The 111,235-nt window shown below is 42.8% G+C and overlaps 3 protein-coding genes across 6 annotated transcripts; 1 reads left to right on the top strand and 2 right to left on the bottom strand.

The window, feature by feature from the left end:
- Positions 1-30,167: 30,167 nt before the first annotated feature.
- Positions 30,168-37,353, bottom strand: LOC103183644 (patched domain-containing protein 3-like). The gene is made up of 4 exons (XM_042332563.1): positions 36,499-37,353; positions 35,470-35,591; positions 35,213-35,358; positions 30,168-33,032 (listed from the first exon to the last, which is right to left on the bottom strand). The coding sequence occupies exons 1-4, from the start codon at positions 37,219-37,221 to the stop codon at positions 31,438-31,440; spliced, it is 2,586 nt and encodes an 861-aa protein (XP_042188497.1). The 5' UTR covers positions 37,222-37,353; the 3' UTR covers positions 30,168-31,437.
- Positions 37,354-40,191: 2,838 nt separating this feature from the next.
- On the top strand, positions 40,192-62,053 carry LOC121848124 (highly reducing polyketide synthase-like). Of its 2 annotated transcripts, none has more exons than XM_042332187.1 (6): positions 40,192-40,680; positions 41,899-42,059; positions 44,087-44,290; positions 44,652-44,759; positions 61,174-61,403; positions 61,751-62,053. In XM_042332187.1, the coding sequence occupies exons 1-6, from the start codon at positions 40,649-40,651 to the stop codon at positions 61,769-61,771; spliced, it is 756 nt and encodes a 251-aa protein (XP_042188121.1). In that variant the 5' UTR covers positions 40,192-40,648; the 3' UTR covers positions 61,772-62,053. The 2 variants fall into 2 exon arrangements, with proteins under 2 accessions (XP_042188121.1, XP_042188120.1); XM_042332186.1 differs by having other exon boundaries at positions 61,174-61,455.
- Positions 62,054-63,966: 1,913 nt separating this feature from the next.
- On the bottom strand, positions 63,967-110,663 carry LOC103173463 (patched domain-containing protein 3-like). Of its 3 annotated transcripts, none has more exons than XM_042331909.1 (4): positions 109,821-110,662; positions 68,328-68,449; positions 68,071-68,216; positions 63,967-65,912 (listed from the first exon to the last, which is right to left on the bottom strand). In XM_042331909.1, exons 1-4 carry the CDS (start codon positions 110,541-110,543, stop codon positions 64,318-64,320), a joined length of 2,586 nt encoding a protein of 861 aa, XP_042187843.1. In that variant the 5' UTR covers positions 110,544-110,662; the 3' UTR covers positions 63,967-64,317. The 3 variants fall into 3 exon arrangements, with proteins under 3 accessions (XP_042187843.1, XP_042187842.1, XP_042187841.1); XM_042331908.1 differs by lacking the exon at positions 109,821-110,662 and adding an exon at positions 69,366-70,219; XM_042331907.1 differs by lacking the exons at positions 63,967-65,912; positions 68,071-68,216; positions 68,328-68,449 and adding exons at positions 102,321-105,070; positions 107,485-107,630; positions 107,742-107,863 and having other exon boundaries at positions 109,821-110,663.
- Positions 110,664-111,235: the final 572 nt, after the last annotated feature.

The following is a 111,235-nucleotide window of genomic DNA, read 5'->3' as shown; positions in this document are numbered from 1 at the left end:
AAATGTTCAGTCTATTTGTTTTTGTTTGCTGTGGATGTTTTATGTGCTTTGAAAATTCGATCATAAAGGAGGGAGATTAGCTTTTGTCATACAATCATACAAATCAAGATTTTCTTTCAAAATGAAAGTGAAAGCAAATACTGATACATTTTCATTTAATATTATATATAGTAAAAATATTTTACCTTCATTGTTATCCTTTATTGCTGCAAGGCTTCTCTCGCCTCTCCTGATAACTGAAGTCCCTCATTCCTGGCACCATCCTGGTAAATCTCCTTTGCACCCTCTCCAATGCCTTGACATCCTTCCAAAAGTGTGGTGCCCAGAAGTGAACACAGTCTCTCGCTGAGGCCTAACCAGTGTTTTATAAAGGTTTATCATAACTTCCTGACTTTTGTATTCTATGCCCCTTTTTATAAAGCCGAGTAATCTGTATGCTTTTTTAACAGCTTTATCTACCTGTCCTGCCACCTTCAAAAATTTGCTTATATGAATCCTGGGGTCTCTCTGTGCCTTCACCCTCGTTAAGATTCTACCATCAGCTTATATTGCCTCTCCTCATTCATCCTCTCAAAATGCATCACTTCGCATTTCTCCACATTAAACTTCATCTGCCACGTTTCTGCCCATTTTACCAATTTGGCTATGTCTATTTTCAGTCTGCTACTATCCTTCTCACTGTTTACCTCATTTCCTAGCAGTAAACAGTGGGTAATAAATATAGGGTATTTAATGACTGAACAGATTACCAGGAAGGATGGTTAACTGTACAGCACCTAGGGAACGTCCTCCCAGTGTGAAAGGTGCTATATATATGCAATTTGTTGCTGTTCTCTTAACCTCTCCCTATGTTTTTTTGGTGATGATCCTAAATTGATGTCTCCTTCTTGCCTGTCGGCCCTTCTTTACCCATCATCAGAATTTTTCTGAAGACCTTCTTCCTAGCTCAGCATCAAACATGGTCACTGTTAAACACCCCGAGACGCCATCTGTGTGAGTTGTTGATGTCTTCCAGTTACTGACTCTCTAACCAGTGTAATAGCTTCTCCCTATTTTTATCCCAAAGTGTACTGGGAGTTTAGTTTTATTCTTCACTACAGGAGAAAGTTGAGATAAAATTTGTAGAATGAAGCCAGCATGGCTAAACAATCATCTTACGTGCACTCAACGTCAATAGGCACTCCAAACAAAAGAATCTTTCCAGAGGTGTACCACCTCAATCGGCCACGAGGGGGCAATCGGTGTTACCAAGTGATTAATAATAATCCTGGCGTTTGATATCGTGCCTCATCACGTTGTTGAGACAGACGTCTTCACAGAATTATTGTAAAGTGGATTGACTGTGTGTATCTCTTAGCCATGCACACAATCAGAATGAATGTTATTGAATCACTTCAACAACAATAACTTGCATTTATAAAACGGCCTTCACGTAAAATAACTTCTTGGGTTATTTATTAGTGGAGGGTCAGTTACCGAGTTAGGGTGACTTGGAGGTAACCATAGGCAGGTTTCAGGTCTGTTAATATTAATATTATAATAATGAATGATACTTATATTTGGTATAGTGCCATTCATGTCAGGAGGACGACTCAAAATGCTTCACAGGATATAGTTTAAAGTGAAGTGAAGTGATTGTGTGTTTTATGGGTGAACACGGCAGCCAATTTGTACAAACAGCAATGTCCCACAAACAGCCATGAAGTGAATGACCAATTTTATTTGTCATGAAGTGTCGTGACACACTTGACTTGTCGAGTCCTAAATTATATGCTGTATCCTGAGATATTATTTTCTATATATTGTATCCCGAGAAAATAATACTGTCCCTTAATCTTAAGACTGTGACCTCTAGATCTAGATTCTCCTACAAAGGGACATAGTCTCACACTGTCTACTCTGTCAAGCCCCATAAGAATCTTATATGTTTCTATAAGATCACCCTAATTCTTCTATATTCTAGAGAATATAGGCGTAGTTTACTCAACCTATCCTCATAGGTCAGTCCCCCCATCCCAGGAACTAACCTAGTGAATCTACACTGCACCCCCTCTAAGGCGAGTATGTCCTTTCTTAAATAAGGAGACCAAAACTGCACACAATATTCTAGGTGCAGTCTCACCAAGGCCCTATACAGTTGAAGCAAGACATCCCTATTCTTGTATTCTAATCCTTTTGCAATAAACGCCAACATGCCATTAGCCTTCCCAGTTGCTTGCTGTACCTGCATACCAACTTTTTGTGACTGGTGTACAAGGACACCCAAATCCCTCTGAACACTAACACTATCTAGTCTCTCCCTTCCTAGAAAATAATCTGTTTGTCTGTGTTTACTACCTAGGTGAATAACTTCACACTTCCCCACATTATATTCCATCTGCCACCTTCTTGCTCACTCACCTAGCCTATCTATATCCCTTTGCAATCTTTTTGTGTCATCCTCAGAGCTTACTCTCCCACCTAGCTTAGTATCATCCGCGAATTTAGATATTTTAAGTTCTATGTCCTCATCTAGATCATTGATATAGATTGTAAATAATTGAGGTGTAAGCACTGATCTTTGTCCTCTAGTCACATCCTGCTAATCTGAAAAGGACCTGTTTATCCCTACTCTCTGTTTTCTTCCCGTTAGCCACTCTTCGATTCATGCTAATATATTGCCTTTAATTCCATGTGCCCTAATCTTGTTTAGCAGCCTTTAATGTGGCATCTTGTCGAATGCCTTCTGAAAATCTAAATATACTACATCTACCGGTTCCCTCCTATCTAACCTGCTCGTTATATCCTCAAAAAACTAAAAGATTTGTTAAGCATGAATTCCCTTTTGTAAAGCCATGTTGACTCTGTCTAATCATGTTATGGTCCTCTAAGTCCCCACTATGATGTCCCTAATTAAGGATTCTAGAATTTTCCCTACCACCAATATCAGACTAACTGGTCTATAGTTTCCCATCTTCTCTCCCCCACCCTTCTTAAATAGTGGTGTTACGTTTGCGATCTTCCAATCAATGGGAACCATTCCAGAATTCAGAGAATTTTACAAGATCAAAAACGAGGCATCCACTATCTCAGCAGCCACCTCTTTTAAAACCCTAGGATGCAGACCATCAGTTCCAGGGGATTTATCATTTTGAATCCCAACAGTTTCCCTAGTAGTAATTCTTTACTGATGTTAATTTCCCGAAGTTGCTCACTAACATTAGCTTCTTGGTTCCCTTCTATTTTTGGTAAGTTTTCCGTGTCTTCTAACGTGTCTTCTAACGTAATCGTCAAGCAAATTCTTAGGTTCTTATCTTCTTAATTGGAGGATTGTTGTCCAGGACACTGGGAGAAACTCCCTTCTCTTTTCAGACAGTGCCATGGGTTCTTAAACAGCCCCCACCTGAATATGCAGATGGGTGCCTTGGTTTAAGGTCTCATCGCAAGGATGGTTTTAAGGTGGGATTTAGAGACAGATAGAGAGGGCAATGACTTAAAAGTCTTGGCCACTGATAATGGCAAAAATGTGGCGTAGGTTTACTATTGCAACTACTATCCCATCTCCAACCTCCCTTTCCTTTCCAACCTCTGTACTGCGGGGTTTATAGAGGGAGTGGTGGTAGAGGAGAGGAGTGAAGCTGGGAAGCAACAACTTATTACAAGACTTTGGAAAGAAAAAGAAGGTCGGAAATGGGGTGGTAGTTGGAGAGCAAGTATAAGTCCAGGGAAGGTTTGTTGAGAAGGTTTTTATTATTCGGGAAAATACAGAAGGCTTGAGGGGCTGAATGGGCCTACTCCTGTTCCTATTTCCATATATGTAGTACATTGCGTTTATCTATATTAAACTTAATTTGCCAGTTGTCAGTTCATGTGCACACTCTATCAAATTCTCATTGTGTGCTGCCTTCTCTGATTCCACACCCTGTGTCACAGATTACCTAAAGCAGAACCCTGCCTAGGTAACCAAAAAGGGAAGGAGAGCGACTAGGCAAAAGAAGAGGGCCATTAAAGCAGTTTTGGACGCTTCCTCGGAGCAAGCTAAAACTCTAGCAAAGGCAATTTACGGCCAAGCACAGCACAAAGCCAGGACGGTTATTTATAGAAATGAAGGAGAATAAAAGGGGTCGCATCACTCCACAAGGGGGTGCAATAACACAAGTATGATCCCAAACCTTTCTTTCTCGGCTGAAGTCTGTCATTGCCGGAGGGGCCCTTGTCAGGATTGGACAAGTCCAGTGTTCTACAACGGACTCATAAGGGTATCTTTAGGGTTTGGAGGGAGCATTATATGGAGTTGGCATCTGACCCAGCAGCCCGCATCAGAAATCCATCTGCATGGAGGATTGAAGAGCTGGTGGGTGGTGTGGATAAGTGGAGAAATTAAAACGAAAATTAAAGTTAAAAGAGAGACTGCAGTTAAACTGCAGTTAGAGGATTGTTCTCTGATTCCTCACCCTGATTCCACACCCAATCTCTAGGGAGGAGGTAAACTCCCCACCTTGCTGATGGCAAGAGAGCTGGTGCAGACAGCCTTAATGCTGATTTCCTAAATGCTGCTCAGAGAGGGGGGGATGGAGAATGGTGAGGATCTTACAGGTCCCAGCCAGGAATCTCTAACTCGCCTTGGAACTGCCCTATTGCTACTCAACAGTACTCTGTTTCTGAGCCACGCACTCTGCCAGTATTCAAGAATGCAAGAATGCAATTGTGGTTTCTATCCCAAGATGGGTGACCCTAGTGAGACTGAGAACTACAGAGGGATCTCACTGATTTTAGTGGCTTATCCAGTGGTGGCTTGGGTAGACATTGCACAAGTATCACATGCATTGGAGGCTCGCAGATCAATCAGGCTGGCTTCTGCTCAGTATGAGATCGCAGAAGGTCATAAGGTTAAGAGCAAATATTAAGTTCATCGATTTCCATGAGGCTTTCAAGACAGTGCCTCATGAGCCCTCATGATGAAACTGGAAGCCATGGGAGGACACGGACAAATCTTGGATTTTATCCAGAATGTGTATTCCCCTTAGACATACAATGTTCTGTGGGGTGACCGAAACTGGACACAATACTGTCTCTTAACTTTTATTTTAATTTCTTTACTTATCAAGCAACCCTTGTATCAGCTGTTCCCATTTATTTGTCATTCACTTCATGGCTGTTTTGGGACATTTCTGTGCACAAATTGGCTACCAAATTTACCACTGCAAATCTGATCACTGTCTCTTACAGTTAATCCTGTGAAGCACTTTGAGACGTTTTGATAACGTGATAAGGTGCTATATCAAATTCAAGGATTAATTTCTGTTCTTTTATTAGGACTGTTTTATTACTTGATATTTAGTTAGAACGGTTTTATTGCACTTGTATTACGCCTTTCATGTCAGGAGGACATGTACAGCACAGAAACAGGCCATTCGGTCCAACTATGCCGGTATTTATGCTCCACATGGTCTATGCCGGTGTTTATGCTCCACATGAGCCTCTTCCTGCCCTTCCTCAACTAAGCCTTCAAGCATAACCTTCTATTCCTTTCTCCCTCATGTACCTTTCTAGCTTTCCCTTAAATACATCTATGCTATGTAAGATGAGGACAAGGATTTTGAACTCTATCCTCTGGGGGATGGGAAGCCAATGGAGCCGAGAGAGGATGGAGGTGATAGGATCACGGAGCCTGGTGTGGGAGTGAACACAGCTGCAGAGTTCTGAATGATCTGCAGCTTTTGGGGGGAAGAGTTGGGAAGGCCGACAAGCAGGGAGTTGATGTAGTCAAGATGTGATGAATGCGTGGATGAGGGTATTGGCAGCCTGAGGGGAGAGACAGGAGTGGAGCCGGGTGACATTGCTGAGGTGGGAGAAGACAGAGCGGGTCATGACACGGATGTGGGATAGAAAGGATAGTTGAGGGTCAAAAAGATGCAAACATACCAGCCTGGCTAAGTGAGGTGGAGGGTGTATCCGTGGATGGTGACAGTGCCTGAGGTGTGGAAGCACTGATGAGAGTCAATCAGGACGATCTCAGCTAATATTCAACTGAAGAAAATTAGCTCTCATCCAGGACTTGATGTCTGACAGACATTCTGTCTGGACAGCAATGATCTTGGAGTTGAGCATGGAGGCAGAGAGATAGAGTTGGATATCATCCGCATACATGTGGAAGTTGACCCATGTTTTGCACTTAATTTTCTCCAATTTATGACCCAAGGCCATCCTAATACGTTTCCTTTATTCTAACTCTCACACAAGACCTCTCACCTAGAGCACTCGCCTCGCAAGCGAGAGGATCTGGGTTTGATTCTTGTGCTGGGCGAAATATTAGGCAAGTTTCCTTACTCCACACTCCTCAGTTTACCTAACAGTGAGTAGGAACCCACTTGTTAGTTGGTTGGCGGATCGCTTTTCCAGGGTAATAATCCATTCCAAAAAAAATTAAAACAAATAATAATAATAATTTGGTCACTCAATCTGTTTGTGGGACACTGAGGTGCGCAATTGGCTGCCACAAAATATACAGTCAATTTACTTTGCAGTGTATTCTGTGAAGCACTTTGAGACGTCTTGAACGCTGTATCAAATGCAAGGATTATTATTATTATAAGACACAAACCATTTGGTAATATCACTCCTCAATAACGTAACAAACCAAATAAGAATAATAAATATCCATCAGGTCAATACTAAGCAATGTGACCTACTTATCAATAAAATCCTCTTAATCCTGTTTATGGATTGTATCAATGCATTTCCATGGTTTCATTCAGCCTTTTTACANTTTTTGAGATTAAAGCAAAATTGTACAAGGCAGATCAAAGATACTAGATAGAGATAAGGCAGACAATATTCAATCCTAGCATGATTCAAAAAGTTACAAAGTAGTCACTAAAAAAAAATTAACTTCATAGTAAAGCACTCATAGTATAGCATTATAGTTCAATAATTTCAATTACAGGCAAAGTACATAGAAATACAACTGTATACCAGTCAACTAAACAAGATTTCACAAATCTACAGCATTAAAGTCATTACAAGTATATGTTTCATGTTATCAACTTCAGGCAGTGCATTTCAAATGCGAACAACTCGTGCAAAGGGTTCAGTTCTGATTACAATAAGTTTTCCTGGCACTGCATTGGATATATCAATGTCCATGTCAATTATCTTACCCACAAATCGTTTGCTCTGATAACAAAAATCTGTTGCAACTTTAATGATAGCTTTTATTGCATGTTATTGATATAAATTATCGTATCAGTCTGATGCAGTTCGGAGCACTGTTATCTTTGAGTCAGAAGGTTGTGTTCATGCGTCAGATCACGACTTGGAACTCATTTAGTCTAAGCTGACACTCCAATACAGTGCTGGGGTGGGCGGGTGCTGCATTAATGGAGGTGTTGTCCTTCAGATGAGATGGTAAACTGAAGCCCCATCTGCTTGTTCAGGTGGGCATTAAAGATCCTATTGCACTACAGTGTTCGAAAAGAGAAGGGAGTTTCCCACGGTGTCTTGGCCAACAATCCTGGCCTAAAATTGGTCATTCACTTCATGGCTGTTTGTGGGACCTTGCTATATGCAAATCGAAACAAACACATTCACTACACTTTACAGTATATATCCTGTTAAGTGCTTTGGGACATCTTCCCAATGTCAAAGGCACTGTATGAAATGTAAGTATTATTGTTATTATTATTAACGTTATTATTATTATTACCATCCGGGACTCTGGGACGCCTTTCCGACTTGAAGGACGGTACACAAGTGTAATTTCTTGTTGTTGCTATTATTATTATTACGGAGCAAAGTATTTGCTATGATAACGTGTATTTGAGTCCTCAGGTTTACCCAAAATAATGTTCCTGATATTATTCTCACATTAAATTCTTCAAAAAAAATGTTTAAATATGTTAATTGCTATTATTCATTGATCACAGATCTCTTCTTATTTTAGGATAGGCTCAGATACTTATTACCAAAATGAAGAATCCTTTATTCAAATGCTTTTCTTTCTCCTTATTTCTCTCTCTCTCTCGTCTCTACTTTCCAGTCTCTTTATTCCGTGCTCCTATTCATTATTCATTACACCGTCTCTCCATTCTTTTACACTTAGCATACAAGCATAGAATGTTACATTAGAATCAGGCCACTTGGTCCCACAAGTTTGTGTTGCTGTTTTCCCAATTTGAACCAGTTTTTATTTTGAACAGCTTAGTGTCTGACACATGCGGAAACTCATCATCATGCTTAAGTGTATCCAAACTAAATTGAGAAGTCCATGCATCCCACCTACAACAACAACAACAAAATTAAATTTGTAAAGTGCCTTTTGCATCGGGATGACATCCCAACTCTGGTCAGAGTTACAGACCCAAGCTGGGGGTCAGGGTGGGGGAGGGTGGAGGGCAGGGGAGAAGCAGGGAGATCGAAAGCACGGTTGAAGTGGAGGGTCTTGAGATGGGTCTTGAAGGTGGCAAGCGAGGGGGCGAGCCAGAGGGACTGCGGGATGGAGTTGCAGAGGATAGGGGAGGAGTGGCGCAAGGCCCGCCTGCCAATAGTGGGGCAAGCGAGGCGGAGGAAGTGAAGCAGGCCGAAACCCGCTGACCAGAGGTAGCAAACAGGACGGTAGGGGGTTAGGAAGTCGCAGAGGTAGGGGAAAGCAAGACCATGTACGGCTTGGCTTTGAAGGTGAGGACCAGGATCTTGAACTGTATCCTCTGTGTGATGGGAAGCCAGTGGAGTTGGGCGAGGATGGGGGTGAAAGGGTCGCGGCGCCTAATGCAGGAGAGGACACGGGCTGCAGAGTTCTGGATCTGCAGCCCGTGGAGGGAGGAGTTGGGGAGGTCAACAACCAATGAGTTTGAATAGTCAAGCCTTGATGTAATGAAAGCAATTATGAGGGTTTCAGCAGTCTGTGGTGTGAGACAATGGCGGAACCAGGCGACGTTCTGGAGGTGGGGGAAGGCAGAGCGGGTCATGATACAGATGTGGGGTAGAAAGAATTTCCATGCGGATTACACATGGAAATTCTAGTGATAGATTGTTGGAATTGAATGCGTACTCTCTCCCTAGAGGGATGCTACTTACCTAATTCTGGAAAGTTTTAGGCGCAGTTTGACAATAGACAAGGCTTGGGGACCCGAGAGTTTGTATTGGGGTACTGCTGGAGTCTAACCAGCTAAAACCACATATCTTGCCATTGATATCGCAGTCTGGCAAGCTTTCCTGCTTCTTGCCCTGCTTGGATCACCCTACACATTAGGAGACCTTTGAGATATCCTTTCAGCATTAAAAAGGTACTGTGTCAATGTTGTTATGTTTCTGGAAGGGAAACACAAAGTATTACTTATGTAGCCCATGGACCTTTCTCAAATAAGGAATCCAAAACGTTGGACCACCCTGATGTAGACAATATCACTGAGAGAGGACCAAGCACAGAACGCTGAGGAATGACACATGTGACATTGCGAGGGCTGGAGTAGAAGCTATTAGCGGATGCATAGTGGAGATGATGGGAAAGTTGGCAGTCGGGCCTTTGTAGTCTTTCTGTTCCCGCTCTCAGGAATACCATCCTGGTGTCCCTTCGCCTCGCCCCTTCCCTCACCACCTTCAATGTCCATCTCAAGACTTTGCTCTTTGACTGCGTCTTTGGTTTCTTCTCATATGCATACAACTTGGCACACAACTCTCCCAAATTCATGTCAACAACAACAAATCGCATTTATTTGGCGCCTTTCTCCTTGGGATGTCTTCCCAATGTGAAGAGTGCCAAATAAATTGAGTGAACAGGCTATTGTTTGCTGAGAAGGAAATCAGTCAATCATCAGTCCCAATTGTTGATTCTTATTGGTAGCTTGGGGTCGTGGTAGACACCAATTTCAGCCTGGACACTGTCCTGAAGAACCACATTGAGAAGCGGTGAAGGGCACTCTGGTCATCCTCATCCCTCTTCAAGGAAAGGGTAGATGATAGAGACCTGGGGACCTCTACCTTATTGGTTAGAGTACTCACCTCCCAAGCGAGAGAACCCGGATTTGATTCCCGGGCAGGACGAAACCTTAGGCAGGTTTCCTTACTACACAAGACTCTGTTTACCTAGCAGTGAGTAGGAACCAGATTGTTAGTCGATAGCTTTTTGAGGGTAATAATCCCTTCAATGAATGAATGAATGAATGAATGAATGAATGAATAAATAAATAAATAAATAAATAATCTGGTCACTCAATCCATGACTCTTTGTGGGACATTGCTGTGTGCAATTGGCTGCTGCATTTCGCCCACAAAATATACAGTCAATTCACTTTATAGTATATTCTGTGAAGTGCTTTGAGATGTCTCAATGACGTGATAAGACACTCTATCAAATGCAAGGATTATTAACTCTACATGTGCAAGAGTGGGAAGAGAAACTGTTAGATAGGACAAGGTGGAGGTGCTGGGCTAGGTAGGAGCGAAACCAGGAAAGAACAGAACCATGGTGTATCACGGAAGAGCAACTGTGAGAAGAATAGAGTGATGAAGTGTCAAAAGTGGCAGACAGATCATGGAGACAGAGGAATTTGGTTGCAGATAGTGAGGACATTGTGGAGTCCTGTAGCTCATTTTGACTTGGGTTCCATTCCCGGCGGGGTGAAACCTTGGGCAAGTTTCCTTACTCCACACGCCTGATAATAATCCCTCAAGATAAAAAACAATAATAAATTGGTCATTTTCAATCCACGACTGTTTGTGGGAAAATGCTGTGCGCAATTGGCTGCTGCATTTCATCCACAAATATACAGTCAATTCACTTTACAGTTTATTCTGTGAAGCGCTTTGAGACATCTAGAAGACGTAAAAAGCGTTATATCAAATGCAAGGATCATATTATTATCATTATGACTTTGACAAGGTTCATAAATAATAATAAGCCTTGCATTTGATGTAATGCCTTATCATGTCTTTGAGACATCTTAAAGCGTTTCACAGAACATACTGTAAAGTGGATTGACTGTATACTATGTGGGCAAAACGCGGCAGCTAATTGCACACAGCAGTGTCCCACAAACAGTCGTGGATTGAGTGACCAAATTATTATTGTTTTTTTTTGAAGGGATTATTACTTAACCTTTTATGTTGCATCCCATTAAAATGAAACACTTCTTTGAACACTTCTTCTGTGACCCACTTACAACAAAAACAACAAAATTACATTTGTAAAGCGCCTTTCACGTCGGGAGGACATCCCAAAGCGCTGGATAGACAGAGTTACAGACCCAAGAGGGCAGGGGAGGAAGCAGGAAGATCGAAAGCACGGTCGAAGAAGAGGGTCTTGAGACGGGTGTTGAAAGTGGCAAGGGAGGGGGCGAGGTGGATTTACAAGTTCACTACATTAGTGAAATTCTGTTGCTCAGTGGTTAGAGCATTTACTCGCAAGCGAGAGACCTGGGTTTGATTCCCGGAAGGGCGAAATGTTGGGAAAGTCTCCTTACTCCATACGCCCTTTCGGGAAACAAACCCAGGTCTCTCGCAGGCGAGGTGAGTGCTCACCTAAGGAGTAGTGAAAATCTGTAACTGTCTCGCCCAAGAGGCTGTGGATGTTGGATCCATTCAAACTTTTAAGACTGAGATGCATAGATATTTGTTAGATAAAGGTATCAAGGGATATGGTGCAAAGGCAGATAATTGGAGTTGAGGTACAGATCAGCCATGATCTTATAGAATGGTAGAACATGGTCGAGGGGCTGAATGACCTACTCCTGATAACGTGTTCCTATTAACACCATGTTGATGGATAACGTCATCAATAGGAATAATATAACCTTGGATTTGATGATCATGTGTTCGAGATGAATTGACTGTATATTCGGTGGGCAAAACGTGGCAGACAATTGCACACAGCAGTGTCCCACAAACAGTTGTGGATTAAGTGACCAAAAAATTATTATTTATTTATTATTATTTGAGATAAGGATAAATGAGGAAAAAGTATTTTGAAATGATGTAATTTTATGACTAGAATTTTAAAACAGAACTTTCTGTGAAAATGGAACAATGTTTGTTTAGTAAGCTATTATTCAATGAATAATGAACAATGTGTTCTTGACAAACAATACTTGACAAGATTAACAAATCTTCTGCATCTTGAAATACATAAATCAGCATTTGCATTAGAAATGTTTTGCCCGCAACCTACATAACCATACTAGTAAGTTGATTTGTGTTTACAATATACATTGAAATTCATTGCAAAATTATTACAAATGTTATTCTTACAATTTTCATAACTAGATGAACACATATTTGCAAATGTCTTGGTCCTTATATTTACAACTGCAAATAAAACATCAAAATGCATTGATCTAGTAATAGTGCAGTATAGAGTGTACAATATATCTCCAGAAAAATAATTGTCACAAATTGGAAGTAATATATCGAGCAAACCTGAAAATACATTAATATGCATTTATCCTACTGCCATTTATGCTTTCGATACAGTTGACAATTTTTGAAGTGCAACAATGGGGTAAAAAATGTGATAATCATCATACCAAATCTGATATGAAACATTGCATGTTCTACCCCATAGTTGGAAAGGGTTCCTAATAAATCTGAATAGTTGCTATTGAGAGTATTGTTTGATCAAAAAAAGCTTGTAGAATGAGGGGTGGCAAACACAATTAGATTGGGACCTTCTTGTTCTAATGTGAAATTCCTTTCTCATGGAATGATAACTCAGGAGAGGCTAGAGAAGCTAGGATTATTCTCCTTGGAGCAGAGAAAGTTTAGAGGAAACCCAATAGAAGCTTTCAAAATTATGAGGGGATTTGTTTGGGTGAACAAGGAGAAACTATTTCCACTGGTGGGTGGGTCGGTAACCCGAGGACACTGACTTAAAATAGTTGTTAAAAGAAACAGAGGGGAAGTGAAGATCTAAAATGTATTGCGTGAAAAGGTGGTGGAAGCCAATTCAATAACAACAACAACAACAAAATTACATTTATAGAGCGCTTTTCACGTCGGGAGGACATCCCAAAGTGCTGGGACATTTCTCTTAAAAGGGACATCTTTTAAGAGAGACGTAGATAATTATTTGGGGAGGACAAGTTTGCAGGGCTGTGGGGAGAGAGCGGGGGAGTGGGATTGAATTGAATAGCTCTTCGGCCTCCTTCTGTGCTGTATAATTCTATGATTCTATGAAATGTAATGTTGAAAACANTTTTTTCAAATGGATATTTGAACAAAATAATGAAAGAATTTGCCACAGGTAAAGAATTGGTCAGGAAAATGAGATTGGACCCTAACCATGTAAAGGAATGATTAGAAAGACATGGAAGTGATCAAATTGACAACTATTGGTTGTTACAGGTTTATTATATTGGAGGATAACCACAATAAGCTGGTATTGATACAACTCCATGAATGTGGTTTCAAGAGACATGGTTATCTCGATATTTTTGCATTGATTAACTTTCGGAGACAGGCAAATACTTCTGGAAAATTTCCTTATAATATTAAGTGTGGAGTCTTGGTTAGAGGAATCGTCTCGCAAGCTAGAGGACCTGGGTATGATTCCCGGGCAGGGAAAAACGTTTGGCAAGTTTTCTTACTCCACATGCCTCTGTTTACCTAGCAGTAAGTTCCAATCCAGATCGCTTTTACGGGGGTAATAATCCCTTCAAACCATTTTTAAAAAATTAATAATAATTTGGTCAGTCAATCTACGACCGTTTGTGGGACACTGCTGTGCGCAATTGGCTGTCACACTTTGCCCACAAAATATACAGACAATTCACTTTACAGCATATTCTGTTAAGTGATTTGAGATGTCTGGAAGATGTGATAAGGTAATATATTAAATGTAAGGATCATTATTATTATTATAAATATGCAGGTTAGAGTCCAGATATTACACCACTTGAGCAAAGCAAACTTGATCGGGAATAGATCTTTTACATTAGAAACTCAAAATTCCATCGGGTTTTAGTCGCCCTTCAGACCATTGTCTTAAAACTCAAAATTGTTCAGAGTCTAGGAGCAGTTCTTAAAAAACCCTGCAAAAACAGATTACAAATTAAACCTGCAATTTTAATCTCTAATTTTATTTTTGTTTATTCATTTGAATTTCGTGAAGGGCACTGTCTTGTTTTTGTTGTTGTTGACAAATCTTTATTTCTTCAAAAATTCTGCAGGAACTTGTATTTTAAGACAATGGTCTTCAGGTTAAAACCATTAAAACTTTGGACCTCCAATAAACGATGATGGGAAAATAAAGAGGACAAAGTTTCTGTGATATGCAAAAAAAATCATGGGCTCTGTGAGAACATTTTATAGAGTTTTGTCTACAAAATGCACAGTCACTACACTTTACAGTAAACCCTGTGAAATACTTCCATCTTATTCTCTCGTGTGTCTAGCGTAAAAACAATTGCGGTATTATAATGAAAAAATATAAGAGCTGTGTGATGCAATGTAATATTGGGTGAAGTACAAAAATATTGTATTAATTCTCTCACGTGTTTCGTCTAAAACCGAGAGCAGTTTAAATATGGAAGCGTACATGGCAGGTGTTCAGAAGTTAGCAAACAACAACAACAAAATTACATTTGTATAGCACCCTTGATGTCATCCCAAGGTACTGGACAATCAGTGTTTCGGACACGAGCTGCGGGTTGGGATCGGGGTGGGTGAAGGAGGGTGCCCAAAGGCACAGTTGAAGAGGGGTGTCTTGAAGGAGGCAAGAAGAGGGTGGGGTGGAGGAACTGCGGGATGGAGTTCCATAATCCTTGCATTTGATATTGCGCCATTATCACGTCGTTGAGACATCTCAAAGTGCTTCACAGGATATGCTGTAAAGTAGATTGTATTTTGTGGGTGAAATGCGGCAGCCGAATGCGCACAGCAGTTATTAATAAACAGTTATTAGTAGAAGCTATCTGCATTGATTACACCTGCCATTCGTGGTTTCCCTTTACTTGTATAAACTGGCTCAATTCTAAAACACATCAACATTCAACTTCTTCTTTGTAGTGCTTCCCATTCCAATTGGTATTTCCTTTCCTTTGTTAAACTTTCACTTGCCACACAGTCCAAAAAATGTCAAAAACACAATGTCCTTCTCACAGGTCAAACCTTTCGTTTAATCCCAAATCATTTTGGAGACCAAAAACAACCCAAAGCCACTGTTCTCCACCATCCCTCACCTCCTCCGAGCCCTCCCTCAAGTTGCCTCCATCCTCATTTCAAACACCAAGTGTGAAGAGATCCTAGCCTTCTTTGTGTCAAAGATTGAAAATATCCATTTCGCTGAATCTTTTTCCCCTACGTCCCCTTCGGTACACCCCAGTCCATCTACACTACCCCCTCCTTCCACCACAGCCCCTACCACTCCACTTTTCCTAACCTCCTTTGCCCCCCTCCCTCTCAACCATCATCTGCCTCGACCCCCTCCCCACCCAGTTCCAACAGGAGGAAAGGATTCGAGGATTTTGCAAATGTTGGGATGGGCAAGATCATAAATTAATTTAAAATAAGGATTAAGATCCTGAAGTCGATATAGTGAGTCTCGCAAGGATGGAGTAATAAGTGTACAGAACTTAGAGTGAAAGAGACGATAGGCAGGTTTTTGATGAATTGGATTTATGGAAAGTGGAGACTGGGAAGTCTATCTGTGGTTCAGTTGAGCTCAAATTTTCCGGGAGAGGCGTAAGCACCACACACACTGTCCCTAGACTGTCCCATACAGCCCTAGACTGTCCAGTAGATGCAACTGGTCGTCTGTCTATGTCCATAAAATATACAGTCAATCACTTAACATATATTCTTTGAAGAGCTTTAAGATGTCTCAACAACGTGATAAGGCACTATATCAAATGCAAGGATTATTACTAAAATTTTAAATGTAGAGAAATGCAAAGTGCTTCACGTGGAGACAAAAAAAATCCAGGAAGGGACTATTAGTTAAATGGTAAGAAAATAATCTGTACAGAAGATAAAAAGAACCTGGGGATCCTAATTGACAATAAAATGAAGATTCCCAACAGTGCTCGGTCGCAGTGAGTAAGGCAAACCAGATGCTAAGCTGTATTAAAAGAGTAATATTGAGCCAAAATAGTAGGGTAATCCTGCCACTTTGCAAATTACTTGGCGATCAGCGACCACACGTGGAACACTACGTGCAGTTCCGGTCACGGCAATATAGGAAGGATATTGCAGCGATTGAGAGGATACAGAGGAGGGCAACCAAATGATTGAGTGGATGGAGGGACTGGACTACAAGGAATGATTAGATAAACTGAGCATGTTCACACTGGAGAAGAGAAGGTGAGGGGCGATATATGATTATGGTCTTAAAGATTCTGAAGGGAATAGATAAAGTAGACCATGACAGTCAAAAAGAAACCTTCAGTGGGGTTCAACCCATCGAAAGTTTGTTTTATAATTTCTGTCTTTTAGGCTGCATGAGGACAATTGCTGATTTATGGTTGATTCACCATAGGGTAAACAAGCTATGAATTTAACCCACTTCAGTCGTATACCATGTACTCTGATTCTATTGTTCAGTACAAGATAAAACAGTACAAAATAAAGCTGTTTTACCTTGTGCTGAACAGTAATACCAGAGGACATGGCCTACGACTGAAGGGGGTAAATTGAGAACAAATCTGCAGAAACACTACTTTAGTGAGAGAGTAGTAAACTTATGGAACAGGCTCCCTAGGGGCGATGATGGAAGCAGAAAATGTAATTTGTTTCAAGAACAAATGAGATAGATTTCTGCTAGAAAATAATATCTCAGGTTACAATGTATAGTTTGGGACATGACATGTCAAGCGATTGCCAGAATAATGGAAGACAAACTAGATGAACTTTGGTCTTCTTTTGCTTTGCAAATTCTTATGTTCTTATGTACTCCAAACAACCTGCTGTCAAATCTATAGTGTTGGTTAATCCTACAGTAGAATATAGCTTGTCTACGCTATGGTGAATCGATCATAAATCAGCAATGGTCCGCATGCAGATAAAAGATAGAAATTATAAAACAAACTTTCGATGGGTTGAACCCCGCTGTTATTAAGATTATTGACCTGAAGTTGACCATTTTATCACATTTGAATTATAACCCAGTCAGTGACACGTTGGACGTAGCCAATCATGTTATAGCAATATTTCTTATGTTTCAACACTAATACAATTCAAATGTACTGCAATTGTGATTTAAGTTTTAAATAAAAAGAAGCAAGACAAGAGGACATCAGTGTCATGGTTATGAAGGGAAACTTAGAACAGGAAAGCTTTTTTTTACAGAGAGTAATTGACAGCTGGAACTGGTTAACAATAACAATAAGATTACATTTATATAGCACCTTTCACATTGAAAGGAGATCTGAAGGTGCTGGACAGTCAAGGTTTGCACCCGAGATAGGAGTTGGATTCAAGAGGGTTAGAGGTAAGGGGTGGGAGGGTGGCCGAAAGAGGAAAGTCTTGAGACGAGGCTTGAAAGAGGCAACAGAGAGGATAAGGCAGAGGGATTCCAGGATGGAGTTCAGAGGGCGTGGATACAAAAACTGAAGGCCCAACCATTAAATGGGACTTGGAGCAGGCTAGTGCTGGTCAAGCAGAGGGAATGACAGTGTGATCTGGTGTTGATAGGTTGCAGAGATCATGGAGGGCTTTAAAAGTGAGGACGAGGAATTTAAAATAAAAAATCTGGGGGACACGGAGCCAGTAGAGCTGGGCAAGGATGAGAGTAATCAATTCGCAGAGCTTGGTAAGGGACAGAACACGAGTTGCAGAGTTCTGATTATTTTGCAGCTTGTGGAGGAAAGAGTTTGGTGAGCAGGGAGTTAGCGTAGTTGAACCTGGACGTGATGAATGAGGATCTCGGTGGCCTGAGGGGAAAGGCAGTGGCGGAGGCGGCAATGTTGCAGAGGTGGGGGAAGGTTGAATGGATCTTTGCCCAGATGTGTGGTTCAAAGGAGAATTAAGCATCAAACAGGAACCACAGTTCTGTACTAGCTATGTATGGTGGGGATTGCAGATGTGGATGCTGATGCAATCAGCACCTGAAGTGAGAAGGCACTGATGAGAGCCAAGCAGGAGGGCCTCAGACTTGTCAATGTTCAGCTGGAGAAAGTTGGCTCTCATCTGGGACTTGATGTCTGACAGATAATCCGTCAGGATAGCAGTGATCCTGGAGTCGAGGGTGGAGCCAGAGAGATAGAGATGGGTGTCACCTGAATGCATGTGGAAATTAACCCCATGCCAGCGGTTGACATCATCAAATTCAGATGCACAGATTGTCATTCATTTTCTGGCTGTTTGTGGCACATTGCTATGTGCAAATGGGCTGTTGCATTTTGCTACAAATACACAGCAGCACTGCACAATAAATACACAGTGAAGCTCTTTGAGACATCACCTAACTTGAAAGACATTATACCAAATGAAAGGATTATAAGAATTATTAATAATAATAAACCATCACCTTATTTTCCTTATTTAAAACTGAGGACTAAGACTGTTCATTTGAGATGTCAACATTAAACTCATTTCCTGAAACATTTTAGGTGGGATAGAAATTTTAAAACAAACCTTAATTTTGATATAGCAACTATAACGTAGAAATGTCTCAAAATGCTTTACCGGTAATTATTGCCAACTGCTGTGACTGTATATTTGAATGCAAGTATGAATTAGCTGGAGGAATGTTGCCCAGGATATTAGGAGAAGATCCCTTCTCCTTTTGAGCAATGCCATTGTACAACTGCTTGAGAACTTTCTTCAACCCACGCAGAACTCGGTCTCGTGAGGATGACCTCCAAATAAAACTGGTCACTCACTCCATGGCTGTTTGTGGGACATTACTGTGTGCAACTGGCTGCCACATTTCACCCCACACAAACTACTTTACAATACTTCCTCTGACCTTTTTTTATTTGTCCAGATGATGCCATAAGGCGCTATATCAAATGCAATGATTATTATTATTTATAATAAAATTATTATTCCACTCATTTTCCAAGTGTGACTGATTCTGAGTGGTGCCAATGCCTTTAAATACGATGAAGCTAAAACATTTGGATGGTAACATTTCTGGCTTGTAACAGATGCCCCGAGAGTAAAGCGGGGAGGAAGTGTATTGTGATTATAAAATACTGTTCACACTTCAAATAAGTTAGGTAAAATCCATGTTTGTGCAATTTGCACATGATTATTATTTAAACTTCAATAGCGCTAAGAACTTTGATGTCAACATAATGAAACACAACCAAGAGGTAAACTATAGACCTTGGATATTTGATTTATATTTTAGAAATTTGTGAATTGAGAACTTAATTACAACAGATACTACCTATTTGGAAAATGCACAGGAAGTAATACTAGGATTAAATTAGCATCAAATTAACCAACAGTCCAAACATTGTGTGTTAGGGGAACAGCATGTTCTGTAAGTAGCATACTGCAGATCACAGTGGAAACATTTGACCTGAGGACTTTGAGTGCCTGAGTTGAGCATTATATAAAACAATATTACTTATCATTCCAGATGATTTGATATTGGAATGATTGTTAAACCAAGGACTGATTTGTTTTGTGATGCAAGTGGATGTTCAAAGATCCCAAACCACAATTTCAAAGACGCGTAGGAAATTTCTTGAGGTCATTCTGGCTAATATCCCCTTCTGCAGCAAAATTCATCTCAAATAACTAGTTTAATTGACTCCTTTTTTTTTATTGTTTGGAATATTGCTGGTCAATACCTCTGCCATGTTTGCTTCAGTAACAGCATTACCTTTGTGAGATCCAAACCTCAACATGTAGTATAACCTGTGATAGAATAATTATCACATCAATCAAATATGCTGCCCAAAGCAGACAATACTGTACTTACCACTGGCCTTGCGAGTAATCCGATTGCCACCTACCGGCCAATGAAGACTAACACGTACATAGGCAATCAGGAACAGAAGACCAGTCAGTCTATTGAGTCCACTCTGACACGGACTATTTTATGGCCCATATAGTGGGTTCAAGCCCCACATGACTTGACCTCACATCAACTAAGACAGGCTGGTCCAACCCTTTGGCTGCTGAGGGCTGGATGCCAGATTTGAGAAAGGTCGCGGGCCTCATAAGCAATATTTTGTTGTTTCCTTTCCAGAAATATTAACATAACATTGAAACATCTTCATTTTCATGTGGGAAAGTCATCTCACAGCGATCGACACTCCCAGCCCCAGCGCAGGTTAGCTTCTGATGTGATTCGGGATCTACGGGATAATGCCATCCACCTGACCGCTCGCTCCCGGTCCCCGCGTGCGCACTATGGCTGCCGCTTTGACCCGAGCCCCCTCACCCCCTCCCTCCCTCCCCCCTCCTCTCTCCCCCCAAACCCTCCCCCCTCTCCATCTCTCCCGCTCTCTCCTCCTCTCTCTCCGTCCCTCTCGTCTTCTATCCCCACTTGACCCTCCCACAACCTCCCTCTGCTCCAGCCTGGGAATCCTCCGCCGGGCTCACCGTGGCACTCGGCGTTGGCTGTCCAGCAGCAGCCACACCGACTGCCCCATTCCCCACCACTCTCGCCAGCCACCCCGGACACAGACCCGGGGAGTCAACCTCTCCTCCCTCATCCCCATTCCCCCCACCCCTGCCTCACAACCTGGACCCCCCTCCCCTCCCACACACCCTTCTGTCAACCGCTCCCTCCACATCGGACTGCAAAATGTCCGCTCCCTCTGCAACAAGGCCCTGGTCATCAACGATCTCATCCTTGATGAGAACGTTGATATCATGGCCTTGACAGAAACGTGGCTCACCCCAGGCGACACCTTCCCCCTCACGGAGGCCACGCCACCCGGCTACACCTCCCACCACATCCCCCGCCCCAACCGCCGTGGCGGTGGTGTTGCCCTTATCTCAAGGACACCACTTGCCCTATCCCCCTACTCCTCTGGCTCTTTCCCCTCCTTCGAGCACCTCACCCTCTCCCACCCCTCATTCCTCTCCCTTAAAATCCTCCTCCTCTACCGGCCCCCTAAAACCTCTCCCACCTTCATCTCTGACATTTCAACACTCCTCACATCTCTTTGCCTCTCCTCTGATCGCCTCATCATCCTGGGCGACTTTAACCTACACTTCACCCCCTCCTGCTCCATCTCCACAGACTTCTCTTCCCTGCTCTCCTCACTCAACCTTTCCCTACACATAAACTCCCCCACTCACAGTCACGGCCACCCACTCGATTTGGTGATCACCCGGGGCCTCAGTGTCTCGGATGTCACTATTACCGACAAGGCCATCTCCGACCACTACTTCATCTCCTTCACCACCTCCACCCCCCTCCCCACCTCCACCAGACCCACCACCATCTTCTACCGCCCTTGGAAGAAGTTACCCCCACAATCCCTAACCGATGCCTTGGAGTCCTCTGAACTCCTCTCCCTCTGGCCTTCAACCCTCACCGACCCCTCTTCTCCTCTCTCCCTCCTCCACAATATCCTCTCCTCCACACTCGATACTCTTGCCCCCATCACTTCCCGCACTGTCTCCTACTCCCGCTCCTCCCCCTGGTACACCACCCACCTCCGCTCACTGAAAAGCCAGGTGCGGGCTGCTGAACGCACCTGTGTCAAATCTGGCCTAACGGTCCACCGACAAATCTGGCTGGACCTCCTCAAAATTTACCGCTCCACTCTAGCCTCGGCCAAGTCGTCCTTCTACTCCAGGATAATCCTGGAGGCGAAGAACAACCCCAGGCTACTGTTTTCCACCACATCCCGACTCCTCCGTCCCCCCCGCCACCCCGCGCAGGTCATCTCCTCCAACCTTCACTGCGAGGAGATGCTGGATTTCCTTGAATCCAAGATCAAGGGAATCCGCTCCGCGGTCACTTCCCCTCCAACTTCCACCCACCACCCACCCCTTCCCTCCCACACTCCGACTCCTACCCATCCTCCCCTACACACCTTCGTACCCGTTTCCCCACCCTCTGTCACTGAACTCATCCTATCCCTAAAACCAACCACCTGCTCCCTTGACCCCATCCCCACTCCACTCCTTATCTCCCAGCTCCATTTTCTTGCCCCACACATCACTGACATCATAAACCTGTCCCTCTCCTCTGGCTCTGTCCCCATTCCATTAAAAACTGCCATCATCACGCCCACCCTGAAAAAACCCTCCCTTGATGCGTCGCAGCTATCAAGCTACCGGCCCATCTCCAACCTCCCCTTTCTCTCCAAGGTCTTGGAAAGAGTTGTCGCCTCCCAACTGCGCTCTTTCCTCTCCACCCATTCTCTTTTTGAACCCCTTCAGTCAGGTTTCCGTGCTGCTCATAGCACAGAAACTGCCCTGGTCAAGGTCACCAATGATATCCTGACCATCTGTGACCAGGGCTCCCTCTGTCTCCTCGTCCTCCTCGACCTATCGGCAGCATTCGATACGGTCGACCACGCTATCCTACTCCACCGCTTGTCCTCCCACCTCAACCTTCAAGGCACTGTCCTTGAATGGTTTAGCTCTTACCTTTCCCACCGTCTTCACTTCGTCTCAACGAATGGCTTCTCCTCCACCCCCCGTACTGTCTCATGTGGTGTCCCTCAGGGCTCTGTCCTCGGTCCCCTCCTCTTCACCCTCTATATGCTCCCCCTTGGTGACATCATCCGCAAACATGGGGTTAACTTCCACATGTATGCGGATGACACCCAACTCTACCTTTCCTCCTCTACTCTCAACTCCACGACCACCGATGTCCTGACAGCCTGCCTGTCCGACATCGAGTCCTGGACGAGAGACAACTTTCTTCAGCTCAACGTGCGAAAAACCGAGGCCCTCCTGATTGGCTCACGTCAGCGCCTCCGCACCTCAGGCGCTGACACCATCAGCATCCAAGGCTGCACTCTCCACCTCTCAAAGCCAGTCAGGAACCTCGGCGTTTTGTTCGACCCTGAGCTGTCCTTTCTCCCTCACATCCGCACCACAACTGGCACCGCCTTCCATCACCTCCGGAATATCGCCAGATTACGGCACTACCTCACCCCTCACGCTGCTGAAACCCTGGTTCACGCCTTTGTCACCTCAAGGCTGGACTATGGGAACTCTCTCCTCGCCGGCCTTCCCGCCACCTCCCTCCACAAGCTGCAGGTCATTCAGAACTCTGCAGCTCGTGTACTGTCCCGCACCAGGCTTCGGGACCACATCACTCCCACCCTCGCTCGCCTCCACTGGCTCCCCATCCCCCAGAGGATTGATTTCAAGATCCTCATCCTCACCTACAAGGCCATTCACGGCCTTGCTCCCTCCTACCTCTCCAACCTACTATCCCCCTACCTGCCCGTACCCTCCGTTCCTCTGGCTCCGGTCTGCTCCACGTCCCCCGCCCCAACCGCCCTACCATCGGTGGTCGGGCCTTCAGCCTCTCAGCCCCGAGGCTCTGGAACTCCATCCCCCAGTGCCTTCGCCTTGCTTCCTCCCTTTCCTCCTTCAAGGCCGGTCTCAAAACCTTTCTCTTTGACCGTGCCTTCAGCTCCCCTCTCGACTCTCTTCCTCCTCCTCGCTCCCTCCCTTCCCTCCCCTCACCCTGACCATTTCCCCCCTCCTCTCTCCCTCCCTTCCCTCCCCTCACCCTGACCATTTCCCCCCTGCTCGGGTCATGACCCAACTGTGCAGCGCCTTGGGACGTCCTCCTGACGTGAAAGGCGCTCTATAAATGGAATCTTGTTGTTGTTGTTGTTGTTGATTCGAACAACAACAACAATTACATGTGTATAGTGCCTTTCAGGGTGGGAGGCCGTCCCAATGTGCTGGACAATCAGTGTTTCGGAACCGAGCTGGGGTTCAGGAAGGATGGAGGGCAGGGGGGGACGGAAGGTTAGTGTGTGTGTGGGGTGGAGTGTGGAGCACATGCTGCTCATCCCCAATGGCTTCCGCTCGCGCTCGGCTTTGCTCAAAGCACGCGCTGCAGCCGAGCGCTCTTACGCCTACTCCCCGAACAGTAGAAGGCAAATTCTCGCGAGAAAGGGGGAGTGCGGCCGAAACCCCGCCCTGGTTCCCCGCACGATTTTGCAGGTGGGCGATTTCGCGAGATGAGGGTGGAGCTGGGGTGGCGCCGGGGGAGTACGGCCGAAACCCCGCCCTGCTGCTGCTGTTGTAATGAGGGGACCATTCGCGGCGTGCGGGTTTGGGGCCAGGTGGCCAGAAATTGGAAATGGTTTCCAGGTTGGATGAAATCATCCCCCAGAACCGGATTCGGCTCGAGGGCTGCCAGTTGGACCTACCCAGTCTAAGACGACTCTGGTCCAATGTGGGGTGATGGGGGGTATTGCACTGCTGTGTTATGTTCTCAACAAACCATGTGTAGAACACTCTTTCATTTTAGTTACAAAATCCAACAGTCACACCAAGCACCCTTTACTCAGTTCTTTCTGCTTTCTCTCCCTCCTGATTTCTTTCCATTGGTCCTAGTTAACAACAACAACTTGGATTTATATAGCGCCCTCCACGCCAGACGGCGTCTCAGAGCGCTTCACAGTAACGGATTCCGGGGATGAGCCAGGGGGCGGGAGAGGAAGGTAACCAAAGGCACAGTCGAAAAGAAAGGTCTTCAGCCGAGACCTGAAAATAGGAAGAGAGGGGGCGAGGCGAAGGGAGTGAGGAAGGGAGTTCCAGAGCTTCGGGGCGTAGTGGCTGAAGGCACAGCCACCAAGGCTGGAGAGGAGGACTCAGGGGATAAGGAGGAGGCCAGACCCAGAGGAACGAAAGCAACGGGCACTGTTTTGAGGAGAGAGGAGTTCAGAGAGAGTGGTGCAGAGGAGTGGAGGGATTTGAAGACAAGGGTGAGGATCTTGAAGACGATCCTCTCTGGGACAGGCAGCCAGCGCAGTCTGGCAAGGACTGGGGTGATTGGGGAGCAGAGTTTGGTGCGGATGAGAATGCGGGCAGCACAGTTTTGAATAATCTGGATTTTATGGATGGTAGTGGAGGGGAGGCCGGTGAGGAGGGCTTTTGAGCAGTCCAGCCGAGAGGTGACAAAGACATTGACCAGGGTTTCAGCAGCTTTCGGAGAGACAGGCGATGCGTCAATTGGTCCTTATTTATCAATTAGTATCCAATATACTGGAGGAGCAGTCCTTCGGATGACATGTTTATCCAAGTCCCCGGCTGGCTGTTCAGGTGGATGTTAAAGATCCCATGGCATTATTCAAAAAGTGAAGGGAATTTCTCCCGGTGTCCTGGACAGCAATTCCCCAAATAAAATTGGTAATTTACTTCATGGTTGTTTTAGGACATTGTTGTGCACAAATTGGCTGTTACAGTCAACTCACTTCATAGTAAATCCGATGAAGTGCTTTGGGACATCCTCCCAATAAGAAATGCAAATTTAGCCAGGGACACAATTCCTCATCCGGGACTGTCCTCAGAAAATGGGGATGTGCGGTCACCCTGCTTTGGGTTATGAAGTTGAGAAGGTCAGAGGTGACCTGAGGTCGGTCGATGTGCAAGCAGGGTTGCCAGGAAATTAAAATATGTTTGTAGCCCAAAGTCAAACAAATACCAGACCAAACGTAGCCGATTATTATGTTGCCTTAGAAGCTCAAAGCTCAAAAGAATAGTACACATGGTATTCTGAGTTTCTTACTGAAGAAACTACAGTTTCTTCCTACAGTTTCTTACCACCAGGCTGAAGGCAGATACCTAATGAGGAAATGAAGTTAGAAGAAAATCATATTCAAACACCTTCTGCCATTAGGCTTGATTATTATTTTTGAGGTGACGAGGCACCAGAAAATGTACTTTATCAGCGGTGGCTGAAGTTTATTAATGAAGTCCCAACACACTCAGCAAATTCTGGAAAGTATTAAGTGCAAGTTGTCAAGAGCTAAGGCTTGATGACTCGAGAGTGTGCATTGGTGTACTGCTGGACTGTAACCAGCCAAAACCACATGGCTTGCCATTGGTATTGCTATCTGGCAAGTTTTTCTGCTGCTTGTCCAGCTAGCACCACCCTACACGTTAGGGAATTGGCTTGCAGGGTTAGCATGAGCTGAGAGGGAGGATTCCCCGCCCCCAGTGACTGTTCTTCCCTTTCAAGTCCTGCTGATGAGCCAGGCTGGCTGTGCAGTCACAGCCCTGGAGCACTACAGACCTATCTGGCTCAGGAATAGGAGTACCGAGACCACCACATTCCCACATTCCATTGCCAAACATGTCACCTTGGAGCCAGTTCAGCTCCAAGGAGACCCTTGCATACCTCTCCCCCAAGGACGATAATTAATCTAATCCCATTTTCTGCTTGTTTCCTATGCTCTTTCATACTCCTCTTCGGCAGGCATCTACCTTTCAAAATAATTTATGAAACTAGCTTCAACTATAGCAATAAATAATAATCATTGCATTTGATGCAGCGCCTTATTACGTCTTCAAGACGTCTCAAAGCACTTACAGAATATACCGCAAAGTGAGTTTTCTGTATATTCTTGGCCGGAATGTGGCAACTAATTGCAGGATTGAAGCGACCAATTTATTATTATTGTTATTTTTAAGGGATTATTACCCCTGGAAAGCAATCCGCTAATTGACAAACAGAGGAAAAATACCTGAAGCAATATACTGATGTTGTTGCTGGTATGTGGCTGTCAGTAATAAAGAAGGGTTCAGTATATAAACTGAATCTAGTGGGAATTTAAAAACAAACTTCAACTTGTAATGATGAGTTTTAAAAGCTATGGTTTTGTAACATCCCAAACACTCTGTGTAAAGAATATTTTTCTAACCTTCCCTTTAATTCTTTTTCTTATTGTCTGAAATGTATGCCTTCTCTTTACTGACTCAATAAGTAATTATTGATTGATTACAGATTTCTTCTTTGTGCTTGTTTTAGGATATGCTTCGATATTTGTTACCAAAAAGAACAATTATTTATTCTGATGCTTTTCTCTCTCTCTCCAATCTCCACTTTCCAGTCTCTCTATTCAGTACTCCTCCTAAAACAGTACATTGTTTTGTGTGGAAATCTAAGGATTCCAATACACTTTGTCATAGGTAAAACTTTGCTTCATAATGAGAATAGTAACAATAACACTAACATTTTGCATAGCACTTTTCACATCGGGAAGACGTCCCAAAAAGATGTCCAATTCACCGTATCGTTATCCTTCATAATCTTGAACATTTCATGAAACTGTGATTCATATACATCTGATTCAGCAACTTTTTTTACTAATGTAACAGAGTTTTGGGATTGGCAATTTGGGGTCCGATAAACAATGAGTTTATTATAAGGGGGCTTTGGACTGTCCTGGTTGGTGGGGAGGGAGAGCTTTAGCAGTATAAAAGCTTTGGCACAGGCCAAGGAAGAATGAGGGCGTAGACTCAGTGCTTTAAGTTGTGATGGAGATGGGAGGGAAACTGCAGGTGAGAGTGAGGCATAAGAGGGGTCTGCAATACTAACCACTCACAGTGACAGTGAGTAATATCTGTTCCTACCAGGGATGCTGAGACACCACTGAGGTCTTCCCCCGAACTAAATGAACTGTCTATTAGGTTAGGAAAGATAGGTTGGAGATGGGCCAATGGTTGGAGAGTTTGGAGGGATCAAGGGTTGTTTTTTAGAGAAGGGAAAGAGGAGTCCACGCTCTTGTCACATTCCTGTCCCCACTACTCCAATGACCTGCTCCCCAGGAACCCCAGCTCCACTACCTTCAAAATCCAACTAATTTAAAACTTCCCGTATACTCACCAGCTCTAAACTCCATGTCCCCATCCCATCAGTCCTCACCAATCTTCACCTGCACCCAATCACAGAAAGGATTGACCAAGATCCTCACATTCGTCTACAAATCCCTTCATACCCTGGCAACTCCCTGTCTGTCCGACATGCTTACTCTTCACTCCGCCGCCTGCCGCCTCGGCTTGGCTGGCTCCGACTTCCTGCTGATCCCTCCTCCCCTCTGCTCCACCATCGGCAGTCATACTTTAAGCCAATATGCCACTGAACTCTGGAACGCTATCCCACCTCCCTCCATCTGGCCCACTCCTTCTTCCCCATTTTCAGATCACACCTGAAGATATTCCTGTTCAACCATGCTTATGGTCACTTCCCCCTCGCTCGGATTCAGAATCTACCACTGTTAAGCACTCTGAGATGCTACCCCTCAATGCAAGTTGTTATTACCTTAGAATATATTGGAATATACAGCACAGAAACAGGCCATTCGGCCCAACTGGTCTACGCCGGTGTTTATGCTCCACATGAGCCTCCTCCTGCCCTTCCTCAACTAAGTCTTCAAGCATAACCTTCTATTCCTTTCTCCCTCATGTACCTCTCTAGTTTTCCCTTAAATACATCTAATCTACTTGCCTCAACAACTCCTTGTGGGTAGTATGTTCCACATTCCCACTACTCTCTGTGAGAAGAAATTTCTTTTTTAACTTCCCTATTTGATCTATTTGTGACTATCTTATATTGATGGCGCCTGGTTTTGGTCTCCCCCACAAGTGGAAACATCTTCCCTATGTCTAACCTATTAAAACCTCTCATCATTTTAAAGGCCTCTATCAGGTCACCCCTTACCCTCCTCTTTTCAAGACACAACAGTCCAAGTACATAGGAAGTAGGAGCAGGGGTAGGCCATTCGGCCCCTCGAGCCTGCCCTGAATGTTCAGCCTTTCCAGATCCGTATAACCTCTCAGATCGGGGATCTTCCTTGTGAATCTCCTTTGCCCCCTCTCCAGTGCCTCTACATCCCTTCTATAATGTGGGGACCAGAACTGCACACAGTATTCTAAGTGTGGTCTGACCAAGGTTCTAGAGAAGTTTACCATCACTTCCCTGCATTTCATTTCTATCCCTCTAAAAATGAACCCCAATGCCTGGTTTGCTTTGTTATGGTCTTATTAACCTGCAATGCTACTTTCAGTGAATTGTGTATGTGTACCCCTAGATCCCTTTGCTCCTCTACCCCATTTAGGTTTTTATTTTCCAGGATGTATGTGACTTCCTTATTCCTTCTACCAAAATGTACCACCTCACACTTTTCTACATTGAAATCATTTTCCATTTAAAGGTATAACCTCTGTTACTGTTGTTGGTGATGACGGTGGCTTTGAGGGAGAGGGGACAGCGCCAGAAGACAGGGACAGCTTGACTATAGCCACCAGCTAGGAGTGCAGCAGTTTGGTGGGGAGAGGAGGTCAAGGGAGCAAGTGGTAGGTTTCAGGTGGGTTGTGAGGGTGGAGAGGGACGGGAGAGAGAAGAGGGTAAAAGTGTGAGGACAGAAGCAGAAGACGTGAGTGCTGGGGGTGTAGGGTGGGGAAGAGGAAGATACACCAGTTGCAGGGACAGCATTGTGTTTCACATCCCATAGAAAGTGGGCAGGTTAGGCTCCATATCAGTTGCACAATCTATTTTATAGAAATTATAGCATTTAAAGTTATGACAAACTAATCCATCAATATTGTTATTAATATTTATAAGCTCGAGTAAAAGTTAATGTTTTACCTTTATGTTCCTAATGTTATATTTCAGAGATATTTTGTAAAGGTTACATAAAATAATTAATGGAACAGATAAATGAAGGAGCCAGGTTGTTTGGGAGCATGATATATTAAACATTAACTCTGTGTAAAATAACCATAGTCACTTCATTGTAAACGTACGGGATAACTAGTAAAGCTATAAACTAGGTTGTCACACTGCAAGGGAATTTTGGCAGCATTTGGTGTTAGGTAGTGGAGAAAGATGAGCAATGTTGCAGAGATGAAGAAAGACAGAACTTTCTGTGAAAATGGAAGAATCTTTGTTCCGTAAGCTTTTATTCAACAAACAATGAACAATATGTTCTTGACATACAATTTCAAATGAACACAAACATATATAGAAACATGTATAAAGATTAATATTAAAAAGAGAACTTTAAAAAGACATGCACCCAAGCAGAATTCAATGGATTTAACATTGATTGTTATTCAGAATCTAAGTGCAGAAAAGTAGACAGGATACGAAAAGACCACCTGACCAGTCCCATGGAAAAAAAATCATATGTTACTCTATTTCTTAAATACCTTAATCAATGTATTTGCCAAATAGTTACTAAATCCCTCATGAAAGGGCTGACATAATCTGCCTCCACCTGTCCCACAAATCCCTCTCTTGTTTACTCCCCTGTCTACCAAGATCCTTAATTTCGTATTCCCACTGTTTATTCTCCGACCTCAATCTCATCAAATGGAATTGATCTGCATGAAATGAACGCTCGCCTTGTGAGGCTACTTCTGAAGTAATCAATCCCTCTGTGTTTTTCCAGCTACTGTGTAACTGCCCCAGACTGGTATCATCAGCAGATTTAGATAATTTACATATAATACAAATCTTTCATAGTAGATAGAAAGTCAAAATTCACTGTTTTCTCAGTATCATTGGCATTCACTTATAAATGCTTGACAAGATTAACAAAACCTCTGCATTTCAAAATACATAAATCAGTGCAGTGTAGAGTGTACAATATAACTCCAGATAATGTTCAAAAGTTGGAACTAACATATTGAGCTGCTCTTGATACAATTCCATGAATATGGTTTCAGGAGATATGGTTAGGTCGATATTCTAGAGTTTTAGCTTCGATTAACTTTGGGAGACGGTAATATACTTGTCAACATTTCCTTAGAATATTAAATGTGCAGATTGGAGTCTAGATAATACACCGTTTCAACGAAACAAACTTGATAGGGAATAGGTCTTTTACAATAGAAAGCACCCTAAGACTTAAAATTCAAAATTGTGTCGAGAAACAGTTCCTAAAAAAACGTGCAGAAAAAACATATTACAAATTAAACCTGAATTTTAATATCTAATTTAATTTTTGTTTATTAATTTGACTTGCGTGAAGGTCACTATCTAAATACCAGTTGTTCTGAATATTCTATTTCTTCAAAAATTCTGCAGGTTCTTGCATTTTAAAACAATGATCTTCAGATTAAAATCATGAAAATTTTGGACCTCAGGTAGACAATAATGGGAAAATAAAGAGGACAAGGGCTTCTGTGATAAGCNAAAAAACATGGGCTCCGTGAGAATATTTTATAGGATTTTGTCTATAAAATGCAGTCACAACACTTTACATGGTGTTGTGAAATATCTGTGAAACACTTCCATCTTATTCTCTCGTGTGTCTAGTGTAAAAACAATTGCAGTATTATGATGTATAAAAACATTGTGTTGATTCTCTCATGTGTTTAGTCTTAACCAAGAGTAGTTTAAGTATGAAAACGTACATGGCAGGTGTTCAGAAGAAAATTACAATTGTATAGCTCCTTTCACGTCAGGAGGACATCCCAAGGCACTGGACAATCAGTGTTTCGGACCCGAGCTGGGGATCGGGATCAGGGAGGGTGAAGGGCGGGGGGTAAGGGGGATGACCGAAGGCACGGTTGAAGAAGAGGATCTTAAAAGAGGTCTTGAAGGAGGCAAGGGAGGGGGAGAAGATCTTCAGTCTAAAACGAATCAATAGGCAACTGACTTTTTGAAGTACTTTCCATTTCAGTTGGTGTCTCCTTTTGCTTGCCACACACTCCAAAAAATGTCAGAAACACCGGCATAAAAACGATGCCATGAATTGCACCAAACAATATGACAAGAAACATGATTTTGAAAAATGTCCGAAATATGTAAATGTTTGCAGCAGCCAACACAACAACACCCAGAATAGTGGAGAGCGCCCCCTGGATAATGGGATAGCCAAGAGTGTACAATGCTTCGATGGTACGTTCATTGGCACTTGCTTTGTCATTTGAAACAAATGCATATGAAATATGGGCTGTGAAGTCAACTGAAAACCCAATACAAATAACCAGATTAATCATAGATATGGAGTCTAGATTAACATCCCACAGAGCCATGAAACCAGCCACACCAGCTAAAATAGAGGCGACAGCTAATGTCACCCACACAGAACAAATTGGATTCGGAATTAACAACAAGGCAACAACCAGCATTGCAGCTGCTGCCACAACCACATTCTGTATTGTGTTGATCTGTATAACAAGATATTGATCAAAGTAAATGAACGCTGAATGATACACTTGTAAAGGGATTATACAGCTCTTGGCCAGATCTCTCAGTTCAATCATCATATCTTTTTCGGCAATTGAGTCATTGACATTTTTGGTCTGAATAAAAAACCGTGATGCTGTTATGCTTTTATTATCTTGTGAGAGTTCAATATCTTGTTGAAATAAAGGGACAATCTTAAACAATTTAGGTAAATTTGTTATGAAGGAATCAGACGCCGTTATGTCAATAGACATCAGTTTAGAAATGTCAATGTATGTTCGAAGCCAAGACTCTGATAACTCTCTATCTACATAAGTGCTATTTTCAAATTTGGCCATACAGCGTTCAATTTCAGTCTGAACACTGGTGTTCCAATAGTCCACTGATTCTGAGACTGATACCATGACCCGAGGTCCATATTGTGAGAAAAACATATCTTCATGGTCATAGAATTTAATCACATATGAGCTGCTAGTGGCCAGATTTCTAAGATCAAATCCTTCCTGTAACTGGAAACAACCATAGATACCACCTGCCAAATACCCTGCATACAGCAGTATCACAAATACCTTGGTCCATATAATAGTGAGGAATGGGCCATAATATTTCTTAAAGAAGAGATAAATTGGATGCTCTGTTTCAGCACCGGACATCTCATCATACTCCCCACCAACACAGCACATTCCATAGAATTTCGATTCTCCTGGTTGATGGTGCATTTGAATCTTCCTGAAAGTCAGCCAATGCCTGTTACTGTTTTCTCTTCTCCCATTCAGTGCCAGAACCGCCCCAAAAAACGTAATGTTGTAAATAAAGCAGAACAAAACGGTAGTACCTGTATACAAGCAAAATGACTGCACAGATCGAAAAGGTGTCATGACACCAATGTAAAAGGCTATCACATCAGTCAGAGTCGTTATGGTAATGGAAGCGGCAGCTTCAGCATATGTGGCTGCCATGCGATCTTCAATTTTAGCATGAACCTTTGTCTTCTGCCAACTGGAGAGCATAATGAACATGTCATCAACACCAATACCTGTAAATTAAAAACATGTAAAGTGACAGATCAGTCTTAAGATCTTCAGAAAACATTATTGCAGATCTCAAACGTTGATGAAGTAACATATGGGATTTAAAAATGTGTAATTTGAAGACTGAAAAATATTTACAGAAGAAATTATGTTAGACCTTCAAGTGCTCCATCTCCTGTGAGGCTATTTGTGTGCATTATTTGAAATGGTACCAATGCTCATGAAAAATCTGGACATGGCCCCTTTGTGGATAAACAAACAATGCGTATAATAATAATAATCCTTGCATTTGATATAGCGCTTTTCACGTCTTCTCGACATCTCAAAGCGCTTCATAGAATTGACTATAAAGTGAATTGACTGTATATTTGTGGGCGAAACGCAGCAGCCAATTGCGCACAGCAGCGTCCCCCAAACAGTCGTGGATTGAAAGTGACCAATTTATTATTGTTTTGTTTTGGAGGGACTATTATTAGACGTGTGGAGTAAGGAAACTTGCCCAAGGTTTCGCCCTGTTGGGAATCGAGCCCAGGTCCTCTCGCTTGCATGGCAAATTCTCTAACCACTAAGTTACAGGACTCCAAATGCTGATGTTTTTTAAAAAAAACTCTTTTCCACTAATGGCATTAAACAGTTTAGTAAAAAGATTTCATTAAAAACAATACCCTCCTCCCCTCCCCCTTGAGAGAAACCAATAAGAGTTCACTAAACTCACTCATAAACTTACAAAGCGTGTAGGTAATCTGGAGGAGTAATAGGGGAAAAGCTGGTAAAAGGGACTTAATAGATTGCACTTTAAAAGGAAGCATAGACATGAGAAGTCGAATGGCTTCTTCTGTGCTGTAACTTTCTGTGGCTCCTGTTTCTTTCCCTTTCTCTGTCTGTCTTTTCTGTCTCTCTATGTGTCTCTTTCTCTGTCTTTACAGTATTTCTATCACTAATCCTCAACTGTATTTAATAAAACTTTATAAAACTTCCGCGTGCAACTTCATAAATGCATTTATTTTGCATATTTTTCACATATTTTTCCCCAGTTATAATAAAGATAACAGTAATCGTTATATTTCGTATAGTCTCTTCAAGTTGGGAAGAAGTCCCAAAGTGCTTCACAGGATATACTGTAAGTGCAGTGACAAAGAGAGACAGAAAAAACACTGCTTGAAATTCCCTTCTCTTTTTGAATCGTGCCATGTGATCTTTAACGTCTATCTGAAAAGCTAATTCGCTTATCTGAAGGACGGGACCTCCAACAATGCACCTCTCCCAGAACAGATTGCAATGGAGTATCATGTTAGAAAGTGTGAATAATATAATAATAATCCTTCCATTTGATACAGTGCCTTCAAGACATCTGAAAGAGTTTCACAGAATATACTGTAAAGTGAATTGACTGTAGAAACATATAAACATAGGAACAGGAGGAGGCCGATCAGCCCTTCGTGCCTGTTCCACCATTTAATTAGATCATGGCTGATCTGCACCTCAACTCAGCCTTTCAATTCCAATTTCTCACTTTCTCCGCATATCCCTTAATACCCTGACCATCCAACAGTCTATCAACCTCACTTTTGAAGGTGTGGATGGATCCAGCATCCATGGCCTTTTGGGGGAGAGAATTCCAGATTTCTACCACTCTTTGAGTGAAAAAATGCTTCCGGATTTCACTCTTAAATGGCCTGGTTCTAATTTTAAGATTATTCCGCTTGTTTTGGATTCCCCCACCAGAGGGGGATTAGCTTTTCTGTATCTACTCTATCAAATCCCTTTATCATCTTAAATACCTCAATCAAATTACCCCTCAACCTTCTCAGCTCAATGGATATTTTATATATTTTGTGGGTGAAACCTGGTAGCCAATTAAGTGTCACAAAAATTTATGGAGTGATTCACCAAATTATTATATTTTTCATTTGATATTTGAAGGGATTATTACCTCTGGAAAAGCAAATCGCTAATCGACTAACAACCTGGTTCCTATGTACTGCTCGGTAAACAGAGGTGTGTGGAGTAAGGAAACAACTAATATTTTGCCCTTCCCAGGAATCGAATCAAGTTCCTCTCTCTTGTGAATCGAGTGCTCTAATCAATACGCTACAGGACTCCACATACTCTACAGGACTCCGAATGTGGGACTTGAACTCTTGGAGACGAGAGTCTACTAAAGAAATGTCAAAATGATACTAACCGAGAATGAGGAATGGTGCATTAGCTGTGTTGATGGCAAATGAAACCCCACAAAACAGCAGCAGTCCAAAGCCTGTGAGCACAGCAAATCCAGCTGATATCACTCCCAGAGCAGCCACCCAGAACTTATTCCTTACAGGGTCCAACCTGTAAATAAATGGCACCACTTTCTGTAACATAATACATTTTTACCTTAATGTCACACAGTAAGTCAATGAAAATGAATTCCAACTTTACTTAATAGAGAAAGAACTTTACCTCGTACAAGACACAATGGAAAAGAATATTGAAAGGAAATAGGTGATTGAAAATAGTGGTACGATTTCTTTGCTGCTTCCTTCAAACTCTGTCTGTCTTGATACGGAAGTGTAATATGAAACCTGTAACGGAAATTAGGAAATATTTACAGCATATTAGTTACTAATAGTGATAATAATCCTTGTCTTTGATATAGCGTCTTAACATTTTTAAAATGTTTCAAAGTGCTTCACAGGGTTTTCCTTCAGGTGTAGTAACTGTGTATTTGTCGGCCAAACATGACAGCCTGCTTGTGGGAGGGCGGTAAGTGGGGTCTCCTTAGAGTTGAGGTGACCCCTCTATGGTGGTCTTGGTAGTCCAGTTCATGAAACAGGGGATCTGCAGTTCTCCAAGTCACTTCTGAGTCAGACCAGACAGCCTGGTTTGTGGACATAATAATAATAATAATAATAATAATTTGATATAGCACTTTTCACGTCTTCTAGACATCTCAAAGCGCTTCACAGAATATGCTGTAAAGTGAATTGACCGTATATTTGTGGGTGAAACATGGCAGCCAATTGCGCACAGCAGTGTCCCACAGACAGTCGTGAATTGAAAATGACCAGTTTACTATTGTTTTGTTTTTTGGAGCGATTATTATTATTATTAGGTGTGTGGAGTAAGGAAACTTGCCCAAGGTTTCGCCTCCTGCCTGGAATTGAACCCAGGGGTCTTCGCTTGCGAGACGAGAGCTCGAACCACTGAGCGACACGACTTGGAGGAATAGAGCAGTCACTAATTCCAAATTAATTCCAGTATGTGTCAGCTATTTCCTTATCAAACACTTGGTCTGGTTAAGCTCCACATGAGGAGTAAGACACACAGCAAGTGACAACTGTCTGTCTGACAACTGAGTATATTTACTGACTGTAGACTTAAACACGAAACGAGGAGCAAAGACTGAGGTGACTGGAGATGCAGAGGATTGTCAACAAGCGATTGCAATGAGTAACGTGTGCACTGAGACATGTCGTTGTTGTCACTGACCTGAATATACTGCAGATTTGTCGATTTGTTTTGAAAATCTTCAACAAACTTCTTCAGCCACTGCTCGTAAACTACATTTTCTGCTGCGTCGTCATCTCGTAAATAATAATCAAGTCTAACGGCAGAAGCTGTTTTAATATTATTTCCCTCTAACTTCACTCCCCCCACAGACAAACCAATGAAACCACTACATTCTGTGCTATTCTGGACGGGATAAGTAAATTTAAAGCTCTCCACTTGACCAGCATCGTACTGTATACAGTCTAAGATTACATTGGAGAAGCAGGAATCTCCTGCTTTGGCACAAAGACTGGAATAGTTATTCTTATCAACAACAAACCCTTTAACTTCCCCATCGAGCCGCAGAATCTCTTTAAATGCTGCCTCTGTGAGGACGTTGCCACCTTTAGCAACAGCGATGAAAGAAGCAAAGGTCCCCTCTGTGTAGAGCCTCGGCGCCGAGAAGGGCAGAGAATCATGAGTTGGAAAGTGTTTCATAATAAACTCTCTCTCAGACTTTGCCTGACCGTGAATAGGAGTGAACTGCTCCTCTATGTCATTCGCTTCATTTTGCTCAAAGAAATAAAACCCTGAGCCGAGAGCTACAGAAATGATCAGAGGAATCACCAAAAACCACCATGGATATCGCCCAACGAGGGCTCCCAACTTCCCGAACACTTTACAGAGAGGTTTCTCCAGACAGTCAGTGTGACACCGAGCCATGGTCTACACTGGGCAGTCAGCAGACTGAAGCTCTCTCGGATTAAAGCCAATACATTGATGTGTAAAATAACACCTGTACAGGAAGTGTGTCATTCGACTGAAGGCAGGTCCCTGACTCTGTGCCTCCGGTTTGTGAACTAATGTTCAACTGAGACTTGTAACCCAGTGAACATCACACCCTGTGTACACATACAAGGTTACTGATAATTATTATCCTTCCGTGGAAAAATCATATTGACTGTTGCTACACCAGACTACACAAAGCAAGAATGATAAACCCAGATATAGTTTTCTTTTAGTTTTCATGATTTGATATGCAGAATCAAAAATGTTTGTCTCGTAAAATAACTTGAAAGAAACCATATACGCAACACTCTTTATCACTCCAATACTTGATTGGTATCAGTTTTCCCTTTGTGCATTATCAGTCAGGGATACACTTGTATTACAATATGAATTAATCACTGCATATAAATACTTCTCAGGACGCCATGACAAGTCGCTGTATCAAATTTGAGGTTTATTATTAATATTATTATTATGATTATGATATTATAGTTATGTTCAAGGGCAACATTTATAACATTAATAATAAGAATTACATATTTCCTTACCGTCGTTGGTATTATGCTGATCATACATAAGTATTTGTGGAATAGTATAAAAGAAACCAGTTCATGCTCATGACAAAGACAGACAGCAAAATCAGAGATAGAATAGAATAGGAGGTAAGAGCTTTAAAAACAAAATCAGTTATAACTTTATTCAGAATGTTTCGAGGGGCTGGTTGATGGAAAAGATTTACATGGAGTAATTTCCTTCATGGCAATCTTGCACTTTATTTCAAAATACTATGTTAAGCTTCCACGTGGACCCTTTCGGGCTTTCTGTCGCTGTCGTCGGGAATTTTCTTCGTTGAAGGACTTTCTGTCCGCAAAGTACTATTATCTTTTAGATTAATACATTCCTGCATTTCATCTTCATAAATCAACATCACTTTCAGTTTTTTTTAAAAAAATAAAAGAAGCTTTGATGGAAATAGTAAAATGATACAACTCAAAATGCTATCAAGTTTGCAATAATCATGGATAGTTTCATGTTTATTTTTCTTCATCTTGGGAGACCAACCAATATAAAACTCTTTCAAACGTCCTCCTGTCGACTGAAAGGCTCAATGTAAATGTAAATTGTATTGTTCTCTATTTGTTCGTGAGCAGTTATCGTGATTGAAGATGATGTTTGTTTAAGAATGAGTAACAAGACAAGTGCTCTAAAAGTGTGCTTTCACTTACAAACACTGGTAACCAAAAGGAGTGACATACTTTGTAGAAAAGGGGCAGTAATTACATTGATTTATTTTTCTAGTTAGTGTCGTTCTGATCAGTGTGAGAGGTTTGTCCTGTGAAATGCAACACTCCAGTGTGGGACTTAGCACTGAGCACTCTCCAGGTTAAATGTACCCCATTGGAGCTCCCACTGCCCGTCTCTATATGAAGTGTGTGGCTGTGCTCTCCACCTACATATGTTGAGAGCTATGGTTCTGGTGGTGGGAATTGTTCAGATTTGTCCTGATGTTGTCGCTGCTTCTGTTAGTTCCCTGAACACCACCTCTCGATGTGAAGGGAAATGCCGCTCCCTGTTTATATTGAGGCATTGCGTCCTGACTGCCTCCAGCAACAGCGCTGGGAAATAAAGGACTGGACTGAGGCACATAGAGAATTCAGATTTTTTGGTATAATGTTTATGCTGCAAAACATTCTGCAATGGCAAACTGTTGGGATGTGTGGGCTTTAAACAAATGCTTTCTCTCGCAGCATTATCTGCATTCACATTGTGAATCTAGAAGATTTTACAGGAATATGGTACAGGTGTAAAAGATGTTGTGGCTTGTTAATAGCGTTGCCTAAATATTGCTGTAATGATTGAACCTAGCTCAGCCTGGTATACTTACCCCAAAATATTTGATTCCTTTTTGTGTTATGATTCCCTTCATTAGTTTGCAATAGGTGTCAACAGCAAAAAAAAAATGGATGAAAGCAACGAAGAAATAGCTATTGTTGGAATTGGATGCAATTTTCCTGGAGGTAGGAATTTAAGATTTAACAATAATAAAAATGATGAAAAGAATGATGTTATGATGATAAATAATAAAACAACATGGAATCTAGCAGGAACTTTTGGAGTCTGTAACAACATTCATTTTCAACTGGGGCAGTGATAGGAAGCTACAGTTAGTGAGAATGGGGTCCAATATGCCATAATTTCAACCCAGAGATTGGTTGTGGGTTAATTGAAACTTTCATTTGCAAATATTGAATTGTGAGATTCCTACAAATTTCATTAAGTTTTTTTTAAAATTCCCAATAAAACCTGATATTGCAAATATCAAATTGTAAATTGTAAGTTTCTTCTGGTGTACTGACCGACAATTGGTCATTCACTTCATGGCTGTTTGTGGGACATTGCCTACAAAATATAGTCAGCACATTTCAAACAGTCACTACACATCACATTCTGTGAAGCACTTTGAGATGTCTCGACAATGGGATACAGCTCATTGTGTCTCTGGTGGCTCTGAAACAACAATCCATTTTGACAATTTGTGAATGGCAATATCCTACATCAAGTGAATGATCAATTATTTTATCTGGGAATTGTAGACCAAGAAACCGGAAGAAACTCCATTCTCTTTTTTGAATCGTGCCTTGGGATCCTTCCACCTGAGCAGGCAGACATTATCTCGGTTTAACGTCTCATTCAAAGCATGGCACCTCCCACAATGAAAACTCCTCCAGCATTGCATTTGTGTGTTAATCTGGACTAAGATCTTTAGTCCTGACTTTGTTGCTGTGTTAAATTTAGGTTGTGTCAGGCTCAGGTGGGGCTAACCCTATAGTTGAACAGCTGCTACCAGTTACTGTCCAGGATCACAAAAGAAGAAGGAAAGCTTGCGCTCTCGCTTCTCCAGGAGCCGTATCTGGTGTAACAACAAGAACTTGCATTTAAAAGGGCTCTTATTATTATTTGCATAACATCTCAGAACAATTCCCAAAGACGCTGAACAAATGAAGGAAAGATGGGGAGGTGATCATAGGTTTGGTCAAAGAGGTAGGATGTTAGGCAGGATTTGAAGACAGATAGAGAGGGGCTAGATAGAAGGGTAGAGTGAGGGAGTTCTGGAGCTACAAATCATTTACAAACCTCAGTGGTATCAATCCACATTTACTAACATTATGACATACATTACAGAATAATTTCTAAGAATGGAGGAGCTTTCTCTCTCGATTCTTTTGTTGTCTGTACAGGGGAAGGCATTGAACACTTTTGGAAAGTTCTTCATGAGGGAAGAAACTGCGTTGTGGATATCCCACCAGATCGTTTTGATACACAATTCTGGCATGATCCCGATGACAACAAGCCTGGAAAAATGCGCACAAAGCGAGCGTCTCTCATTGAAGGGTAATGCACAGCATTCTTACAAACTACATCTTTTAAATTGATTCAGAATAGTAATATTTGTTGCTGCAAAACAAGTACTTTTTTGTGTGAGTGGATACTCTCATCCAAAACACTGCTGCCCACATCCTCACCTGCACCAAACTCCATATCGTTCATCAACCCAGTCTCTCCTGGCTCTCAATGGATTGAGTTCAAGGTTCTCAATCTCAACTATAAATCCCTTCACCCCCCACCCCCATTTTTATTAGAAGGCTGTTCAGTTGCCTCCCGCCCTATCTTGTCACAGAATAGGATAGGAGACGTGGCAGGAAGCCATGAATACAACCATCAATGGTATCAATAGAGATCTAGGCCCTCCAATAGACCTCTGAAAAGCATCTGAGCATCCATGCCCACCCTCTGCTGAGCGCCCACACCAGTCATAGGATAGGGCAGGAGGCCTCTACATTGCAACACGCCATCTTACAGGATGAGTTATCTGATCAATTTTACATTATAACTACTTACAAGAATTTCTAGAACACAACTTGTCTCATGTTTGTCACACGAGCAGAGAGCCCATCAGATGAGGAGGGAACCAAGGGAGGTGGAATGGAGAGAGAATTCTGTTAAGGAATTTGGTGATAGTGGGAATTCTTCAACAAGAGAGAGAGAGCAAGTGAGATACCAGAGAGCAAGAGTGAACTCTTTCATTCAGCAGAATAGTGGGAAGTCTATCATGAGGTAGAGGCAACCTTATATGCAAGCAAGCAAACAAAGTGATTTGCAGTTAATCATAGGCCAGGTGTTCGAGATTAAAAGATATGCTGCCCAGTTGAAACTGGGTGTTTCTGTTTGAGTCCTTTATAAAGAAGAAGACTTGTAAGTGTCTCAATTAAACAGAAAGCCTAGCAGCATGAGGAGAGAACAGAGGGAGAATCTGTTAAGGAATTTGGTGGGAAGGGGTAAAGAGGTGCATAATTATATAATATTTATATTAAAACATGTCTGGGAATATGGCAGGGCAGCTGAGACTGGTTGCATTCACAATGTGTGCCATGTGGGAACTCCAGGATGCTTTGTGTGCCCTGGACTAAGAAGTGTTCTCTGACAGCTTGAGCTCAAGCTACATACAAAATGATTAAATAAAATATTAAATGTTGAACCTCAAGCACTTAAAAAAAATAATGTTAATGCATCTATATATGCCTAACTTTCATATTTCTTTGCAATTAATAGGTTCAATTTATTTGATTATAAGTTGTTTGGCATAAATGAAACAGAAGCCAACTGCATGGATCCACAACACAAGCTTCTCTTGGAGTGCACGTACAAAGCGCTTGAAAATGCAGGGATGCCCAAGGAGGATCTCAGTGGGAGTAAAACAGGGTTTTTTATTGGTGAGTAGGTGCCCGCTGCCCAACATAATAGCCAATTTTTCAACCACATGATTTTGTCAGTTCATGAAATATTTATCATAATTCATAGAATAACTACATCATCATGTAATTGCTGGAACTCATTTTCAATTAAAATGATGATGGGGACCACATTTGGTTGTTGGCCCAAGGGAGGTTGTGGTGAACTTTATGATGGAGTAGATTTTTGTTGAACTTGATGAGAATAACAATCGTTGTATTTGTATAAACCCTTTCATTTTGGGTGGAAATTGCAAAAAGCTTCACAAGATTTATTGTAATGTGTTGTGACTGTATTTTATAGGCAAATGTGGCAGCCAATCTGCACACAGCAATGCCCAGGTGGACAAACTTTCAAAAAAGCTAATTGATTCTTAGGTTTTATAAATAGGGCTATAGAATATAAAAGCAAAGAGGTAATGATAACTTATATAAAGTGTTAGTTAGACAATAAATAGAATATTGTGTTCAGTATTGGTCACATCATATTAGGAAAGACATCAAGGGAATTTGTGGAGTACTGTAGCTCAGTGGTTAGAGCACTCGCTTTGCAAGCGAGAGACCTGAGTTCAATTCCCGGCAGAGGGCGAAACCTTGGGCAAGTTTCCTTACTCCACACAGAGCCTAATAATAATCCCTCCAAAACCAAAACAATAATAAATTGGTCATTTTCAATCCACGACTGTTTGTGGGACACTGCTGTGCGCAATTGACTGCCGCGTTCGCCCACAAATATACAGTCAATTCACTTTAGTGTGTTCTGTGAAACGCTTTGGGACGTCTTCTCGACGTGAAAAGCACTATATCAAATGCAAGGATTATTATTATATTATTATTATAATAAACAGAGTAGAGAGGAGATACACTAGGATGATACTAGAGATGAATGGTTCGTTCTATGAGCAGAGACTGGAGGAACTTAGACTTTTCTGCTGGAACAAAAAATAGTGTGGGGTGACCTGATAAAGGTATTTAAAATTTGATTAATAATAATAACCCTTGCATTTGATAAAGCGCTTTACACATCTTCTAGATGTCTCAAAGCGCTTCGCAGAATATACTGTAAGGTGAATTAACTGTATATTTGTGGGCGAAGCGTGGCAGCTAATTGCTTACAGCAGTGTCGCACAATCAGTTGTGGATTGAGTGACCAAATCATTATTGGTTTGTTTTGTTTTCTTGAGGGATTATTATCCCTGGAAAAGTGATCTGCCAATCGGCTAACAACTGGGTTCCTACTTGCTGCTTGGTAAACAGACGTGTGGAGTAAGGAAACTTGCCCAACATTTCGTCTTGACAGGAATAGAACCCAGTTCTCTCGCTTACAAGGCGGGTGCTCCAACCACTGAGATACAGGACTCCACAGTGGGATGATAGTGTGAGAGATTATAGGGATTAAGGGTGGGTTTTTGAGGAGGGGTGTGATTACAGCAGTTTTAAGGCAGTGGAACAGAGCCTGAGGAGAGAGACTGGTTAACCGTATCGGCGAGCAGGTTGGAGAGGTGGGGGAGTTGAGTGACCAGCAGCTGGGTGGAGAGGGGTTCAAGGCAGGGGGTGGGGAACTTCATCCGGATGATTGATAGTCAATAGGGAGAAATTATTTAAGAAATAATCCTTGCATTTGATATAGCGCCTCATCATGTCGTTGAGACATCTCAAAGCGTCAATATAAGATATTAAACGAGCAAATGGGGAATTAAGGAGAAAGTTTTTGAGTTGTTAGGAACTGATACAATTCTGCCCAGAGCACAATCCATATTGGCCTTCAAGAGGAAATTAGACAAATATCTTAAAAAGTCAGTTGCAAAGTTATGGGGGAAGCGCAGGCAAATGGGACTGAAAGGATTGCTCTTGAGGGAGCCGGCACAGACACAATGGCCTTCTTTTGTGCCATAAATGTAAATGATTCTACTCTTCTATTCACTAATACATCTCACTCAATATTGCCTCAGAATAGACTAAAGTTATCACTCCAAAAGAACAGTTTCAGTCTCTTTCCTTTTCTTTAGGGCTCATGAATCGAGACTTTGAAGCGATAATGAATAATTCAGCCAACAGAATCAGCCATTATAATGGCACTGGTACAGCAATGAGCATAGCTGTAAATAGGATTTTGTTCACCTTCAACTTTACTGGACCATCACTGGCTATAGACACAGCGTGCTCTTCATCTCTGGACGCTCTACACTACGCTTCTCAGGCCATCAAACAAGGTACCAGAAACCACCTTTGTGGTTGCATCAATACATTGTACACACATCATGAAGCACAGTTTACAGCATCATGGGAGGTAACTGGTAGGGACAGGTAAATACAGCCACCTACAGCGGGTAACCGGTAGGTAATTGTTTACCTGCCCCCTTTTTTATATAAAGCTTCAGCACCTCAAATTATAGGTGAGTTATCTCTATGCTAATGTGACAAATGTACAAACAGCAGAAGAAAGCCATGCCTCTATCGTATTGCAGAAATCATTATCTTATAATAATCCATATTAACGCTCTAAAGCACTGTTATTTAGCTGGCACTGTTTATATAGAGTCACTGGTTAAAATTCCCACCTTGCTCTTTCAGGTGACTGTGAGATGGCTGTTTGTGGAGGAGTGAGCTGCATCATTGAACCACGTGTCAATGTAATGCTTATCTCAGGCAGTATCAAACTCTTCCTAGCACCGGTTACAGGTAGAAACTCATCATATAGCGGCATTAGTGCCATCGTAGCAGGGCTCCAGGCACAGCCTCGGGCAGTTACACATAAATGTGGCTATGAGGATCAGGGCTACGTTGGGGACTCTTTCCCCCACCTTTCCGTTTTGTGCAGCGTGTCTCTGTGGACACGATCCATCTTGGACCCCCAATTCAGATGGAAGACCTGTCTAGTGATTGCAGTGGCGTTGTTCTTGGTCAAAGGCGAGACCTGGGCCAAGTACTTTAACACTGAGAGGGCCTCACACTTTATCACCAGATTTTTTCCGGTGATGAATAGCGAGCGCTGGTGCCACATCACCAATTTCTTCCTCACTATACCTAGACTCTTCTCCCAGCTTTTTGGGCACTCCCCGGCAGCCTCGATCTAGACGCCGAGGACTTTGGTATGTGACTGCGTTCTTTCCAGTCTCCAAAATACATCACCTCGCTCTTCTGGCAGTTGATCTTTGCTTCTGAGACTTGCTCAAAACGGTTGCAAATGCCTAGCAATCTCGAGACCAAGTTTTGGTCTGTGCAAAAGATGGCGACATCATCCATATACAGGGAGGCCTTGGGTTGTGTACCGTGGCTGCCCGGGTTGGTGACACCTCTGATGCTCTTGTCCCTCCTGATGGCCTGAGGAAAGGGTTCGATGCTGCAGACAAACCGGTTGGGGGATAAGGGACAGACCTGCCTTACTTCATGTCGATTACCTGATGTCGAACTACTCAGTCTCATATCCTTTCAACGTTATTATTTCTTAAATAATACCGATACCTGAATTGCCCAATTAGAGTTCACAATTCAATTATTCAATCACATTCCTGAAATCGTCCATCCAATCACTTTTCAAACACATGGTCACCTCTGGGTCATCATACCTTGACCCTACAGGAACTTGGGGGCTAATAGCAATAGGAAGGTATTGGCTTCCTTTGGTGGTCTAAACATTCTCTAATTCTATTCTTTCATCGCTTTAATAGGCATTGAAAGACAGCAACAACAAGATTACATTTGTATAGCACCTTTCATGTCGGGAGGACGTCCCAAGTCGCTGGATAGCATTTCAGACCTGAGCTGGTGTCAGGAAGGGAGAGGGTAGGGGAGGGGGTAGCCAATGGCATGGTCAAAGAGGAGGGTTTTGAGGCGGGACTTCAAGGAGGCTAAGGAGGGGGCGAGGCAGAGTGATTAGTGGATGGAACTCCAGAGGGGGGCAAAATGGCTGAAGGCTATCTTCCCATCACCCCCTACTCTCTAGTGTAAGCAAGGATGGCAAAGAATATAACTTCACCTTGTCAACATTCATAGTACCTTATGTAGCTGAACACAAAAACAATGGAGTGCCTATGCTTCCCGGTGCCTTTCATGTAGAACTTGGTGTGGCTTCCGTCCTGGCAAGTATTGAACCAAAAGTACCACTCACTTTGTGCCGGATCAGTGCAAAGTTTCTGAATCCTTGTATAATCCACCAGAACTCAGTTGAGCTCAAAGTGCACCTCAACAGAGAAGATAAACTGATCAAATTTAGTATTTTATCATCTTCTGGTATTTGTGCCACAGGGGAGGTACTATAGGTCACTGATGAAAGTAATATCTCGGTTGAGCAAATTTTCCAAAGGTGTAAATCGAGCAATGCCAGAGGACATCTGTAAAGAACTCTCTTCCTTAGGCTTTCAGTATGGATCAGTTTTTAGGCAACTTGGGGATATCTTCTATGGAGAGAATTTGAAGGAAGTTATAACATGCAGAAGAGCTCATGTCATAGATTCATCAATACTTCTTTCACCCAATCATTTTAGACTATTTTCTACAAATGGCTGCTGTTGTAACAATGATGTCTGCAGTCTCCAGCATGGGGTTCCCCACATCTGTAGGGAGCTTGGTTATTCATCGCCCTTTACAACAAGAAATGCTGATGTATCTGAGGATCAGTAAAATCATTCCAGATTATCTAGAGGTCTGTGGGGGCTTCACAGATACAAAGGGCATAATCATTGCCGAACTGAAAAATATCAGAACCACATTTCTAACCGTGAACAATGGAGGAGGAATCAATGATTTGTTCTATGAAAGTATCTGGGTAGAAATTTCTCACCTTCAAGAGGGCAAAAATCTTGCTTCTGGCCCAAGATCACGAGTGTTTGGTGATAACTATGGAGTGGCTGAAAGCCTCAAGAAGTTCCTGCACAGTCATTCCACATATATTCCTTACCAGGAACACGACAATTCCACTGGTACAGAACTTGTGTATCTTCTGAGAAAGTACAATGTCCACAACCTGAATAGCTATGAGGAGGTGTTATTTCTGTGGGGGACTGTAAACCTGACTGACCAGACCAGCACAGCAGTAGTGCAGGAGGTCAGTAGCTGCTGTGAGATTTATCGTCAGATCATTCAGCTAGTTCGAGGGAAAAGTGGCACAAAATCTGTTAGAGTAATAGCATACAGGACATCTGAAAAAACAGTGGATCAAATTACTCCAGGGTTTGCCCTGTGGGGTATGACCAGATCATGCATTGCAGAAATTCCAGAGATTTTATTTCAGATCATTCACATCAGCTCTATCAGTGATGTAGATATTGCAGCAGTAGCTAATGTGATAGTCTTGTCTGATGGGGAGATCATATTGTTGCATGTTACCCGGTTCCTGCAGCTTTAAATGTCAGCCTTCCTGCTGTTGTTTGTTTCAAAAGCAGGAAACTACCATTGCTGAAGGAGATCCCTTGTGTGTCATCAATGATCTAGACGAGGACATTGAATGTAACGTATCCAAATTCGCGGATGACTCTAAACTAGGTGGGAGAGTAAGCTCTGAGGATGATGCAAAAAGATTGCAATGGGATATAGATAGGCTAGGGGAGTGGGCAAATAGGTGATGGATGGAATTTAATGCGGGGAAGTGTGAAGTTATTCACCTAGGTAGAAAAAATAGAAAAACAGATTATTTTCTAGAGGGGGAGAGATTAGATAGTGTTAGTGTTCAGAGGGATTTGGGTGTCCTTGTACATCAGTCTCAAAACGTTAGTTTGCAGATGCAGCAGCAACTAAGAAGGCGAACGGCATGTTAGCGTTCATTGCAAAGGTTTAAAGTACAAGAGTAGGGAAGTCTTGCTGCAACTGTATAGGGCCTTGGTGAGACCGCACCAAGAGTATTGTGTGCAGTTTTGGTCTCCTTATTTAAAAAAGGACATACTTGCCTTAGAGGGGGTGCAGCGTAGATTCACTCGGTTAGTTCCTGGGATGAGGGGACTGACCTTGAGGATAGGCTGAATAAACTAGGGCTATATTCTCTAGAGTACAGAAGAATTAGGGGAGATCTTATTGAAACATAAGATTCTTAAAGGGCTGGATAAAGTAGGCACTGAGGGTCTGTTTCCCCTGGTAGGAGAATCTATAACCAGGGTCACAGTCTTAAAATTAAGGGTCAGCCTTTTAGAACAGAGTTGAGGAAACATTTTTTCACTCAGAGGGTAGTGAATTTATGGAATTCACTACCCCAGAAGGCTGTAGATGCTCAGTCTTTGAACATCTTCAAGGCTGAAACTGATAGATTTTTAAAACATAGAGGGATTAGGGGATATGGGGATAGGGCAGGTAATTAGAGTTAGGTCAGAAGATCGGCCGTGATCTTATCGAATGGCGAGGCAGGCTCGAGGTGCCGAAAGGCCTACTCCTAATTCTTATGCTCTTATGTCATACTTCGCAATAGCATAGGAAATACTCCATAATCTCTCACCAATACCCAAACATCAGAAACGCTTGGTAATTGTTTCCATGATACCTGATTCGTGTTTGAGTAAAGTCTTGTCTCTGACAGCCAGGGAGTCTGGCTGGAGAGTTCAGGTTCACCCAGACTCCAATGACTTTGTACAGATTCCTGTTCACTTTGATGCTTTGCTTTTATTGCCACCTTTTGAAAAAACTTCTATTTCAAAATATGTCAGTGGTTCTTCTGCTCGGGATATTGTTGTTCTCCTGGACAACACGCAGATGCTTGTTATTTCACAAGACTTTCTCCGAAATGAAAAGGACAATGTCTGTATTCATGTTCTGCAGTTAGCCAGTATATTTCAAAAGGGCTATCTCATGAAATCTGCAAATTGCATCTATAAATGGATGAGAACAATGTATTTAGGGATGAAACATTTTGATCTATCAAAAATGATCTGTCAGCAAAGAATATCAGACATGGTTGAGTGCAGGAATGAGTCGTACTTTATATAGAGAGATGTCTCCATTGCAGTTCTGAAGAGCACCACCAAGACGAGGATGTCAGAGATTCCAATGCACCGCAGACAAAAGCAACTCTTTAAAAGTGATGCTGTGTATATAGTTGCTGGAGGACTTACAGCTCTTGGCTTTGAAAGAGTGAAATTCATTGCTAACCATGGCGGTGGCTATATTCTTGTTCTTTCAAGGAGCTCTCCATCAAAGGAGAAGCAGGAGGAATTTAGAAAATTATAGAATGAGATTGGGACAAGGATCATTTGCGTGGCCTGTGACATCTCAGCTCTGTCAAATGTTGAGAAAGCAATCAGTAATTAGCAATATCTCCTGCACAGTATATAATAACCTTGTTGTCTGAAGTGAGCAACACAGATCCTACAGACTTTACCAAAGAATCTACTCTCTCCAGTTTTGGCATTGATTCCATGATAGGAATGACCATACAGAATTGGATTCACCAGGAAAAGAATGTCAGTGTGCCACTAGTAACATTTCTTGATCCAAAATCGACAGTGTCCACTCTGGTAAAGTTTCCAAGTTCATATTGGGGAAACATCTGTGCCACTGAACAACTCTTTGGATGAAGTTCCTGATGAGTTTACTCGGTTGTAAATAATGCATAAATAATACAGCATTTTACAGCACTTCCTCCAGTCAAATCAAGATTATATTCCCCATTTGCTAGAGAATGATGATATTTGATAATCTGGTCTCATTCATAATAGATAAACCTTTCTGCCGCTTTTAATTTTGTAGAGTTCAAAATCCTCATCCTCGCATTCAAAGCCCTCCATGGCCTTGCTCATCCCTAGCTCTGTGACCTGCTAACCCCACACTGCCTCCATTCAGCAGTCTAGGAGCATAGGAAGATAGGAGGAGTAGGCCATTCAGCCCCCTGAGCCTGTTCTGCCATTCTATAAGATCATGGCTGATCTGAATCTCAACTCCAATTAACTTACCCATATCTCTCAATGGAATTATAATAATAATCTTTGCATTTCATATAGCGCTTTTCACGTCTTCTAGACGTCTCAAAGCGCTTCACAGAATAGACTGTAAAGTGAATTGACTGTATATTTATGGGTGAAGCGCGGCAGCCAATTGCGCACAGCAGTGTCCCACAAACAGTCGTGGATTGAAATGACCAATTTATTATTGTTTTTCTTGAGGGATTATTATCAGGCGTTTGGAGTAAGGAAACTTACCCAAGGTTTCACCCTGCTGGGAATCAAACCCAGGTCTCGCTTGCAAAGTGAGTGCTCTCACCACTGAGCTACAGGACTACACTTACCTAACAAACATCTATCTACCTCCATCCACCAGATTTCCACTACCTTTGGGTGAAAAATTGCCTCCTGATTCTACTCCTAATTAGCCTAGCTTTAATTTGAAGATTATGCCCCCTGTTCTGGACTCTGGCCTACTCTATGACCCCCGTCCTACCCGCCCCATCATCGACAGTCAAGCCTTCTGCCTTTCTGCTCCCACGCTTTTGGAACTCCATTCCACATTCCCAATGCCTCCCCTCCTTCCCTTAAATTTTCTTTTTAAAAAAATCAATTTGAGATTTTTGACATGTATTAATAAGTTCTATTCTTTTGAAAAAATCTGTACTGCTGTATGTACATTCTTTTACTAAATATAACAAATATGAAAAATGTTGATGTTATTTTGATTTAAAAATTATTTTCAAAGCATTATTGGAACCTTAGTCATAATGTGTAAATAAAAATTAGAACATGAAAAATATTAAAACAAATGAGGAGATGAAATCCTCAATTTTAAAGATTGGAACAAAATAAAGTCAGTGCACAAATATTGAATTGTGTATCTTTACCAATTTTCAAATATTCTGAAGACAGACTGGACATTACAGTACTGAATAAACATTTTCAATCACCAGGGCGAAACCTTGGGCAAGTTTCCTTATTCCACACAGCCTAATAATAATCCCTCCAAAACCAAAAACAATAATAAATTGGTCATTTTCAATCTACGACTGTTTGTGGGACATTGCTGTGCGCAATTGGCTGCCGCGTTCGCCCACAAATATACAGTCAATTCACTTTACAGTGTGTTCTGTGAAGCACTTTGGGACGTCCTCCGACATGAAAAGCGCTATATCAAATGCAAAGATTATTATTATTATTATATGTACCACAACCCAGCTCCTCTGCCCACCTTCCCAAGCCTTGATCGCTCGTCCTCTCCTCCAACTCCAAATGTGAGGAGACAATGGACTTTCTTGAATCCAAAATTGAGGGGATTCACTTCGCCAACATCACAGGCTTTGTGTTGAAACTAAATATCTGCTCTGCTGCTGGTCTTCTCTCAAAGCAGAGGAGCTGTTGTTTTCTCATACAGTATATCCTGTAAAACACTTTGGAATATACTCCCAATATTGTCAATAATACAGCACTTGTTTAAAATTGCTTCTTTTGATAATTGGAAGTAGTATGAAAATAGAAAAATGATCCCATTCTCATAGAATCACAATCTAAAGCCTTGGATTTCCCCCCACACATATACATACACACCCCCAGGAAACGCAACTGGTAGCATGTTTATATCCACAAAATGTACAGTCAATCCACTTTACGCATATTCTTTGAAGTGATTTGAAACGTCTCCACATCGTGATAAAGCACTATATCAAATGCAAGAATTATTATTAAAATTTAAAAGAGAAATGAAAGTGCTTTTCACAGGGGACAAAAAAATCCAGGAAGGGACTATTATTTAAATGGTAAGAAAATCTTCTGTACAGAAAATAAAAAAGGATCTAGAGATCCTGAGTGATAATAAAATGAAGCTATCCCAACAGTGCTCGATAGCAGTGAAGAAGGCAAACCAGATGCTCGGCTGTATTAAAAGGGCAATATTGAGCCGAAATATTGGGGCAATCCTGCCATTTTATCAATCACTGGTGCGAACGCACTTGGATTACTGCGTGAAGTTCTGGTCATAGCAATATAGGAAGGATGTTGCAGCGATTGAGAGGTACAGAGGAGGGCAACCAAAATGATTGAGGGGATGGAGGGACTGGACGATGAGGAGCAATTAGATAACTGGACATGTTCACACTGGAAAAGAGAATGTTGAAGAGCGAATATGATTAAGGTCTTTAAGATTCTGAAGGAAATAGATAATGTAGACCACGATAAGCTGTTTTATCCTGTGCTGAACAGTAGAACCGAGGGCATGGCCTGCGACTGAACCAATCTATGGAAACACTACTTAGGGGAGTGAGTAGAAAACTTATGGAACAGGCTCCTTAGGGAGACAGTGGAAGCAGAAAATGTCATTTGTTTCAAGAACAAATGAGATAGATTTCTGCTAGAAAATAATATCTCGGGGCACAGTGTATAGTTAGGGACACGACATGTCAAGTGGCTGTCAGGATGGTGGAAGGCAAAGTAGATAGGTCCTGTTCTTCTTTCGTCGTGCAAATTCTTATGTTCTTATGTTCTTATTATGTGCTCCAAACAACCTGCTGTCTAATACGTGGTGTTGGTTAATCCCATAGTAGAATATAGCTTGTCTACCCTATGTTGAATCGACCATAAATTAGCAATGGTCCACATACAGTCTAAAAGACAGAAATTATAAAACAAACTTTCGATGGATTGAGCCCACTGTTATTAAGATTATTGACCTAAAGTAGGTCATTTTATCACACCTAATTATAACCCAGTCAGTGAGACATCATTGTGTCCACATGTGACAGCGTCATCATGTGGACAAAATAGAGTTCAACACCAATATAATTCAAATGTACTGCAATTGTGAATGAATGTTTAAAATCAAAATAAGCAAGACAAGAGGGCATTAGTATCATCATTGTGAAGGGAAACTTAGTACAGGAAGTTTTTTTTACAGAGAATAAGTAACAGCTGGAATGGGTTAACAATAACAACAAAATTACACTTATCAAGCACCTTTCACGTCGGAAGGAGATCTCAAGGCAAGGGACAGTCAAGGGTTTGTACCTGAGATGGGAGTTCGAATCAAGAACGGTGAGGGGAGGGGTGGGATGGTGGCCGAAAGCACGATCAAAGAGGAAAGTCTTGAGACGAGGCTTGAAAGAGGCAACAGAGAGGGTGAGGCAGAGGGATTCTGAATGGAGTTCCAGAGGGTGTGGACAGAAAACCTGAAGGTCCAACCACCAATGGGTTATGGAGCAGGTTTGTGCTGACCAAGCAGAGGGAATGGACAGGTTGGTGTGGTGTTGATAGGTCGCAGAGATATGGAGGAGCTGGTCCATGGAGGGCTTTAAAAGTTTGGATGAGGATTTTAAAATCGAAACTCTGTGGGATGGGGAGCCGGTAGAGCCGGGAGAGGATGGAGACAAAAAAAATCCAGGAAGGGACTATTAGTTAAATGGTAAGAAAATAATCTGTACAGAAGATAAAAAGAACCTGGGGATCCTAATTGACAATAAAATGAAGATTCCCAACAGTGCTCGGTCGCAGTGAGTAAGGCAAACCAGATGCTAAGCTGTATTAAAAGAGTAATATTGAGCCAAAATAGTAGGGTAATCCTGCCACTTTGCAAATTACTTGGCGATCAGCGACCACACGTGGAACACTACGTGCAGTTCCGGTCACGGCAATATAGGAAGGATATTGCAGCGATTGAGAGGATACAGAGGAGGGCAACCAAATGATTGAGTGGATGGAGGGACTGGACTACAAGGAATGATTAGATAAACTGAGCATGTTCACACTGGAGAAGAGAAGGTGAGGGGCGATATATGATTATGGTCTTAAAGATTCTGAAGGGAATAGATAAAGTAGACCATGACAGTCAAAAAAAAACCTTCAGTGGGGTTCAACCCATCGAAAGTTTTTTTTATAATTTCTGTCTTTTAGGCTGCATGAGGACAATTGCTTATTTATGGTTGATTCACCATAGGGTAAACAAGCTATGAATTTAACCCACTTCAGTCGTATACCATGTACTCTGATTCTATTGTTCAGTACAAGATAAAACAGTACAAAATAAAGCTGTTTTACCTTGTGCTGAACAGTAATACCAGAGGACATGGCCTACGACTGAAGGGGGGTAAATTCAGAACAAATCTGCAGAAACACTACTTTAGTGAGAGAGTAGTAAACTTATGGAACAGGCTCCCTAGGGGCGATGATGGAAGCAGAAAATGTAATTTGTTTCAAGAACAAATGAGATAGATTTCTGCTAGAAAATAATATCTCAGGGTACAATGTATAGTTTGGGACACGACATGTCAAGCGATTGCCAGAATAGTGGAAGACAAACTAGATGAACTTTGGTCTTATTTCGCTTTGCAAATTCTTATGTTCTTATGTACTCCAAACAACCTGCTGTCAAATCTATAGTGTTGGTTAATTCTACAGTAGAATATAGCTTGTCTACGCTATGGTGAATCAATCATAAATGAGGATCAATCATAAATGAGGATCTCGGTGGCCTGAGGGGAAAGGCAGTGGCGGAGGCGGCAATGTTGCAGAGGTGGGGGAAGGTTGAATGGATCTTTGCTCAGATGTGTGGTTCAAAGGAGAATTAAGCATCAAACAGGAACCACAGTTCTGTACTAGCTATGTATGGTGGGGATTGCAGATGTGGATGCTGATGCAATCAGCACCTGAAGTGAGAAGGCACTGATGAGAGCCAAGCAGGAGGGCCTCAGACTTGTCAATGTTCAGCTGGAGAAAGTTGGCTCTCATCTGGGACTTGATGTCTGACAGATAATCCGTCAGGATAGCAGTGATCCTGGAGTCGAGGGTGGAGCCAGAGAGATAGAGATGGGTGTCACCTGAATGCATGTGGAAATTAACCCCATGCCAGCGGTTGACATCATCAAATTCAGATGCACAGATTGTCATTCATTTTCTGGGTGTTTGTGGCACATTGCTATGTGCAAATGGGCTGTTGCATTTTGCTACAAATACACAGCAGCACTGCACAATAAATACACAGTGAAGCTCTTTGAGACATCACCCAACTTGAAAGACATTATACCAAATGAAAGGATTATAAGAATTATTAATAATAATAAATCATCACCTTATTTTCCTTATTTAAAACTGAGGACTAAGACTGTTCATTTGAGATGTCAACATTAAACTCATTTCCTGAAACATTTTAGGTGGGATAGAAATTTTAAAATAAACTTTCATTTTGATATAGCAACTATAACGTAGAAATGTCTCAAAATGCTTTACCGGTAATTATTGCCAACTGCTGTGACTGTATATTTGAATGCAAGTATGAATTAGCTGGAGGAATGTTGCCCAGGATATTAGGAGAAGATCCCTTCTCCTTTTGAGCAATGCCAAATTGTACATTGTACAATTGCTTGAGAACTTTCTTCAACCCACGCAGAACTCGGTCTCATGAGGATGACCTCCAAATAAAACTGGTCACTCACTCCATGGCTGTTTGTGGGACATTACTGTGTGCAACTGGCTGCCACATTTCACCCCACACAAACTACTTTACAATACTTCCTCTGACCTTTTTTTATTTGTCCAGATGATGCCATAAGGCGCTATATCAAATGCAATGACTATTATTATTTATAATATTATTATTCCACTCATTTTCCAAGTGTGACTGATTCTGAGTGGTGCCAATGCCTTTAAATACGATGAAGCTAAAACATTTGGATGGTAACATTTGTGGCTTGTAACAGATGCCCCGAGAGTAAAGCGGGGAGGAAGTGTATTGTGATTATAAAATACTGTTCACACTTCAAATAAGTTAGGTAAAATCCATGTTTGTGCAATTTGCACATGATTATTATTTAAACTTCAATAGCGCTAAGAACTTTGATGTCAACATAATGAAACACAACCAAGAGGTAAACTATAGACCTTGGATATTTGATTTATATTTTAGAAATTTGTGAATTGAGAACTTAATTACAACAGATACTACCTATTTGGAAAATGCACAGGAAGTAATACTAGGATTAAATTAGCATCAAATTAACCAACAGTCCAAACATTGTGTGTTAGGGGAACAGCATGTTCTGTAAGTAGCATACTGCAGATCACAGTGGAAACATTTGACCTGAGGACTTTGAGTGCCTGAGTTGAGCATTATATAAAACAATATTACTTATCATTCCAGATGATTTGATATTGGAATGATTGTTAAACCAAGGACTGATTTGTTTTGTGATGCAAGTGGATGTTCAAAGATCCCAAACCACAATTTCAAAGACGCACAGGAAATTTCTTCAGGTCATTCTGGCTAATATCCCCTTCTGCAGCAAAATTCATCTCAAATAACTAGTTTAATTGACTCCTTTTTTTTATTGTTTGGAATATTGCTGGTCAATACCTCTGCCATGTTTGCTTCAGTAACAGCATTAACTTTGTGAGATCCAAACTTCAACATGTAGTATAACCTGTGATAGAATAATTATCACTTCAATCAAATATGCTGCCCAAAGCAGACAATACTGTACTTACCACTGGCCTTGCGAGTAATCCGATTGCCACTTACCGGCCAATGAAGACTAACACGTACATAGGCAATCAGGAACAGAAGACCAGCCAGTCTATTGCGTCCACTCTGACACGGACTATTTTATGACCCATATAGTGGGTTCAAGCCCCACATGACTTGACCTCACATCAACTAAGACAGGCTGGTCCAACCCTTTGGCTGCTGAGGGCTGGATGCCAGATTTGAGAAAGGTCGCGGGCCTCATAAGCAATATTTTGTTGTTTCCTTTCCAGAAACATGAACATAATATTGAAACATCTTCATTTTCATGTGGGAAAGCCATCTCACAGCGATCGACACTCCCAGCCCCAGCGCAGGTTAGCTTCTGATGTGATTCGAACAACAACAACAATTACATGTGTATAGTGCCTTTCAGGGTGGGAGGCCGTCCCAATGTGCTGGACAATCAGTGTTTCGGAACCGAGCTGGGGTTCAGGAAGGAGGGAGGGCAGGGGGGGACGGAAGGTTAGTGTGTGTGTGGGGTGGAGTGTGGAGCACATGCTGCTCATCCCCAATGGCTTCCGCTCGCGCTCGGCTTTGCTCAAAGCATGCGCTGCAGCCGAGCGCTCTTACGCCTACTCCCCGAACAGTAGAAGGCAAATTCACGCGAGAAAGGGGGAGTGCGGCCGAAACCCCGCCCTGGTTCCCTGCACGATTTTGCAGGTGGGCGATTTCGCGAGATGAGGGTGGAGCTGGGGTGGCGCCGGGGGAATACGGCCGAAACCCCGCCCTGCTGCTGCTGTTGTAATGAGGGGACCATTCGCGGCGTGCGGGTTTGGGGCCAGGTGGCCAGAAATTGGAAATGGTTTCCAGGTTGGATGAAATCATCCCCCAGAACCGGATTCGGCTCGAGGGCTGCCAGTTGGACCTACCCAGTCTAACACGACTCTGGTCCAATGTGGGGTGATGGGGGGTATTGCACTGCTGTGTTATGTTCTCAACAAACCATGTGTAGAACACTCTTTCATTTTAGTTACAAAATCCAACAGTCACACCAAGCACCCTTTACTCAGTTCTTTCTGCTTTCTCTCCCTCCTGATTTCTTTCCATTGGTCCTAGTTAACAACAACAACTTGGATTTATATAGCGCCCTCCACACCAGACGGCGTCTCAGAGCGCTCACAGTAACGGATTCCGGGGATGAGCCAGGGGGCGGGAGAGGAAGGTAACCAAAGGCACAGTCGAAAAGAAAGGTCTTCAGCCGAGACCTGAAAATAGGAAGAGAGGGGGCGAGGCGAAGGGAGTGAGGAAGGGAGTTCCAGAGCTTCAGGGCGTAGTGGCTGAAGGCACAGCCACCAAGGCTGGAGAGGAGGACTCAGGGGATAAGGAGGAGGCCAGACCCGGAGGAACGAAAGCAACGGGCACTGTTTTGAGGAGAGAGGAGTTCAGAGAGAGTGGTGCAGAGGAGTGGAGGGATTTGAAGACAAGGGTGAGGATCTTGAAGATGATCCTCTCTGGGACAGGCATCCAGCGCAGTCTGGCAAGGACTGGGGTGATTGGGGAGCAGAGTTTGGTGCGGATGAGAATGCGGGCAGCACAGTTTTGAATAATCTGGATTTTATGGATGGTAGTGGAGGGGAGGCCGGTGAGGAGGGCTTTTGAGCAGTCCAGCCGAGAGGTGACAAAGACATTGACCAGGGTTTCAGCAGCTTTCGGAGAGACGGGCGATGCGTCAATTGGTCCTTATTTATCAATTAGTATCCAATATACTGGAGGAGCAGTCCTTCGGATGACATGTTTATCCAAGTCCCCGGCTGGCTGTTCAGGTGGATGTTAAAGATCCCATGGCATTATTCAAAAAGTGAAGGGAATTTCTTCCGGTGTCCTGGACAGCAATTCCCCAAATAAAATTGGTAATTTACTTCATGGTTGTTTTTAGGACATTGTTGTGCACAAATTGGCTGTTACAGTCAACTCACTTCATAGTAAATCCTATGAAGTGCTTTGGGACATCCTCCCAATAAGAAATGCAAATTTAGCCAGGGACACAATTCCTCATCCGGGACTGTCCTCAGAAAATGGGGATGTGCGGTCACCCTGCTTTAGGGTTATGAAGTTGAGAAGGTCAGAGGTGACCTGAGGTCGGTCGATGTGCAAGCAGGGTTGCCAGGAAATTAAAATATGTTTGTAGCCCAAAGTCAAACAAATACCAGTCCAAACGTAGCCGATTATTATGTTGCCTTAGAAGCTCAAAGCTCAAAAGAATAGTACGCATGGTATTCTGAGTTTCTTACTGAAGAAACTACAGTTTCTTCCTACAGTTTCTTACCACCAGGCTGAAGGCAGATACCTAATGAGGAAATGAAGTTAGAGGGAAATCATATTCAAACACCTTCTGCCATTAGGCTTGATTATTATTTTTGAGGTGACGAGGCACCAGAAAATGTACTTTATCAGCGGTGGCTGAAGTTTATTAATGAAGTCCCGACACACTCAGCAAATTCTGGAAAGTATTAAGTGCAAGTTGGCAAGAGCTAAGGCTTGACGACTCGAGAGTGTGCATTGGGATATTGCTGGAGTCTAACAAGCCAAAACCACATATCTGTGCCTTCCCCCACCTAAAACAACAATGCCCGGCTCTGCCACTGTCTCACTCCACACGCCACTAACCCTCACCCTCATATACACATTCATAACATCCAGGCTTGACTATGCAAACTCCCTGCTTATTGGCCTCCCCCTCCTTAGGCTGCCGATCATCAGAACTCTGCAGCATGTATCCTCTTCTGCACCAGACTCCATGATCCATCACCCACATTCTTGCCCGACTCCACTGACTTCCCATTACACAGAGGATACCGTTCAAGATCCTGGTCCTCACCTTCAAAGCCCTCCATGGTCTTGCGCACCCATACCTCTGCAACCTCCTAACCCGCTATCAACCTCCTATTCACTGCACTCAGTGAGCTCTGGTTGGCTTCATGTCCCCCGCCTCGCTCCCCCACCCCCCCCCACTAACATTGGTGGGTGGGTCTTCAGCAATTCTGCCCCCACCCTCTGGAACTGCATAGAATGTTACATTAGAACCAGTCCATTTGGTCAATCATGGCTGTGCTGCTGTTTTCCCAACTTAAATCATTTTTTGATTTGACTGCCATGCTCAACCATCCCCATGCTTAAGAGTATCCGAAACATTTGCACGTGGGAATTCCAGAGATCTTGCTGGAATGGAATGCGCAGTCTCTACCTGGAGGGAATGCATCCAGTTTACCTAATTCTGGAAAGTATTAAGTGCAAGTTGTCAAGAGCCAAGGCTTGATGACTCGAGAGTGTGCATTGGTGTACTGCTGGACTGTAACCAGCCAAAACCACATGGCTTGCCATTGGTATTGCTATCTGGCAAGTTTTTCTGCTGCTTGTCCAGCTAGCACCACCCTACACGTTAGGGAATTGGCTTGCAGGGTTAGCATGAGCTGAGAGGGAGGATTCCCCGCCCCCAGTGACTGTTCTTCCCTTCCAAGTCTTGCTGATGCGCCAGGCTGGCTGTGCAGTCACAGCCCTGGAGCACTACAGACCTATCTGGCTCAGGAATAGGAGTACCGAGACCACCACATTCCCACATTCCATTGCCAAACATGTCACCTCGGAGCCAGTTCAGCTCCAAGCAGGCCTTTGCATACCTCTCCCCTTTCATAATCTTGAACATTTCATGAAACTGTGATTCGCATACAACTGATTCAGTAACTTTTTTTTACTAACGTAACAGAGTTTTGGGAATGGCAATTTGGGGTCCGCTAAGCAATGAGTTTGTTATAATGGAGCCACATGGACTATCCTGATTGATGGGGCGGGAGAGTCTGAGCAGTATAAAAGCTTAATTTTCTACAGTTGAATATGAACAAGACTGATTGACTCGCGTCAGCGCCTCTGCACCTTAGGCTCTAACAGCATCAACTTCCATGGTTGCACACTTCAACTCACCAAGCCAGTCAGGAACCTAGGTGTCTTGCTCGACCCTCAACTGTCTTTTCTTCCCCGCATCCAAGCCATGACCTGCTCTACCTTCCCTCACCTCCGAAACATCGCCCGACTCCATCACCACCCCATCCCTCAGGTCCCTGAAACTCTTGTTCATGCTTTCATCACCTCCAGGCTCGACTATGAAAATACCCTGCTTGTTGGCCTTCCCAACTCCTCCTCCACAGGCTGCAGATAATCCAGAACTCTGCAGCCAGTGTCCGTGACCCCATCTCATCATTCTCACCCAACTTCATTGGTTCCCTATCCTTCAGAGGATCCAGTTCAAGATCCTGGTCCTCAACTACAAAGCCCTCAATGGCCACGCCTCCCCTACCTCTGCGACCTCCTAACCCCCTACCAACCCGCCCGCTCCCTCCGCTCAGCCGGCTCTGGCCTGCTACATGTCCCCCGACACACCCGCCCCACCATTGGTGGGAGAGCCTTCTGCCACTCTGCCCCCACCTCTGGAATTCCATCCCCATTCACTTCGCCTCGCCCCCTCCTTAGCCTCCTTCAAGTCCCGCCTCAAAACCCTCCTCTTAGACCATGCCATTGGTCACCCCCCTTCCCCTCCTCTCCCTTATCCCACCCTGACCCCAGCTTGTGTTTGAAATGCTGTATACTGTCCAGCACCTTGGGACGACCTCCCGATGTGAAAGGCGCTATACAAATGTAATCTTGTTCTTGTTGTTTTGTCCAATTCTTTCTGTGTTCTCTCTTTCTTCAGGACTAGAGGAGTCCTTGCAGCCTTTGGCACAGGCCAAGGAAGAACGAAAGGTGTCAGACCTAGACACCTGGCCAAGCCGGATCTGCCACAGACTCAGTGATGTAACTGTATCTGCAGCCTTGTGTGCAGGGCTGGGAAGAACAAATGAAGTCTGGGGTCTACACACATGGGCAAGCCGGAGCCGCCACGGACACTGTGATAGACCGTTAACCTGCACAACCTTCTTCCAAGTGCGTAGATTCAGTGCTATAAGTTGTGATGGAGATGGGAGGGAAACTGCAGGTGAGAGTGAGGCATAAGAGGGGTCTGCAACACTAACCACTCACAGTGACAGTGAGTAATATCTGTCCCTGCCAGGGATGCTGAGACACCACTGAGGTCTTCCCCTAAACTAAATGAACTGTCTATTCCTAAAATTCAGTGGTATCACTCAAAGATACAAATAATTCTGACATAATTTTGTTGTCGCAAACCTTAAGAGCTGGCAACTGCAATGGGACATGTAACTTTGAACATAGGAAAGGTTTATTGTAATAAATAATAATAATAATATTATTGTATGTTGTGTTTCGTGCAGGTGCGTTGTCAATGGTGGTAATTTGGATGAATTGGAGCTCAGGGAGATAATTCAGGAGTATGTTAGAAAAGTCAAGGTGAGAGGTAACCAAGATATGGTTTGGTGGTATTTGCTGTGAGATAGGGGGAGTGGGGTTGGAGAGCAATGTGGCTGAGATGAAGAGAAGCAGTCTCCCTACCCCCATCCCATCAGTCCTCGCCAGTCTTCACCTGCTCCTAATCACAGAAAGGATTGGCCAAGATCCTCACATTCGTCTAGAAATCCCTTCATACCCTGGCAACTCCCTGTCTGTCCGACATGCTTACTCTTCCGTCTACCACTTGCCGCCTCTGCTTGGCTGGCTCCGGCTTCCTGCTGATCCCTGATCCCCTCTGCTCCACCATCGGCAGTTATGCTTTCAGCCAATATGCCACTGAACTCTGGAACGCTATCCCACTTCCCTCCACCTGGGCCGCTCCATCTTCCCCATTTTCAGATCACACCTAAAGATATTCCTGTTCAACCATGCTTATGGTCACTTCCCCTCGCTCGGATTCAGAATCTACCACTGTTAAGCACTCTGAGATGCTACCCCTCAATGCAAGTTGTTATTACCTTAGAATATATTGGAATATACAGCACAGAAACAGGCCATTTGGCCCAACTGGTCTATGCCGGTATTTATGCTGCACGTGAGCCTCCTCCTGCCCTTCCTCAACTAAGCCTTCAAGCATAATCTTCTATTCCTTTCTCCCTCATGTACCTCTCTCGCTTTCCCTTAAATACATCTAATCTATTTGCCTCAACAACTCCTTGTGGGTAGTATGTTCCACATTCCCGCTACTCTCTGTGTGAAGAAATTTCTTTTTTAACTTCCCTATTCGATCTATTTGTGACTATCTTATATTGATGGCGCCTGGTTTTGGTCTCCCCACAAGTGGAAACATCTTCCCTATGTCTAACCTATTAAAACCTCTCATCATTTTAAAGGCCTCTATCAGGTCACCCCTTACCCTCCTCTTTTCAAGACACAACAGTCCAAGTACATAGGAAGTAGGAGCAGGGGTAGGCCATTCGGCCCCTCGAGCCTGCCCTGAATGTTCAGCCTTTCCAGATCCGTATAACCTCTCAGATCGGGGATCATCCTTGTGAATCTCCTTTGCCCCCTCTCCAGTGCCTCTACATCCCTTCTATAATGTGGGGACCAGAACTGCACACAGTATTCTAAGTGTGGTCTGACCAAGGTTCTAGAGAAGTTTACCATCACTTCCCTGCATTTCATTTCTATCCCTCTAAAAATGAACCCCAATGCCTGGTTTGCTTTGTTATGGTCTTATTAACCTGCAATGCTACTTTCAGTGAATTGTGTATGTGTACCCCTAGATCCCTTTGCTCCTCTACCCCATTTAGGTTTTTATTTTCCAGGATATATGTGACTTCCTTATTCCTTCTACCAAAATGTACCACCTCACACTTTTCTACATTGAAATCATTTTCCATTTAAAGGTATAACCTCTGTTATTGTTGTTGGTGATGACGGTGGCTTTGAGGGAGAGGGGACAGCGCCAGAAGACAGGGACAGCTTGACTATAGCCACCAGCTAGGAGTGCAGCAGTTTGGTGGGGAGAGGAGGTCAAGGGAGCAAGTGGTAGGTTCCAGGTGGGTTATGAGGGTGGAGAAGGACGGGAGAGAGAAGAGGGTAAAAGTGTGAGGACAGAAGCAGAAGACGTGAGTGCTGGGTGTGTAGGGTGGGGAAGAGGAAGATACACCAGTTGCAGGGACAGCATTGTGTTTCACATCCCATAGAAAGTGGGCAGGTTAGGCTCCATATCAGTTGCACAATCTATTTTATAGAAATTATAGCATTTAAAGTTATGACAAACTAATCCATCAATATTGTTATTAATATTTATAAGCTCGAGTAAAAGTTAATGTTTTACCTTTATGTTCCTAATGTTATATTTCAGAGATATTTTGTAAAGGTTACATAAAATAATTAATGGAACAGATAAATGAAGGAGCCAGGTTGTTTGGGAGCATGATATATTAAACATTAACTCTGTGTAAAATAACCATAGTCACTTCATTGTAAACGTACGGGATAACTAGTAAAGCTATAAACTAGGTTGTCACACTGCAAGGGGATTTTGGCAGCATTTGGTGTTAGGTAGTGGAGAAAGATGAGCAATGTTGCAGAGATGAAGAAAGACAGAACTTTCTGTGAAAATGGAAGAATCTTTGTTCCGTAAGCTTTTATTCAACAAACAATGAACAATATGTTCTTGACATACAATTTCAAATGAACACAAACATATATAGAAACATGTATAAAGATTAATATTAAAAAGAGAACTTTAAAAAGACATGCACCCAAGCAGAATTCAATCGATTTAACATTGATTGTTATTCAGAATCTAAGTGCAGAAAAGTAGACAGGATACGAAAAGACCACCTGACCAGTCCCATGGGGATCGGGATCAGGGAGGGTGAAGGGCGGGGGGCAAGGAGGATGATCGAAGGCACGGTTGAAGAAGAGGATCTTAAAAGAGGTCTTGAAGGAGGCAAGGGAGGGGGAGAAGATCTTCAGTCTAAAACGAATCAATAGACAACTGACTTTTTGGAGTACTTTCCATTTCAGTTGGTGTCTCCTTTCGCTTGCCACACACTCCAAAAAATGTCAGAAACACCGGCATAAATACGATGCCATGAATTGCACCAAACAATATGACAAGAAACATGATTTTGAAAAATGTCCGAAATATGTAAATGTTTGCAGCAGCCAACACAACAACACCCAGAATAGTGGAAAGCGCCCCCTGGATAATGGGATAGCCAAGAGTGTACAATGCTTCGATGGTACGTTCATTGGCACTTGCTTTGTCATTTGAAACAAATGCATATGAAATATGGGCTGTGAAGTCAACTGAAAACCCAATACAAATAACCAGATTAATCATAGATATGGAGTCTAGATTAACATCCCACAGAGCCATGAAACCAGCCACACCAGCTAAAATAGAGGCGACAGCTAATGTCACCCACACAGAACAAATTGGATTCGGAATTAACAACAAGGCAACAACCAGCATTGCAGCTGCTGCCACAACCACATTCTGTATTGTGTTGATCTGTATAACAAGATATTGATCAAAGTAAATGAACGCTGAATGATACACTTGTAAAGGGATTATACAGCTCTTGGCCAGATCTCTCAGTTCAACCATCATATCTTTTTCGGCAATTGAGTCATTGACATTTTTGGTCTGAATAAAAAACCGTGATGCTGTTATGCTTTTATTATCTTGTGAGAGTTCAATATCTTGTTGAAATAAAGGGACAATCTTAAACAATTTAGGTAAATTTGCTATGAAGGAATCAGACGCCGTTATATCAATAGACATCAGTTTAGAAATGTCAATGTATGTTCGAAGCCAAGACTCTGATAGCTCTCTATCTACATAAGTGCTATTTTCAAATTTGCCCATACAGCGTTCAATTTCAGTCTGAACACTGGTGTTCCAATAGTCCACTGATTCTGAGACTGATACCATGACCCGAGGTCCATATTGTGAGAAAAACATATCTTCATGGTCATAGAATTTAATCACATATGAGCTGCTAGTGGCCAGATTTCTAAGATCAAATCCTTCCTGTAACTGGAAACAACCATAGATACCACCTGCCAAATACCCTGCATACAGCAGTACCACAAATACCTTGGTCCATATAATAGTGAGGAATGGGCCATAATATTTCCTAAAGAAGAGATAAATTGGATGCTCTGTTTCAGCACCGGACATCTCATCATACTCCCCACCAACACAGCACATTCCATAGAATTTCAATTCTCCTGGTTGATGGTGCATTTGAATCTTCCTGAAAGTCAGCCAATGCCTGTTACTGTTTTCTCTTCTCCCATTCAGTGCCAGAACCGCCCCAAAAAACGTAACGTTGTAAATAAAGCAGAACAAAACGGTAGTACCTGTATACAAGCAAAATGACTGCACAGATCGAAAAGGTGTCATGACACCAATGTAAAAGGCTATCACATCAGTCAGAGTCGTTATGGTAATGGAAGCGGCAGCTTCAGCATATGTGGCTGCCATGCGATCTTCAATTTCAGCATGAACCTTTGTCTTCTGCCAACTGGAGAGCATAATGAACATGTCATCAACACCAATACCTGTAAATTAAAAGCATGTAAAGTGACAGATCAGTCTTAAGATCTTCAGAAAACATTATTGCAGATTTCAAACGTTGATGAAGTAACATATGGGATTTAAAAATGTGTAATTTGAAGACTGAAAAATATTTACAGAAGAAATTATGTTAGACCTTCAAGTGCTCCATCTACTGTGAGGCTATTTGTGTGCATTATTTGAAATGGTACCAATGCTCATGAAAAATCTGGACATGGCCCCTTTGTGGATAAACAAACAATGCGTATAATAATAATAATCCTTGCATTTGATATAGCGCTTTTCACGTCTTCTCGACATCTCAAAGCGCTTCACAGAATTGACTATAAAGTGAATTGACTGTATATTTGTGGGCGAAACGCAGCAGCCAATTGTGCACAGCAGCGTCCCACAAACAGTCGTGGATTGAAAGTGACCAATTTATTATTGTTTTGTTTTGGAGGGACTATTATTAGACGTGTGGAGTAAGGAAACTTGCCCAAGGTTTCGCCCTGTTGGGAATCGAGCCCAGGTCCTCTCGCTTGCATGGCAAATTCTCTAACCACTAAGTTACAGGACTCCAAATGCTGATGTTTTTCAAAAAAAACTCTTTTCCACTAATGGCATTAAACAGTTTAGTAAAAAGATTTCATTAAAAACAATACCCTCCTCCCCTCCCCCTTGAGAGAAACCAATAAGAGTTCACTAAACTCACTCATAAACTTACAAAGCGTGTAGGTAATCTGGAGGAGTAATAGGGGAAAAGCTGGTAAAAGGGACTTAATAGATTGCACTTTAAAAGGAAGCATAGACATGAGAAGTCAAATGGCTTCTTCTGTGCTGTAACTTTCTGTGGCTCCTGTTTCTTTCCCTTTCTCTGTCTGTCTTTTCTGTCTCTCTATGTGTCTCTTTCTCTGTCTTTACAGTATTTCTATCACTAATCCTCAACTGTATTTAGTAAAACTTTATAAAACTTCCGCGTGCAACTTCATAAATGCATTTATTTTGCATATTTTTCACATATTTTTCCCCACTTATAATAAAGATAACAGTAATCGTTATATTTGGTATAGTCTCTTCAAGTTGGGAAGAAGTCCCAAAGTGCTTCACAGGATATACTGTAAGTGCAGTGACATAGAGAGACAGAAAAAACACTGCTTGAAATTCCCTTCTCTTTTTGAATCGTGCCATGTGATCTTTAACGTCTATCTGAAAAGCTAATTCGCTTATCTGAAGGACGGGACCTCCAACAATGCACCTCTCCCAGAACAGATTGCACTGGAGTATCATCTTAGAAAGTGTGAATAATATAATAATAATCCTTCCATTTGATACAGTGCCTTCAAGACATCTGAAAGAGTTTCACAGAATATACTGTAAAGTGAATTGACTGTAGAAACATATAAACATAGGAACAGGAGGAGGCCGATCAGCCCTTCGTGCCTGTTCCACCATTTAATTAGATCATGGCTGATCTGCACCTCAACTCAGCCTTTCAATTCCAATTTCTCACTTTCTCCGCATATCCCTTAATACCCTGACCATCCAACAGTCTATCAACCTCACTTTTGAAGGTGTGGATGGATCCAGCATCCATGGCCTTTTGGGGGAGAGAATTCCAGATTTCTACCACTCTTTGAGTGAAAAAATGCTTCCGGATTTCACTCTTAAATGGCCTGGTTCTAATTTTAAGATTATTCCGCTTGTTTTGGATTCCCCCACCAGAGGGGGATTAGCTTTTCTGTATCTACTCTATCAAATCCCTTTATCATCTTAAATACCTCAATCAAATTACCCCTCAACCTTCTCAGCTCAATGGATATTTTATATATTTTGTGGGTGAAACCTGGTAGCCAATTAAGTGTCACAAAAATTTATGGAGTGATTCACCAAATTATTATATTTTTCATTTGATATTTGAAGGGATTATTACCTCTGGAAAAGCAAATCGCCAATCGACTAACAACCTGGTTCCTATGTACTGCTCGGTAAACAGAGGCGTGTGGAGTAAGGAAACAACTAATATTTCGCCCTTCCCAGGAATCGAATCGAGTGCTATAATCAATACGCTACAGGACTCCACATACTCTACAGGACTCCGAATGTGGGACTTGAACTCTTGGAGACGAGAGTCTACTAAAGAAATGTCAAAATGATACTAACCGAGAATGAGGAATGGTGCATTAGCTGTGTTGATGGCAAACGAAACCCCACAAAACAGCAGCAGTCCAAAGCCTGTGAGCACAGCTAATCCAGCTGATATCACTCCCAGAGCAGCCACCCAGAACTTATTCCTTACAGGGTCCAACCTGTAAATAAATGGCACCACTTTCTGTAACATAATACATTTTTACCTTAATGTCACACAGTAAGTCAATGAAAATGAATTTCAACTTTACTTAATAGAGAAAGAACTTTACCTCATACAAGACACAATGGAAAAGAATATTGAAAGGAAATAGGTGATTGAAAATAGTGGTACGATTTCTTTGCTGCTTCCTTCAAACTCTGTCTGTCTTGATACGGAAGTGTAATATGAAACCTGTAACGGAAATTAGGAAATATTTACAGCATATTAGTTACTAATAGTGATAATAATCCTTGTCTTTGATATAGCGTCTTAACATTTTTAAAATGTTTCAAAGTGCTTCACAGGGTTTTCCTTCAGGTGTAGTAACTGTGTATTTGTCGGCCAAACATGACAGCCTGCTTGTGGGAGGGCGGTAAGTGGGGTCTCCTTAGAGTTGAGGTGACCCCTCTATGGTGGTCTTGGTAGTCCAGTTCATGAAACAGGGGATCTGCAGTTCTCCAAGTCACTTCTGAGTCAGACCAGACAGCCTGGTTTGTGGACATAATAATAATAATAATAATAATAATAATAATAATTTGATATAGCACTTTTCACGTCTTCTAGACATCTCAAAGCGCTTCACAGAATATGCTGTAAAGTGAATTGACCGTATATTTGTGGGTGAAACATGGCAGCCAATTGCGCACAGCAGTGTCCCACAGACAGTCGTGAATTGAAAATGACCAGTTTACTATTGTTTTGTTTTTTGGAGCGATTATTATTATTATTAGGTGTGTGGAGTAAGGAAACTTGCCCAAGGTTTCGCCTCCTGCCTGGAATTGAACCCAGGGGTCTTCGCTTGCGAGACGAGAGCTCGAACCACTGAGCGACACGACTTGGAGGAATAGAGCAGTCACTAATTCCAAATTAATTCCAGTATGTGTCAGCTATTTCCTTATCAAACACTTGGTCTGGTTAAGCTCCACATGAGGAGTAAGACACACAGCAAGTGACAACTGTCTGTCTGACAACTGAGTATATTTACTGACTGTAGACTTAAACACGAAACGAGGAGCAAAGACTGAGGTGACTGGAGATGCAGAGGATTGTCAACAAGCGATTGCAATGAGTAACGTGTGCACTGAGACATGTCGTTGTTGTCACTGACCTGAATATACTGCAGATTTGTCGATTTGTTTTGAAAATCTTCAACAAACTTCTTCAGCCACTGCTCGTAAACTACATTTTCTGCTGCGTCGTCATCTCGTAAATAATAATCAAGTCTAACGGCAGAAGCTGTTTTAATATTATTTCCCTCTAACTTCACTCCCCCCACAGACAAACCAATGAAACCACTACATTCTGTGCTATTCTGGACGGGATAAGTAAATTTAAAGCTCTCCACTTGACCAGCATCGTACTGTATACAGTCTAAGATTACATTGGAGAAGCAGGAATCTCCTGCTTTGGCACAAAGACTGGAATAGTTATTCTTATCAACAACAAACCCTTTAACTTCCCCATCGAGCCGCAGAATCTCTTTAAATGCTGCCTCTGTGAGGACGTTGCCACCTTTAGCAACAGCGATGAAAGAAGCAAAGGTCCCCTCTGTGTAGAGCCTCGGCGCCGAGAAGGGCAGAGAATCATGAGTTGGAAAGTGTTTCATAATAAACTCTCTCTCAGACTTTGCCTGACCGTGAATAGGAGTGAACTGCTCCTCTATGTCATTCGCTTCATTTTGCTCAAAGAAATAAAACCCTGAGCCGAGAGCTACAGAAATGATCAGAGGAATCACCAAAAACCACCATGGATATCGCCCAACGAGGGCTCCCAACTTCCCGAACACTTTACAGAGAGGTTTCTCCAGACAGTCAGTGTGACACCGAGCCATGGTCTACACTGGGCAGTCAGCAGACTGAAGCTCTCTCGGATTAAAGCCAATACATTGATGTGTAAAATAACACCTGTACAGGAAGTGTGTCATTCGACTGAAGGCAGGTCCCTGACTCTGTGCCTCCGGTTTGTGAACTAATGTTCAACTGAGACTTGTAACCCAGTGAACATCACACCCTGTGTACACATACAAGGTTACTGATAATTATTATCCTTCCGTGGAAAAATCATATTGACTGTTGCTACACCAGACTACACAAAGCAAGAATGATAAACCCAGATATAGTTTTCTTTTAGTTTTCATGATTTGATATGCAGAATCAAAAATGTTTGTCTCGTAAAATAACTTGAAAGAAACCATATACGCAACACTCTTTATCACTCCAATACTTGATTGGTATCAGTTTTCCCTTTGTGCATTATCAGTCAGGGATACACTTGTATTACAATATGAATTAATCACTGCATATAAATACTTCTCAGGACGCCATGACAAGTCGCTGTATCAAATTTGAGGTTTATTATTAATATTATTATTATGATTATGATATTATAGTTATGTTCAAGGGCAACATTTATAACATTAATAATAAGAATTACATACTTCCTTATCGTCGTTGGTATTATGCTGATCATACATAGGTATTTGTGGAATAGTATAAAAGAAACCAGTTCATGCTCATGACAAAGACAGACAGCAAAATCAGAGATAGAATAGAATAGGAGGTAAGAGCTTTAAAAACAAAATCAGTTATAACTTTATTCAGAATGTTTCGAGGGGCTGGTTGATGGAAAAGATTTACATGGAGTAATTTCCTTCATGGCAATCTTGCACTTTATTTCAAAATACTATGTTAAGCTTCCACGTGGACCCTTTCAGGCTTTCTGCAGCTGTCGTCGGGAATTTTCTTCGTTGAAGGACTTTCTGTCCGCAAAGTACTATTATCTTTTAGATTAATACATTCCTGCATTTCATCTTCATAAATCAACATCACTTTCAGTTTTTTTAAAAAAAATAAAAGAAGCTTTGGTGGAAATAGTAAAATGATACAACTCAAAATGCTATCAAGTTTGCAATAATCATGGATAGTTTCATGTTTATTTTTCTTCATCTCGGGAGACCAACCAATATAAAACTCTTTGAAACGTCCTCCTGTCGACTGAAAGGCTCAATGTAAATGTAAATTGTATTGTTCTCTATTTGTTCGTGAGCAGTTATCGTGATTGAAGATGATGTTTGTTTAAGAATGAGTAACAAGACAAGTGCTCTAATAGTGTGCTTTCACTTACAAACACTGGTAACCAAAAGGAGTGACATACTTTGTAGAAAAGGGGCAGTAATTACATTGATTTATTTTTCTAGTTAATGTCGTTCTGATCAGTGTGAGAGGTTTGTCCTGTGAAATGCAACACTCCAGTGTGGGACTTAGCACTGAGCACTCTCCAGGTTAAATGTACCCCCATTGGAGCTCCCACTGCCCGTCTCTATATGAAGTGTATGGCTGTGCTCTCCACCTACATATGTTGAGAGCTATGGTTCTGGTGGTGGGAATTGTTCAGATTTGTCCTGATGTTGTCGCTGCTTCTGTTAGTTCCCTGAACACCACCTCTCGATGTGAAGGGAAATGCCGCTCCCTGTTTATATTGAGGCATTGCGTCCTGACTGCCTCCAGCAACAGCGCTGGGAAATAAAGGACTGGACTGAGGCACATAGAGAATTCAGATTTTTTGGTATAATGTTTATGCTGCAAAACATTCTGCAATGGCAAACTGTTGGGATGTGTGGGCTTTAAACAAATGCTTTCTCTCGCAGCATTGTCTGCATTCACACTGTGAATCTAGAAGATTTTACAGGAATATGGTACAGGTGTAAAAAATGTTGTGGCTTGTTAATAGCGTTGCCTAAATATTGCTGTAATGATTGAACCTAGCTCAGCCTGGTATACTTAAAATATTTGATTCCTTTTTGTGTTATGATTCCCTTCATTAGTTTGCAATAGGTGTCAACAGCNAAAAAAAATGGATGAAAGCAACGAAGAAATAGCTATTGTTGGAATTGGATGCAATTTTCCTGGAGGTAGGAATTTAAGATTTAACAATAATAAAAATGATGAAAAGAATGATGTTATGATGATAAATAATAAAACAACATGGAATCTAGCAGGAACTTTTGGAGTCTGTAACAACATTCATTTTCAACTGGGGCAGTGATAGGAAGCTACAGTTAGTGAGAATGGGGTCCAATATGCCATAATTTCAACCCAGAGATTGGTTGTGGGTTAATTGAAACTTTCATTTGCAAATATTGAATTCTGAGATTCCTACAAATTTCACTAAGTTTGTTTTCTAAATTCCCAATAATACCTGATATTGCAAATAAAAAAATTGTAAGTTTCTTCTGGTGTACTGACCGACAATTGGTCATTCACTTCATGGCTGTTTGTGGGACATTGCCTACAAAATATAGTCAGCACATTTCAAACAGTCACTACACATCACATTCTGTGAAGCACTTTGAGATGTCTCGACAATGGGATACAGCTCATTGTGTCTCTGGTGGCTCTGAAACAACAATCCATTTTGACAATTTGTGAATGGCAATATCCTACAAACAACCATCAAGTGAATGATCAATTATTTTATCTGGGAATTGTAGACCAAGAAACCGGAAGAAACTCCATTCTCTTTTTTGAATCGTGCCTTGGGATCCTTCCACCTGAGCAGGCAGACATTATCTCGGTTTAACGTCTCATCCAAAGCATGGCACCTCCCACAATGAAAACTCCTCCAGCATTGCATTTGTGTGTTAATCTGGACTAAGATCTTTAGTCCTGACTTTGTTGCTGTGTTAAATTTAGGTTGTGTCAGGCTCAGGTGGGGCTAACCCTATAGTTGAACAGCTGCTACCAGTTACTGTCCAGGATCACAAAAGAAGAAGGAAAGCTTGCGCTCTCGCTTCTCCAGGAGCCGTATCTGGTGTAACAACAAGAACTTGCATTTAAAAGGGCTCTTATTATTATTTGCATAACATCTCAGAACAATTCCCAAAGACGCTAAACAAATGAAGGAAAGATGGGGAGGTGACCATAGGTTTGGTCAAAGAGGTAGGATGTTAGGCAGGATTTGAAGACAGATAGAGAGGGGCTAGATAGAAGGGTAGAGTGAGGGAGTTCTGGAGCTACAAATCATTTACAAACCTCAGTGGTATCAATACACATTTACTAACATTATGACATACATTACAGAATAATTTCTAAGAATGGAGGAGCTTTCTCTCTCGATTCTTTTGTCGTCTGTACAGGGGAAGGCATTGAACACTTTTGGAAAGTTCTTCATGAGGGAAGAAACTGCGTTGTGGATATCCCACCAGATCGTTTTGATACACAATTCTGGCATGATCCCGATGACAACAAGCCTGGAAAAATGCGCACAAAGCGAGCGTCTCTCATTGAAGGGTAATGCACAGCATTCTTACAAACTACATCTTTTAAATTGATTCAGAATAGTAATATTTGTTGCTGCAAAACAAGTACTTTTTTGTGTGAGTGGATACTCTCATCCAAAACACTGCTGCCCACATCCTCACCTGCACCAAACTCCATATCGTTCATCAACCCAGTCTCTCCTGGCTCTCAATGGATTGAGTTCAAGGTTCTCAATCTCAACTATAAATCCCTTCACCCCCCACCCCCATTTTTATTAGAAGGCTGTTCAGTTGCCTCCCGCCCTATCTTGTCACAGAATAGGATAGGAGACGTGGCAGGAAGCCATGAATACAACCATCAATGGTATCAATAGAGATCTAGGCCCTCCAATAGACCTCTGAAAAGCATCTGAGCATCCATGCCCACCCTCTGCTGAGCGCCCACACCAGTCATAGGATAGGGCAGGAGGCCTCTACATTGCAACACGCCATCTTACAGGATGAGTTATCTGATCAATTTTACATTATAACTACTTACAAGAATTTCTAGAACACAACTTGTCTCATGTTTGTCACACGAGCAGAGAGCCCATCAGATGAGGAGGGAACCAAGGGAGGTGGAATGGAGAGAGAATTCTGTTAAGGAATTTGGTGATAGTGGGAATTCTTCAACAAGCGAGAGAGAGAGAGCAAGTGAGATACCAGAGAGCAAGAGTGAACTCTTTCATTCAGCAGAATAGTGGGAAGTCTATCATGAGGTAGAGGCAACCTTATATGCAAGCAAGCAAACAAAGTGATTTGCAGTTAATCATAGGCCAGGTGTTCGAGATTAAAAGATATGCTGCCCAGTTGAAACTGGGTGTTTCTGTTTGAGTCCTTTATAAAGAAGAAGACTTGTAAGTGTCTCAATTAAACAGAAAGCCTAGCAGCATGAGGAGAGAACAGAGGGAGAATCTGTTAAGGAATTTGGTGGGAAGGGGTAAAGAGGTGCATAATTATATAATATTTATATTAAAACATGTCTGGGAATATGGCAGGGCAGCTGAGACTGGTTGCATTCACAATGTGTGCCATGTGGGAACTCCAGGATGCTTTGTGTGCCCTGGACTAAGAAGTGTTCTCTGTCAGCTTGAGCTCAAGCTACATACAAAATGATTAAATAAAATATTAAATGTTGAACCTCAAGCACTTAAAAAAAATAATGTTAATGCATCTATATATGCCTAACACAAACTTTCATATTTCTTTGCAATTAATAGGTTCAATTTATTTGATTATAAGTTGTTTGGCATAAATGAAACAGAAGCCAACTGCATGGATCCACAACACAAGCTTCTCTTGGAGTGCACGTACAAAGCGCTTGAAAATGCAGGGATGCCCAAGGAGGATCTCAGTGGGAGTAAAACAGGGGTTTTTATTGGTGAGTAGGTGCCCGCTGCCCAACATAATAGCCAATTTTTCAACCATGTGATTTTGTCAGTTCATGAAATATTTATCATAATTCATAGAATAACTACATCATCATCTAATTGCTGGAACTCATTTTCAATTAAAATGATGATGGGGACCACATTTGGTTGTTGGCCCAAGGGAGGTTGTGGTGAACTTTATGATGGAGTAGATTTTTGTTGAACTTGATGAGAATAACAATCGTTGTATTTGTATAAACCCTTTCATTTTGGGTGGAAATTGCAAAAAGCTTCACAAGATTTATTGTAATGTGTTGTGACTGTGTATTTTATAGGCAAATGTGGCAGCCAATCTGCACACAGCAATGCCCAGGTGGACAAACTTTCAAAAAAGTTAATTGATTCTTAGGTTTTATAAATAGGGCTATAGAATATAAAAGCAAAGAGGTAATGATAACTTATATAAAGCGTTAGTTAGACAATAAATAGAATATTGTGTTCAGTATTGGTCACATCATATTAGGAAAGACATCAAGGGAATTTGTGGAGTACTGTAGCTCAGTGGTTAGAGCACTCGCTTTGCAAGCGAGAGACCTGAGTTCAATTCCCGGCAGAGGGCGAAACCTTGGGCAAGTTTCCTTACTCCACACAGAGCCTAATAATAATCCCTCCAAAACCAAAACAATAATAAATTGGTCATTTTCAATCCACGACTGTTTGTGGGACACTGCTGTGCGCAATTGACTGCCGCGTTCGCCCACAAATATACAGTCAATTCACTTTAGTGTGTTCTGTGAAACGCTTTGGGACGTCTTCTCGACGTGAAAAGCACTATATCAAATGCAAGGATTATTATTATATTATTATTATAATAAACAGAGTAGAGAGGAGATACACTAGGATGATACTAGAGATGAATGGTTCGTTCTATGAGCAGAGACTGGAGGAACTTAGACTTTTCTGCTGGAACAAAAAATAGTGTGGGGTGACCTGATAAAGGTATTTAAAATTTGATTAATAATAATAACCCTTGCATTTGATAAAGCGCTTTACACATCTTCTAGATGTCTCAAAGCGCTTCGCAGAATATACTGTAAGGTGAATTAACTGTATATTTGTGGGCGAAGCGTGGCAGCCAATTGCTTACAGCAGTGTCGCACAATCAGTTGTGGATTGAGTGACCAAATCATTATTGGTTTGTTTTGTTTTCTTGAGGGATTATTATCCCTGGAAAAGTGATCTGCCAATCGGCTAACAACTGGGTTCCTACTTGCTGCTTGGTAAACAGACGTGTGGAGTAAGGAAACTTGCCCAACATTTCGTCTTGACAGGAATAGAACCCAGTTCTCTCGCTTACAAGGCGGGTGCTCCAACCACTGAGATACAGGACTCCACAGTGGGATGATAGTGTGAGAGATTATAGGGATTAAGGGTGGGTTTTTGAGGAGGGGTGTGATTACAGCGGTTTTAAGGGAGTGGAACAGAGCCTGAGGAGAGAGACTGGTTAACCGTATCGGCGAGCAGGTTGGAGAGGTGGGGGAGTTGAGTGACCAGCAGCTGGGTGGAGAGGGGTTCAAGGCAGGGGGTGGGGAACTTCATCCGGATGATGGATAGTCAATAGGGAGAAATTATTTAAGAAATAATCCTTGCATTTGATATAGCGCCTCATCATGTCGTTGAGACATCTCAAAGCGTCAATATAAGATATTAAACGAGCAAATGGGGAATTAAGGAGAAAGTTTTTTGAGTTGTTAGGAACTGATACAATTCTGCCCAGAGCACAATCCATATTGGCCTTCAAGAGGAAATTAGACAAATATCTTAAAAAGTCAGTTGCAAAGTTATGGGGGAAGCGCAGGCAAATGGGACTGAAAGGATTGCTCTTGAGGGAGCCGGCACAGACACAATGGCCTTCTTTTGTGCCATAAATGTAAATGATTCTACTCTTCTATTCACTAATACATCTCACTCAATATTGCCTCAGAATAGACTAAAGTTATCACTCCAAAAGAACAGTTTCAGTCTCTTTCCTTTTCTTTAGGGCTCATGAATCGAGACTTTGAAGCGATAATGAATAATTCAGCCAACAGAATCAGCCATTATAATGGCACTGGTACAGCAATGAGCATAGCTGCAAATAGGATTTTGTTCACCTTCAACTTTACTGGACCATCACTGGCTATAGACACAGCGTGCTCTTCATCTCTGGTCGCTCTACACTACGCTTCTCAGGCCATCAAACAAGGTACCAGAAACCACCTTTGTGGTTGCATCAATACATTGTACACACATCATGAAGCACAGTTTACAGCATCATGGGAGGTAACTGGTAGGGACAGGTAAATACAGCCACCTTCAGCGGGTAACCGGTAGGTAATTGTTTACCTGCCCCCTTTTTTATATAAAGCTTCAGCACCTCAAATTATAGGTGAGTTATCTCTATGCTAATGTGACAAATGTACAAACAGCAGAAGAAAGCCATGCCTCTATCGTATTGCAGAAATCATTATCTTATAATAATCCATATTAACGCTCTAAAGCACTGTTATTTAGCTGGCACTGTTTATATAGAGTCACTGGTCAAAATTCCCATCTCGCTCTTTCAGGTGACTGTGAGATGGCTGTTTGTGGAGGGGTGAGCTGCATCATTGAACCACGTGTCAATGTAATGCTCATTTCAGGCAGTATCAAACTCTTCCTAGCACCGGTTACAGGTAGAAACTCATCATGTAGCGGCATTAGTGCCATCGTAGCAGGGCTCCAGGCACAGCCTCGGGCAGTTACACATAAATGTGGCTATGAGGATCAGGGCTACGTTGGGGACTCTTTCCCCCACCTTTCCGTTTTGTGCAGCGTGTCTCTGTGGACACGATCCATCTTGGACCCCCAATTCAGATGGAAGACCTGTCTAGTGATTGCAGTGGCGTTGTTCTTGGTCAAAGGCAAGACCTGGACCAAGTACTTTAACACTGAGAGGGCCTCACACTTTATCACCAGATTTTTTACGGTGATGGATAGCGAGCGCTGGTGCCACATCACCAATTTCTTCCTCACTATACCTAGACTCTTCTCCCAGCTTTTTGGGCACTCCCCGGCAGCCTAGATCTAGACGCCGAAGACTTTGATGCAGTCTGGCTTCACTGCAAATGGTATGTGACTGCGTTCTTTCCAGTCTCCAAAATACATCACCTCACTCTTCTGGCAGTTGATCTTTGCTTCTGAGACTTGCTCAAAACGGTCGCAAATGCCTAGCAATCTCGAGACCAAGTTTTGGTCTGTGCAAAAGATGGCGACATCATCCATATACAGGGAGGCCTTGGGTTGTGTACCGTGGCTGCCCGGGTTGGTGACACCTCTGATGCTCTTGTCCCTCCTGATGGCCTGAGGAAAGGGTTCGATGCTGCAGACAAACCGGTTGGGGGATAAGGGACAGACCTGCCTTACTTCATGTCGATTACCTGATGTCGAACTACTCAGTCTGATATCCTTTCAACGTTATTATTTCTTAAATAATACCGATACCTGAATTGCCCAATTAGAGTTCACAGTTCAATTATTCAATCACATTCCTGAAATCGTCCATCCAATCACTTTTCAAACACATGGTCACCTCTGGGTCATCATACCTTGACCCTACAGGAACTTGGGGGCTAATAGCAATAGGAAGGTATTGGCTTCCTTTGGTGGTCTAAACATTCTCTAATTCTATTCTTTCATCGCTTTAATAGGCATTGAAAGACAGCAACAACAAGATTACATTTGTATAGTGCCTTTCATGTCGGGAGGACGTCCCAAGTCGCTGGATAGCATTTCAGACCTGAGCTGGTGTCAGGAAGGGAGAGGGTAGGGGAGGGGGTGACCAATGGCATGGTCAAAGAGGAGGGTTTTGAGACGGGACTTCAAGGAGGCTAAGGAGGGGGCGAGGCAGAGTGATTAGTGGATAGAACTCCAGAGGGGGGCAAAATGGCTGAAGGCTATCCCACCAATGGTGGGGTGGGTGCATTGGGGGACGTGGAGCAGGCCGGAGCTGGCTGAGTGGAGGGAGCGGGTGGGTTGGTAGGGGTTTAGGAGGTCGCAGAGGTACAGTGGGGCGAGGCCATGGAGGACTTTGTAGGTGATTACATCTGGGGTGTACAAGTGCACAGTGCTGTCAATCAAGATGGCAGATCAGTTATTCCTATCAGCAGACCCTCACAAACACATAACAAAACATATTATAGCTCATTGTTATTCATTCAGACAACAACAAAACAACAAGCATTATATGGAACCATTCACACGGGAATGGATCTAAGAGCGCTTAAAGGAAATTTTAATCCACCGCATTTGGTGACAAAAATGTATTCCTTTGCATTTTAGATGTTCCAGCAGCTTATCACAGTCACTTGATGGAGCCAATCGTAAGGCAGGTGGAAGAGAAAGTAGGTAACTTCCATGAACAAGAGGCACGCTCAAAGGTTATCTCCACAGTTACAGGACAGGTGGCTTCAGGAGATGACTTTCTCACAGGCAAATATTGGGCCCGGAACATTCGAGATTCTGTTGCCAGAGATTATGAAACTCATCTATTGGTTCTATCAAAACTCTTTGAGCTCGGGTACAATCCCAACTGGCAAAATGTCTATGTTGGTCGTGAAACTCTCCCCACTGTTTATCCTTGTTATGTGTTTGATCACACAAAGCAGGAATTAAACTTTGAAGAACTTAGGCAAGATAATGACAAGGTAGTTTCTTCCCATCACCCGCTACTCTCTAGTGTAAGCAAGGATGGCAAAGAATATAACTTCACCTTGTCAACATTCACAGTACCTTATGTAGCTGAACACAAAAACAATGGAGTGCCTATGCTTCCCGGTGCCTTTCATGTAGAACTTGGTGTGGCTTCCGTCCTGGCAAGTATTGAACCAAAGGTACCACTCACTTTGTGCCGGATCAGTGCAAAGTTTCTGAATCCTTGTATAATCCACCAGAACTCAGTTGAGCTCAAAGTGCACCTCAACAGAGAAGATAAACTGATCAAATTTAGTATTTTATCATCTTCTGGTATTTGTGCCACAGGGGAGGTACTATAGGTCACTGATGAAAGTAATATCTCGGTTGAGCAAATTTTCCAAAGGTGTAAATCGAGCAATGCCAGAGGACATCTATAAAGAACTCTCTTCCTTAGGCTTTCAGTATGGATCAGTTTTTAGGCAACTTGGGGATATCTTCTATGGAGAGAATTTGAAGGAAGTTATAACATGCAGAAGAGCTCATGTCATAGATTCATCAATACTTCTTTCACCCAATCATTTTAGACTATTTTCTACAAATGGCTGCTGTTGTAACAATGATGTCTGCAGTCTCCAGCATGGGGTTCCCCACATCTGTAGGGAGCTTGGTTATTCATCGCCCTTTACAACAAGAAATGCTGATGTATCTGAGGATCAGTAAAATCATTCCAGATTATCTAGAGGTCTGTGGGGGCTTCACAGATACAAAGGGCATAATCATTGCTGAACTGAAAAATATCAGAACCACATTTCTAACCGTGAACAATGGAGGAGGAATCAATGATTTGTTCTATGAAAGTATCTGGGTAGAAATTTCTCACCTTCAAGAGGGCAAAAATCTTGCTTCTGGCCCAAGATCACGAGTGTTTGGTGATAACTATGGAGTGGCTGAAAGCCTCAAGAAGTTCCTGCACAGTCATTCCACATATATTCCTTACCAGGAATACGACAATTTCACTGGTACAGAACTTGTGTATCTTCTGAGAAAGTACAATGTCCACAACCTGAATAGCTATGAGGAGGTGTTATTTCTGTGGGGGACTGTAAACCTGACTGACCAGACCAGCACAGCAGTAGTGCAGGAGGTCAGTAGCTGCTGTGAGATTTATCGTCAGATCATTCAGCTAGTTCGAGGGAAAAGTGGCACAAAATCTGTTAGAGTAATAGCATACAGGACATCTGAAAAAACAGTGGATCAAATTACTCCAGGGTTTGCCCTGTGGGGTATGACCAGATCATGCATTGCAGAAATTCCAGAGATTTTATTTCAGATCATTCACATCAGCTCTATCAGTGATGTAGATATTGCAGCAGTAGCTAATGTGATAGTCTTGTCTGATGGGGAGATCATATTGTTGCATGTTACCCGGTTCCTGCAGCTTTAAATGTCAGCCTTCCTGCTGTTGTTTGTTTCAAAAGCAGGAAACTACCATTGCTGAAGGAGATCCCTTGTGTGTCATCAATGATCTAGACGAGGACATTGAATGTAACGTATCCAAATTCGCGGATGACTCTAAACTAGGTGGGAGAGTAAGCTCTGAGGATGATGCAAAAAGATTGCAATGGGATATAGATAGGCTAGGGGAGTGGGCAAATAGGTGATGGATGGAATTTAATGCGGGGAAGTGTGAAGTTATTCACCTAGGTAGAAAAAATAGAAAAACAGATTATTTTCTAGAGGGGGAGAGATTAGATAGTGTTAGTGTTCAGAGGGATTTGGGTGTCCTTGTACATCAGTCTCAAAACGTTAGTTTGCAGATGCAGCAGCAACTAAGAAGGCGAACGGCATGTTAGAGTTCATTGCAAAAGGTTTAAAGTACAAGAGTAGGGAAGTCTTGCTGCAACTGTATAGGGCCTTGGTGAGACCGCACCAAGAGTATTGTGTGCAGTTTTGGTCTCCTTATTTAAAAAAGGACATACTTGCCTTAGAGGGGGTGCAGCGTAGATTCACTCGGTTAGTTCCTGGGATGAGGGGACTGATCTATGAGGATAGGCTGAATAAACTAGGGCTATATTCTCTAGAGTACAGAAGAATTAGGGGAGATCTTATTGAAACATAAGATTCTTAAAGGGCTGGATAAAGTAGGCACTGAGGGTCTGTTTCCCCTGGTAGGAGAATCTATAACCAGGGTCACAGTCTTAAAATTAAGGGTCAGCCTTTTAGAACAGAGTTGAGGAAACATTTTTTCACTCAGAGGGTAGTGAATTTATGGAATTCACTACCCCAGAAGGCTGTAGATGCTCAGTCTTTGAACATCTTCAAGGCTGAAACTGATAGATTTTTAAAACATAGAGGGATTAGGGGATATGGGGATAGGGCAGGTAATTAGAGTTAGGTCAGAAGATCGGCCGTGATCTTATCGAATGGCGAGGCAGACTCAAGGTGCCGAAAGGCCTACTCCTGCTCCTAATTCTTATGCTCTTATGTCATACTTCGCAATAGCATAGGAAATACTCCATAATCTCTCACCAATACCCAAACATCAGAAACGCTTGGTAATTGTTTCCATGATACCTGATTCGTGTTTGAGTAAAGTCTTGTCTCTGACAGCCAGGGAGTCTGGCTGGAGAGTTCAGGTTCACCCAGACTCCAATGACTTTGTACAGATTCCTGTTCACTTTGATGCTTTGCTTTTATTGCCACCTTTTGAAAAAACTTCTATTTCAAAATATGTCAATGGTTCTTCTGCTCGGGATATTGTTGTTCTCCTGGACAACACGCAGATGCTTGTTATTTCACAAGACTTTCTCCAAAATGAAAAGGACAATGTCTGTATTCATGTTCTGCAGTTAGCCAGTATATTTCAAAAGGGCTATCTCATGAAATCTGCAAATTGTATCTATAAATGGATGAGAACAATGTATTTAGGGACGAAACGTTTTGATCTAATAAAAATGATCTGTCAGCAAAGAATATCAGACATGGTTGAGTGCAGGAATGAGTCGTACTTTATATAGAGAGATGTCTCCATTGCAGTTCTGAAGAGCACCACCAAGACGAGGATGTCAGAGATTCCAATGCACCGCAGACAAAAGCAACTCTTTAAAAGTGATGCTGTGTATATAGTTGCTGGAGGACTTACAGCTCTTGGCTTTGAAAGAGTGAAATTCATTGCTAACCATGGCGGTGGCTATATTCTTGTTCTTTCAAGGAGCTCTCCATCAAAGGAGAAGCAGGAGGAATTTAGAAAATTATAGAATGAGATTGGGACAAGGATCATTTGCGTGGCCTGTGACATCTCAGCTCTGTCAAATGTTGAGAAAGCAATCAGTAATTAGCAATATCTCCTGCACAGTATATAATAACCTTGTTGTCTGAAGTGAGCAACACAGATCCTACAGACTTTACCAAAGAATCTACTCTCTCCAGTTTTGGCATTGATTCCATGATAGGAATGACCATACAGAATTGGATTCACCAGGAAAAGAATGTCAGTGTGCCACTAGTAACATTTCTTGATCCAAAATCGACAGTGTCCACTCTGGTAAAGTTTCCAAGTTCATATTGGGGAAACATCTGTGCCACTGAACAACTCTTTGGATGAAGTTCCTGATGAGTTTACTCGGTTGTAAATAATGCATAAATAATACAGCATTTTACAGCACTTCCTCCAGTCAAATCAAGATTATATTCCCCATTTGCTAGAGAATGATGATATTTGATAATCTGGTCTCATTCATAATAGATAAACCTTTCTGCCGCTTTTAATTTTGTAGAGTTCAAAATCCTCATCCTCGCATTCAAAGCCCTCCATGGCCTTGCTCATCCCTAGCTCTGTGACCTGCTAACCCCACACTGCCTCCATTCAGCAGTCTAGGAGCATAGGAAGATAGGAGGAGTAGGCCATTCAGCCCCCTGAGCCTGTTCTGCCATTCTATAAGATCATGGCTGATCTGAATCTCAACTCCAATTAACTTACCCATATCCCTCAATGGAATTATAATAATAATCTTTGCATTTCATATAGCGCTTTTCACGTCTTCTAGACGTCTCAAAGCGCTTTACAGAATAGACTGTAAAGTGAATTGACTGTATATTTATGGGTGAAGCGCGGCAGCCAATTGCGCACAGCAGTGTCCCACAAACAGTCGTGGATTGAAATGACCAATTTATTATTGTTTTTCTTGAGGGATTATTATCAGGCGTTTGGAGTAAGGAAACTTACCCAAGGTTTCACCCTGCTGGGAATCAAACCCAAGTCTCGCTTGCAAAGTGAGTGCTCTCACCACTGAGCTACAGGACTACACTTACCTAACAAACATCTATCTACCTCCATCCACCAGATTTCCACTACCTTTGGGTGAAAAATTGCCTCCTGATTCTACTCCTAATTAGCCTAGCTTTAATTTGAAGATTATGCCCCCTGTTCTGGACTCTGGCCTACTCTATGACCCCCGTCCTACCCGCCCCATCATCGGCAGTCAAGCCTTCTGCCTTTCTGCTCCCACGCTTTTGGAACTCCATTCCACATTCCCAATGCCTCACCTCCTTCCCTTAAATGTTCTTTTTTAAAAAATCAATTTGAGATTTTTGACATGTATTAATAAGTTCTATTCTTTTGAAAAAATCTGTACTGCTGTATGCACATTCTTTTACTAAATATAACAAATATGAAAAATGTTGATGTTATTTTGATTTAAAAATTATTTTCAAAGCATTATTGGAACCTTAGTCATAATGTGTAAATAAAAATTAGAACATGAAAAATATTAAAACAAATGAGGAGATGAAATCCTCAATTTTAAAGATTGGAACAAAATAAAGTCAGTGCACAAATATTGAATTGTATATCTTTACCAATTTTCAAATATTCTGAAGACAGACTGGACATTACAGTACTGAATAAACATTTCCAATCACCATGTGGCAACAATCAGGCATTACACTATAATACTCCATAATTCAGTCCATATCAACTCACATGTTACCTAGTGACCCAAACTTAGATATTACACTTCAATTTCCAATAATTCGATCTATTCATTTGAAGAACCACAGTATGGTTACAATTGGGTATAACATGAATATGTCTGGTTCTCCTGGCTCAGTGACCACACTTGACTATGACAATTTCATATAACTCAACCCAGTTCTCTGCCCCATCAACCGATGGCCACAATAAGGCCATTACATTGTAATGCAATTCCATCCAATGATCTATAGCATTGTTAATGTGTCCACAGTTGGAAACATAAAATAATACAATATAGTGTAATATATTTCAATTTAATGCAGTTTGCTAAATCGCCACCCAGTGGTTATAATTGGACATATAATTGGTTATAATTGGACATATAATCGCCACCCAGTGGTTATAATTGGACATCTCACTCGCTTTGCAAGTGAGAGACCTGAGTTCAATTCCAGGCAGGTCAGGGCGAAACCTTGGGCAAGTTTCCTTATTCCACACAGCCTAATAATAATCCCTCCAAAACCAAAAACAATAATAAATTGGTCATTTTCAATCTACGACTGTTTGTGGGACATTGCTGTGCGCAATTGGCTGCCGCGTTCGCCCACAAATATACAGTCAATTCACTTTACAGTGTGTTCTGTGAAGCGCTTTGGGACGTCCTCCTACATGAAAAGCGCTATATCAAATGCAAAGATTATTATTATTATTATTATATGTACCACAACCCAGCTCCTCTGCCCACCTTCCCAAGCCTTGATCGCTCGTCCTCTCCTCCAACTCCAAATGTGAGGAGACAATGGACTTTCTTGAATCCAAAATTGAGGGGATTCGCTTCGCCAACATTACAGGCTTTGTGTTGAAACTAAATATCTGCTCTGCTGCTGGTCTTCCCTCAAAGCAGAGGAGCTGTTGTTTTCTCATACAGTATATCCTGTAAAACACTTTGGAATATACTCCCAATATTGTCAATAATACAGCACTTGTTTAAAATTGCTTCTTTTGATAATTGGAAGTAGTATGAAAATAGAAAAATGATCCCATTCTCATAGAATCACAATCTAAAGCCTAGGATTTCCCCCCACACATATACATACACACCCCTAGACTGTCCAGTAAATGCAATTGGTAGCATGTTTATGCCCACAAAATATACAGTCAATCCACTTTACACATATTCTTTGAAGTGATTTGAAACGTCTCCACATCGTGATAAATATCAAATGCAAGAATAATTATTAAAATTTAAAAGAGAAATGAAAGTGCTTTTCACAGGGGGACAAAAAAATCCAGGAAGGGACTATTATTTAAATGGTAAGAAAATCTTCTGTACAGAAAATAAAAAAGGATCAAGAGATCCTGAGTGATAATAAAATGAAGCTATCCCAACAGTGCTCGATAGCAGTGAAGAAGGCAAACCGGATGCTCGGCTGTATTAAAAGGGCAATATTGAGCCGAAATATTGGGGCAATCCTGCCATTTTATCAATCACTGGTGCGAACGCACTTGGATTACTGCGTGAAGTTCTGGTCATAGCAATATAGGAAGGATGTTGCAGCGATTGAGAGGTACAGAGGAGGGCAACCAAAATGATTGAGGGGATGGAGGGACTGGACGATGAGGAGCAATTAGATAACTGGACATGTTCACACTGGAAAAGAGAATGTTGAAGAGCGAATATGATTAAGGTCTTTAAGATTCTGAAGGAAATAGATAATGTAGACCACGATAAGCTGTTTTATCCTGTGCTGAACAGTAGAACCGAGGGCATGGCCTGCGACTGAACCAATCTATGGAAACACTACTTAGGGGAGTGAGTAGAAAACTTATGGAACAGGCTCCTTAGGGAGACAGTGGAAGCAGAAAATGTAATTTGTTTCACGAACAAATGAGATAGATTTCTGCTAGAAAATAATATCTCGGGGCACAGTGTATAGTTAGGGACACGACATGTCAAGTGGCTGTCAGGATGGTGGAAGGCAAAGTAGATAGGTCCTGTTCTTCTTTCGTCGTGCAAATTCTTATGTTCTTATGTTCTTATTATGTGCTCCAAACAACCTGCTGTCTAATACGTGGTGTTGGTTAATCCCATAGTAGAATATAGCTTGTCTACCCTATGGTGAATCGACCATAAATTAGCAATGGTCCACATACAGTCTAAAAGACAGAAATTATAAAACAAACTTTCGATGGATTGAGCCCACTGTTATTAAGATTATTGACCTAAAGTAGGTCATTTTATCACACCTAATTATAACCCAGTCAGTGAGACATCATTGTGTCCACATGTGGCAGCGTCATCATGTGGACAAAATAGAGTTCAACACCAATATAATTCAAATGTACTGCAATTGTGAATGAATGTTTAAAATCAAAATAAGCAAGACAAGAGGGCATTAGTATCATCATTGTGAAGGGAAACTTAGTACAGGAAGTTTTTTTTTACAGAGAATAAGTAACAGCTGGAATGGGTTAACAATAACAACAAAATTACACTTATCAAGCACCTTTCACGTCGGAAGGAGATCTCAAGGCAAGGGACAGTCAAGGGTTTGTACCTGAGATGGGAGTTCGAATCAAGAACGGTGAGGGGAGTGGGTGGGATGGTGGCCGAAAGCACGATCAAAGAGGAAAGTCTTGAGACGAGGCTTGAAAGAGGCAACAGAGAGGGTGAGGCAGAGGGATTCTGAATGGAGTTCCAGAGGGTGTGGACAGAAAACCTGAAGGTCCAACCACCAATGGGTTATGGAGCAGGTTTGTGCTGACCAAGCAGAGGGAATGGACAGGTTGGTGTGGTGTTGATAGGTCGCAGAGATATGGAGGAGCTGGTCCATGGAGGGCTTTAAAAGTTAGGACGAGGATTTTAAAATCGAAACTCTGTGGGATGGGGAGCCGGTAGAGCCGGGAGAGGATGACAGTAACTAATTCACGGAGCTATGTATGAAACATAACACGAGCTGCAGAGTTCTGATTATTTTGCAGCTTGAGGAGGAAAGAGTTTAGCGAGCAAGGAGATAGCGTAGTTGAGCCTGGACGTGATGAATGCATGAATGAGGATCTCGGTGGCCTGAGGGGAAAGACAGTGGCAGGTGAGGCAGAGGTGGGGGAAGGTTGAATGGATCTTTGCTCAGATGTGTGGTTCAAAGGAGAATTAAGCATCAAACAGGAACCACAGTTCTGTACTAGCTATGTATGGTGGGGATTGCAGATGTGGATGCTGATGCAATCAGCACCTGAAGTGAGAAGGCACTGATGAGAGCCAAGCAGGAGGGCCTCAGACTTGTCAATGTTCAGCTGGAGAAAGTTGGCTCTCATCTGGGACTTGATGTCTGACAGATAATCCGTCAGGATAGCAGTGATCCTGGAGTCGAGGGTGGAGCCAGAGAGATAGAGATGGGTGTCACCTGAATGCATGTGGAAATTAACCCCATGCCAGCGGTTGACATCATCAAATTCAGATGCACAGATTGTCATTCATTTTCTGGGTGTTTGTGGCACATTGCTATGTGCAAATGGGCTGTTGCATTTTGCTACAAATACACAGCAGCACTGCACAATAAATACACAGTGAAGCTCTTTGAGACATCACCCAACTTGAAAGACATTATACCAAATGAAAGGATTATAAGAATTATTAATAATAATAAACCATCACCTTATTTTCCTTATTTAAAACTGAGGACTAAGACTGTTCATTTGAGATGTCAACATTAAACTCATTTCCTGAAACATTTTAGGCGGGATAGAAATTTTAAAATAAACTTTCATTTTGATATAGCAACTATAACGTAGAAATGTCTCAAAATGCTTTACAGGTAATTATTGCCAACTTTTGTGACTGTATATTTGAATGCAAGTATGAATTAGCTGGAGGAATATACCTGAATAATCTGAGAACTTTGACCTCAGCATAACAAAACACAAACCCAAAGGGTAAACCATAGATCTTTGAGTGTTCGATTTATACTTTAGAAATTTGTGGATGGCAAACTCAAATACAATAGATACTATGCATTTGGAAAACGCACAGGAAGTAACACTAGGATTAAATTACCATCAAATTAACCAACTGCCCAAAAATAGGTTTGCTGTGTGTTAGGGGAACAGCATGTTCTGTAAGTAGCATACTGCAGATCACAGTGGAAACATTTGAACTGTGGACTTTGAAGTGCCTGAGTTGTTTATATTCAACACAAGTACAGCATTATTTATTCCTTCACATTGTGGCTGTTTGTGGGACGTTCCTTGGGGCAAATTGGCTGCAGCGATTGCCTACAAAACACATGGACACTACACTTCACAGTAAAATCTTGTGAAGTGCTTTGAGATGTGTCAATGACACAATAGAGCATTATATAAAACAATATTACTTATCATTCCAGATGATTTGATATTGGAATGATTGTTAAACCAAGGACTGATTTGCTTTGTGATGCAAGTGGATATTCAAAGATCGCAAACCACAATTTCAAAGACGCGTAGGAAATTTCTTCAGGTCATTCTGGCTAATATCCCCTTCTGCAGCAAAATTCATCTCAAATAACTAGTTTAATTGACTACTTTTTTTATTGTTTGGAATATTGCTGGTCAATACCTCCGTCATGTATGCTTCAGTAACAGCATTAACTTTGTGAGATCCAAACTTCAACATGTAGTATAACCTGTGATAGAATAATTATCACATCAATCAAATATGCTGCCCAAAGCAGACAATACTGTACTTACCACTGGCCTTGCGAGTAATCCGATTGCCACTTACCGGCCAATGAAGACTAACACGTACATAGGCAATCAGGAACAGAAGACCAGTCAGTCTATTGAGTCCACTCTGACACGGACTATTTTATGGCCCATATAGTGGGTTCAAGCCCCACATGACTTGACCTCACATCAACTAAGACAGGCTGGTCCAACCCTTTGGCTGCTGAGGGCTGGATGCCAGATTTGAGAAAGGTCGCGGGCCTCATGAGCAATATTTTGTTGTTTCCTTTCCACAAACATGAACATAATATTGAAACATCTTCATTTTCATGTGGGAAAGCCATCTCACAGCGATCGACACTCCCAGCCCCAGCGCAGGTGCCGGGTGGACAAGAGTTAGCTCCTGATGTGGTTCGAACAAGAACAACTACAATTACATGTGTATAGTGCCTTTCAGGGTGGGAGGCCGTCCCAATGTGCTGGACAGTCAGTGTTTCGGAACCGAGCTGGGGGTCGGGAAGGAGGGAGGGCAGGGGGGGGGAGGAGGGAGGGCAGGGGGGGGGGAGGAGGGAGGGCAAGGGGGGGGGAACGGAAGGTGATGGAAGGCACGGTTGAAGAGGACGGTGAGACGGGTCTTGAAGGAGGCAATGGAGGGCGCGAGGCGAGGCGGGATGGAGTTCCAGAGGGTGGTGGCAGAGTGGCTGAAGGCCTGCCCGCCAATGGTGGGGAATGGGAGGCGGGGGACGTGAAGCAGGCCGGAGCCCGCTGAGCGGAAGGAGCAGGATGGTGGGGGGGGGGGTAGGCGGTCGCAGATGTAGGGAGTGAGATAGACCATGGAGTCGCTTGAACGAGGGAAACGAGGCGGGTGGGGGGGGGGCGCGTCAGAAGGGCTCAGGGAATGGAGCTCCAGGGAGTTGTTGGGGGGGACACATGAAGCAAACCAACTGGGCAAAGGGAATGGCCGGGTGGGAAGGTGACAGGGGAAGGGGGTGTGAAGGCTGCAGAGGAATTTCTCACTGGGGAAAGAAGCAGTTGTGTGTGAGGAAGCCGCTGGGTTAGTGTGTGCGGGTGGTTGGGGGTGGGGGGGGGAGCACGTGCCGCGCCACTCCTCCCCAACGGCTCCCGCTCGCGCTCGGCTTTGCTCGGAACACGCGCTGCAGCCGAGCGCTCTCGCGCCTCCTCCCAAGAACGGGTGAAGACAAACTCTCGCGAGAGAGAGAGGTGGGGGGGGGGAGTGCGGCCTTAGCCCCGCCCCTGACTGCCCGCACGATGGGGCAGGTGGGCGATCTCGCGAGATCACGGGGGGGGGAGCCGGGGTGGCTTCTCGGTTTGAAATGACCGTTGGCCCACGACCTGACAAGCGACCAATGGAGACCGCGCCGTGTGGCGGCGACGGCAGGAGGTGCGAGGAAGCTTCTTTACTGTCCTCAAGAGACTAAATCGGGGAGAATGTTCGTCGTCGCAAAGAAAGAGATCGGGTCTTAATGAGCAGAAGCGGCAATTTTCTGGGGTTATGCGAACGGCTGCTCTCCCGGAGCGGCTCATTATCCAGGAGGCGGCGGTCAGTCAGGAGACCCACTTGCCTTCCCCTGAGCTCGGCAAATGGCCAGTGTTGTTTCCACTCCCCACACGCATTGAGCTGCTGTAACGAGGGGACCACTCGCGGGCTGTGGGTTTGTGGGCAGGCGGCCGGAAATTGGAAACGGTTTCCAGGTTGGATGAAATCATCCCCCAGGGCCGGATTCGGCCCGAGGGCCGCCAGTTGGACCTTCCCAGTCTAAGACGACCCCAGTCCAGTGGTGGGGGGGTGTTGCACTACTGTGTTATGTTCTCAACAAACCATGTGCAGAACACTCTTTCATTTTAGTTACAAAATCCAACAGTCACACCAAACACCCTTTACTCAGTTCTTCCTGTTTTCTCTCCCTCCTGATTTCTTTCCATTGGTCCCAGTCAATTGGTCCTTATTTATCAATTAGTATCCAATATACTGGAGGAGCAGTCCTTCGGATGACATGTTTATCCAAGTCCCCGGCTGGCTGTTCAGGTGGATGTTAAAGATCCCATGGCATTATTCAAAAAGTGAAGGGAATTTCTCCCGGTGTCCTGAACAGCAATTCCCCAAATAAAATTGGTAATTTACTTCATGGTTGTTTTTAGGACATTGTTGTGCACAAATTGGCTGTTACAGTCAACTCACTTCATAGTAAATCCTGTGAAGCGCTTTGGGACATCCTCCCAATAAGAAATGCAAATTTAGCCAGGGACACAATTCCTCATCCGGGACTGTCCTCAGAAAATGGGGATGTGCGGTCACCCTGCTTTAGGGCTATGAAGTTGAGAAGGTCAGAGGTGACCTGAGGTCGGTCGATGTGCAAGCAGGGTTGCCAGGAAGTTAAAATATGTTTGTAGCCCAAAGTCAAACAAGTACCAATCCAAAAGTGTCCACATATTATGTTGCCTTAGAAGCTCAAAGCTCAAAAGAATAATACACATGGTATTCTGAGTTTCTTACTGAAGAAACTACAGTTTCTTCCTAAGTTTCTTACCACCAGGCTGAAGGCAGATACCTAATGAGGAAATGAAGTTAGAAGAAAATCATATTCAAGCACCATCTGCCATTAGACTTGATTATTATTTGTGAGGTGACGAGGCACCAGAAAATATACTTTATCAGCGGTGGCTGAAGTTTATTAATGAAGTTCCAACTCACTCAGTAAAGCTGCAATTCAGGTGAGATTTCCTCTTGTCAGGAATGGATTGTGCACCCTCTTCCCAGAAGGATTCACCCAGTTTGCCAACTTGTGTCCTTACAACACAGATTGGCAAGAGATAAGGTTCGAGGATCCCAGAGTGTGCATTGAAATGTAACCAGCTAAAACCACAAGACTTACCAATGAGATCACTGTCTGGCAAGCTCTCCACTACTTGCCCAGCTAGGATCCCCACCCATTAAGACATTAGGTTGCAGAGTTAGCAGGAGCTGAGAAGAAGGAACAGCAGTATAAGTGAATCTATGTGAAAGGGACACGATTATGAGGTTCCCGTGTATTTAGGTCAACGGTGAGGCAACATTATGGTACAATTTATGGTGTTGAATAGTTTATAATGACATGAAGATAAGCCAACAGGTGGTACCACCAAAGCACTCTCCAGATAATTGATTTGTTTCTGTCCATCCAGTTTATTTGAACCTGAGTGTTTTGTAGTACGAATGTGTCTCTTGGCATATTAGTTTTACGCTAAACCCTTGCATATCGCAGGAACCAAGCAACACTGGTCTTAATTATCAAACATTGTAAATATGACCACTATCTCTCATTGCATGTCAAGTCCAAGAGTGTTGTGGTTAGCGCTCTTGCCTCACAAACAAGAGAACCGGGTTTGATTCCCGTGCAGGGAGAAACATTAGGCAAGTTTCCTTACTCCACACGCGTCTGTTTACCCAGCAGTAAATAGGAACCCGGGTGTTAGTCGATTGGCAGATCGGTTTCCGGGGGCAATAATTCCCACTTTTGCACTGTTGATGTCCAGGTATTGGTGCTGATGACATGTTCATTATGCCCTCATTTCTTGTTTGTGCTGAACCCATTTTGACCGCATTGTAAAAGCATGTACTTAGGGATTCGCGTGTGAGCATTGGGATACTGCTGGAGTCTAACCAGCTAAAACCACATAGCTATTGATATCGCTGTCTGGCAAGCTTTCTCGCTGCTTTTCCAGCTGCTTTTCCAGCGAGGACCATCTTACCCATGAGGGCTTTCACTTGCAGGGTTAACATGAACTCAGTGGGATGATTCCCTGCCCTAAGTGATGGTCTGCCCTTCCAAGTCCTGCTGATGAACCAGGCTGGTTGTTTTGTCATCAGCTGCATCTGGGAATACTACGGACCCGCCTGGCTCAGAAACTGGACCACTGAGGTCAACGTAGAGGGCTGGCTCAATTCTAACATTACATTGCCAAATATGCCACCTTGGAGTCACTTAGCTACTGGCCCTCCCTCCCCCCACCCACCAACCCCATGGAGGATAACCAACCTAATTCTCATTCTCCTGAATCTTTCCGATATTCCTTCATATTCCTCTTCTTCAAGCATCTCTGTCAAAACAGTTTATGAAAGCAGCTTCAACTAAGGTTTTGTAACAGAGAAATCCACATCCCACACACTCTCTGTGTAACGATTATTTTTCTCAACTTCCCTTTAATTCTTTTTCTGATTATCTGAAATGTGTGCATTCCCTTTACTGAATTGATGACTAATCAAATAAGCTATTATTCATTGATTGCAGATATAATAATAGTAATAATAATAATCCTTGCATTTGATATAGCGCTTTTCACGTCGGGAGGACGTCCCAAAGCGCTTCACAGAATACACTGTAAAGTGAATTGACTGTATATTTGTGGGCGAACGCGGCAGCAGATTTCTTCTTTGCGCTTATTTCTTCTTTGTGATGACCCCATCTTGACCGCACTTTTAAATACATGTACTTTGATAAAGAAATTTGCATTCAGTTTCCTTCAATTTATTACCAAAGGCCATCTTAATGTTGCTCTTTGTTCCACCTCTCACACAATTCATCAACCATTTGGTGATATCACTTTTCCTTATGAATGTATCAAACCAAGTAAGAATATCAGATATCCACCAGATAATGTCACCTAATTATTAATAGAATGCACTTTGCCCCCAACTTTTCCAAGTTAGCTGATTTGTTACTGATAAGAATTATTGCGTCAATCTGACACAGTTCGAAGTTCGCTTTGAAGTCAGGACTTGGAACTCATTTAGTCTAAGCTGAGACTGCAATGCATTGCTGGGGGTGTGGTTCTTTGTTGGAAGTTCTATGCTTCAGATCAGATGTTAGACTGAGGACCCATCTGCCTGTTCAGATGAAACCATTAGATTCCATTGCACTCCAGTATTCAAAAGAGAAGGGAGTCTTTCTCCGTGTCTTGGCCAACAATCCCAAAGTAAAATTGGTGATTCACTTCATGGCTGTTTGTCGGACATTGCTTTATACAAATTGACTCGCATGTTCACCCACAAAAGCACACGTTCACAACACTTTACAGTATGTTAAACCTCGGCCATTCCAGGTGATATCATTCCCCTGACAGAGTCCACACCACTCGGTTACACCTTCCATCATACCCCATGACTTAACCAGTGGCGGTGTGGCTCTCATCTCCCAGTCCCCACTCGGCCTATCCTCTTACTTCTCCAGAACCTTCCCCTCCTTTGAGCACGGTACCCTTTATTACCGCTCCAAACGTTCCCTCAAAATTCTCATTACCTATTGCCCCTCCAAGCCCTCACCCTCCTTCCTCCCTGACATCTCCACATTCCTATCTTCCCTCTCCCTCAGCTCCGAATGCCTCCTCGTCCTAGGCGACTTGAACCTTCACTTCACCCCCTCCTGCTCTACCTCTGCTGACTTCTGCTCCTTCCTCTCCTCCCTCAACCTCTCCCTCCACAACAACTCCACCACTCATATCCGCGATCATCCCCTCGACCTGGTGATCTCTCAGGGTCTCACCATTTTGGATCTCACCGTAACAGACAAAGCCATCTGGGACCATCACTTAATATCCCTTAACTCTTGAATCCCTCTCCCCCCACCCCTCCCAACCCAGCTCCATCTCCTACCACCCCTAGAAACCCACCGCGCCCCCCCTGCTTTCTCTCCGCTGCTATGGAGTCATCTGAACTCCCCCTGGGCTTCCTTCTGCAATGACCTATCCTTCTCAGTCACTCTCCTCCACAGCTCGCTCTCCTCCACTCTCGATGCCCTTGGTCCACTCACATCCTGAACTATTTCCTACTCATGAAAGGCACGCTGGTACATCTGCCACCTCCACTCCCTTAAGGCACAGGTGCGTGCTGATGAGCTCACCTGGCTCAAATCCAACTGTCCATCGGCAAATCTGGCTGGACATCCGACCTTACCTCCGCTAAATCGTCGTTCTAATCCAAGACAACATTGGATGCCAAGGTCAACCCCAGGCTCATCTTTTCCATCACAAAGTGCTTCCTCCGACCACCCTCTCATGCCTTGCCCATCTGCTCCTCCAATGCCAACTGCGAGGCAGTGCTAGAATTACTCAAAGCCAAAGTGGAGGGGCGCTGCTCAACTGCCTTTACCCTTCCGTTTACTATCCTTCTCCACCGCCTCTCCTCTCACTTCAACCTTCATGGTTCTTGAATGGTTCAGATCCTACCTCTCAAACCGTCTCCACTTCATCTCTACAAAGGGTTTCTCCTCTAGTCCTCACACCGTCTTGTACAACGTTCCTCAGGGCTCTGTCTTGTGTCCTTTGTCCTCAGACCATCCAAGGATGCACACTCCACCTTTCTAAGCCAGTCCGGACCCTTGACCCTCTTATTTGACCCTCAACTATCTTTTTTATCCAACATCCATGCCATGACATGCTGTGCCTTCCCCCACCTAAAACAACAACGCCCGGCTCTGCCACTGTCTCACTCCACACGCCACTAACCCTAACCCTCATATACACATTCATAACATCCAGGCTTGACTATACAAACTCCCTGCTTGTTGGCCTCCCCAACTCTTCCCTCCTTAGGCTGCCGATCATCAGAACTCGGCAGCATGTATCCTCTTCTGCACCAGACTCCATGATCCATCACCCACATTCTTGCCCGACTCCACTGACTTCCCATTACACAGAGGATACCGTTCAAGATCCTGGTCCTCACCTTCAAAGCCCTCCATGGTCTTGCGCACCCATACCTCTGCAACCTCCTAACCCGCTATCAACCTCCTATTCACTGCACTCAGTGAGCTCTGGTTGGCTTCATGTCCCCCGCCTTGCTCCCCCACCCCCCCCCCCACTAACATTGGTGGGTGGGTCTTCAGCAATTCTGCCCCCACCCTCTGGAACTGCATAGAATGTTACATTAGAACCAGTCCATTTGGTCAATCATGGCTGTGCTGCTGTTTTCCCAACTTAAATCATTTTTTGATTTGACTGCCATGCTCAACCATCCCCATGCTTAAGAGTATCCGAAACATTTGCACGTGGGAATTCCAGAGATCTTGCTGGAATGGAATGCGCAGTCTCTACCTGGAGGGAATGCATCCAGTTTACCTAATTCTGGAAAGTATTAAGTGCAAGTTGTCAAGAGCCAAGGCTTGATGACTCGAGAGTGTGCATTGGTGTACTGCTGGACTGTAACCAGCCAAAACCACATGGCTTGCCATTGGTATTGCTATCTGGCAAGTTTTTCTGCTGCTTGTCCAGCTAGCACCACCCTACACGTTAGGGAATTGGCTTGCAGGGTTAGCATGAGCTGAGAGGGAGGATTCCCCGCCCCCAGTGACTGTTCTTCCCTTCCAAGTCTTGCTGATGCGCCAGGCTGGCTGTGCAGTCACAGCCCTGGAGCACTACAGACCTATCTGGCTCAGGAATAGGAGTACCGAGACCACCACATTCCCACATTCCATTGCCAAACATGTCACCTCGGAGCCAGTTCAGCTCCAAGCAGGCCTTTGCATACCTCTCCCCTTTCATAATCTTGAACATTTCATGAAACTGTGATTCGCATACAACTGATTCAGTAACTTTTTTTTACTAACGTAACAGAGTTTTGGGAATGGCAATTTGGGGTCCGCTAAGCAATGAGTTTGTTATAATGGAGCCACATGGACTGTCCTGATTGATGGGGCGGGAGAGTCTGAGCAGTATAAAAGCTTAATTTTCTACAGTTGAATATGAACAAGACTGAGGCTCTCCTGATTGACTCGCGTCAGCGCCTCTGCACCTTAGGCTCTAACAGCATCAACTTCCATGGTTGCACACTTCAACTCACCAAGCCAGTCAGGAACCTAGGTGTCTTGCTCGACCCTCAACTGTCTTTTCTTCCCCGCATCCAAGCCATGACCTGCTCTACCTTCCCTCATCTCCGAAACATCGCCCGACTCCGTCACCATCCCATCCCTCAGGTCCCTGAAACTCTTGTTCATGCTTTCATCACCTCCAGGCTCGACTATGAAAATACCCTGCTTGTTGGCCTTCCCAACTCCTCCTCCACAGGCTGCAGATAATCCAGAACTCTGCAGCCAGTGTCCGTGACCCCATCTCATCATTCTCACCCAACTTCATTGGTTCCCTATCCTTCAGAGGATCCAGTTCAAGATCCTGGTCCTCAACTACAAAGCCCTCAATGGCCACGCCTCCCCTACCTCTGCGACCTCCTAACCCCCTACCAACCCGCCCGCTCCCTCCGCTCAGCCGGCTCTGGCCTGCTACATGTCCCCCGACACACCCGCCCCACCATTGGTGGGAGAGCCTTCTGCCACTCTGCCCCCCACCTCTGGAATTCCATCCCCATTCACTTCGCCTCGCCCCCTCCTTAGCCTCCTTCAAGTCCCGCCTCAAAACCCTCCTCTTAGACCATGCCATTGGTCACCCCCCTTCCCCTCCTCTCCCTTATCCCACCCTGACCCCAGCTTGTGTTTGAAATGCTGTATACTGTCCAGCACCTTGGGACGACCTCCCGATGTGAAAGGCGCTATACAAATGTAATCTTGTTCTTGTTGTTTTGTCCAATTCTTTCTGTGTTCTCTCTTTCTTCAGGACTAGAGGAGTCCTTGCAGCCTTTGGCACAGGCCAAGGAAGAACGAAGGGTGTCAGACCTCGACACCTGGCCAAGCCGGATCTGCCACAGACTCACTGATGTAACTGTATCTGCAGCCTTGTGTGCAGGGCTGGGAAGAACAAATGAAGTCTGGGGTCTACACACATGGGCAAGCCGGAGCCGCCACGGACACTGTGATAGACCGTTAACCTGCACAACCTCCTTCCAAGTGCGTAGATTCAGTGCTATAAGTTGTGATGGAGATGGGAGGGAAACTGCAGGTGAGAGTGAGGCATAAGAGGCGTCTGCAACACTAACCACTCACAGTGACAGTGAGTAATATCTGTCCCTGCCAGGGATGCTGAGACACCACTGAGGTCTTCCCCTAAACTAAATGAACTGTCTATTCCTAAAATTCAGTGGTATCACTCAAAGATACAAATAATTCTGACATAATTTTGTTGTCGCAAACCTTAAGAGCTGGCAACTGCAATGGGACATGTAACTTTGAACATAGGAAAGGTTTATTGTAATAAATAATAATAATAATATTATTGTATGTTGTGTTTCGTGCAGGTGCGTTGTCAATGGTGGTAATTTGGATGAATTGGAGCTCAGGGAGATAATTCAGGAGTATGTTAGAAAAGTCAAGGTGAGAGGTAACCAAGATATGGTTTGGTGGTATTTGCTGTGAGATAGGGGGAGTGGGGTTGGAGAGCAATGTGGCTGAGATGAAGAGAAGCAGTCTCCCTACCCCCATCCCATCAGTCCTCGCCAGTCTTCACCTGCTCCTAATCACAGAAAGGATTGGCCAAGATCCTCACATTCGTCTAGAAATCCCTTCATACCCTGGCAACTCCCTGTCTGTCCGACATGCTTACTCTTCCGTCTACCACTTGCCGCCTCTGCTTGGCTGGCTCCGGCTTCCTGCTGATCCCTGATCCCCTCTGCTCCACCATCGGCAGTTATGCTTTCAGCCAATATGCCACTGAACTCTGGAACGCTATCCCACTTCCCTCCACCTGGGCCGCTCCATCTTCCCCATTTTCAGATCACACCTAAAGATATTCCTGTTCAACCATGCTTATGGTCACTTCCCCGTCGCTCGGATTCAGAATCTACCACTGTTAAGCACTCTGAGATGCTACCCCTCAATGCAAGTTGTTATTACCTTAGAATATATTGGAATATACAGCACAGAAACAGGCCATTTGGCCCAACTGGTCTATGCCGGTATTTATGCTGCACGTGAGCCTCCTCCTGCCCTTCCTCAACTAAGCCTTCAAGCATAATCTTCTATTCCTTTCTCCCTCATGTACCTCTCTCGCTTTCCCTTAAATACATCTAATCTATTTGCCTCAACAACTCCTTGTGGGTAGTATGTTCCACATTCCCGCTACTCTCTGTGTGAAGAAATTTCTTTTTTAACTTCCCTATTCGATCTATTTGTGACTATCTTATATTGATGGCGCCTGGTTTTGGTCTCCCCCACAAGTGGAAACATCTTCCCTATGTCTAACCTATTAAAACCTCTCATCATTTTAAAGGCCTCTATCAGGTCACCCCTTACCCTCCTCTTTTCAAGACACAACAGTCCAAGTACATAGGAAGTAGGAGCAGGGGTAGGCCATTCGGCCCCTCGAGCCTGCCCTGAATGTTCAGCCTTTCCAGATCCGTATAACCTCTCAGATCGGGGATCATCCTTGTGAATCTCCTTTGCCCCCTCTCCAGTGCCTCTACATCCCTTCTATAATGTGGGGACCAGAACTGCACACAGTATTCTAAGTGTGGTCTGACCAAGGTTCTAGAGAAGTTTACCATCACTTCCCTGCATTTCATTTCTATCCCTCTAAAAATGAACCCCAATGCCTGGTTTACTTTGTTATGGTCTTATTAACCTGCAATGCTACTTTCAGTGAATTGTGTATGTGTACCCCTAGATCCCTTTGCTCCTCTACCCCATTTAGGTTTTTATTTTCCAGGATATATGTGACTTCCTTATTCCTTCTACCAAAATGTACCACCTCACACTTTTCTACATTGAAATCATTTTCCATTTAAATGTATAACCACTGTTATTATTGTTGGTGATGACGGTGGCTTTGAGGGAGAGGGGACAGCGCCAAAAGACGGGGACAGCTTGACTATAGCCACCAGCAGGGAGTGGAGGAGGGACAGGCAGAAGTTTGGTGGGGAGAGGTCAAGGGAGCAAGTGGTAGGTTTCAGGTGGGTTATGAGGGTGGAGAGGGACGAGAGAGAGAACAGGTTAAAAGTGTGAGGACAGAAGCAGAAGACATGAGGGCTGGGGGTGTAGGGTGGGGAGGTGGAAGATACACCAGTTGCAGGGACAGCATTGTGTTTCACATCCCATAGAAAGGTTAGGCTCCATATGAGTTGCACAATCTAGTTTAAAAAATTATAGCATTTAAAGTTATGACAAACTAATCCATCTGTACTTTAATATTGTTATTAATATTTATAAGCTCGAGTAAAAGTTAATGTTTTACCTTTATGTTCCTAATGTTATATTTCAGAGATATTTTATAAAGGTTACATAAAATAGTTAATGGAACAGATAAATGAAGGAGCCAGGTTGTTCAGAAGCATGATATATTAAACATTAACTCTGTGTAAACTAACCATAGTCACTTCATTGTAAATGTAAACGATAACTACTAAAGCTATAAACTAGGTTGTCACGCTGCAAGGGGATTTTGGCAGCATTTGGTGTAGGTAGTGGAGAAAGATGAGCAATTTTGGAGATGAAGAAAGGCAGAACTTTCTGTGAAAATGGAAGAATCTTTGTTTCGTAAGCTTTTATTCAACAAACCATGAACAATAAGTTCTTGAAATACAATTTCAAATGAACACAAACATATATAGAAACATATATAAAGATTAATATTAAAAGAGAAATTTAAAAAGACATGCACCCAAGCAGAATTCAATGGATTTAACATTGATTGTTATTCAGAATCTAAGTGCAGAAAAGTGGACAGGATACGAAAAGACCACCTGACCAGACCCATGGAAAAAAATCATATGTTACTCTATTTCTTAAATACCTTAATCAATGTATTTGCCAAATAGCTACTAAATCCCTCATGAAAGGGCTGACATAATCTGCCTCCACCTGTCCCACAAATCCCTCTCTTGTTTACTCCCCTGTTTACCAAGATCCTAAATTTCGTATTCCCACTGTTTATTCTCCGACCTCAATCTTATCAAATGGAATTGATCTGCATGAAATGAACGCTCGCCTTGTGAGGCTACTTCTGAAGTAATCAATCCCTCTGTGTTTTTCCAGCTACTATGTAACTGCCCCATATTGGTATCATCAGCAGATTTAGATAATTTACATATAATACAAATCATTCATAGTAGATCAAATGTCAAAATCCACTGTTTTCTGAGTATCATTGGCATTCACTTTTAACATAACATATAGGAGCAGGAGTAGGCGATTCGGCCCTTCGAGCCTGCCCTGCCATTCAATCATGGCTGATCTTCTAATCTAACTCCAACAACAACAACAACAACAAGATTCCGTGAATGGCCTTGTAGGTGAGGATGAGGATCTTGAAATCAATCCTCTGGGGGATGGGGAGTCAGTGGAGGCGAGCGAGGGTGGGAGTGATGTGGTCCCGAAGCCTGGTGCGGGACAGTACACGAGCTGCAGAGTTCTGAATGACCTGCAGCTTGTGGAGGGAGGTGCCGGGAAGGCCGGCGAGGAGAGAGTTCCCATAGTCCAGCCTTGAGGTGACGAAGGCGTGAACCAGGGTTTCAGCAGCGTGAGGGGTGAGGTAATGCCGTAGTCTGGCGATGTTCCGGAGGTGATGGAAGGCGGTGCCAGTTGTGGTGCGGATGTGAGGGAGAAAGGACAGCTCAGGGTCGAACAAAACGCCGAGGTTCCTGACTGGCTTTGAGAGGTGGAGAGTGCATCGTTGGATGCTGATGGTGTCAGCGCCTGAGGTGCGGAGGCGCTGACGTGAGCCAATCAGGAGGGCCTCGGTTTTTCGCACGTTGAGCTGAAGAAAGTTGTCTCTCGTCCAGGACTCGATGTCGGACAGGCAGGCTGTCAGGACATCGGTGGTCGTGGAGTTGAGAGTAGAGGAGGAAAGGTAGAGTTGGGTGTCATCCGCATACATGTGGAAGTTAACTCCATGTCTGCGGATGATGTCACCAAGGGGGAGCATATAGAGGGTGAAGAGGAGGGGACCAAGGACAGAGCCCTGAGGGACACCACATGAGACAGTGCGGGGGGTGGAGGAGAAGCCATTCGTCGAGACAAAATGAAGACGGTGAGAAAGGTACGACCTAAACCATTCAAGGACAGTGCCTTGAAGGTTGAGGTGGGAGGACAAGGTGGGAGGACTCCAGCTAATAACCTGACCCTGCCTTATCCCCATATCCCTTAATCCCTTTTGCAATAAGAAATGTATCTATCTCAGTCTTGAATGCTTTTAAATGCTTGACAAGATTAACAAAACCTCTGCATTTCAAAATACATAAATCAGCATTTCCAGTAAAAATATTTTGCCCGCAACCTACGTAACTATGCAAATTTGTGTTTACAATATACATTGAAATTCTGAAATACATTGAATAGGTCGATATTTTAGAGTTTTAGCTTCGATTAACTTTGGGAGACGGGAACATACTTGTGAACATTTCCTGAGAATGTTAAATGTGCAGATTGGAGTCCAGATAATACACCGTTTGAACGAAACAAACTTGATAGGAATAGGTCTTTTTTAATAGAAAGCACCCTTCAGACCTTTGTCTTAAAATTCTAAATTGTGTCCAGAAACAGTTCTTAAAAAACCCTGCAGAAAAATGGATCGCAAATTAAACCTGAATTTTAATGTCAAATTTATTTTTTGTTTATAATTTGACTTTCGTGAAGAGCGCTATCTAAATGCCAGTTGTTCTGAATATTCTATTTCTTCAAAAAATCTGCAGGTTCTTGCATTTTAAGACAATGATCTTCAGATTAAAATCATGAAAATTTTGGACCTCAGGTAGACAATAATGGAAAAATAAAGAGGACAAGGGCTTCTGAGATAAGCAAAAAAAATCATGGGCTCTGTGAGAATATTTTATCCTGTTTTGTCTACAAAATGCACAGTCACAAAACATTACAGTAAACCCTGTGAAATACTTCCATCTTATTCTCTTGTGTGTCCAGTGTAAAAACAATTGCAGTATTATGATGAAAAAATATAGGAGCTGTGTGATGCAATGTAATATTGGGTGAAGTACAAAAGCATTGTGTTGATTCTTTCATGTGTTTGGTCTAAACCAAGAGTAGTTTAAGTATGAAAATGTACATGGCAGCTGTTCAGAAGAAAATTACATTTGTATAGCTCCTTTCACGTCAGGAGGACATCCCAAGGTGCTGGACAATCAGTGTTTCGGACCTGAGCTGGGGGTCGGGATCGGGGAGGATGAAGGGCAGTGGGGGAATGAGGATGACCGAAGGCACGGTTGAAGAGGAGGATCTTGAGATGGGTCTTGAAGGAGGCAAGGGAGGGTTGAAGGTCTCAAGTCTAAAACCCATCAATATTTAACTGCTTTTTTGTAGTACTTCCCATTCCAATTGGTATCGCCTTTCCTTTGTTAACCTTTCGCTTGCCACATATTCCAAAAAATGTCAGAAACACCGGCATAAAGACGATGCCATGAATTGCACCAAACAATATGACAAGAAACATGATTTTGAAAAATGTCCGAAATATGTAAATGTTTGCAGCAGCCAACACAACAACACCCAGAATAGTGGAAAGCGCCCCCTGGATAATGGGATAGCCAAGAGTGTACAATGCTTCGATGGTACGTTCATTGGCACTTGCTTTGTCATTTGAAACAAATGCATATGAAATATGGGCTGTGAAGTCAACTGAAAACCCAATACAAATAACCAGATTAATCATAGATATGGAGTCTAGATTAACATCCCACAGAGCCATGAAACCAGCCACACCAGCTAAAATAGAGGCGACAGCTAATGTCACCCACACAGAACAAATTGGATTCGGAATTAACAACAAGGCAACAACCAGCATTGCACCTGCTGCCACAGCCACATTCTGTATTGTGTTGATCTGTATAACAAGATATTGATCAAAGTAAATGAACGCTGAATGATACACTTGTAAAGGGATTGTACAGCTCTCGGCCAGATCTCTCAGTTCAGTCATCATGNTTTTTTCGGCAATTGAGTCATTGACATTTTTGGTCTGAATAAAAAACCGTGATGCTGTTATGCTTTTATTATCTTGTGAGAGTTCAATATCTTGTTGAAATAAAGGGACAATCTTAAACAATTTAGGTAAATTTGCTATGAAGGAATCAGACGCCGTTATATCAATAGACATCAGTTTAGAAATGTCAATGTATGTTCGAAGCCAAGACTCTGATAGACTCTGATCTACATAAATGCTATTTTCAAATTTGCCCATACAGCGTTCAATTTCAGTCTGAACACTGGTGTTCCAATAGTCCACTGATTCTGAGACTGATACCATGACCCGAGGGCCATATTGTGAGAAAAACATATCTTCATGGTCATAGAATTTAATCACATATGAATTGTCAGTGGCCAGATTTCTAAGATCAAATCCTTCCTGTAACTGGAAACAGCCATAGATACCACCTGCCAAATACCCTGCATACAGCAGTACCACAAATACCTTGGTCCATATATTGGTGAGGAATGGGCCATAATATTTCTTAAAGAAGAGATAAATTGGATGCTCTGTTTCAGCACCGGACATCTCATCATACTCCCCACCAACACAGCACATTCCATAGAATTTCGATTCTCCTGGTTGATGGTGCATTTGAATCTTCCTGAAAGTCAGCCAATGCCTGTTACTGTTTTCTCTTCTCCCATTCAGTGCCAGAACCGCCCCAAAAAATGTAATGTTGTAAATGAAGCAGAACAAAACGGTAGTACCTGTATACAAGCAAAATGACTGCACAGATCGAAAAGGTGTCATGACACCAATGTAAAAGGCTATCACATCAGTCAGAGTCGTTATGGTAATGGAAGCGGCAGCTTCAGCATATGTGGCTGCCATGCGATCTTCGATTTTAGCATGAACCTTTGTCTTCTGCCAACTGGAGAGCATAATGAACATGTCATCAACACCAATACCTGTAAATTAAAAACATGTAAAGTGACAGATCAGTCTTAAGATCTTCAAAAAACATTATTGCAGATCTCAAAAGTTGATAAAGTAACATATGGGATTTAAAAATGTGTGATTTGAAGACTGAAAAATATTGACAGAAGAAATCTCTGCCAAATTCTTCAGATAAGACCTTCAAGTGCTCCATCTACGGTGAGGCTATTTGTGTGCATTATCTAAAATGGTACCAATATTGGCTCATGAAAAATCTGGACATGGTCCCTGTGTGGATAAACAAACAATGTGTATAGTTGAACATCACGCAAAATACAAACTAGTTATTGTGCTAACTNAAAAAAATTCTATCAAGAATTATCATGTGTGGTGGTATCTAAGCTAGATATATATCTTCAGCAGTCAGATAGATATCTAAAAACAGCAATCCTTGCATTTGATATTGCGCCTTATCGCATCTTTGAGAAATCTCAAAGCGCTTCACAGAATATACTGTAAATGAATTGACTATATATTTTGTGGGCAAAATGCGGCAGCCAATTGCACACAGCAGTGTCCCATAAACAATCGTGGATTGAGGGACCAAATTATTTTCTATTTATTTTGATGGAGTTATTACCCCCGGTAAAACAATCGGCCAATGAACTAACAATCGGGTTTCTACTTACTGCTCGGCAAACAGAGGGGTGTGGAGTACGGAAACTTGCCCAATGTTTCGCCCTCTTGGTAATCGAGCCCAGGTCCTCTCGCTTGCGAGGTGAATGCTCTAACCGCTAAGTTACAGGACTCCAAATGTTGATTTTTTAAAAAAAACTCTTGTCCGCCAATAGCATTATATATTTTAGTAAAAGGATTTAATTAAAAGCAATACCCTCCTCCCCTCCCCCTTGAGAGAAACCAATAAGACTTCACTAAACTCACTCGTAAACTTACAAATCTGGTGGAGTAATAGGGGAAAATCTGGTAAAAGGGACTTAATGGGTTGCATTTTAAAAGAAAGCATAGACATGAGGAGTCAAATGGCTTCTTCTATGCTGTAACTTTCTATGGCTCCTGTTTCGTTCCCTTTCTCTGTCTTTCCTGTCTCTCTTTGTGTCTCTTTCTCTGTCTTTACAGTATTTCTATCACTAATCCTCAATTGTATTTAGTAAAACTTTATAAAACTTCCGCGTGCAACTTCATAAATGCATCCCCAGTTATAATAAAGGTAACTAATCCTTATATTTGCTATAGTCTCTTCAAGTTGGGAAGAAATCCCAAAGTGCTTCACAGGATATACTGTAAAGTGCAGTGACTGTGCTTTGTGGGGATCTCAGCAGCCAATTTGCGCACAGCACAACAACCCCTCAAGTGAATTGTCAGTTTTATTTGCGGGATTGTTGCTCAGGACACTGGGTGAAATTCCTTTCTCTTTTTGAATTGTGCCATGTGATCTTTAACGTCTATCTGAAAAACTAATCGGCTTATCTGAAGGACGGAACCTCCAACAATGCACCTCTCCCAGAATAGATTGCACTGGAGTATCATCTTAGAAAGTGTGAATAATATAATAATAATAATCCTTCCATTTGATACAGTGCCTTCAAGGCATCTGAAAGAGTTTCACAGAATATACTGTAAAGTGAATTGACTGTAGAAACATATAAACATAGGAACAGGAGGAGGCCGATCAGCCCTTCGTGCCTGTTCCGCCATTTAATTAGATCATGGCCGATCTGCACCTCAACTCAGCCTTTCAATTCCAATTTCCCGCTTTCTCCGCATATCACTTAATACCCTGACCATCCAACAGTCTATCAACCTCACTTTTGAAGGTGTGGATGGATCCAGCATCCATGGCCTTTTGGGGGAGAGAATTCCAGATTTCTACCACTCTTTGAGTGAAAAAATGCTTCCGGATTTCACTCTTAAATGGCCTGGTTCTAATTTTAAGATTATTCCCCTTGTTTTGGATTCTCCCACCAGATGGGGAATAGCTTTTCTGTATCTACTCTATCAAATCCCTTTATCATCTTAAATACCTCAATCAAATTACCCCTCAACCTTCTCAGCTCAATGGATATTTTATATATTTTGTGGGTGAAACCTGGTAGCCAATTGTGTGTCTCAAAAATTTGTGGAGTGATTCACCAAATTATTATATTTTTCATTTGATATTTGAAGGGATTATTACCTCTGGAAAAGCAAATCGCCAATTGACTAACAACCTGGTTCCTATGTACTGCTCAGTAAACAGAGGTGTGTGGAGTAAGGAAACGACTAATATTTTGCCCTTCCCGGGAATTGAACCAAGTTCCCCTCTCTTGTGAATCGAGTGCTCTAATCAATACGCTACAGGACTCCACATACTCTACAGGACTCTGAATGTGGGACTGGAACTCTTGGAGACGAGAGTCTACTAAAGAAATGTCAAAATGATACTAACCGAGAATGAGGAATGGTGCATTAGCTGTGTTGATGGCAAATGAAACCCCACAAAACAGCAGCAGTCCAAAGCCTGTGAGCACAGCTAATCCAGCTGATATCACTCCCAGAGCAGCCACCCAGAACTTATTCCTTATAGGGTCCAACCTGTAAATAAATGGCACCACTTTCTGTAACATAATACATTTTTACCTTAATGTCACACAGTAAGTCAATGAAAATGAATTCCAACTTTACTTAATAGAGAAAGAACTTTACCTCGTACAAGACACAATGGAAAAGAATATTGAAAGGAAATAGGTGATTGAAAATAGTGGTACAATTTCTTTGGTGCTTCCTTCAAACTCTGTCTGTCTTGATACGGAAGTGTAATATGAAACCTGTAATGGAAATTAGGAAATATTTACAGCATATTAGTTACTAATAGTGATAATAATCCTTGTATTTGATATAGTGTCTCAACATGTTTCACAGGGTTTTTCTTCAGGTGTAGTAACTGTGTATTTGTCGGCGAAACATGACAGCCTGCTTGTGGGAGGGCGGGTAAGTGGGGTCTCCTTAGAATTGAGGTGACCCCTCTATGGTGATCTTGGTAGTCCAGTTCATGAAACAGGGGATCTGCAGTTCTCCAAGTCACTTCTGAGTCAGACCAGACAGCCCGGTTTGTGGACATGATTTGGAGGAATAAAGCAGTCACTCATTCCAAATTAATTCCAGTATGTTTCCTTATCAAACACCTGGTCTGGTTTCCTTATCAAACACCTGGTCTGGTTAGCTTCACATAACGAGTAAGGCAAATAGCAAGTGAAAACTGTCTGACAACTGAGTATATTTACTGATTGTAGATTTAAACACAAAAAGTATTCATTACTGAAGGAGACAGGAAGCAAACAGCGCAGGTTACTGTGAAGCTTCTCAGAGCGCTTCACAGTAACGGATCCTGTGGCTGAGCCTCGGGGACGGGGAAGAAGGTGACCAAAGGCGCGGTCGAAAAGAAATGTCTTCAGCTGAGACCTAAAAATAGGAAAAGTGGGGACTAGGTGAAAGGAGTGAGGAAGGGAATTCCACAGCCTCAGGGTGTAGTGGCTGAAGGCACGGCCGACGATGGTGGAGCAGAGGATTCGGGGGACAAGGAGGAAGCCAGACTCGGTGGAGCGAAGGCAACGGGCACTGTTTTGAGGGAAGAGGAGGTCAGAGAGGTGGCGGTGCAGAGGAGTGGAGGGATTTGAAAACAAGAGTGAGGATCTTGAAGTTGATCCTCTCTGGGACAGGCAGCCAGTGCAGTCTGGCAAGAACTGGGGTAATCCAGGAACGGAGTTTGTTGAGGGTAAGAATGAAGGCGGCAGAGTTTTGGATCAGAGATCAGAAAAGTTTTCAGTGGGAGAGAGGGTTGGAAGAGGGTGAGGTGCTCAAAGGAGGGAAAGCAGCCAGAGGAGTAGGGGGGGGGGGAAAGACCAAAGGAGGCTTTGGAAATTAAGGCCACCCGTCACCACGCTGGTTTGGACTGGGGGTATGGTGGAAGGAGTAGCCTGGAGGGGAGGCTTCAAACAAGGGGACGGGGTCATGGGGGGAGAGCCAGATTTCTGTGAGCCCAAGAATGTCGAGGTGCTCATCCAGGATGAGGTCATGGATGGTGAGGGCTTTGTTTGAGGGGGAACTGACATTTTGAAGGGAAATGCAGGAGAGTTTGCTGGTGGGAGGAGAGGGAGGAGAGGATTTTAGGGTGTACAGGAGAGATGGCTGTGGAGTATGGTGGGAGTGGAGAGTTGGAGAGGATACGTATAAGGGAGGGGGAAGTTGTGTTTGCCTTAGGGAGGTGGCTTGAGCGGAGGGAGTGAGTGATGGGACACGTCGGGTTGCTGCTCTGGGACAGCCAGTGCCGGGGAGTCATGATGGGCCCGGCGGAGGATGCCCAGGCTGGAGCAGAGGGAAGTGGTGATGGAGTCGAGGAGAGTGAGAAGGCGGGGAGAGCGGTGGGAGAGAAGGACAGATGGGAAGTAACGGATGGAGGTGGGGTGGGCGGAGAGAGATTTAGAGTGGAGCGGGAGGGGCGGCAGCCAAAACACGCACGCAGAGACTGGGAGCGAGTGATCAGCAGAACAGCATCAGCCCTCAGGCTGTGTCTTACGGCTAGGATGGCAGTGACAGGGGCTGCCAGGCCACTGTTTAATTATAACATCACATCTGACTCCTCACCTCTCTAGCTTTAATACCCACTGCTAGGCCTCAGCTCCGCCCCGCGCTTTCCTGACTCCGCTCCTGCTCCCAAAGAGGATTGTCAACAAGCGATTGCAATGAGTAACTTGTGCATTGAGACATGTCGTTGTTGTCACTGACCTGAATATACTGCAGATTTGTTGATTTGTTTTGAAGATCTTCAACAAACTTCTTCAGCCACCGCTCGTAAACTACATTTTCTGCTGCGTCGTCATCTCGTAAATAATAATCAAGTCTAACAGCAGAAGCTGTTTTAATATAATTTCCCTCTAACTTCACTCCCCCCACAGACAAACCAATGAAACCATTACATTCTGTGCTATTCTGGACGGGATAAGTAAATTTAAAGCTCTCCACTAGACTAGCATCGTACTGTATACAGTCTAACATTACATTGGAGAAGCAGGAATCTCCTGCTTTGGCACAAAGACTGGAATAGTTATTCTTATCAACAACAAACCCTTTAACTTCCCCATCGAGCCGCAGAATCTCTTTAAATGCTGCCTCTGTGAGGACGTTGCCACCTTTAGCAACAGCGATGAAAGAAGCAAAGGTCCCCTCTGTGTAGAGCCTCGGCGCCGAGAAGGGCAGAGAATCATGAGTTGGAAAGTGTTTCATAATAAACTCTCTCTCAGACTTTGCCTGACCGTGAATAGGAGTGAACTGCTCCTCTATGTCATTCGCTTCATTTTGCTCAAAGAAATAAAACCCTGCGCCGAGAGCTGTAGAAATGATCAGAGGAATCACCAAAAACCACCATGGATATCGCCCAACGAGGGCTCCCAACTTCCCGAACACTTTACAGAGAGGTTTCTCCAGACAGTCAGTGTGACACCGAGCCATGGTCTACACTGGGCAGTCAGCAGACTGAAGCTCTCTCGGATTAAAGCCAATACATTGATGTGTAAAATAACACCTGTACAGGAAGTGTGTCATTCGACTGAAGGCAGGTCCCTGACTCTGTGCCTCCGGTTTGTGAACTAATGTTCAACTGAGACTTCTAACCCAGTGAACATCACACCCTGTGTACACATACAAGGTTACTGATAATTATTATCCTTCCGTGGAAAAATCATATTGACTGTTGCTACACCAGACTACACAAAGCAAGAATAATAAACCCAGATATAGTTTTCTTTTAGTTTTCATGATTTGATATGCAGTATCAAAAATGTTTGTCTCATAAACTAAATTGAAAGAAACCATATACGAAACACTCTTTATCACTCCAATACTTGATTGGTATCAGTTTTCCCTTTGTGCATTATCAGTCAGGGATACACTTGTATTACAATATGAATTAATCACTGCATATAAATACTTCTCAGGACGCCATGACAAGTCGCTGTATCAAATTTGAGGTTTATTATTAATATTATTCTTTTAATTAGGTTCAAGGGCAACATTTACAACCTAACTCCACCTGGTACCATTCCTAGGGAGGTACAAAATCCATTTGCAAGTGTTGTATGACTCATAGATGGGAATGATTTTTAATATGTCAGCTATTATCATTATATAATTATCACAGGCAG

Source organism: Callorhinchus milii, unplaced genomic scaffold (assembly GCF_018977255.1).
Source record: "Callorhinchus milii isolate IMCB2004 unplaced genomic scaffold, IMCB_Cmil_1.0 Scaffold2, whole genome shotgun sequence".
NCBI lineage: Eukaryota > Metazoa > Chordata > Chondrichthyes > Chimaeriformes > Callorhinchidae > Callorhinchus > Callorhinchus milii.
Note: the sequence above shows the minus strand (reverse complement) of the source record. Positions and strands in the feature narration are given on the sequence as shown.

Coding starts and splice junctions, on each gene's coding strand:
- LOC121848124 (XM_042332186.1), top strand. CDS start 40,649: ATGCGCACAAAGCGAGCGTCTCTCATTGAAGG. Junction 40,681..41,898: donor CGAGCGTCTCTCATTGAAGG/GTAATGCACAGC, acceptor TGCAATTAATAG/GTTCAATTTATTTGATTATA. Junction 42,060..44,086: donor TAAAACAGGGTTTTTTATTG/GTGAGTAGGTGC, acceptor CCTTTTCTTTAG/GGCTCATGAATCGAGACTTT.
- LOC103183644 (XM_042332563.1), bottom strand. CDS start 37,221: ATGGCTCGGTGTCACACTGACTGTCTGGAGAAACCTCTCTGTAAAGTG. Junction 35,359..35,469: donor TCCATTGTGTCTTGTACGAG/GTAAAGTTCTTT, acceptor ATTTATTTACAG/GTTGGACCCTGTAAGGAATA. Junction 33,033..35,212: donor TGCACCATTCCTCATTCTCG/GTTAGTATCATT, acceptor TTTAATTTACAG/GTATTGGTGTTGATGACATG.